This window comes from Prunus mume, linkage group LG7, assembly GCF_029339155.1.
Source record: "Prunus mume cultivar Tortuosa linkage group LG7, ASM2933915v1, whole genome shotgun sequence".
Taxonomy (NCBI): Eukaryota; Viridiplantae; Streptophyta; class Magnoliopsida; order Rosales; family Rosaceae; genus Prunus; species Prunus mume.
In genome coordinates, this window is record NC_142704.1 from 13,480,071 (window position 1) to 13,597,446 (window position 117,376).

The 117,376-nt window shown below is 35.9% G+C and overlaps 7 protein-coding genes and 1 pseudogene across 16 annotated transcripts; 5 read left to right on the forward strand and 3 right to left on the reverse strand.

Annotated features, from left to right (window-relative positions):
• The first annotated feature begins 22,965 nt into the window (after window positions 1-22,965).
• Window positions 22,966-28,472, forward strand: ERD3 (S-adenosyl-L-methionine-dependent methyltransferases superfamily protein). Of its 3 annotated transcripts, none has more exons than XM_089055748.1 (8): window positions 22,966-23,170; window positions 24,784-25,075; window positions 25,182-25,330; window positions 25,459-25,654; window positions 25,999-26,209; window positions 26,726-27,401; window positions 27,538-27,615; window positions 27,825-28,472. In XM_089055748.1, exons 2-8 carry the CDS (start codon window positions 24,806-24,808, stop codon window positions 28,045-28,047), a joined length of 1,803 nt encoding a protein of 600 aa, XP_088911874.1. In that variant the 5' UTR covers window positions 22,966-23,170; window positions 24,784-24,805; the 3' UTR covers window positions 28,048-28,472. The 3 variants fall into 3 exon arrangements, with proteins under 3 accessions (XP_088911874.1, XP_088911876.1, XP_088911875.1); XM_089055750.1 differs by lacking the exon at window positions 22,966-23,170 and adding an exon at window positions 23,951-24,135; XM_089055749.1 differs by lacking the exon at window positions 22,966-23,170 and adding an exon at window positions 24,069-24,260.
• An 11,967-nt stretch (window positions 28,473-40,439) lies between these two features.
• On the forward strand, window positions 40,440-47,154 carry LOC103336781 (Protein kinase superfamily protein). Of its 2 annotated transcripts, XM_008239877.2 has the most exons (18): window positions 40,440-40,733; window positions 41,614-41,920; window positions 42,018-42,620; window positions 42,701-42,779; window positions 42,870-42,938; window positions 43,023-43,112; window positions 43,208-43,346; window positions 44,297-44,399; window positions 44,486-44,538; window positions 44,648-44,714; window positions 44,927-45,035; window positions 45,287-45,352; window positions 45,485-45,553; window positions 45,654-45,717; window positions 45,801-45,917; window positions 46,235-46,266; window positions 46,386-46,464; window positions 46,657-47,154. In XM_008239877.2, the coding sequence occupies exons 3-18, from the start codon at window positions 42,565-42,567 to the stop codon at window positions 46,875-46,877; spliced, it is 1,413 nt and encodes a 470-aa protein (XP_008238099.2). In that variant the 5' UTR covers window positions 40,440-40,733; window positions 41,614-41,920; window positions 42,018-42,564; the 3' UTR covers window positions 46,878-47,154. The 2 variants fall into 2 exon arrangements, with proteins under 2 accessions (XP_008238099.2, XP_088911877.1); XM_089055751.1 differs by having other exon boundaries at window positions 40,578-40,733; window positions 42,870-43,112.
• A 1,926-nt stretch (window positions 47,155-49,080) lies between these two features.
• LOC103336782 (growth-regulating factor 5-like) lies at window positions 49,081-54,726 on the forward strand. 2 transcript variants are annotated; one of them, XM_008239878.2, is made up of 5 exons: window positions 49,081-49,238; window positions 49,345-49,550; window positions 49,978-50,332; window positions 53,873-54,321; window positions 54,414-54,726. In XM_008239878.2, exons 2-5 carry the CDS (start codon window positions 49,358-49,360, stop codon window positions 54,425-54,427), a joined length of 1,011 nt encoding a protein of 336 aa, XP_008238100.2. In that variant the 5' UTR covers window positions 49,081-49,238; window positions 49,345-49,357; the 3' UTR covers window positions 54,428-54,726. The 2 variants fall into 2 exon arrangements, with proteins under 2 accessions (XP_008238100.2, XP_088911878.1); XM_089055752.1 differs by having other exon boundaries at window positions 49,140-49,238; window positions 49,352-49,550.
• Window positions 54,727-63,690: 8,964 nt separating this feature from the next.
• LOC103336783 (Putative membrane lipoprotein) lies at window positions 63,691-67,096 on the reverse strand. Of its 4 annotated transcripts, none has more exons than XR_016122242.1 (4): window positions 66,636-67,096; window positions 66,159-66,434; window positions 64,057-66,011; window positions 63,691-63,879 (listed from the first exon to the last, which is right to left on the reverse strand). XR_016122242.1 is itself a non-coding variant. In XM_008239880.2 (4 exons), exons 1-3 carry the CDS (start codon window positions 66,874-66,876, stop codon window positions 64,093-64,095), a joined length of 531 nt encoding a protein of 176 aa, XP_008238102.1. In that variant the 5' UTR covers window positions 66,877-67,094; the 3' UTR covers window positions 63,691-63,879; window positions 64,057-64,092. The 4 variants fall into 4 exon arrangements, 3 of the variants coding, with proteins under 3 accessions (XP_008238102.1, XP_088897970.1, XP_008238101.1); XM_008239880.2 differs by having other exon boundaries at window positions 64,057-64,106; window positions 66,636-67,094; XM_089041844.1 differs by having other exon boundaries at window positions 63,691-66,011.
• A 2,330-nt stretch (window positions 67,097-69,426) lies between these two features.
• PAM68 (PAM68-like protein (DUF3464)) lies at window positions 69,427-70,739 on the forward strand. The gene is made up of 2 exons (XM_008239881.3): window positions 69,427-69,650; window positions 69,932-70,739. The coding sequence occupies exons 1-2, from the start codon at window positions 69,567-69,569 to the stop codon at window positions 70,508-70,510; spliced, it is 663 nt and encodes a 220-aa protein (XP_008238103.2). The 5' UTR covers window positions 69,427-69,566; the 3' UTR covers window positions 70,511-70,739.
• A 65-nt stretch (window positions 70,740-70,804) lies between these two features.
• On the reverse strand, window positions 70,805-75,214 carry LOC103336937 (F-box/FBD/LRR-repeat protein At5g22660-like; annotated as a pseudogene). The gene is made up of 6 exons (XR_016122280.1): window positions 75,052-75,214; window positions 74,027-74,802; window positions 73,828-73,983; window positions 71,896-71,978; window positions 71,518-71,537; window positions 70,805-71,206 (listed from the first exon to the last, which is right to left on the reverse strand). The product of XR_016122280.1 is annotated as an F-box/FBD/LRR-repeat protein At5g22660-like (transcript).
• A 6,269-nt stretch (window positions 75,215-81,483) lies between these two features.
• Window positions 81,484-87,524, forward strand: BRX (DZC (Disease resistance/zinc finger/chromosome condensation-like region) domain containing protein). 2 transcript variants are annotated; one of them, XM_089041685.1, is made up of 7 exons: window positions 81,484-81,859; window positions 82,115-82,306; window positions 83,274-83,421; window positions 85,362-85,756; window positions 85,941-86,070; window positions 86,386-86,777; window positions 87,032-87,524. In XM_089041685.1, exons 3-7 carry the CDS (start codon window positions 83,308-83,310, stop codon window positions 87,108-87,110), a joined length of 1,110 nt encoding a protein of 369 aa, XP_088897811.1. In that variant the 5' UTR covers window positions 81,484-81,859; window positions 82,115-82,306; window positions 83,274-83,307; the 3' UTR covers window positions 87,111-87,524. The 2 variants fall into 2 exon arrangements, with proteins under 2 accessions (XP_088897811.1, XP_008238104.1); XM_008239882.2 differs by having other exon boundaries at window positions 86,389-86,777.
• A 5,750-nt stretch (window positions 87,525-93,274) lies between these two features.
• On the reverse strand, window positions 93,275-111,757 carry SAR1 (SUPPRESSOR OF AUXIN RESISTANCE1). Its single transcript, XM_016795919.2, has 27 exons — window positions 111,377-111,757; window positions 111,150-111,282; window positions 110,807-111,068; window positions 110,522-110,582; window positions 109,370-109,527; window positions 107,469-107,554; window positions 106,066-106,170; window positions 105,880-105,974; window positions 104,440-104,560; window positions 102,896-103,078; window positions 102,586-102,778; window positions 101,875-102,449; window positions 101,295-101,457; window positions 100,934-101,208; window positions 100,637-100,824; window positions 99,638-99,714; window positions 99,193-99,539; window positions 98,350-98,418; window positions 97,936-98,254; window positions 97,458-97,586; window positions 97,112-97,220; window positions 96,958-97,032; window positions 96,703-96,838; window positions 95,251-95,358; window positions 94,718-94,858; window positions 93,756-93,929; window positions 93,275-93,664 (listed from the first exon to the last, which is right to left on the reverse strand). Exons 1-27 carry the CDS (start codon window positions 111,586-111,588, stop codon window positions 93,623-93,625), a joined length of 4,536 nt encoding a protein of 1,511 aa, XP_016651405.2. The 5' UTR covers window positions 111,589-111,757; the 3' UTR covers window positions 93,275-93,622.
• Window positions 111,758-117,376: the final 5,619 nt, after the last annotated feature.

Sequence of the window (117,376 nt, forward strand, 5' to 3'; positions counted from 1 at the left end):
GTGGCGGAGCCATGTGGAGTGGCAAAAGTAAAGGAGCCGATGGCTAGGGTGGTCGTCGGCTAGGAGAGAGGGAAAGAAGGATTTCGGGTGTTTTTCTTAGGTTTTGGAATTGAGTTTCAAATTACCTTGTGAATTGAATGTAGCCATGTATTTATAGGGCTCTAGGGATCTAGGGTTTTTCAAAGAATATCTTCTTATTTGGAAAGAAGATATTATTTCCCAAAATTGTTGAGATTGAATCAATTAGGGATTTTATTGGGATCAAATCACTAATTAATAATGATATCTCCCAAATAAGATAACCTTAAATTGGTGATATTATCTTTTAAATAAAGATAATTTCTCATATTTAAGATAATATCCCTATTTTTAGTATCAATTAATTTACCAAATAAATGGGCTCAATTAATTGACCTAGGAGATATTCTTTTTATTCATGTGACGCCTCATAATTGGAAGCCAAAATATTTGTTCCTATAAATTCTTTGACTCAAATGACTTATCTGAATGCTCGTACCAAATAGAACAACCCAAGATAGAAGCCTTATAAGTCCAAAGGAAGTAAAAGACCTAAAAAGCCCACTTCTTTCTTCTTCTTTTTCATTCAAAACGCGATGGTATAAAAAAAAAATGGTAGATCTCATGTGTAGACACAAACACATAATTACAAGAGTTACAAACCTCCACGATTTTTATTTAATTATTTTGTAAATGGTTATAGAAGTACTTTGGGCGCACCAATTGAATCAATAGGCGTCCATAGGATTTCTTGTACGGCCCTTTTTCCTATAGGCTTACCACGGAGGTTCGTGTATTTCCGTGGGCCTGGTTTTTTTTTTTTTGGTCGAATCTTTGGGCTCGGTCTTTGTTCGGCATACTAGTCCATTTTTCGGCTTTCTTATTCCCCCTTATTAAAAGTTACTTCCCAAGTCCACATATTTTCTTCTCATTTATTTCTTTGTCACTTCATCTCTTCTCTTATTTTCTTCGTACTTCTATTTTGATTCCAAAAATTTCTACATACAATAGAAAAAGCCCATTAGCACTGGTGCAAGCTCGTGCCAAGAGTTAAGCAAATACTTCAGGGAGCTTTTGTTTAAAATCAATAGGAAGTTTACTATTCTGATAGATGATAATCTAATTTCACATCATCTAAAAAGGTCAATGACTAAAATATAGTATTCGATCACACAAATATTGTCATTCCTATATTTTAATAAATTTATTTAAAGTCAATCATACAGCGCCACATGTCCAGCGACCCTCAGCCGGCCACCCGCTGCCACCACTTCCAGTGCCCTTCATTCATCCTAAAAAAAATAGCAAATTTTATGTACTTAAAGGACTTGAACCTTGACTCTCAAAAGAGAAGCTTCAATTGCAAACTACTACACTCTGTCATAGTTTCTATTCTATTATATAAACCTTTGACTCTTATATTAGTATTTTTAAGTTTATAGAATATAAATTGCAATGCAGCGTCTTTATTCCTTTTGGCTCGTAGTCAAGGGCAGACCCAAGTTTAGGATTGGGTGGGATGTAGTCCAGTGCCACAATTGAAAGTCTAAAAAGTTGGCCTTAATACTTACCCTAGATTATAAAAACAAAGAGAGAATATTTACCCAACACACTCTAGTCAAAACGAAACTAGCTCCTAAATCTTAAGCTATGGAGCATGATTATAATAGAAATCTTAAAATAACTTTCAAAGGCCATAACCATACAAATCCAACCCAAATCTACTTTCTAATTATCTTGTACACCGTCAACACCACTCAAACATTGAGCACACAGTTGGCACTACTTGTCCCAAAAACTTGATGAATGATTGGGGAGAGAGAGAGAGAGAGAGAGAGAGAGAGAGCTTTGTTTTTTCTTTCCCACACATCGTCACATGGAGGCGCATATGCATATTGCCATGTGGAGCTTTCGTTTGATGGATGCCGAATCGGCAGTAATAATAAAAACCACGTTCCTCAATTGCGTCTCAACAAAGTCATTAGTCAATAGCGGCAAGTTGATAATTGACGGACGTGCTCTGCATGACGCGGTCTCTCTCAAATCTTAATTATAATTTTATCCTTTACATCTTGATGCGCGTTGAGCTCAGCTGCACCACACCGACGATATCCTCTCTTTTCTTCAATCCATTTTGCCTTAATTTTCAATTTGGAGGGCCCACATAAACCATGTGAGTTCGTCCCACATCTTTTTCTCTGTCAATTTAGTTTGATAGTTAGGTCATGGATCTTAAGTAGGACAGTTTACTACCCAAAAACAATCTTATTCGATTTAGAAGCAAGGATGGTTTGTTAGAGCACTTCCACCTTCATTCTCTTTTATCATGACAAAAAGGGGCCTACACAATAAAAATAATCTATATTTAAGAAAAAATTGTCATGGCAAGAAGTGAGCCATAAAACTGGGCAAGCCCGAAGGCAAGACTTTCCTAGACTACGGCCTGGGCAAGTTGACATCATGCTTACGTTAGTGTCGTCAGCGACCAATTTAAATACCAAATTTTTTTTTAAATGAATAAATACCTAGTAATGTTCTTCACTTCTCAAATTAAAATCCATACAAATTCATTTCCTCATATCTTATGTGAATAGAGGTTGCTCTTGGGTTGCCATGACAATGGGTGGGAATGCATTAAAAAAAAATGCTAGGGCATTCACTATTCACGTGAATAGTATCTTCCCTTACTTTGCCTTACCCTTTGCCATGGCACAATGAGTGGAAGTGCCCTTAATTTGAAAGCATTTTTCTTTTTCTTTTTTTTTTTTAAAAAAAAATTGTTGATACATAATCCTACTCAAGACGATTGACCATTGATAAAATGCCACGTGAGCAGCCTAGTTAGTAAATACCTCACTACTTGGTCACCTTACCCGACCACACTCAGGGACTGCCTAATTCGATACATGACCAATGTTGATGTTTGGCTCACTTGAAGATACTAGAGGAGGAAACAGACGGTCAAAAGAGGTGCAACAATTTAACTGGGCTTCATCGCTTGAGTGGAATCTATCGGCGCTGGAGTGGCAGAACAATACTTCTCGTCCAAACCAAGGCACTCGAGCACCTGCTCAAGGGGCATAGCTTAGACTCAAGAGGAAACTGGCCCTTGAGAGGGACACGCGAATCTAGTGCATATCCCTAGCGAATCTCTAGACATAATTTCTCCTAGTTTTGGAGTCCTTTAAGTTTCATATTCCATCTATAATTGTACTAGAGCCCTATGACATCAAATTGGGTTTGAGCCAAGGGTGAGAGAAAAGAGAGCTAGGGTTTGTGAGAAATCAAAGGGGGTTCTTCATTGTAACCAAAGGGGTTTTTTCATACTAGTGAATTTCTCGGGAATCACCAAGAAGACGTAGGCACAACATCGAACATCTATATATTCTTGTGTTCTTTGTGTGTGTGTTTACTTTGTGGTTTCGTATGTGCTTTATCTTTACGTGACTTATGTGTGATAGTTGCGTAGTCCATCAACGACAAGGTCTTGGAGTGTTTTCACACAACAACTACGTGGTGCTAGTTCATATCAGATCGACTTGCTCAATCGACTATGACATTTAATTAAAAAAAATGTTAATCTCTCCAAGCGAGACATGGTTAACCAAAGCATAAGTATTTGGACCTTAGTTACCAGCCACTTCCTTAAGCCACCTGCTTGGACAGATGTTGCAACATGGCTGGAGCCTTTATTTAAAGCATTCTTAATCCCAGCTATGTACTGATCTCTGGTTGGTCCTACTGAAAATCAAAACATAAGGCCATGCTTAAGAACCTTCTCCTTTATGATGAAGGCATGGCCAAACATCCTAGCTACTTGATTTTAAGGAGATTTGCTCCCTCAAACCTCATATAAATGCCTCTCATCTACAATTAAACAAGGGTAATAACTTCATAACTCTCAGAAATTCTATCAATTTTCTCTCTAAAACACTATCTACTTCACTCTGACTTTTTTGTCGGAGAGGGTTGGCTGGTATCACACCTGTACCCCTGTAGTGACCCATTTTGTCTTTTGTGCAGATCATTCCAGTTAAGAAAGGAATACATTACCCTCCATACTGACCTGATAAAAACTTGACTTTAACTTAGTCCATGTCCTAAGTTGACAATCCAAAATCAAGCATCAAGAAATTTGTACTTTTACCAACTCTCTTTATACAAACAAACTTACACAACATGCACTATTACAAGATATACACGAGCTCAAACCCAAGACCTTGACCTAAGTTGGGTAAGATGTTGATGATCAGAGTAGGGTGTGTATGAGGGAAAGAGAAATTCGGTTTCGGTTATTCATTATAGGAGTTGTACATGATTACAAGGGAGAATGTGCATGAGCATTTAGAAGAAATAAAGAGTTACATACGCTGTAGAGAGTTATGAAATTCTATAAGAAAGAAAGGGTGGTGATCCCCCTCTTCGTTGTACCAAAACCTCCTTTATATGCAAGGGGATGAGGTGCAATCTTGTCAATATGAGGAGTAGCAGCTCCTTTCCGACCAAGTGGATAACTGGCAAGTAATCGCATCCGAACAGAGGCTCCAACTGTATGCTGACACATGGATTGTTATTCCCATGTAACTTCTTGAGGCGGTAGCACTATGGGATACTCTAACCTCCCTCCCTTCTCGGATGAGGTTGAGTAAACTGTCAGTGGAAAGCTTGTGGTCTGGTGCGGTGATGTGAAAGGGAGGCGCCTTCGCCGCTCTAGGTGGGTCTCCTGCAAGCTAGGGTTCAGAGAGGAGTGCCCCGTTGGCTGGTCAAATCACTCGTGAGTTTGGTGCTAGGCTCGCATCCATGTGGCAAGATTTAGTAATCTATCCGCCTTGATCAGTCCTACATGTCAACATGAATCGTGATTGATAATTTTTATAGTAAAAATAAATAGAGCAAAGCATTTAAATAAAATTTTAACTGATAAATTCCAAATGTGAACCTACTTGCTATTATTGGTTCTCTCTAGAGCTAACATTTGTACTTTATTACAAAACTTTTTTTTGGGTCTGAAATTACAAAACAAATTAATGTCCAAATGGATAATATTCAAGGACACAAAATATCAAAAATATCGATGAAATACAGAGGATATTATCGTTTTTTAAGGTCTATGATATTTTGGAACATATCCATACACATCGTATAAGTATCGATAATGTCGGAAAATATTGACGTCGATAATTTATCTCACACTTTAGCAATATTAGGCCAAAATATCACTAAAATATCGCTATAATATCGATAATATTGATAATATCGAGATGATGAAGACAATGAAAATTTTGAAGAGTTATTTACACTAACACCCCTTGAGATTTCTTGTATTTTCACAAAACCCCCTCAGGTCTCAAAAATTACACGAACACCCTCTGAGTTTTAGTTTGTTTTCACAAAACCCCTTTTCATTGATTGTTTGTCCAAAAATTGATGATTTCATTGAAAAAAATAACTTATGCAAATGAGAAAATTAACCTCAATGAAGTATATGCAATCTAATCTCAAAGGCCAACTTTGTCATTTGGAATTTTTTTTATAAAATCATCAATCTTTAGATGAAAAATAAATAAAAATGAGTTTTGTGAAAACAATTTAAAACCTCAATAGGTGTTCTTGTAATTTCTAAAACCTCAAGGAATTTTGTGGAAAGGCCTAAAACCTCAAGAGCTGTTAGTATAAATAATTCAAATTTGAACCTTATAGGAACTCTATGTAGTACTAAGTCACTAATGTATCTTACTATGCAATATATAAAGTGTAAATTATTGTAGTAAATCATTATAAATAAATGATTATGATGTGTTTAATCTTTTTTCATTAATTACTACATATTTTCTATACTTGCAGTATTTGTCAGATCGCTATATAATCAACTTAAATCAGTTAAATTTATTATGCAATGCATTTCCTTTTTTGTGATAAAGTAATAGACAATTGACTAAATAAACTTCATCCAAAATTTCAAGAAAAATTTCCAAGTTTTTCTTATAATTTCTGTGGTTTTTATTCAATTTTTATCGATATCGATAATATCCCGATATTTTCGTTGAAATTTGTTTTTGGACTACTGATATTTCCAAAACCATCAATATTTTAGATCTTGATAACATTATTTTCTTAAGAATACATAACTCATATATAATATATAAATGATTGTTAATTCCCATATGCAAACCTACTTTATTACAATACATTTTTTCGCTTAGGTAGAATTGCATTCTATGTAACAGTACTGTTAGACGAGAACCTAACCTGGGACATAACTTTTTGGCTCTACAAAACATATTGGTAGATGAGCATCTTAAAAAAAATTCCACATCACCTGGTCATGACCATCATTTGCATGCACAACTTTTCTCTTTGTTCTCTACACCAAAGGGACCACCAAGTTGTTATTGTTCTTACACTGAATGTCTTTCAGAAAAAGACCACTATTTCTTCTTAACACTTTGGCTTAGCTATCTAGTTTATGTCTAATTAAATTTTGTGTGGCTTATTGTATATTATCAGTTGTTTATTGGTGACTTATTTTTTAATGTCAAATTACGAATATTGAGTCACCGGAGTTTAGCTCAATATAAAAAAGGTCTTAACTTGCAAACCAATAGTCTTAAGTTTGAACCCCCATGACACACTAACAGTGTGTGTTTGTGTGAGAAAATCTCATTCCCCTTTTAGTTTGGAATACCACTTGTTTTCAAAAAAAAAATTACGAATATTGTTAAGATCCCAACAAGATTTCTAATCATTTTTGAAATAATAGTCTACACTACAAGGGGAGGGGGGTTTCTCACACACACTCATACTATCAAGGTGCCTATTAGGGGTTCGAACCTGATTTATTAGTCTGCAAGTTAATGCCCTTTTCCGCTGGGTTAGACACAATTGACAATATTTTTGTGTTATTAAATGAGTTTATTGTGTGTCTTTCTTAATCTTATAGTTATTTAAGTTTAGCAACGCATGACAAAATTTCTAGCATATAGAGAAAATTAGGGTCGTTGCTAGCTAGCTTATAAATGGATATGGTAGCTTATAAATGGATATGGTTACTGATTAACGTAATTGGATAAGATATAAACATAAACATAAGTTCATACAAAAAAATTGTATCAGAATGTAGTTTCATTAACAAAAAATAAAAATAAAAAATTTAGAGGGTGAAATGTCTACGAAGAAAAAGTATGGAGGCTAAAATGAGCGAAAAGAAGTTCATCAAATAGAAATTGTACCTCCCTTTAGATATATGACCTACTATGAAGGTGTTATGAGGTTTAAATTTGAAACTATAGTCTAAAAGTTAACACCCTTTTTTATTGAGTCCCATTGACAACTCTTCTAAATGTTTTATACTAATCAAGTCCTTTTTTATGCATAACACTAGACCCCTTACCTCTTTTCCCCTTCCCCATTTATTAAAAAAGGAAATTTGCATAAATACCAATTAAACTATTAGGCATGTGCACCATTACTACATGTATTGCTGTTAAGAAGGTAGGCTATTGGTTAGTCTAACAATCGAACTCTTATGTGTAGAGATGCTTGTCTAAGAGCATCTCCAACAGCCTCTTCAACAGCTTTGGAATGCTAAAATAGGTGAGTCACATCATCAAAACCTCTCCAACAGCTTTCTCAAACTCAGTCATCAAAACTACAACTTCTTTCTCTCTCTTCAAGACTGGTAAGTTGACCTTGACTCTTTTTTTTTCCTTGAGAATCAACCTTGGCTCTTTAAAACATTTAATTTTACTTTGGAAAAACAAAACCTACCTTAAAAATGTTAAAAACATGCATTTTTTTCTTTGCAAATAATAAATACATAGACATTTTTCACATTTTTTCATATTTTTCATATTTTTTTCCATAACATTGCATTAATTTAATTAAAGAGTCTGTTGGGTCATAAATTATTAAAGTAGCAAATAAACCAGTTCAAATTGTCACATAGGTCAACCAACTTTAGTTTGAAGAGTTCAATTTGCTACTATTATTGAAGATGGTCTAATCTTCTAGTACATAGCCTGATTTTTTTTTTTTACTTGTTTTTCTCCTTCCATAAATAAAAATCTTAATTACACCAGTACTCCTTGAAACTTTGTCAAATCTTACTTTGCCCTGCCAAACTCAAAATGACCTACTTTCATCCCTTGATCGAGGTTTGTTGACCCACTTCGCCCTTTGTCGTCAACTTCCTCCAAAAGTATGTTAACTTTGATGATGTGGTAATATTGTTTTTATAATTTCATACACATGGATCATTATCCACTAATTGAGTGGGTGACGTGACAAGTGGAGCCCACCTCCACATAGATAAAAATAAAATAAAATAGTCTAATAATTAAAAAGAAAAATAGTAAAAAAAAAAAAACAAAGAGAAATGAATCAAACCTAGAAGTTTCTTTAAAAAAAACAGAACCCCCAACAACCAAGACATCAATCTTCTTCTACAATCAAATTTCCAGAAAAACTCACCCACCCCCTTTCCATCGCCCATCACCTCCCCCCTTCTCTTCTCTCTCTCTCTCTCTCTCTATCTTCCTGGACCAAATTTGCAACCCCCCTCCTCGATCCAGAACCGCTACCCCTTCCTGGGATGAAAGTGGGCCATTTTGAGTTGAAGAGCGCAAAGTGAAATTTAACCGAAGTTTCAAGCATATTGGTGTAATTAAGCCTAAATAAAATACTATGCTTGATTCTATAAATAAATAAAGCTAAAAAGGAAAATTGACTCACTGCAACATTTTACGAGGTCAGTTATTGTACTTGAATGCAGTTCACGGTTTAAGTCCACGGTTTTCTTTATATATAAAAAAGGTTAAGTCAGTTGCTTTTTTAATCCAAATGGGTCAATAATTTAGTGTATAATAAGTTCTTAACATTCCCATTGCTGACATTAAACTCTAACTCGATAAGCGAGGCAAATATCTAAATGTCAGATCCCAGCCAACCCAAAAATGAAAAATAAATAAATAAAATAAAAAGAAAACGAAAAAAAGTCAGAGACAAACATGTCGGTGATGCATATTTTTATTTATTCAATACAATTCTGGTTGGTTTTTATTTGTCTTTTGGTTGAAAAAGGCCAAAAATAGATCTACTTTCAACATTTACAGCTGCCCTTCCCTTTTAATTTGAACAAATTTTTGGATGAGAATTTTAATGGGTCGAGCCGACACATTTGTCATTAGATATTCAACGGAAACAAACATATCATCAGAATTATTCTAAACATCTCTAGTGTGTCATTATGGTCAAATCCCGTCATTTTCATGCAGAGTTTTCAACTGGCTTGGGCAACTAAGCCGTTTGTCACTCTCATATGTATTTGACACATTTCCATTACTTGGTCACTCCAAGTAGTTGTCATTCAAATTATTCAATAAATATATTGTGAGGAATGAATTAGTCAACCTCTAGAAAGAAAGGTCTTTTGTGCCCTGAAATTAAGAGAAGAAAGACAATCGTAAGTCCTTGAGCACACTAGTGTGGTGTGACTCAAAAGACCTCCAATGCCTAAGTCAGTAGTGTTGTATAGAGAGAATTAAGGTTTCTTAGTTCAATAAACAATTACCTTCTCTAAGAGCAGGTCTAGTGCAGGACCCAAACTGGGAAAGGGCCCTGGCGAGCCGAGATGGCTCCAGAGAAGCGACCGGTTTGTGGTGGGTCCCATCGGCCGAGCAAGCCAAGGGCAACTTCTGAAGCCGAGTTTTGTGTCGGCGCATCACGTGACGTCAGTAAAACATATATATATATTTTTTTGCCAAAAATTCGAAAAATTCTGAAAAATTCGAATTTTTTTAAATACCAAAAAATTCTGTATTTTTCCCTATAAATACCTAACCATTTTATTCACTTTCTACACCAAATCTTCATAAAAACTCATCTCCTTCCAATATTTTTCACTTTCCACATCAAAATCTTGGCAATGAGGTAAAACAAACAAAAAAAATCCGTTTTATTCAATTTAATGTCTTTTTATATATATATATATATTTCTTGCATTTCCAATTTCTTTTTTTTTAATAGATTAGTCAAGGCAAAACCAAAAATGTTATTCGAAAAATTTTATCCAAAAATTTTATTTGAAAATTTTATTCGAAAAATGTTATCTTAAATTTTAAATGAAAATTTTATAATAAATAGTGACACGTGACAACCGAAAATATAATCTAAAAAGCTTATCAAAATTAATAGTTTAAAGTATAAACAAATAGGAAATAAAGTACAATGAATAGTAATTGCCTTAGACTTGCCTAGACTTTGCCTCATGGGTGGAGGTGACACTATTCACGTGAATAGTGGCTTTTTGCTTCTTTAGCCCTTGTGGGTGGAGATGCTCTAAGAGATAGAGGTTGGTTTATATTTGACCCTTTGGTGGTTGATTTACCATCATGAGAGGCTACGTGTTTGATGTTGATTGAGAGTGAGCGTAATCTCCTTAATTATTGTTGATTCAGTAATTAAGGATATCCCTAAGATTTTGGGTTGATGGTTTAGTGATGTGCCGCCTAAGGATAAGTCATCTTTGAGCTTATCCTTACACTTACATGATCTAGGCTTAAGATCAGACGTGTCTAGGCCTGTGTTGGATTGGCTTGTCTATGGGCTTTTGCCTAACGAAATGCCTTGCGACGCTTGATTGATTGGATGTTCTGTATCTTCTCCCGCCCTTCACTAAGGGCAATTTGGTCCATGTGGATGCTTTTTTGTATATGAAGTGGCTTTCCCACATATATCATGTTAGTGTAAATGACAAAATATATTAGAATCTTATCTCCCTTTAACCAAGAAAAGGATATAGAATATTTTGGTTTGGTTGCTTTACAAAAACATTATTTTTTTTCTAGATACAAAAACATTATTCAATATAACGAAAATTATGTTATAAAAGAACCCTAAAATACCCAAAACTTTAAACTATAGTTATTACCTTTTTAAAAATAAAATAAAAATCAAATAGAAATTTCATTAGATAAACTTCAACGGTACCAATCCTAAGAGGGTAACAAACTAACATGCTAAAAGCAAAACTAATAGGACAAAAGCCACACTAAAACTACTAGCATACATTACCACAATTAACCATAAACTCAAACAAAGCCCACAAACCCAACATAACCAATACTAAAACAACCTATGAATCTAAACGAACACTACCACTGCTACTTGAAGAAGCACCATAGCGGTCACACCCACCACCGCATCCATAACATATTTAGGGGGAAATATGATTTCCAGCAATCAACTTGCGCATAAGTGCGAACAAATAAACAAAAACAACAATCGTGCCAAAGAACAATTGGGTGATTTGCAGCAACTTCCGTCAAAGACGATATAGAATCAAATTTAGAGAACATGAGCGGCGTTAAGTGAGTTTTGGGAGAATGATTTGATTGATAACATAGACTAAAAGAGGTGATGGGGAACTTCAATCTAAGCATGGCTCTGAAAAAATCACTACAATGGACTTTTTATTCAAAACACTCCAGTTAACTTATTCACTAACATAAAAAGGAAAAGACGATAAGGGAGGAGGGGGAGGAGGGGATGGTGACGCTTCTTTCTCATCCCCTCTCTATAGAGTTTTCCTTTAGAACTCGTAGAGTGAAAGAGCGGCTAGAATTTATGTCAACTATAGTTATTACTTGAGATGCCTGAATTTATAATTATTCTATACCTGTGCATTTTCTCTTTCTTTTTTCCTTTTCCTTGCCTGTGAATTTTCTTTGAGAACAAAAGTTCGAGATTCTTGGATTTCGAAGTTCAACTAAATCAAGAAATGTAATCTTTGGCCCCTTTCCTAGTTAAAGGAACAGAATCGCAAACCTCAAATCCTCTACGCTTCAACATATATTAAGGAATATCTGGAAAAAAAAAACCCATAATTCATGAATAATATTGAGTTACATCATATACCTCAAATCCTCTACGCTTCAACATATATTAAGGAATATCTGAAAAAAAAAAACCCATAATTCATGAATAATATTGAGTTACATCATATAGAGAAGGCAATCACGTACAGATAAGGTATAAATTCCATGTCATTTTCAACTCGGAACCTTCACTTTTTGATTTCTTATGTTAGCAATCAAGTGACTCACCAACTTTACCAAAACAGCATACACATTATTATTATTATTTTTTAAACAAACTTGTAATGGTGTTAACATCACGTGACAAATTAGAGATTTTGAAAAAATAAAATGACATCTCTTAAATTTTTATTTATTTATAAATTTATGACAGTAAATTTGAAAATGATGTATAAGTTTATGTGGCATTTCTAAAAATTATTGTAAAATTTTGAAGGCTTTTTTTTGGGCTCCCATACAAAGGTTCTTACATTTTTCCATTGATTTTCTGAATTGAATATAGTTTTTGTCTTGAATATCGCTGACAAAGGAGGTGATGAGTGAGCGCACGTATTTTTGCCAAAGGACCAAACTTTGTCTTTTATTTTATTTTTTCCTTTAGAGGCTGCTAAAATACCAAACTTCTTTTTAGGTCCAAAACTACCAAACTATAATAATGGGTTCAGAAAGAAGGAAAAATAACATTGACGGTGGTGGTGACATATGAAGATTTGATTGATGGAAGAAAGGTGGACAAGAAACAAGAATGATAAATATATAAAAAAGGTCAGAAATCTTGTGATTTTTCTGACTTTTGTGCCTTCTAGTGCTTCAACTCCCACCACGCAAGTTTATTTTTAGTTCAAGCAATAATCTAAATTACAGAGGAGAGAGATTTTTTACATAAATGCACAACTAAGATTTCATAGGATTCAAATATGAGACTTCTGGTCTGCAAGTTAAGGCCCTTATTCACTAAGCTAGACCATATTGAACTCCCACTGCACACTTTAAAAATATATAACTTAGTGCGAAACACTAGGGATTGGGCGCGATTTAATTAGAATATGACTGATTCAGTTTGATTCACACTAAACTTACCATATAATCAAACCCATCCAAAAATACTAACCAAAAAAAAAAAAAAACCAATCCATAAATGGGATTTTAGCATAAAAGTCAATTTACCAACCTCCTATTTGGCGTCTTATGTCACTAAGAGCATCCATAATGAGCTCTTTAAACCACTTATTTAGACAAATTTTAGGGAGTTAGTGGAAAAATACAACTCCAACCATGCTTTCTATCCATCTCAAAAAATAAGGAGATTCTAGGAGCCCTTAAATCTGATGAGAGAGAAAGAACTTATGGTGGCTCCTCCGTATAATTTAAGGCTGCATTATTTTATGAGTATTTTAAACCTTTAATTAATACTAACTATTATATATATATATATATTATAGAGATGGACCAATTAAAGGATTAATACAACATTTACATATTCTTTTAAGTAAGACATGTCTACCGAGAAACCAATATGGTAGCTGATTTGGCCATCGATCACAACAAACTTAACCCTTGTATTTGGTTTACTAACTTTCTATTGTCCGTTTCTTTAAAGCTTATGTACGATAACAAGAATATTGGGATCCTTAGATCCTCCTTGTAATTTATTTCTTGTAATTATCAACGTCAATATTTTCCGATATTATCGATACTTATACTATATGCATATTGATATACTTCAAAATACCCTAGACCCGAAAAAATGATAATTTTGTCAATATTATCGATATTTTAGTCCTTGATCATAGCTATAATTGCCTAATCATAGCTACTGCAAACGGTCGTGTTTTTAAAAAATTTATGTTGAATCTTTATTTTATTTTATTCTCTCTGTGGTTGGTTAGGCCCTCTCCATTCAAATGGCCTGCAACAATACTCATGATTTTTGTCCTCATTATTTGAAAGTTAGCATGGAAGTTTTGAATTTTGTGTGATGTTTTAGGGCTTATGAATCGATTAACCTTTTTTCTTGGAGAAAAGGGTGAAATTGAAGAATTTAACTTGTTGCTTGATGAGGGAAAAAGAAAAATAAAGGCAACAAAAGCAAAAGAAAAAGTTATTGCACATGTCCTAAAAATGCAGCATGTAGAATCTAACGCAATGTAAGTGCATGGATTTGTAAGGAAAAAGAAATACTTCTCAAGCACAAAAATATAAAGTACTTTTAGAGCCAACAAAAACGACATACCTATTTTTTCCTTATTTATGTAGATTAAGTGTTCTAATTCCACAATGAAAAAATTGATTAAAGATGTACTCTTAATTTGTTGTAAAATTCACATTCTCATTTTTTAAATTTGTACAATCTTTTTTTATAGGGTTACACCTAATTACTGTGCCGTCTACACCTAATTACTGTGTAATCAATACGTAAAGTGTAGCTTCGAGTTGAGTTAAATTGTCATAATGCTTTTAATATAGGGTTAAAACGAATTTGGTGAATGAACATTGACAAAATCCGTGAGGATAACATGATATTATTGTGTCAACTCATAAGGTAAGGCTGAGCACTAACATGTTTGTGCGCTTGTCATGCCCATCATGGCTATAGATGTTTTCAATTGAAAAAACCACGGCTAGACAAAGAACAAAAAAAGAGTATGGATTTTAGCATGATTTCATATCTTTAATTAAAATCGAATTGTGGATATGTTTATATCGTTTTGGCAAAAATATATATCAATAACATGTTGGTATGTTTTGTCAGCAATAATAATATAAACATATTATCAATGAAATATATACAATCCGATCTAAAATAAAATATCGACGTCCTTTACACAACCAAACTAAGAGTAGTTTTATCAATATTTTTCTTCTTTAAATGAGTCTAAAATCTAAAGAGTAAAATAAAACTTATTGAAATAATTTTTCTTTAACTTAAAATAAAACTTAAGCTCAAGTTCAACCTTTCACGCTTCATTTGAATGTCACTTATACAAGACTTTGTCGTACGCTTTACATCACAATAATAAATCACATCCAACCTAAGTAAAAAAGAAAAACAGGAAATAATATATATAAAAAGAGAGATCCCGTGAGCTTTAGGGGAAGGATTAATTGCCAATGGACCCCAATGGGTTTGGCTTATTTTTAATCAAATCTTAACAGTTCTATGTTTTCTACTCTCTCTTATTTTTAACTAGGGTCACCTCAATTCAATTCAATACTTTTTCTTTTGTATAGGGTAAATTACTCAAATGGTCCTCAAACTTGTACTCGATTTACATTTTGGTCTCTAAATTAAATTATTAGTCCAAATGGTACATAAACTCTATTTTAATCACCCATTTGATCCAACCGTTACATTCTGTCAATATTTCCGTTAAATGTGAGGGCAAATTGGTCATTTCGTCCATCAACTCTCTCTCTCTCTCTCTCTTTCTCTCTCTCTCTCTCTATTCTTCTTCTTCTTCTTCCTCCTCCTAATCTGACGACTGGGTTTCTTCTTCTTCTTCGTCATATTTCTTCTTCTTCTTCATCTTCCCAATCTGACAGCTGGGTAGCATGGGCATCAACCCCTCTCCACTAAGATGGCTGGGCAGTTTGTATTTGCAAACATTGTCCCATAAATGATCAAATTGTTCAAACAAACCCACCTGACTCTGATTGCCAACAACATTAACGTCTCACCACAATTTCCAAATCCTCGAGTCCCAATCCTCAAAAACTCCAGCTCCTCCAAACCCTCGAGTCCCAATCCTCAAATCCTTCTTCTTCTATACCCAAAGACCCCTGTTCATCAAACCCTCTATCTTAGAAACCACAAGACCCTTCTTCTTCTTCATGTCAGATACCAAAGGACCCATCTTCTTTGTCGAATTTACCGACCTAGGTAGCAGAAGACCCATCCTTGTCATCGTTGACATTGGCCCAGATAATGGAAGACACCAAAACACCAACCCAGATAACAAAGGACCCACCTTCTTCATCAATTTCGTCGACCCAGATGGTAAAGAACCCTTCTTCATCAAACCCTCCGACCTGGAACACGGTTGAGCTTGGTACGAGTCTTTAGTCGGATTCAGTTCCTCCTCAGCCATAGTTGGTGGCATTTTGTGAGCGAATGGATGCAATGGGGTTGAGAAAGTATATGAATGAGACCTTGGATAACCGAAATACCATCCGGGCCGAGCTCCTGGGAGCTATATGGTACGCCAAGGTCTGTGGGAATGGGGGAGAAGAAATCGAAGGGGGGGTTGGTCTCATTATTATTTTTTCTCTTTTTCTTCAAATTTTTCTAATTTTTTATTTGTTTTAACCCTATTTTATTTGTTAATTATGAAAAGTCGTATTTACCCTAAAATTTGGTTATGTTTAACAGAAAATTAGACGGTTAGATCAAATGGGCGATTAAAATAGAGTTTATGTATCATTTGGACTAATAATTTAATTTAGGGACCAGAATGTAAATCGGGTACAAGTTTGAGGACCATTTGAGTAATTTACCCTTTTTATATATAATACTTAAATTATTATTTATTCAAATGATCCTTACATTTATACCCAAGTTGCATTTTGGTTCTTTAACTAAATTATTCGTTCATATGGTCCACCACCTCTTTAGTAATCGGTATATTGGTACCGTTACATTTTCTGTTAAATTTAGTCATGTGAGTAGCACATACTACATTTATGAGAGTAAATAAGACTTTTGATAACTAAAAAAATAAAAATATATGATTAACAAATAATAATAAAATTTCTTCATTTTTAAATTAATTAAAAACTATTTTATAAAAAATAAGAACAAAAAAACAAACAACAACAAAAAAAGCCCACCCAACCCCACCCCTATCTCATCCTCCCCACTCCAATCCCAACCCCCATCTCATCCTCCCAATCCTAATTCCAATTCCAATCCCAATCCCAATCCCATTAGTCCAACAATGTTCCATTGTGGGTCTATAACTCTTGTCAAAAAAATTAAGGAAAAAGCCAAAGACCCATGCTGCAAATCCACTACTTGTTTCTTCTCACACCTTTAAAGTGAGGAGGTGAGAGCTCTATCTATCTATCTATCTATCTATCTATCTATCTATCTCTCTCTATCTCTCTGTGAACAAACCAAGAGCCTTGCAACCCCAATAAAAGTTTGAAGGGAGAAATAGAGGGAGAGAGGAGGAGGGGAAGAGGGTGGGTTGTTGGAGGGAGAAGATGGGACGCTAGGGGCTGGGAGGTGGGAGAAGGTGTAACATCCCATCCCAAAAATCGTTATTCAATTGATTATTTATTGTGAAATTACATTTTTGCCCTTAGGTGTAGGGGCACTTTAGTCACTTTTTGTTCGGAAAGGAATATAGGGAACTGAGCGGCATCATTGCATAGAACTTGACGATACGAGTTCGTAGACAAGCAGCATATTCAATTCAGAGTTAAAACAAAGAAGTTATGATCTACGGAAGTGCAGTGGCACAACCATAATTTTTGCGAAGTTAAAATTTAAATATCCTAGCTTCTCTCTTTAGCGACACTCTCTCTACTCGACTTTGTCTCTCTCTCCCTCTTCGAGCTACTTCGTGCGTTCTAGTCGACGGAACGACGCCATCCAGCCACGGCTACTAGCACCGTTACGGTGCTGTATTCCTCCCCTCATCCTGATCCATACCTCGATCAACCTCAAAACTCTAAGATTAGCCTTGATTTGTTGCCGGCGATGTTCGTGCGATTCAGGCGACCAAATTCATCGAGTAAGGTATGGAACTTCATCCTCTCATCATGCTCTACCTGTTTATGTACTTAGTTTGGATTGATTTTGAGGTTTTACCTATCGATTCTTAAACCCATTTTTGACCGCCGATTTCGACTTCGTTCTGGCTAGTTTCGGTTAGTTTTTGGCTGTGGTCCAAGAACCAAAAATGCTATCCTAGGTGTGCTTGATCTGTTGGTATAGGAATTACAGGGTGTTTCGAGAAATTTTCATCGCACTACCCATTGCATTCTAAATTATTCCACTTGTTATCTTGAGCATGATGGTGTGCTTGGATTTGGAATTGGTCATCGTTTGATAGTTCAATTGGTTCCAATTTCAATTATGTCGTTCTCTGTACCTCTAAGATCTGTAGGAACTTCTTGATAGAGAATCGGAGTCCCAGATACTTTGAGTCAATGATTCTAAGTTTAGGCAAAACAATTGTCGTCCGATCACGCTATTGGCTTATATCCGACCACTCGGTCAATACCAAACTTTTGGGACTTGTTTAGTAGACTTTGTTGAACCTACATGAACTTTTGGGTTAGAAATCGGATGTCGTGAGCCCTGCAAGCTTATTTGACCTAGATGGTGGACATTGCCGGCCCGACTGGGACCTTTCGGTTATGAGGTGTTTGTGATTTGGTTGTTTGATTTTAAATTGGTATTTTGCTACAATAGTTTTATTAACTTTTTACAAATTATTGTTCTATCACTTTTACTTTCCAAGCATGATATATTCATGTTTATTTTTATATGTGTGCTAAATGGATTAATAATTGGATTGTGTTGCCATCGGAAATATGGTTGCTTTCGGAGATATTGATGTCTTCGGACATCTCGGTTGCCTTCGGAAATATTGCTGCCTTTTGAAATAGTGGTGTCTTCGGAAATATTGATGTCTTTGGACATATAGTTGCCTTCGGAATGTCTTCGAACATATGGTTGCCTTTGGATTGTCTTCGGACACTTCAGTTGCCTTTGGATTTATTTATGTGTGTATGACATTGCCTTACAAGTATCGGGGACGCCGGAACCATGTGCTGTGAGGATTTGTATTCTCAAGTTGAGTATATCTCCCTTAGTTATGCGAAGGGAATTAATGGATTATTTGCATTCCCAAGTGGAGTATAGCTCCTTGAATTAAATGAGGGAAATTGACAGATTATTTGCATTCTCAGGTGGAGTATATCTCCATAAGTTATGCGAGGAGAATTGAATTGACAAATTATTTACATTCTTAGGTTAAGTATGTCTCCCTGAGCTATGCGAGGAGAATTGACAGACTATTTGCATTCTCAGGTGGAGTATATCTCCCTGAGTTATGCGAGGGGAATTGATGGATTATTTGCATTTTCAGGATGAGTATATCTCCTTGATTTACGTGAGGGAAATTGATAGATTATTTGCATTCTCAGGTTAAGTATGTCTCCCTGAGTTATGTCAGGGGAATTGATGGATTATTTGCATTCTTAGGTTGAGTATACCTCCCTAAGTTATGCGAGGGGAATTGATAGATTATTTGCTTTCTCAGGTTGAGTATATCTCCCTCAGCTATGCAAGGGAATTGACGGATTATTTTGAGGTACATCTATGTGGAGATTAATGCAGTACCAATGGGTGGTACATCTATTATGATATTTTTTCATCACCCTGCTCATATTATTTGCACAGGGTTGGTCGGGATCCCTAGCCACTTACTCGACTTGTCTACACAGGTGATTAACTAGTTTTCCCTTCCCCTTTTGCCTTCAGATTTGATGGTATTCCTATATACCTCTTGGTGGGTGATTACATGACATATGCACTATGTGAATGGTTGCAGGTATGAATTTCAGGTAAAAGGTTTGGTTATACAAGTATTTGAATGTACAATAATAAACTAATTGAACAGTTAGATACATAATTTCATGACATGATATTTAATTATATAACTAGTTGAAATCAAGGTAAAGAATGATTCTAAAATTTCATTGTTGGTTTCACTTTGAATTTTTCTGTATTATCTTAATTGTGATTCATGGTAGAAAGAACTATGTATGGCTTGATCCCTCAGTAAGGGTATGTAGGACCTAGGTTAACCTAGGTGCAACCGCAAGTTTATGATTTGTTTGTTAATGTTAAGTTTTATCAAGTTGAATTTGCTGACTTTCTTATGTTGGTAAAATGGGGCTTGAAGCCCATTGAAACTTTTACTGATTGGTGTGTGGTTTATACTTTGTGTTTGTTAAACGCTTGGGAAATAATTGAGTTTGTTGTGCAAGTAGATTTTTGGGTTTTGAGCCTTTTTTAAGGGAGACTCTGCCGGTTTTCAAGTATAAGTCAAACCCTAAAGCAATTTTTGGGATTAGGAAAGAAGGGTATTTTGGTCATTCGTGCCTGATACCTGCTAGGTGTTGGACATGCATGGGGTTCGACACGGATTCCAAAGTGAAATTTGGGTCGGCTCTTTTCTTGTTTTTATTTTTATTTTTAGTTTTTTTATTTATTTACTATTTTATTTAACTGAACTTTTTTACCTTTATATTTGACGGCAATATTGACAAAATGTAATTGTAGGACCAATGCGTCGATTAAAAAAGAGTTAGTAGACCATTTGAATGAATAATTTAGTTAAGGGACCAAAATGCAACTTAGGTATAAGTTTGAGAATCATTTGAGTAAATAACCCATACTTCAAAGGCTTTTTTTTGTCAATATATAATACTTAAAAGATTAAGATTGTCACAAAAGACCCACTAATGTAGTTGTTTGGAGTGGTTGCACAAGGTTCTCCCCAAAAAAAAAATATTGCCATTTTGAGCTTATGAAATTATACAGAAATAGAGAAAATCCTAGAATATATAACAACTAAAATAGATTTGAGGAGAAATCACTTCCCATGTCATTTCCTAAGGGATGAGAAATGAAGATTCTTTTTCCAAGTTTGGTAATGCTAGGAAAGTAATCGGGGGATATCACTTTATTTCCTTTCATGTGTTTGTTTAATTGTTTTGGCAGTGTTCTAGGTGGCTGATGTTGTCTTTGTCTCGACGGTGGTGACAGTAATGACGCTAGATTGTGACTCTCCTAGGAAGAGTTATGATACATGGTGGCTGATGTTTTGTCTCTGTTTCAACGGCAGCGGCAGCAGTGACGTTGATGGTAGTTGTTGGGATGTGGTACTCTTCTCTACTTTGTGCCGACCAAAGAACTATGCTTGGTCGTAAGAGGTTTTCTTTGTCCGGTTCTAAGTTGAATGGAGTGCTTCTCATGGGTCATTTTACTGTTGTTTATGTGTTCCTCCTGCGTGTTATATCCTGATTTCTGCTATGTATGCTTTGCAGTTTGTGTGGGTGTCAAAGGACTAAGATTTTGCTATAGAAGACTTCTTTTGACAGTTAGGATGTTCTGCAGTCCTCTTATGTGGGTCTACTATGTTGGTCTATAGTTGCGGTTATCGCCGGAGGTTTATGTGTTAGTTTTCTTTTTTGATTTGTTCTCTTATTGTAATAGTCCAAAGTGACCTGAATCAGACCCTCTTGTTAGTCCATGACATGTGTGGTACTCTTTCATCCCCTAAGGTTTGTCTCATGAGGTTGTCCTAGGAAGGTTTTAACGAGGCCACTATATCATATCATTCTTTGTATGTCTTTGGTTCTATGGATGAATTCTCTTTCTGTATTAAAAAAAAAAAAGGGTGTTCAAAAGCACTTTATTCTCATTTCAAGCGGAATATTAGTACTTCATATTAAATACATAGCTTTATATGAGTGTACTATATGTGGCACAAACCGAATGAGAAAGAAAAGAGGGAAGGTAGAGCATTTCTCTGTATCTTAATATTTAAGTATGTTTTGATAATGTTTTTATTTTTGAAAGTTTTAATTTAAATTAATGTCGAATTTTAACTTTTTATTTGATAGAAAAACAATAATTATATTCATAAATTATGCACAAAGACCATAAGCCACAAGAGCTAGTACAAATATCCACAAAAAGGGTAATACAAATATGGAAGCATAGTAACCATGCAGGGTTAATCCAGATACATAGAAACACAACGGCAACATCAAGTGCACAAGCTGTATCTCCACTAATAGCCTCATAAGGCCAAAGAAATTAAAGCATAAAAGTCGCCACCTGAATAAGCCAGACATGAATTGCACTGCCTACAACTACAACTTCTAAACTCTCACAAGTAGAAACTACTAGTAGATACTAGGCTACAAACAAACACTCAGCTCACAAAGAGTTTATGCGATTATTACAGCTCAAGAAATTGTAATCACCCAACTCAACAAAGATTTCAAGGATAACAAAATCACAAGAGCCAGCAATGAAATCACCAGCACAACCAAAGTGAAAATCTAGCAAAAATAATTGATAAACAACCCTAAGAGAGAAAGGAGGAACACATAGGAGAGAGGGGAGAAAAAGGAGTAGAGGGAAGGGAAGGAGAGGAGGGAAGGGTAGAGAAGGAGAGGAGAGGAGAGGGGAGGGAAGGGTAAGGGAAGAAAGGGGTGGGGAAGGAGGCCACCACTCCCCAAAGGGGGCCGCGACTAGAGCTAAGTTCCTTAGGGTTTTGTTTTTTATATAGAGAGAGTTCCTTAGGGTTTCTAGAGAAAATAACTTTTAATTTTAATTTTTAAAGTTCGTGTTATAATGAGAAGGGTAAAATTGATAATGTCATTTTTGTTGTTGTTGAAGATGATAATGACAAATTGACATGCGCATAATGTAATTATTTGGATCCAATTTAAATAGACCAACCCCATTTTTTGTTCGTGTGGTTTGGCTTATTTTCCACTTTGGTGTCATATAATTTTGTTTAGTTACTATTAATTCTACAAACCTAACAATGTTAAGAAAAATAGATGATTTCTTTCATCGTGAATTCTTTCCTCTTATGTGGTTGTTGCATATTATCACGTTGAATTACATCTATTAGTTTGGCGAAATTTGTGATTTGAACTTGATTGCATCGATATCAAATTGCAGAACAAAAATTTCAAAAATTGAAACAACGAGAACCAAAGTGAAAAACGTATAAATTTACAAGGATAAGAATGTAATTTGACCATTTGAATAAGCTCAAATATGAAAGAGGATGCATGTGAAGTGAAATGGTTAAAGATGACATTGGGCTTGGGCGACAAGAGAATTTTATTTTTTTAGGAAAAAGAGTGGGGGTGAGAGTAAAAAGACAGAACGAAGTTACCCACAAGAAAAAGAAAGAGCTGCGAAGTAGAGAAAACATGAGGCTTTGGGGGACAGCGAAGCAGATGGCAATCAAGTAGTTTGTATAAATACAAGGTTCAGCTCTCTCCGTGTTTAAGGCAGAGAGAGATCCCAGTGTTCTTGCCATATCCCTTTATCCTAGCCTTGCTAGCTCTCTCTTCTCTTTCTCTTCTCTGTTTCTTCATTTCTCTTAAACAGAGATTTCTGGCAGAAAATTGAAGACCCATTTAATATTTTTGATCCCTGTTGGGTTTTCTTCTCCTGAAAAACAGAGATTAATTGCAGACATTTAGAGACACACTATCCACAGAAGAAAGAAAAGGTACTAGTTCATCTTCTCTCTGTGTCAGATTGTCTTCTTACTCTGTTTAGTTTTTATGCTTTGGTACTTGCTTCATCAGATCTCATCATATCGTGATGGTTATGGTGTTGTTTTTTCCATGTCCTTTTTCTTCTGTCATTTCGTCAAACACATTGTGATCATCTTGTTAATGGGTTTCTTTCCTTTGCCCATTGGATCTGGTTTCTGACCAGACTCCCTCTTTTTCTCTTTTAATTTCCTATTTTTGGACGATGGTAATGGCACGCGGTTTTCACTTTTGTCAAATGCTTAATTTATCTCCCTTTTCGAAAAATCTAGTGTTCTTGCTCTGTTGATTTACATTTTTAAGAAATGACTGGTAAATTCCTTTTCACAAGATGGGTGTGTATGATCTGTTTAGTCTTTTCTTTTTCTTTTTTTCTTTTCTTCTTTTCTTGTTTGAAATGAAGGACTGGGTTCTCTGTAATCTGCCTTCAACACTTTCTTTTGGTTTCTTGGCCCTGTTTCAGCGAAATTTAGGTGCATTTGTTGCTATGCTTTTGTGGGTTTGGATTGGAAGAATGTGCTTGCTTTGTTTGTTTCTTGTATATTTTGATATATCCATGAATCATCATGATTCATGCGTAATTACCAAAAAAAAAAACCCTGAATCATGCGTAGAAGCTTTTCTTAAGCTTCAAGAAAACGATGAAATTATTGGATGCTTTCTCACTTTATTTCCCTTTTCATTTTTTGTTTGTTGTAAAGAACACACTGTTTTTTTTGGCCTTTTTGACTTAGTGGCGGTGAAAAATATAGAGAGAGGGAGAGACCGCATCAGGGACGGCTCTGTTTGATGCGGTTGGGCCAGTTGTCATGTGAGAGACATAAAAGGATGTTGACATGGAAAGTAGAAAGTGTCGGTAGTTGCCATCAGATCTTGTAGTTGAAGTGGTCTATCTTCACTATTCCGATTTCACCACTTGGTCTGCATCATTTTGCTATTTTTTCAACCTTTTCCCACTCCCCTTCTTTTTGAGTGAATTGTGTAAATTTGTTATCCATGAGCTGGATCTGGATCTATCCGAGGAAATTGGTTCTCACTTTTCCAGTGTGTGATCCACATCTTATTTTGTGCTTCTCATGTTTAAGATTGATTGATTGGTTTGATTTAGTTAAACATATGCTTTATGCTTGTATTGATGTTGTTGGATAAGTGTAGAAGAGGCTTTTATGGATCAGTGTCCATTAGTTTTTTACTTTTTAAAAGAATTTGTGAGGTCCATTCAATTAACTGGATGTGGGCAATAATTGCAGGGCATTTAAAGATAAATGGATGTGAAGTTAAGATTAATGCATTTAGTACTCTTTTCACTTCTTTGATTTCTGATGCTTTAGTTTGATATATGGGATGACATGGGGAAAGAAAGAAACCCTTGTGACCAGTCTGGTTTGAGTGGCTGCTTTACGTTTCCTAGTGTTTTGTACTTTAACTACTTCTTAGTACTACTTCACATGAACAAAATTTTCTTACCTTTTTGTGGTGAATGGTGCTCGGTAGCAGATTGGCATTATTAAAAATCTGTATTCACCTACAATTATGAAGATATATAATATGCCTTGTATCTGTGCAGATAGGTAATACTTTCTGAGATCATGAAGCATAAAGATGGAAAACCAGGACCCCAAGGTACCAGGGTTTTCCCCATGGCAATCTTGTTTGTTGTGCTATGCGGGTTTTCATTCTATCTTGGTGGAATCTTCTGTTCTGAGAAGAACAGAATTGAGCCTTCTGATGTCAAAGATGTCACAAAGGCAGTTCGATCCTCCAAGGAGTCACTTGTGGCCCCTCTCCAAATAAAAACTGTTTCCTTTGCTGAATGCAGCAGTGACTATCAAGACTACACCCCATGCACAGATCCAAGGGTATCTCCTTAATCATTGATCATATGGTACTTTTTGCTTTTTGGAATTTGGGAACCACTAGATGTTTATCAAATTGTGTTGAAAATGATGCATGCTTGTTGTACAGAGGTGGAGAAAATATGGTGTTCATCGGCTTACTTTCATGGAACGCCACTGCCCTCCAGTATTTGAAAGGAAAGAGTGCTTAGTTCCACCTCCAGATGGGTATAAGCTACCAATCAGATGGCCAAATAGCAGGGATGAATGTTGGTACAGGTAAATAGTTTAATAGTTTGTTTCTGATATGTATGGTCAAAATTCCAGTTTTAAGTTTCTACTTGTTTCATCGAGGAAAAAAAAAACAAAAAAGTTTCTCTGAGTATAACTTGTGGATCTGGTTTCAGGAATGTGCCATATGATTGGATTAACAAGCAGAAATCTAATCAGAATTGGCTAAGAAAAGAAGGGGAGAAGTTTCTCTTTCCTGGTGGAGGAACTATGTTTCCTAGAGGTGTATCTGCATATGTCGATTTGATGCAAGATCTTATTCCAGAAATGAAAGATGGGACTGTTCGAACTGCCATTGATACTGGGTGTGGGGTGAGTCCAATTTAAATCTTCTTTTGCATTTTCCAACATTTATAATGGTGAATATAAATTAAAATTTCTGGTGGGTGAAAGCATAATTTATTCTATTGGGAGGGTGTGCTTATGTTAGCATAATTTAGTCAAAATGCTTGTTGAAATTTGATTTGTAGCTTTCTTTTTTTATGGTTATGATTTTTAATTTTTAATTTTGTAATACTCTATTTCTTTATTGTTCTTAAAGCAGCATTAACAGTTTACAGGGTTTGAAATTTTATAATAAAATTTAATGTTCCTTCTGAATAATTAAATTTGTTCGAAGTTACATCAGTTCATCTCAAAAGTTTACTAATTTTTAGGTTGCAAGTTGGGGAGGTGATTTGCTAGATCGGGGGATTTTAACAGTTTCTCTCGCCCCAAGAGATAATCATGAAGCTCAAGTTCAGTTTGCCTTGGAACGTGGGATTCCGGCAATCCTTGGCATCATTTCTACACAGAGGCTTCCTTTCCCCTCAAACTCGTTTGATATGGCTCACTGCTCAAGGTGCCTCATCCCATGGACGGAATTTGGTAATTCATCTATTAAATTCTTATAAAAATCTTTCAATCCTAGAGAACATAATTCAGTCTATAGATCTTGATGTCCAGCTGCTGAAACCAGTTTCAAATATTATCTTGAAATAACGTAGTGCTGCATTGTATTTTGCCTGCTAGCTCAGCCATATGAAATGTGTGCATGTATAGAACTTTTCCATTAGTGTATATAAGTATTAGGATATGTGTAGTTTTCACTAGTTCTCTTTGAATTTGGAGATTATTTTCTTTTTCTTTTTTTTCTCTCAAACCACCTTAGACAACTTCTAGCCACAAAGTTCCTGTGTTCCAATTATAATTTTTAATGAAAAATTCCCTGGATCACTTGTGAACTTTATGTTATTCCCATAAGATTGGAACTTCCTCTCTTCCCTTGTAGAATATCTTAGAATGGAAATATCTTTTTCCTCCTCTCTTTATCTTCCTTCTTATTTTTCTAGTTTTGGGGGTTGGGGTTACCACTTGTCTTAATGGCTACTATCCTGCTTTCAGGTGGAATTTACCTCCTTGAAATTCATCGTATACTTCGCCCTGGAGGTTTCTGGGTCCTATCTGGTCCACCTGTCAACTACGAAAACCGCTGGCGTGGATGGAACACAACCATAGAAGAGCAGAAATCAGATTATGACAAGTTGCAAGAACTGCTAACTTCATTGTGCTTCAAATTGTATAACAAAAAGGATGATATTGCTGTTTGGAAGAAATTGTCAGATGATAGTTGCTACAATAAACTTAATGAGCCGGATGTCTATCCTCCTAAGTGTGATGATAGCCTTGAACCAGACTCAGGATGGTACACGCCATTACGCTCTTGTGTTGTTGTTCCTGACCCAAAGCTAAAAAAGTCAGCTTTGAAATCCATCGCTAGATGGCCAGAGCGGTTGCATGTTGCACCAGATCGTATTTCCGATGTGCATGGTGGGAGTGCTAGGGCTTTTAAGCATGATGACAGCAAGTGGAGGGTACGATTGATGCACTACAAGAAGTTGCTCCCAGCAATTGGAACAGATAAGATCAGAAATGTTATGGACATGAACACAATATATGGAGGTTTTGCTGCAGGAACGATTGATTATCCTTTGTGGGTCATGAATGTGGTCTCTTCCTATGCTGCAAATACACTGCCAGTGGTCTATGATCGGGGCCTTATTGGAACTTACCATGATTGGTAAACTTTACTTCATTCATATTTTCATTGAAGCTTTGATCTGTACGAATAGCCTGCTTTTGATGCACTTTCCATGTGGTCATCATTATGAAATCTACCGGTCTTTTGTTGATTTATTTGTTTTCTCCTTTTGCAGGTGTGAAGCTTTTTCTACATATCCCCGAACTTATGATCTTCTTCATCTTGATGGCCTCTTTACTGCAGAAAGCCACAGGTAAAAAATGAGCCTTCATGCATCTTTTCTTTAGTGTGGGGCACATCAAATATGTTGAAAGCGGATATTAATTTGGCATATTGAACTAGTTAGTTAATCTTAGAAGTTAGGTTCTTTATGCACCTTTGTGTAATTCGGCATGGCAGATAACCTAGGAAGTACGAATTCAACTGTATAAATGGTTCTAATGATGATGGTGTTTTGGGCAGATGCGAAATGAAATATGTACTCTTAGAGATGGACCGAATCCTGCGCCCCAATGGGTATGCAATAGTTCGAGAATCCAGCTACTTTGTGGACGCTGTTGCAACTATTGCCAAAGGCATGAGATGGGGTTGTCGCAAAGAAGATACTGAGTATGGCATAGGGAAGGAGAAAGTATTGATATGCCAGAAAAAACTCTGGTATTCATCAAATCGGACTTCTAGATGATGAACATAGAAACCCAAACCAAGTTTGATCTCTTGGAGGGCCGGAAATAGGGTTAGAAGCAAGTTCAATACCATTCACAGAGAATTAGTTCACTTCATTCTATAAGAAGCCAAGAATATTCAAATTTTATCATGAAGACTCAGTTACCCAATAAGGTGCTTTCATTAACATATAGGATTTGCGTATAGATATATTTTTTTAAGGTGTCAACATGTACTTGGTATAATTTCCCTTTCCTCTTTTTCTTTTTCCATATTTCATAATTTTTTTCCTCTTTTCATGCCAAGCTGTAATAGAATGATTTGGAAATTTGTTTGTAAGGGGTTTATATGTACCAAAAAATGAAACAGCAACGGGTTTAAAAATTAAGACCCTGACAGCTTGTTATTGTTTTAGAATCTTAAATGAACTTTGCTTTTGTTTTATGCAGTCACGCTACGCTGCAATTTTAGTTCTTTGTTGTTGGTGCTCATTAGTATATGTTTGTTTGAATACAAGCGATAGTCTAAATTACAATGAGGGGGGCCTTTCCACACACGCTACTTTTAGCACATAGTTTGAGATAATCTAATTAGCTCAATTTATATTTTAGATTTATCGTGATAAATCATTTTCCATTATGCTTTTATCCCAAATCATTCTTAAAGAATGTTTTAGCCATTACCATATGAAGGGGTAATGCAATGTCGTTTCCAAGATTGGTATGTTATCTACATACAATATTTAGGAATATGACTCGATAGAAGAGATTCATTCACATCTTTGAAAAGACTCAAGCTCTCGACTTTCATATCAAAGTCAATGTTTCTAACTCCACTAGTTTGCTTAAGTTCATTGATGGACAACTATAGCTTATACACTTCGTGATTTGAACCTTGGGCAATTTCATAAAAGTCGTTTTGTGCATATCTTTGGAAAGACAACTCTTTTGACTTTCTTATCAAAGTCAATGTTTCTAGCTCCCACTAGCTCGCTTAAGTTCATTGATGGGCAACTATAGCATATACACTTTGTGATTTGAACCATAGGCCATTTCATAAAAGTTGTTTTGTGTTTCCTTTTGTTCAAAACTCACAATTAACAATATCCAAATAGTTACAAGTGAGAAGGTTTCTTCATTGTCAACCTTTTTTCACATTATTGTAATCCTCATGATACTACCTTAGCATTATAGTTTTCTATCTTGCCTTCACAAAACTTGCTTGGCACGCATAGAATCCGATTCGGATTTTTATGGTTTAATGCCATTTAATATGAGTAGATGTCATACATTAACTCATGGTAGTTAGAATGATCTCCCAATTCTTCTAAGATGGTTCTCGAATCCAATTCAAACTACATGGAGCTTTTCTCGGAACTAAGTTGTCACTTGAATGTTGATTTGTGGTTTCCTATCTTAAATTAGTCCTCTTTCAAGGAATATAGCGTGCGATTCGAAAAACAACAATTGCTTGTCAGTTGATAGATATAATGTCATAAGGTTTCCTTTAGACATTCCACAAATCTATTTTAGCTCTAAGCTTATGCATATCAACCCCTTTGATATCTATGACAACCTCAAATCTTAACATTATTAAGATTCAGTTTTCATTACAACTACATCTTATGAAGTTCTTTGGAAGGTACTAGGTTTGGCAAGTATGTTTCCATTAACTGTGCTTATCCTAATATCAATTTAATCATTATGGAAAGAACCAAAATCATTAAGATTTGATTTCTCTTTAGGAGACTTCCATTATGATGTGATGCCATGTTCCTATAGTATAATTAAGGAATGTTTATCTTCTAATATTCCTTTCGTTAATCAAATCCATACTATTGACATTATGCTTCTCTTTTATACATTCTTGAATACTTTAAAACTATTTCAAAGAATTCAAGCTTGTGTTTTATGAGATACACATAGTCCAACCAAGAGTGATCATTGGTGAATGCTATAAATGAGAGAAGCATTTTGAGGTGTTACCCTTTAGTAAGGTAAACCCTCTCTTAGACCTTTTGGTTCTTTAAGGCATCATTGTTTCTAAACAACCATTCTATCATCCATTTCTTAAAAGGAAAGAGGCCATTATCGGATTGTAGCAATCCAATTAGTTGTTAATGAAGAACAATGTAATTTTGTCAAACAAAACAACATTTCCATCTTAAAGATGAAATTAAGTTAATTTAGGAAAATAAAGACGATTTTCATTCTTATACCTCTAATGTAGAACGTTTAAGGAAGTAGCTTCCAACCACTATTTGAAGACTTATTCTTTCAAATCTTATACACTACTCTGCGCAGAGATTTGATCAATCATATCCTCAGAGTATTCTCTCTCCTTACTCAGAATAGAGATTCATTGTTGTACATTCATTTGTTTCCATAACTTTATTGAGAGTTCTATTAAACACCTTTAAGTTATGTCTTCTACAACACAACTGTATAGTGACCTCAAAGACAAACAACATAGCCACAAGACATCTATGATGTCTCAGGTCTAAGGATTAGTTTGCGCCTTTGCAATTTATGAGATTTAGTTTGACATGTTAGTAAAGACTCCCATTCTAGAACTCATGCATTTGATCCCGTTGAGTGTCACCAAACTTAATGACTTGAGACCTCATCATTCTCTACATATAGAGAAGATACTGTGTGTACTGGTCTTGGGGGAATATCAATGGCCAATTGATACTCCTATGACCAGGAACATATTTAGGATGGGGATCATGATAAGTCTGGAAGTATGTAATCTCATTACATAATTCTCATATACACTTATATATTCTTAGGACTATAGTTGTTTTAGTGTTATGATAATAGACTTATTATCATAGTTGAAAACAACTAGTCTTATGATGGGTATATTTTATGTTATATATTTAACCTCATTCTTAGTATATTTTGGTTAATATTTTGGAAGAATTTTGATACTTTGAATTATATTTCAAATATAGGACTTTCGACATTTAATCGTATTTGTTTTTGTTTAAAATTTAGTTTTCAGTATCAAACAATTTTATCATCCTTTTTCTCAACTTTTAATTTTAGGTAGTAAATTAGAAATTATTTTTACATATATTGCTAAATAGTCCTTGAGGAGAACGACCTTGCATGAGCATCTTTGCTACAATAGCCTTGTATTCTTGCAAGTATTTTATGTGATTTTAACCTTATTTGTATAGGTACTAAAAATCCTATCATCTTACCTATGAATAACTTAATAAGTTATTATAAAAGATGTCATTACTATTAATTATCATATAATTAGTTGGCTTTAAGGGCATACTATTAACAACATTTGCAAGACTTAAAACCTTCAGAAGAAAGATGAGCTAAATTGTGAACATATAGAACATAGCCTTTAGTTTCTCAAACCATTTTAAGACCTATTATATTTCAACGCAATTAATTAACTCTTTAATTAATTCTCTCTCTAATCAATTAATCTAATTAATTGACTTAACCGTTGATCTTGTCATCTTTCATTATTTATCCAAATTATAAGCTTATGGGTGTGGGATCCATTGAGTTCTAATTAGTGAGGTCGTGGGTGATTATGAACTCTTTATTTATCAATTGTGAATTACAACTCCTTTTTTGATTCTCACTTTATGAGAACCCATTTATAGAATATCCTCAGGGCTTCCACAAACTGTGAGTGACGTCTAGCATCACAGTTACCCGAGCTAATATATAATATATTGGGATTAGTCCTAGCCTTGACTTTTGGGTGGCCCTAGGCAATAAACTAAATGAGGCCCCTTCCCTTAGTATACAATTGCGAAAAAACAACAAATAAAATGATTTTACGTAGCGCGTAGAGTGCGTGAATAAAAAGGTAGTATGCATTATAATAGGACATGTCTCCATAAAAAAAATTCAGATTAGATATTTAATATCATGAAGGAAATTATAAATTTACAAACCAACATTCCAACAACCAATAATGGGAACATGTCCCTGAAATTGGTAATTTGTATTCTCAAAAGATACATTAAAACTAAGCATTTGTATCAAAATACTAGGGCAATGATTTCCCCACTCCTATAAAAAAGGAGTGTAAGTGGATAAAATAGGAGAAAAAGGAGTGGAGAAATCACCACTCAAATACTAAACCTTTTCCCTTAAGATTGGCTTAAGGCTTAAGGCTTCATCACATGAGTTTAAGTGCAAAATCCTCTTTCTGGTTTGCAGAAAGAATTATACAACATAAGAAAAGTAACAAATAGTAGCACAAATGGATAAAAAAAAAACTACAATAAGTAACAACATACATATTTTTGAAGACATAAAACTGAAAACAAAGAAAGTAGGACACAAAACACCCACTAAAAGTAACTCACAAATGTCTTCAACTAAAAGAAACTACAATAAGTAACTTAGCATATATTTCAATAAACAATTATAAAGCATAATCCTACCTGGTCAATTATAAAGTAGAGTCTAAGTCGCTTAATAGCAAAGTCATTGTCTGTGTATAATCTGGATCACAAAAGCAGCTTTGAAAACAATATATGAAATGGTTGCAGCAAATTTGGAAGGGTCCAAAATCTGTCTATAGCCTACTTCCTCCCAAATAGGCAGCCAGTAAGAGATCCACCCTATTACAATGTGCAAATATCCGATGCTTTCCTTTTGTCAAAATACACAAATAGCTATTTGATTTCCTCTACACCATCTACGATCCAAAAAATAAAAACAATAACATTAAAAATACAATCAATCACTGAAAAATCCTTGATTTTCTAGCATTTTGAGAAGCAAAATCTTCAATAACATCTTCAAAATCAAGCTTTTCCAACATATTCTTTTCAATGCATAAGATTGCCAATCCATTCAAACTTTCTTGTGACATAGTTGAACACAAGTAAGATTTTATTAATTTTAATTTTGAAAAACTTATTTCTGCTGATGCCACAGTCACTGGCACAATAAATATAATTCTATAGCAACCGAGACATTTGAAAAGCAGTCTACATATTTTACATAATCAAGAACTTGAATGCTTGTCTTTGCTCCTTGTGGTAAATACAATCGTAAAACTTCCAATTCAGAAAACAAATCATCAGCATTAATATCAGATTCATTGCCATGTGTTAAAGCATCTTCAAGATTAACACAACATTTATGTAACATTTGATAATTCATTACAAATAACTTTTTAGGATTCAACAAAAAATAAAAAATACCTTCAAATATTTCTAATTGTTCAAATCTACTCCTCAAAGAAGAAATAGTAGCATCAACCACAACAAGAAAATAATTAATCCTAAAGGATTCTTTAGCAGATTGAAAAGTCTCTTCATGACATTTTCATCAAATTGTTTTCTCCTACGAATTTGACGTTTTTCATGAAATACTAGGTTAATTTCCATCTTAGATGCAATATCTTTGGCAGAAAATAAGGCAGATGTGAATCCATTTTGTCTATAGTCTTCAAAATAAGAAACAAGCCCCTTCAAATTTTTTATTGCAGCATCAATTTGCATATCTTCATATTGCAATTTTTGGCTAACCTAAGTCAATTTTTTTCAAAATGTTATGCCATATAGTCATGCTTAACAAAAATTCAAAACTTTCAAGTTCATATGTTGCTAAAGATTCAACTTCACTCTTTGTTTTGGCACCTTCACTAACTCTAGACAATTCAAACAAAGCTTCTCTTATATCATCAGTTTGGGTTATTATGGCTCTGACACTATTAATATGATTTTCTCATCTTGTTGTTGACAATGGTTTAAGAGTTAATTCATGGACATGATCTTAACATTTTTTTCATCTCTTTGTAGAACTAGCAAATAGAGTATACATGCGTTGTACAACCCAAAAAATGACATAGCTTTAACACTTGAGTTTGCCATATCACAAACTGTTAAATTAAGAGAATGACAAGCACATGGCATATAAAATGCCCTATAATTTATTTCAAGAAGCCTCTTTTGTACACTATTGTTTTTCCCCTTCATGTTAGATCCATTATCATAACCTTGGCCCCTTACTTTATTAATATCAAGTTTAAGAGACTGTAATACAACTTGTAACTCATTAAAAAGCCCAAATCTAGATGCATCATTCACTATCAAGAACTCTAAAAAATACTCTTATACCTTTATTGGAACATTTGATACATCTACACATCGAATTATTAAAGTCATTTACTCATGGTGACTTGCGTCTGGAGTATAATCAAGTATTACGGAAAAATATTTTGCCTCTTTGATTTTTTCAGTTATAGCACTTCTAACTTCAGAGCCTAGCATACCAATCAACTCATTTTGAATTTTATGGCTAAGATAGTGATAATGAATCTCATTATTTTGAATACGTCTAAAATGCTCTTTCATTACCAAATCAAATTTTGCAATCAATTCAAGTAGCCCCAAAAAATTACCATTATTATCTTGGTAAATTTTCTCATTCTCTCCATAAAAAGCTAAACTCATTTTAGCAAGACATCTCACAATAGAAATTATTCTTACTAAAGCTAGTTTCCAATATTGTTTCTCTTTTTTAATTTGCATTTGTATGTCTTTATCAATTGTTTCATTCTTTTTCAATCTAATTTGCAAATCAGTCCAAGTTCTTATGTTAGTGATATGCTCAATACTATTCTCATGTTTTTTCAGCCTCTCACTTAAATGTTTCCAATCATTAGCCCTTCATTTGCTGACAAACTTATATTCAGCCCAAATTTAAACAACTTACAGCATAAACAATATACTTTGTGCACATCTTCTGAGTACACTAGCCATTTTCTATCTTGTTTCTCTCCATTTGATAACTTTCTTGTATAAAATAAATATGAAAAATGCCTAGAAAACCCATCCACAAGAAACTTGAGATTACTTTCTATTATAGGACCCTTTTCTACTAAAAGATCATTTGTTTTGTAATCAATGTTATCCCAATTTCTTGGATCATAGATATTCAAAGCATGACTTATTTGTTATGTTTCATTTTCATTCTCAAATTCATCACCAACCTCATTCAATTCATTTGTATCATTTTCTCTAATTTCTTCCTCATTATTTTTATTCTCAATGAGATCACCAACCTCATTCAGTTCATTTGTATCAATTTCTATCATTTCTTCCTGATTATTTTCATTCTCAATGAGTTCACCACCCTCATTCAATTCATTTATATAATTTTTTATCATTTTTTCTGTTTTATTTTCATTCTCACTGAGATCACCAATCCCTTCATTAATTAAATCATCAGTTGAATCTTTAATTGAAGAACTAGTTTTAAAAAACTTATCAAGAGCTCCTTTTTGAGTTTGAATAATTTTTTTTTCTATTTTTCTCCTTCTATTTCTTTTTGCACTTCCAGATTCATGTTTCCTAACAATTTCTCTACTGCAACTCTTAAGTCTAGAAAGTGAAAAATAGACAACCAATGAACAAAACAAACACACCAAACATAACCATTACAACAAACACAACCAATGAACTAAAGTGTTACAAAAAAAAAAAAGCAACAAACAAAAAGGAATAAAACCTTGTTAAAGCTTATATAAAAAAAAAAGCCTCAATCTTGCAGAACTTTATTCTAGCTAGCTGTGTTGAAACTAAAATTTGAGAAACTTCATTCCGTACCTCTACCTGATTCATGTACATCTGCAATGATAAGATACATGCAATTCAATCAAGTATTCATAAATTTGAGTACCTTTTCAATTTCTCATGCTCTTCCCCTCTTGGTCACCATCAATCTCAAAGACAATTTGTGAGCTTTTTATTGTGAGATTAATTATTATGGTTGCAATATGATATGAGAACACAGGGATAAGAAAAACTGAAAATAATGGATATGGATTGAAGGGAGATGGGGGAAAACAGAGAAAAATATGGTGGTGGATTATTAAGAGATCGGTGGATTAAATAGAGTTTCATGGAGAAACAAACTAAGAGAGGCGTTGTTGCTCACTGTGTGGGAAACGAAGAGCTTCTGGGAGCCTCCCTCATTTAATTTCATCGCTGACTTTTTTTATATTTAAAAAAGTTGGACAATAATATATATATATATATATATAAATTTGGGGCCCCTTCAATTGGAGGTCCATGGCCAAGGCCCTTCTTGCCTACCCCCAAGGCCGGCCCTGATTAGGATAATCCAATTAGTTAGAATTATAACACAATTCAGTCATTCTCTATTTCACAATGTTCTTGATCTCATTAATAGGATACGAAAATCATGTCAAATCCCGAACATGATCTCTATGGGCTATATGATTCAATATAAGCACAATTGGAAAACTCTTTCTTAATTGCTCTCCTACTCTAACCGGAGATTCCTATATCATATCTTAGAACATTCTCTTCATCTTACTGGAAGTTCAAGATCCCTTGTCGTATACTCACTTGCCTCTATGAACTTGGCGACGATCCTGACGTTACCTTGAATCGAGCCCAAGGTTGAGCTCAACCTTATGAAACAATTAGAGACCGACTATTCCTCCATAAGTAAACTATGGTGCCTCAGATCTAAGGATTAACATTGTGTTATTGCAACTGAAGAGATTTTGTTTGACATACAAGTACAACTTCCATACAAGATTCCTTAGTGTGATCGTGTTCAGTGAACTCACTCCTTAGCAAGCACCCATGCATTTATCTCAATGTTCACACATGAATGACTTAAGACTAGTCATCCTCTTGTTTAAGCAGATAGAGTGCGTACCAGTCTTTATGATTCAACAATGCCTAGTTGAACGATCCTATAACCGGGAACCTTTTTTTTGGCGTTATAGGGAAAGGTCTTTTGCATCTAACCTCTTTAGATCACTTTCCCTATCTCATAAATCCATGGACTTGTCAAATAGGTCAATGGTCATGCATGAACCATCACCTCTGTTGACATATGTTCTATTTTGTGTAAACCTAAATAATTGATTTAAGTGGTGTTTCCATGAAAGATTTCATCTAATGATTGCTTTTCAGAGCATACTTCTAACAATCTGCCACTTGCACTAAAGTCAATCGTTTACTCGTTCACTAACCATCTACCTTACATGTTCATCTAGTTGAAGCCAATGTCAGATACATAGTGGTACTGTTATGTCAAGTATGGAAGCATATCTAAGAATTATGCTATCCTCTCAAACACGTGATTCTTCTAATCACACATTTATTGATCTTAGTATGTGTTTGGAGCTTTGATGAGACCTCTTGTAACTTGCCTTGAGTTATCGCCCCAATTCATCGTCAGTCATAACAATGATGTATTATGGTTGAAACTATTTCCAAAGAAATTGGTTTTCTCATCCAAACATACATTCTCAACTTCAAATTTAATAACATAAACAATGTTTACGTAATCTTGCTAAAACAACATACTCATGCATTATTTTAGGAAATTGCTTTTAATTTCCTAGACGAAAAACTTTTAATCTCTCATAATGGACCTCGCTTACATTTGCGTATGTCGATACTTTGGCAACTGTTAGCCTTACTATCCACTCATGGAACATGTGTCATCTATGATGTCTCCACATCATCTTAAAGCTTTGTCCTTTATCCTTTCAGGCGTAATGAGACATTCTTGACAATTTAAATACAATCATCCTTTATTTGACTAGTATTCACATGTGTTAGATATACTACACATGACCATCCAATATTTGGGATACAAGTAAACTTCCTTTTACTTTATTTTAAGTTTCACTTTTCATGAAAACTACATTTTTCTTGAGAGTTACATATGAATGTTAGATCATATAATAACTTTGGAATTCCCATGTTTATCTCTATAAACTACTATTCCTTTATGTGAAAACTCCCACTTTTAATTTTAGAAGAAATTAATCATACAAACTCTTCTATATGAAAGACAAAGATACATGAGTTAGGTGCACTCAAGTATGTGCTTGATTGTTCACTGCGCACGTGCCTAAAGTTCAGGTGGTATTTATGCAAATTTCTCTTTTTTATTTTTATTTTCAATTTCAGTTTTTAAATTCTTAACGGGTGAAATGAGTTGTGTCGTGTCATTCACGAATTGTAATGGGTTGTGTTCTTGTCTAGTGTTTTCCACCCATTAGTTTAATGGGTCATGTTGTGTCAACCCGTTAAGAAAAACAAATTAACATGAACACACCACGAACACAGAAAACATGACCAGTTTGCTAGGTCTACCCTACCCTCGAGTCGGTTCTCTTTATTTCTTGATGTTGCCTCCTAAATCCAGGCATTACCCCATTCAACATATCACATAGACATGGTTTTGGGCTATTGGATCAATTATGCGTGCCCTCGGGCAGTTAATATGGGGTTTTGAGTTCGCGATAGAGGGTGGGGTATAGCGTTTGAAGGTTGTGTTGATAAATTTTGGTTTGAGAGAGAGAGAGAGAGAGGAATGAGGTGGTGTAGGTGGAGGAGAGATCAAAAGGAGGTCTTTAGGGGCTAAGTAGGTTGGTGCGGCTAGATTGAGGTTGGGGTTGGGTAGGTTTTCCTTGTCTACTTTATTTGTTTTTTTTTTAAATAACGTTTTCTAGTAAATTAATATGTAATGAATTTTTTATTATTATTAATTTTAAAGTCTACATGGACTCCACCTCAAAGCAAAAAATGAGGCCCACATTTGTCACGTCATAATTTAATAGATTTATTAACAATTTATGTAACGGAGGATGTCATTTATAGGGTTTTTGCAAGTATGAATACCCGATCGTAGGGTCTTCAAAGGTGAGGTATGAATTTGTAACGACCCTTATAGGTTGGGGGTTTTATATAGTTGATCCAATAATATATTATGTATGTTCAAAGTGAGACGATACAACTTTTGTCTTTGAAGAGTTGCAACTTTTGACTCTTCGGCAATATACACATCTTTTCAAATAGTCACTTGCACATTTATAGAGAAGCTACTGCATCTACATCTCACTTGGAGATATAATTCAATTCATTCAAAGAATTTATTAGTCACTTGCATTATAGTAGGGAGTTCTTAGTACGAGAGAATGTTCAATATAATCGTGATTAGTTAGGTTCTTATGATTTGTAGTGTTACAGTCATAAGCGTGAGGTTGTTGCAGCTTGGGAGACAAGTGTCGTTCAACCCTTGAGTACTGAAGTGGGACGTAAATTGTCTTAAAGACAAAATGCCAAGCATTCGCCTCGACCAATTTTTCAGGTATTTCTAATCTAATTTATATGTATATTCAGCATTGGAGTTGTTCATGTTATATATATATATACAAGGATTAAAATATCGACCGTGCAGATAATATCGGGCCTCCAATTTACGGATATTTCGGGGGATATATCGTTATCGTTTTAGGTTTCGGGAAAAAATTAACAAAAAATGACATATATAGGCATTGAAACACATAATTTTTGTGTAAAACTTTCCTAGATGTTATGTACATTATCAATGAATGTATTGAACAAAAAAACTCAAAATTTACTAATAATAAGATATGCATATGATAAAATATAAGTGGTATGTAATGCGCATTAATGAAAAGTTTGAAAATAAAATGTTAATTAGAATGAATAAACCATGCATAAATCCATAGTTTGTTTAAACATTGTATTACAATTTAGATAAGTGTCCATCTACATAAATGAAGAGCTTCAATGAGGTTCAAACAATGAGGAACAACCATCTAGATTCATACAATAGTCATACCAAGTCATGTAACCCGAGCAGTTTGTAAGTCATGTTTGAATATAATGCACATAGGTCTTTCTTGAGCTCCCTATTGTCCTCCCATATATGGGATAGTTAGGATTAACCAACTAGTAGGTCCATAATTTTTTTTATTATCTTGAGCTTCATAACTAGTTCCACTATAATTAGACATGACATAAACATAGACATAGACATCATAAGATTCATTTGAGTTAATATTAGGTCTAGTTCCTATGCTCATAGATCCAAACCTGAACGCTATGTCCTCTTCAGATGGATTGGAGATATGTGGGTAGTGGACTGTGCATAGATTCTTCATATTAATAGCTATTTTTGAGTTTCAATTTGCTTTAATTGCCTTCAAAACTTCTGAATTTTTTTTGGGTTCAGTTATAGGTATCGGAAATATCGGGGATATCGGCAAAATATCGGAATATTGCACTTATCGGGGATATATTGTTGATACAGGAGAAGATATGGCCTTACCCCCCAATATCGTGTCGACAATTGAAAATACCGATATATCGGTGTATAAATATTTCAATCCTTGTGTATATATATATATATATATATTAAATTTGTATATTTAATTGCATGTTTATTTCTAAATTTCTTTGTTTAAAATATAGCACTCAGACCCTTTATTTCCTACATTAAATGGGCAAAGGAAAAAGTAAAAAACTTAAAGTAACGACATGAAATTCCCAGGTAGCAAGTCACATTTTTTATTTTTCATTTGATCCGGCAGACCCAAAGAAAAGAAAAAAAGTGTAGATAAAAAGAAAATAAAATAAAAGGGCAGCCAGCCACGACTCAAAAAGATCTGGGGCCTTGTGTAAAATTACAAGAATACCCTTTTCCCTATTTATGCCGTGGAGTGGAGCTATAAATAGCGGATACGTAAGCAGAAATTAGGTAAATTCCTTGGTTGGCACGAAGGCTTGGTTTTCTCTCATCGCACAGATCAGAATTCGGTGGGTTTTAGGCAAAGTCGGTTTTACATAACAGAAACTCTGGATTCCACCTCTTCCCGTCCTTGGCGACGGTGGTTATGCCGCTTGGCTTTCAGGTTCGTTTCCTTTTCTTCGGATCTGATTCCTCTCGCCTTTTCATTATTTTTTCAAGTTTTGTGTTTTTTTGCAATTCGATTTTATTCGATTTGTTTTGGCTGAATTTATTTTATTCTCTTTGTTTTGTATATCGATTTTATTCAATTTGTTAGTTGGGATTTTTTTAGAATTAGGGTTAGTTCTTCTTCATGTATTCGTCTTGATGTGTTTCTTCGATTTCGGTTGAAATTTTGTTTGGTTGCCGAAAAACTGTGGGAAAGGCTTCAGGATTTGACAATTTGGGGCTCTGTCTTATTAGATTTTCTTCGTCTGGGTTACCACGGTTTGGTAAAAAAATTATGATCTGGAATTGCTTCTCTAGAATAATGTAATTTCTGGATTTAATTTGGTCATGGATTTGCATTACTTTTATTACTCTTAACTCGATTTTGGTTATTGGAGGCTTTTTGTTTATTTAATTATTTTTTTTATCAGCGATTGATTGTAATCTTTTTAAGTATTTATTATATAAATTGGTAATGTTGTATAATTTTTGCCTATTGATATTTAAGAGAGGTTATAGCGTAGTTAATACTTGGTTTCGTTTGCATGTGAGTGTAGTGCAACTAAGTGTTGGTTTTGTATGGATGTAAGTCTGAACTGTAATTTTCTACGGCTCAAAGTATTCTGCAACAATATTTGTTTTGTACACTCTAAAAATTCTGCAGTCATATTTATAATACGCCTGCTTCTGGTTTTTAATGCTGGAATTTGCATCATTATGTGCCCAAATTATGTGAGATTCAGTATGAGTGGCCATTATATTCAGTAATGGATTCCTTTTATCATGTCTGCGTGATTCATCTGATGTGCGGTTACTTGTTGTAATCTAAATTTCAGGTTGTGCCGGGCTTGGATCTAAAGAGCTTTGACATATTTCTGAAGACATGGAGCAGATGCGCTTCTGGTCAAATTGCCACCAGTACCGGGTCTTTTCTTTCCAGGAAGTGCTTGACTGGAGATTTCTTGTCCTTGGAGATTTTCTTCTGGTTTCCTTTGTTAATTGCACTTAGTGGTCAGTTTCTCTTAAATGATCAATACGGAAGACGTGATGCTAGTTACTTCTGAGTCAGGTGTTGGATCTTTAGTGCATAGCGCATTGCTGATACAACATCGAGTTGAAATTTCCGTGAAAACTTCTTCAGGGGTACAGTATACATTTCTCACATAAAATGTTATGCATCTACTTATTATCCAATGCCTGCTTAATATGCCTAAACTTTGTTCTCTGTTTCTTATGACAGGGCTAAAGTCTAGCAATCTGTGACTGAAGATCTCTACATAGTTAATATTAGATAATCAGTTACGTCAACCCAAACCAGTGCAGACTGTTTATTTCATAGTTGTTATTTCATCGTTACTCCTGATGGTTTCTATGAAAAGTGGCAAGATATTGGTTAGCTAAAGATTCCACACTGATTTCTACTTAGTTTAGATGAGATAGCAGTTTTCGTTTTTTGAGCGTTGGGTGACACTATCTTGAGCTTGGAGTCTTTCTTCTGCGGGATAAATCATTCTGGTTGGTTTTTCAATTGGTGTCGATATGTCCTGTGGTGCTTGCCCTTTTTTGCCATCTATGTCATGCTCTAGTCCGCAAGCTGTGGAGTTAGTAATGAATAAGGCTGTGCAGCCCATCCATCATAAGATTTCTGGTCTTGTGCTTGTGCGTGTTGCCTCATAAAATTAATGGTTTGATTCTGCTGGACGAGCAAGGCAGTTGTTTATATCCTACAGTGTATTTTAAGGATCATCTTCTGAAGATAAATTCCCATTTATCTTTTACGAGTCTTTATGCTTTCACTGAATAAAGAAAGAGCTGCTTTGTGTTCCACAGGAAGAATGGAGAGGTAAGGTTGTTTATTGTGCGACTTCCTTTAATGTTTATTTGTTTATGTTGATACAATATGTAAATTTGTGGTTACTCTAGGTACAAGTTAATAAAGGAAGTTGGAGATGGCACATTTGGGAGTGTCTGGCGTGCTATTAATAAGCAGACTGGTGAAGTTGTAAGTGTGTTGTTCATTTTCTTAAGACTTCAGTTTATGATTTATAGTTTTAAATTTTGTTCTGATTATAATCAATGAAAAATTTTACAGGTTGCAATTAAAAAGATGAAGAAAAGATATTATTCATGGGAGGAGTGTGTAAGTCTACGAGAGGTTAAGGTAGTTCAACTTACTATATCCTCTTTAGATATCTTGCTTTACTGTGCATTTTCAAATTATATGATGGACTTTTACTTTATGCAGTCATTGCGTAGAATGAATCATCTGAATATTGTGAAGCTCAAGGAAGTCATCAGAGAAAGTGACATCTTGTACTTTGTGTTTGAATACATGGTAAGTTATATTACCACAAACTTGCAAATATTTTCTACGACTTTTGTTGGTGAGTGTTGTTGCTTATTCTCTATAATCTCATATGGGCATTGCAGGAGTACAACTTGTACCAACTTATAAAAGATAAGGAAAAGCTTTTCCCTGAAGCTGACATCAGAAATTGGTGTTTTCAAGTTTTTCAAGGCCTTGCTTACATGCATCAGCGTGGATATTTCCATCGTGACCTTAAGCCAGGTAATTGATGCAATTTTAATGCACGACTTTAGTTGAGTAAATAAAAGGTTCGAAGAGAATTTGAAGGGCTTATGCTAATGAACATTCTTGTATATCTTTTTTTTTTTTTTTAAAATATTTGAGATGGAAACATGTGTACCTCTTCAATATTTTGTTAAAGAATCAATCTTAGTTGCTTATTGTGGGTTTGGGTTTGTTTCTTTTTTAGTCTCAGTTTTCTTTCATTTTAAAGCAGATTGATGTTTGCTAAGGCTGCAATGATCGTGTGGATTCCTTGATTTATTAGTGTACAATTTCCCCTTTGTTATACTTATAAGAGTTGTAATGCCTGCTGCTGTTGTTTTTGGACCCCAATTCTTAATTAGCTACTTTTCTTCTTTTATTATTTGAAATTTATTTATAATTCCAGTAAAAAACCATTGCTACTGAGATTTGATGTGGCCATGTTTTCCTATGGTTTTGGAGGTACACAGTTATGTTTGAAAATAATTTTCAAATTTAGAATCTACTTGCTAGATTAAAAGCAAAAAAAAAAAAAAAAAGAAGGGTTTTTGACCACCAAATTGAAGTTTTGAGTTGGTGAAACCTTGGAAGGGGCACTGATCAATGTACATGCTTTATATTTTTTTGCCTCTTTTAAGTTTCTCTGTTTTGACATCTTTCTTCAACAATTTGTCATTCATGTTTTGTAGAAATCAGTGGAATGCTTTGTTTTGTTTGTGTTTTTTTGGGGGGCCTTCTGTGTTTCTTCGTGCATGGTGTTGCTATACTTTGTTCAAGTTGTGTTTGTATTTCTCTTTTGGAATTCTCAATGATAAGTGGCAAAATCATGTATTACTTTCGTTTATTATGTTCTGTGTCTTTAAGTCCTTCATTGTTGTCATCTGTTGGGTCCATGTCTTCTTTTGCTACCGAACTCTAACATAATGCTACCTATCACTCTTTTGTAGAGAACTTGTTGGTTACCAAAGATGTCATCAAAATTGCTGATTTTGGTCTTGCTCGGGAAATCGATTCGCAACCTCCATATACGGAATACGTGTCGACACGGTGGTGAGTTTTTTTCGTAATTAGTTAGCTCTGCCTGAGTGCAAACTTATTGATGTGAGTTACTAACCTCTAGAATGTGGGCATGTTAGGTATCGAGCACCTGAAGTCCTGCTCCAGTCATACCTGTATAGCTCAAAAGTCGGTGAGTGTTTATGGAAGTTTGAAGTTTTGAATTTTTTTTTTTTGGAAAGTTAATGCGTTATTGATGGTTGGTTTATGAATGACTTAATTTTCATTTATTTAAATGTCAGATATGTGGGCAATGGGTGCCATCATGGCTGAGTTGTTTACTCTCCGCCCTCTATTTCCAGGTGTTAGGTATGTATTCATTACTCTTTAAACATCAAGTGATTTGTTGCGCAATGGGAAACATTGCTGTGATTATTGGATAGCATTTTGATATTAATTGATTGTGTAATTTGTTTGAAGATATTTAATAGTTTATCTGCTGATAATTTAGCAACTGATATATTAGTTGGTTTACTTTTAATGTTCTTCTTACCTTGCTTCCCCTCCGACTCTGTTTTCAGCGAAGCAGATGAGATATACAAAATATGCAGTGTGATCGGTAGCCCAACCAAGGATTCATGGGCTGATGGGCTTCATCTTGCAAGGGATATCAACTACCAATTTCCTCAGGTCAGTTTTATCCTACTTTCTTTCTGGCATTTTTAGTGTGTTCGTTGAGTTGTGTAGACTTTTTCAGCAATCTCTTGGGGAATTCTTTGTACATTCTTACATGTAGCAGACAATGCTGTCATTTCTGTATCGTATTTATGAAGGATCTTCGATATAAATGATTTTGAGGGGCATACTTTTTGGGATTTAATTTTATCTGCGTTATCCAGTACGATTAGTGGATATTAAGTTGGATCTGTTTCTTTTTGCAGTTCGCGGGTGTTCATCTTTCTACGCTGATTCCATCAGCAAGTGATAGCGCAATCAGCCTTATGACAGTAAGTCCAATTTTGTATTAAATGTAGCTGCTTTCCCCTCCCAACCTCCAATCACCCCACTGGCAAACTTTTATGTCTTAACTAGTAGTCTACTGATGTGACACTTACGTTTTCCCTTTCCTTCTGTTGTAGTCACTTTGTTCTTGGGACCCATCCAAGAGGCCAACAGCTGCAGAGGCCCTCCAGCATCCTTTCTTCCAGGTAGTATTTTTTGAACAAAGTATAATTAGTGAAACATCCAGTCTTGAATGGTTATCTGTAGATGTTTTGCATATTCTAAGGTGTACTTTTCATGTGGCAGAGTTGCTATTATGTTCCGCCATCCCTTCGCTCCAGATCAACTGTTGCTAGGACACCTCCATTTGGTTTGTTTATCTGATAATTGTTGAATTGCGTTTTTAATTATTCATTTTGTTTAGGATATTAATTTATGTGGATTGTTACACAGCTGGAGCAAGAGGAGCATCGGAGCAGCAATGTGCTAGAAAATTATCTGGGACTTTATCTAACTCAAAGATTTCTAGCAACTTTCCTTCCCCAAAGCTGCATGCTTCTATGGGCACAGGTCAGTTTGAATGTTGTTCTGTTGAGTTTTAGTCTTTATATTGTGACTTCAATATTTTTTTGTTTTTAAATCTGTAGTTTGTGTTCTGTTTTGTAAAATACTGTATGAGTTCTCTGCCAGGTGGTTTTTTCTTAGGTTTTCCTTGTTAATAGCTGATACTGATGGTTTGGGATAACAATTCCTCCTTAAGGAGAGTATGAAATAAAATTAAGTTTTTTTTTTCTATTTAAAAGATGTAATTTGGTAATTGCTCCTATTACTAAGGAAGCAATAATTTTCTAGATTGATTCTCATTATGTGATTGAATATCGTTGCAGGTGTGCAGCGAAAACTGGATATGGTTAATCAGGTGAGTGCAGACGCGTATTCTTTCATCTGTTTTATTTGAGTGTTTGTGTGCTATATGCCACGCACATACCAAGATTGCTATTACTGTAACTAATAATTTTTTCAACTTTATCATTTAAGGATGCGAAAAAGAATGATAAATATTTGAAGAGCTCTGCTAAGCAACAGAAATATAGACCCCCTGGTAAAAGCAGTCCTAGTAAGTTTCTTGAGTACAACAGGATTATGTTTCAGAGATTTCAGTTGTGTTCCATATACTCTGCTGATGACATTTATCAATCATGGGGACAAGTGGCGTCCTTTGGTTTTTGGTTACGTAAATTTATTAAGTTTGAGGTCTTCCTTTTCTGTTCCATTTGTGATTAACTGAGAAAACTATGTTGGTGGGCAGCATCTGTGAACAAGGGAAGGATTACACGTGGAGTTTCAGATACATCTGAGAAGCTGGCAAACATGACAATTGGTTATCGCAAGCAGACTGTGGGGCAGCAGATGCGCCCCCCTCCCATGAAGGCTGGAGTCCAGTGGATTGGCGAATCTGGAAACTTGTATCTCAGGCCTGTTCAAGAGATTCAACCTGGCAGAACCTATTCGAGAAAAGTTGCGGGTTGATTAAAGAGCGACTTCTTTAAGAGGTTGTTATATATATAATCTTTCATTTGTGTGGTATCATCACCTGCAGCAGTTGTGGATTTCTCCGTCTTTCTTAGTGCTGAACCTATGTACTTGCCCCTGTGGCATTTGGTTTGCTTATTGTTGTGTCAATATGACCTAATGGCATCTTCTGCCTGGTCTAGTATTAACGTTATCCGACTGCTTTCTAAACAATGACCTGGATATTCAGAGTAAATAAATGAAAGCAAAAGGTTTTATGTTTGTTTAAAGAAAATCTGTTTATTTCTTTGCTTTTTACGACGTGGCTTTCTACGTTCTTAAGGGTTCAATTCTCCTGTTACTATTTTTCGTTTCCCCAGCCTGTCGCCTTTCTAATTTTTTTGTGTGTACTTTTACTTAATCCTAAGTTTAGTTTTTAATTAAATTTTAAAAAAACTAATAATTGAAGAAAGACCCAACAGCCACAAGAGCTCTCCCACAGACCCAATTCCGGTGGCGCAACCCCCTCTCGTCGCTGTTGGAAAAGCCTCCTCTCTGTTCTTTCTTTTCAATCGCTCTCTTTCTCCCCCCTGATTTTGGATCCAAATCTGAGTAAACGCTCAAACAATAACCTAGCTCATTCTTCATCTTATCGAAAATCAACACCCCTCGAAATCTGATCAAAACCCAACAAAAGTTTAAGCACTGACTAAACCTAAGTTTTGCATTTTGTTTTATATGGATCCACACAAGATTAAAAGCTGCACTTCTGGCTTCTTCTTTGAAAGAGAGAGGGATCAATAGGCAGAGAAATCAAGATATATAAGGGGCACAGAGGTAGAAAAAAGCAGATGGAGAGAGAGAGAAGTTGCCAGCACCGAGAAGGAGAGGGGGTTGTCGCCTATTGGGTGGGGTGGCTGATGGGACTGGCTAGGTGGAGTAATTTCATTTCCCCTTTTGGATGACTACCTCTCCCTCTATAATCACGCAAGTGATAGGGCTCTCTAAAGTATGGTGCAAGAAACGTGTACACGTAGTATTTACATAACCAGAATCAACAAGATTTATATTCCCCATTTCATTGAGGGATTATTCAAATAATTTTATTTGATGTATATCCTTTAGTTTTAGGGTATTTTATGATTTTTTTTTCCAACCATCCAAATTGTCTATTTTTCAAGTCTTCATTCATAGATCATCCTTGCAAAAAATCTGACAAATTGAAAATCATTAAGGCATTTAATTGCAAGCAATAAAATAGAAAAACATTGTGCTTTAAGAAAAGATTAAAATAACAATAATCTAATTGAATAGTCAAATGGTTTAGGATTTAAGTGATCTTTTGATATGATCTGTGAGGGAATATCTAAAGATTAGATAGTTCATATCCTTGAAAAAAAAATGTGTGTTGGGTGCTATAAGAGTGTCCCTCATTTTTTAAGGATCTCCCAATTGCAGCTCACTTATCCTTTTCTATTTTTCAAATCCATTTTAACATGGCATGAAAATGATGAGTGATTTCCACAAGATGGCTTTCTGCTTTCAGCAATAGCAATGAACATATTAGAAGACTTGATCATTGTCCTAATCTTGTATGGGGTATTTTGGACACAAATGTTAGCAATTAATAAAAATAAATAAATAAATACAAAAATCTAGTTATTTTACTGAGGGAGATTCACTATTATACACAATATAGGAGCCTAAATTATTGTTTTTTTTAAATATAAAAAAACCTTATATGAAATGCACTTTAGAAACACACTCAATGCCCATTTACATAACAAAAAGGCTTTTAACTTCTTTTAAATTACAAAATTACCATTGATTTTTTTAAACAAACCAAATCTCAAAACCTTATAAAAAAGCTCAAAACACTCAATAGGGCATCAAAGTAATTTAATAATCAAAATTAAATTCAATAGAGCCAGCTGTCATTTTTTGGGTTTGTTTATAGAAATTAAATGGTATAAAATTTATCTATATTATTAGTGCTAAGAATTAATATACAACTAAATATCTCTTTTACTAATCCAAGCTAATCCAACCTAATCACCCCTATCAAACATGACCTAAGTCTATATATGAAGTCTTTTGAACATGCAAAAGATAATTTGCCCTTTGACAAAAAAAGGAGAAGGTAATTTGCCCAAATTATTACCCCCACCTAGCTAAAGGCAATCGAAAAAGAAAATGGAAATGTTGAAAAAAAGAAAAAGAAAAAAAGAAAATGGAAATGGAACAATTCTTGGACTGAACTTAAAGTCTCCGAGTACAGATAGATAGAGAGATACTCTCTACGACCCTCTTTCCCTTCTCATTTACTCATTTCCCAACGAATATGGCCAAATCCCTCTTCTCAACCACCTTTTCTCCAAGGTAACCTCCTCTCTCTCTCTCTCTCTCTCTCTCTCATAATATATACAGACATGTATGGTGAGCTGAGGTGCTTGTTGTCTAATTGAGATTTGGTTGTTTTTCTTAGCATTTAGTCTGAAATGAGCGGGTCGTCGGTGGGCAACGGAGGCCTCGCGCCGCCTTTCACAGTTGCGCAGTGGGCGGAGATGGAACATCAAGCTTTGATATTCAAATATCTCAAAGCTGGGCTGCCTGTTCCTCCTGACCTCCTTGGTCCCATTCGCACCAGTTTCAACCTCATCTCTTCCAATTTCTTGCGCCACCACCCCACCTGTATGCTCCTTTACTTCTATATCTCCTCAACGATTCATTCTTGGTAGTTTATATTTTTTTAATAAATTGATTGTTTCTATTTCATGGGCATGCTCTTATTTTGAAGTTTCACATAATTTGAAAAATTCAGTATGTGGGTTGTGTAGAAACTGTCTTTTACAGAAATTAGAAAAGAATGAAATTCAAATGAGCCTTCTTTGTATGCTTCAACTTATCCAGGTTGTGGGTTGGTTATTACTTATTAGGATGCAATCTGATGAGATTGAGCTGTGTAGCTTTTCTTTCTAGTCTCAGAATACAGCAAATGGGTCTATCCAGTTTGTTAACATGTTTATGCTCGTGGTATATTATATTTGTTGTTATGATATACATGTTGTATCTTTGAGATTTTTGTTATAGGTAGGTAACTTTTATTGATCTGTTGCAGTGGGTTATACATCCTATTGCGGTAAGAAAATAGACCCGGAGCCAGGGCGTTGCCGGAGGACAGATGGCAAGAAGTGGAGGTGCTCCAAAGATGCACATCCAGACTCCAAGTATTGCGAGCGGCACATGAACCGAGGTCGCTATCGTTCAAGAAAGCTTGTGGAATCACAAACTACCTCTCAATCTTCATCAACTGTGACATCAGACAGTGTGATTGGGAGCTCTAGCCACAGTGGGAGCTTCCAAAACATGCCCTTGCATTCAATGGTAAATAGTGGGGGTCTGTGCTTTGGAAGCAATGTATCTCAGTTGAAGATGGAACCTATACCCTATGGGATAGGTAACAGTGGAAACAGGTATATCAGTACAATATTTGTGTATTGATTGAATTGCCATGACTTGTGAGTTTGCGATAGGAATGAACTTAAACTTCACAACACAAGAAAAAGTCTTTCTTGTGCATAATATTTGTTTTAGAGTTCTAAATTTTTATTGTCTTGAACTGAATACTCATCTTCCTTGTTGATGTCTGGCTACTTCCTGAATATCAGTGATCAATGCCTAAGATGTTAAAAAAAAAATTCTTTAGGTTATGCCAAACACAGTTGTTTTTTTTTTGTTTTTGTTTTGGACTTGGATTATACTTAGTAATTTACTGCTGTAGGTTTACATCTTAAGAAGATATTTTCGAGACATAATGTTTCTGACAACCTCAGCTGATCGAAGGCTTGCTAAACAAATGCAACAAAGCTTTTAAACATACCAGTATATAGAGGGAAATTTGACTAGATGAGTTAGAGTAGTTAGTAGATTCTGGATGCCAATACCCATGTAGCAATAGGCAGGGATTTGAAAGGAGGGGCTGGCTCATGATAATCACCCAAGAGACATCTAAGGTGTGTTTGAGTGACGAATTTTGAATTGTATAAATTTCAAAGTGAAACATTTGGATGGAATAATCAAAAGAAAGCTAAGACATTATGGGGGTGCTTGTTCTGAAAAATTTGGATGGAGCATAATAGAAGAATGTTTGAGGATTATAAGGGTGCAGGGGTAGATGAAGTCTGGGACAGAGTGAGGTTCTATGCAGCGTTTTGGATGATTTTAGGGATTATTGTCATTTTTCTATCATGTCGGATTTGTTAGCAGCTGTGAAGTGAGTAGATTTTTCAAAATTTGAGCTTTTTCTAACGCAAGACAATGATATTATGAAAGCCTTAAAAGGTGACATGATCATAAGATGAAAAATTAGAGATATAAGACGATCAGTACAAGACCTTCTACCTTTCCAGACTGCAATAGGAACGCCAAGGATTGGCGAAGGAACACGATTTTCAACTGTTGAGGAGAGTGGTGGAAGATGCAAGGTTGCTGCTGGATCTGTAATTGGACTGAATGGAAGATGAGAACACTGTCTGTGTTTAGGAACATAGACCTGTCGTGATGAAAGAATGGCCAGAACATGAGTGGGTTGAACACAATCTTGAAGCAGAGCCTCGCCAATTTAATATGTTCCATAGTTGAATAAGTTAAGAGGGAGTAATCTCATCACATAAGAATTTTTCTCAAAGTAGTACCCTTTCTGAGTACAAGAGTAACCAAGAAATATGTAATTGTGTGATATGATACGGATAAATATCTTAGGCTGGATTTTATTTTCAATGCAAGTTTTCGAGATTGCTGATGGTGTTTCAGGAGGTTTTGAGATGGTCAATGTATGGGCAAATGTGACTTACATTTGTCTAATTCCTAAGACACTCCACTCACTGAAAGTTAGGGATTAAGACCTTTAATTTTGTACACCAGCCTTGACAAGATTCTATCTAAGATTTTATTTTTCAGATAGAGAGAGGCTCTGGGTGATACGATTTCAATTTCGTAAGGGTCGTTTGTGATGCAGGCCAGAAGTGTTAAGCTACTGTCCATTGGAGTAACAGTGCAATACCACAATAGAAAGGGGATTTCCAGGAACAAACAACAGAAAAAAGAGATAAAAGGCAATATGATTAAAGTTGGAACGTCTATAGATGAAATTTTTCTCAAAGTATTTACACTAGGGTTACAGTAGCCGTAGCATCCTAGCCCATGATTACTTAAATAACTATTAAAGCCTAGCCCTCCAAAGTACTTACAAATCATATGACTACTTAAAAAGACTAAAGAGTATACCTATCATTTCACCAAGCCAAATGACACATAAAATTCAAACAAGACAACAAAAAGAACCAAATAACACATGACTATCAAACAACACAACTAAAACCTTAAACTAGCTAGAACCCAAGCTAAGAACCAAGTTAGCTGGCATGCCCCCTTAGTCTTTGAGAGCCTTGTGGATGCTCCTGCATGAGTTTGTTCAAGGTAGACAGATTTTGTTTGAGTATTGGTATAAGCCCACTTTAAAATTGATTTCAAGAAAGCCTATGATTATATTGATCATGATTCTAACATATTGTGCTTAGGAAATATTTTGGAAGTACATGGAAAAATGCATTAGTTGGTGCCTGAGCTCAATCAACTTTTAAGTAATCATTATTGGCAGACCTAGGAGCAGGTTTAAAGATTTAGGTGGTTAACCCCGTCCATTTCTTTTTACCCTAGTGGTTGATGTATTGGGTATGTCTCTCGGGGCAGAGACTTTGATTTGATTGAGATTGATGGGGAGCGAACATAGGTTAAACTTGTCCAAAAGTGTTGTGGTTGGTATCAATGTCGAGGAAAGGTTTCTGTGGTCCTTGCTACGGATGTGAGTTGCAATACCAATGTGTAACCTGTGCTCTTTGAGCCTTTTGGACTTGATGGAGTTTAGATAGGTGCAAGAATGGGCGTGCCTAAGAATATATATATATATATATATATATATTTTGGAGTGGGGCGGGGTTGTCAATGATTGGAAAGTTACTGTGTAGCATGTATTCAAGGTTGGGAGTGCAATCTAGTGGGTGGGACTCCAGGATTGAGGAGTGAGGTTTGTTTCGTGGTCCTTGGAAATTCATCTCGTACAAGTTTCTTCTTTTGCCTAGATGTCTAAGTTTGTAGAGTGGAGCAGTCCTAATACTGCTATCTCATCTGCATCCCTGCTATCATCTTCACCTTTTTTGTGGGATATGACTTTTAGGCATAATTTCACTGAGAGGATTGTTTTGACTTCTGTCCAGCATAGTAGAAACAGGCCAAATGGGCTAGTCCAGGCTACTAGTGGCCCTGGATTGGGCTGGGAAACTGCCCACTGGGCCCATGGACTGCAGAGGATTTGATGATGGTGACTTTTTTATAATGACTGTAAGCATAATTGTAATGCAGATGCTGATGGATAATTCTTTGTACCTTATCTTGAAAAATTTCTTAAATTGCTTCCATTTCATCCCTTTAAGCTTTGAAACACCATCTTGGTTATAGTTTGTAATCCTCGTTTGTTTTTCTATTTTCTGGTCTCCTATGTTAAAATTTCTTGTTTTTCTGAGATCTAGTTATTGGGAAAACAAAGTTATGAACAATGAATTTCTAGCACTGGTTACTTTGTTATGATGTCCAGGCACTGTAGGCTGTTGTACCAAAGCAGTAAATGGGAAGGATGGTATGTTCCTTTCCTTTGTTAGAAGGAAAAAGACAGGGATAGAATAAGAGAACTGAGGGTCTACAGGGGGAAGATTTTTGGGCTAGCAATATTTTTTTCTACCAAAGGAATTGGATGGAAATTTAGAATGACAATTGTATATTCACAATAGTAAAGAAAGAGAAACAGTTTTTAATTTTTTTCAAAGGGTACATAAAGAGAATTTTTGATATACGGTTAGAAATACATCTCTTAGGCATATGCTATGAATTTTTACTATTGTTCCTTTGGGAAATGATTCTAAGAACCAAATGGGTGTTTTGATCTGATGGCAATGCAGGGGGCGCAATGGAGCAGAAGAGCACAATTTCATGTCAGAACCTTCTGGGAGTGTGAGGTGTCTTGGGATGGACAGTACTGTAGACAGTCCATGGCATCTTATGGTGCCTCGAGTTTCCTTGAAATCAGAACCAAAAAATTGTTCTCTTTTGCTAAACAACAGCTCCCAGCTACAGACATTGCAACATACTGAACCATTGACTGTTGATGCTGCCATCACTAAACAGCAGCAACATCAGTATGTTGGAGGACAGTTTGGCTTTCCAGGATCTCTAAAACACGAACAGAATTCGCTTCAGCCTTTCTTCGATGAGTGGCCTAAGTCGAGGGATCTTGGTTTCCATCTAAGTGATCATAGATCCACCAATACCTTGACTGCAACTCAACTGTCAATGTCTAATACAATGGCCCCCTCCAAATTCTTCGCAAGGAGTGCTGACTCACCTACTGGTACGCTTTTTTTCATCTAGAAAATCTTGTGGATACCCTCCATCCCCAAGACTGAGGAAAATTTTAATAATTTGATTTACATGATGATGCAGATGCCTATACTTGAACCTGTGAGTTGTATGCGCATTCCGTTGTATCAGTGTACTCGGTGCAGTTCCCTCTTCCCATGTAACTTTAACTCTTATTTGACACGCTACTGCTGGGCTTTCGTATGTTTGTATTTCCACTTGACCGTTATGGATAAGATAATGAGTTTTAGACGTGCTGGAGCATGATTATATGTCTAGTTCTTGCTTCCCAGCAATGAAACTGTAGTAAGCAAATGTTGTTGCCCGTTGTTTTTATATTTTTTGTATTTGCACCTGTCACCCAGTTATGAATGTGGCTTTTATGGCTTTTGTATGAGGTTTGGACAATGCACTTGTCAGTCACTTAGTGGGGCAGGTATTAATTTCCCCAAATTTCATTACCATAACTATTAAAAAAAGAAAAAAGAACTACTTCCTCACCAACCGATCAAGATCTTAGGTTCTTTTATTTTATTGTGAAGTAAAACATAAGTGTCATTGTTTAATGGCTTAATTATCAATATGCACTCTGTGCTTTATCAAAATTCCATTGTACCCACTGCAATTCAAATTGGGCCACTATGCCCCTTATGCTCATCTTCCGTGTAACGTGGGGCCACTATGCCCCTTGTGCTCATCTTCCGTGTTCCACGTTACCCTCATCTGTCAGTTTCGTAACGAGAGGCGTTAAATTTGCTTAGGTGGCATGAATAGTTTAGTGATTTCATCCACGTGGGCAAGTGTAGGTTAAAATGTGGCAGGTGGCATGGCATGTTGTTGGACCCCTCATCAGATTGAGGCTTAATACTCAAAATTGAGTATCTGGGCTGTCCAGTTGAGTTAGGGTTCAAAAAATTGGGGATTTGGTGCAAAATATTGAAGCCTACGAATTTGGGAATCTCATCTATAGTTCTAAAATACTCAAAATTGGGGCGCGAATCTTTGAATGGAATAGAAAAGGTATTTTTGTGTTTGAATATTGGTTAAGTTGAATCTAGGAAAAGAATTTGGGTATACTTTTACTCGACATTGGGGGCAAGAATCATTGAATATTGTTTCGTGTTGGACTTTAAGGCTGCAGATTGAGTTGGTGTGACCGTGACTGTGCTTAGAGAAGTTGGAGTTGTTCAACCCGTGTGTAAGTGGACCATATCTTCACTACTTTGTGAGATTTCTGCATTGTGCTTTTGGATGTTTGTTATTGTATTACTGTAGTTTTTGTCGATCTTTTAACTCTTCGGTGGCCTTCTGTTATTAGTGGTCCTTGTTTTTTCCTTTTTCTTTGGTCCTTCTGTTGTTTGCTATGTTTGTGTAAATATGAATGGTTTTTGGTCTTTATTTAGTGTGTAGCTTTGTCAGTATTCCATTGACTAAGGTAATTAAGGCACTGTATTAATTTAGGCTTGGTATGTGGCATATGAAAACACAGAGGACCTTGTGACATTAAAGTTATGTCATGGAGGTAAGGTACTTAAAAAAGGCTCAGGTGAGAGAGCATGGCCTTACTTGGGTGGTTCCGTAAGTTGGTTTGACTACATAGAGGCTGAGTATATGTCCATGTTAGAGTTGTGGGCTATGGGTAAAGATATTGGTTATGAGGATGGTGTGGCTTTTATGGTGAAGAGGTTGGGACTAGGAAACTAATTGAAATCAAAACATATGGAAATCTGTTATACTAAATGAATGGATTTCCTAAGAGCCTACAGATAGTGATTATGATATATATTGGAATAAGGATGAGCAAGTGCAAAATGTGCATGAGGATGAGAAAGTGTATAATGGGGATAAGGATGAGCAAGTGTATAATGGGGATGAGGAAGTGTATAATGAGGATGAGGAAGTGGTAAGTGAGGATGAGGAAAGTGAGGATGATGAAACTAATGATCCAAATTTTGTAGATAATGATTATGAACAATCTGAAATAGAGAAGGCCCTCTTGAAAAATGATGACAGGTGGTTTGATGGATATGTGGATCATAGTATAGTGGATAGTGATCCAAATGTAGAGGAAGATGATCACTCAAGAAATGGGACTACTTTACTTGCACTTACAAGCGCATATAGCTCTTCAAGTGAATATGAATCAATTGCTAATTTGAGAAGAAAGAAGCATAGGATGCCAAAGTATGAGGACTTCATACCCGATACTGATATGGCCAACCTAGTCTTTAAAATGAGGTTAAGGTTTGCTAATGCTATCATCTTCAGGAAAGCTGTGAGGATTTATTCTGTAAATCATGGAAGGAATTAACTTTTAAGAAGAATGATCCAACAACAATAAGAGTTATTTGTCAAGAAGGGTTTCCCTTTGTTTTGCATGCAAGCACTATAGCTAGTAGCATATATTTCCAAGTGAAGACATGTAATCCAAGACATAAATGTAGCAGGGGCAATAAAAATAAACATGCCAATGCAAAGTGGTTGGCTCAAAGGTATTCTACCCAATTAAGACTTAATCCAAATTGAACAGCTTCTTCATTTGCTAAGCAGTGTTTACAGATTATGGCTACCATTCTTCTAAGACAGTGGTGTAAAAAGCAAGGGCATTGGCAGTTGATATTGTCGGGGGATCTTTTATCAATCAGTATGAAGCATTGTAGGACTACTACAATGAGTTGAGAAATAGAAATGTGGGAAGCACAATTATAATCAAGTCTTCATTGGAATGAGAAAGGCCTAGGTTTGAAAGGTTGTATATATGTCTTGCAGCTTGCAAAAAGGTAAGGTTGTAGGCCTGTAATTTTTTTGGATGGAACACATATAAAAGGGCCTCACCTAGGGCAATTGTTATGTGGTGTTGGGGTTGATGACAATAATGGCATGTTTCCAATTGCCTATGTTGTTGTTGAGGTTGAGGCCTTCAAAACATGGATGTGGTTTTTGGAATTACTTGGTCAAGATCTGAATATAGGCAACAACCATAGATATGTCTTCATGACTGACAAGCAGAGCATATACACTGTTGTATTCAAACTTTATATTGAGCATAAAAGTCTAGCTCTGAAGCTACAAATGGAAAACACTACAAGGAGTACTATAGTTCCCTAGTATGATGCTGAGATGAGGAAGATGTTGGAGCTTTCTATAGAAGCTCATGCTTGGCTTGTAGAAAGGGACCCTAAGCATTAGAGTAGGGCACATTTTAAGTTTACCACCAAATGTGACAAGGGAAGCCTTCAACAAGAGCATATTAGATGCAAGGGAAAAGCTAGTGTTGACAAAATTAGAAAGAATTTGGCTCTATATAATGTTCTTGATGGCTAGTAGAAGGGTGGCTTGTGATAAATGGCATGGCCAAATTGGTCCAGAATAACAAAGATATTAGATAAGACCAAAGAAAAGGCACAATGGTGTATTCCCAAGGGTGCTAGGCGGAACAGGTTTGAGGTGATGCACCATAGTGGTCGAATATTTGTTGTTGATTTGAATGCCATATCTTGTTCATGCAATGCTTGGGACTTGAATGGACAACCACATCTGCATGCATGTGTTGCATAAGTTGGTTTCGTGAGAATCCAGAAGACTACATTAATGATAGGTATAAGAAGGAAACTTATCTAAGAACCTATAAGCCTATAGTTATGCCTGCAACTGAACCCAAACAACCTCAAATCCATACAAGCTTCCAAAGTATGGAATTCCATTAAAATGTGGCAATTGTGGAGGAGAATGTCATAATCTGAAAGGGTATAAGGTACCAATCTCTCCTTTAGTTTGTTTTACTGCCTTTACTATTTAATTGTATTTACTAATTCAAATATTTTTCTCAAGAGCCTTAGAATTCTAACTCAAATCCTCCAAGGAAGAAGGCTAGGAAGTCTTTTAGACCAAAGCTCTAAGTACTAAATAAACTCATAATTTAATTGACTAGTATTATTTGAATTGGGAATTTTTTTTACGGTGTTATTTTGTAGGTGTGAATGAGAGATTGTACAAAATCACAAATGGAACTAAGGCCAAGAGGTCAAGGTACTAGCTCTTAGCTAAAAGGCAATGGACTATGCACAAGGCAATTGTGGAAAAGGAAAGATGGAGGACCAAGTTCCCAAGGGGCACAACAAACTCAACAACCTCAAACTGAAAGCTACCCTCCATTAAATGAGCCACAAACCAGTCAATCAAGGCCAATTTCACAACCTATTACCACTGCAGAAGGGAGTCAAGCTAGGAAGAGAATAAAAAAACTGCACATAGGAAGCACTTTATCAAAGACGCCTTCTTCGACCCTTGAATATGATATTTTAGGGATGTTTGAATGGATATGTTGCTTTTGGGATGTTTGAATGGATATGTTATTTTAGGATGTGCAAAACTTCATTTGTAATCCACTGCATTTTGGTTTTTGGGAGGATTTGTGATGGATATTTATGATGGATATTGGTAATGGCTTTTGGGATGTTTGTGATGGATTTTGGTAATAAATTTTGGTTTTGGATGATTCCATCAAAAACTACTTTTGTAAACTGCTGCTCAGGTTAAATGGATATGGATTGAAGGTTGAAATGGAATGTTTGTATCTTTGTATGAAATGAAATGTGTTGTTGAAGATGAATTTTATACGGAATATTTGTATCTTTGTATGTCATAAACTTCATTGCAAAAAATTCTTAACATATTACATTAACAAAAAGGAAACCAATGCATCCTTTCAATTCCATTTCATTACATACTACAACAAGAATGAAACCAATGCATCCTTTCAATTCTATTTCATTAAATACAACAATAAGAAAGAAACCAATACAGCCCCAGTCAATATTCTGCTCATTCTTTGAATTTTGGCATTTTCCTCTTCCAATTTATGAATCTTCCTCAGCATCCCAGGTATCACCACCACGTGGGTACATTTCAAGATCATACCACTCCCAAAGCTAACATCCTTTTTGTCTTCTTCCCTGCATTAACCCACATATACCAAATATCAATTTTTCTTGTCCAGCAAACCACCCACAACCGTGACATATTATGTTTCTTACCTTTTTTTGACTTTGGGCACACTTTGAATCTTCAACATGGGTTTGCATCAATCTATGAAGTCATCATCACTACCATCTTTCCACAGTGACAATGGGCACCATGCTTTGCTGGTCTGATGTCCATCTTTTTCTTCGATTCACCCAACAACCCCAACAACTTCACTTGATGTCGCTTCAATTTGAGCTACGAACACCAAAATTTTAGGGTTATGTGACTTCAATTTTATAAAATAATTAGAATAAGTGAACTCAAGCGCTAACTGTTTAATAAGTTAATACGATACTAAATACTCGGTTTAGCCCACTTCATAATATCATTTCATATTAATTAATAACTTATTCATTCATTGCAATCATAATTGTCCTTGATTTTATATTATAAATTGGTTAAATATTAATATCATCATCTACACTATTAAAGACTCAAAACTTAATAATTTATATTGCAACAGAGAGAAGAAATACAAACAAACAAACAAAAAAAAAATCATAAATCCCAATATTAAAGTACACTACTCAAACATGTAAAAAGGAGGGGAAAAAATCACAAAGCTTAAGCTTAAGTTAAACAAAAGAGGAAGAGAAAGAGAAGAATAAAAACTCCTAAGTTTTTAGTGTAAATATCATAACCTAACCTAGTAGATTTAATTGAAAGTAGAAGAGTGATAAAGAAGTTTAATGGTCAATTGGTAGACAAAAAGAACCTAATACATTGTTGATTTAAGAGTAAATATCCCAAATATAATATAATATAGTATATTATAATATATAAATGTAAGGGGTAAACAGATTGAGAGGGGGCTCTGGGACTACACTAGTCCCTACATGGCTCTGTCCCTGCATGGGTGGGAAATCTCATTATCCTTTTTGAAGTAAATGTGATTAAAAATTCAATAGTTATACCCATCGGGTTCTACCCTAGTGTGTGTATGAGAAATCTCCATCCCCTTATAGTTTAGACTATGGTTTGTATTAAAAAAAATAAAAAATCAAGGCAAAAAGTCACTTTTGGTCTATGTAGTTTATCACTTTTATTGCTAAGGTCCCTATAGTTTCAATTTGATCAATTTTGTCCTTATAATTTAAATTCCAAGCAATTCATCCTCTATTTCTGTCAAATTCTAAGGGGCATTTCGGTCTAATCTTGCAACCCCACCCTAACCACCCCATATCAACCCCTCCCCAACCACCTCATCCCATCCCTCCTCCCTCTCCCAACCCAACCTCCTCCTCCTAACTCAACCTACTCCCAACCCTACAGCCATGACCCGACCACCCTCACAAACCACCTTATCCCCTCCCTTGTCCCCTTCATGACCCAACATTATGCTAAGATCAAAAATTACTTTTAGCCAAAAATCAATAATTATGAGAGAGATGCTTACATTTGTGATATGTAAGTTTTTCAGGATAGTGCACACTCCAAAAGTTTGGTACATGAATAACATGCAAGGGTGCTGAAACAATAAATAATGATGACAGGCAAAGAAAAATGGTAGGTAAGTTTTTCTTGATGATGGGCTCAAGAAAAATTGAAGAATAACATGGTGAGATTAAGGGCATGTTTGGTATCCTACTTGGATATAATTTTATAAATTTAAAAACAGATTTTAAGTCCAAAGCTATAAAAACCGTTTGATAGACCCATTTTTTAAACCTCAAAAACACCCACATTATTAAAAACAAAAGGGAAATTTGCATAAATAACACCTGAACTTTCAGGTATGTGCGTCATTACCACCTTAACTTTTAATTTTTATTTTCACCACCTGAACTTTGTAAAGTGTTGCAATCCACCACCTACGTCTAACTCCGTTAAAATTTTCGTTAAGTTTAAGGGTATTTTCGTCAATTAACTATAACAAAGAATAATTATATAAAAAAAAGAATTAAAAATACAAAAAAATAAAGCTAACCTCCATATCTCTCTCTCTTCTGTCTACTCCATCGTCTTTATTCCACCAAATATCATATCAGATTGTAATGGTCCATTGATTTTGTTGCCTTCCTATATTTCCTTTTTTTTTTTTCTTTTGGCCAAAGCCTTCCTGCATTCATTTTGTGGCTTGCACTATTTGTTCAAAGGCTTGTCCTTCATTTCAATGGAAGTTTGCATATCGAAAAAAAAAATTTCAGACTACAATTACTCTATCTCATCCTTAATCTAGCAAATTCAAAAAATTTAACATCAAAGCTAGAATTTAAATTTTGTAACTTCATCATGGGTTTTGGGAAGGAATCAATTGCATTCTTAGTATATATAAATATCCCAAAAAGGTCCTAAACATCTGCAGAGAGTGGGTTTTGGGAGATGCCAACAACCCACACAAGAGATGCCAAGAGACAAAAAGATGAATATAGAGTATGGTGTGTGCAGGGAGTGGGTTTTGGGAGGGTGGGTTTTTTTGCAGTGGAGAGAATCGACGTTGGAAAAGTTGGAAAAGTAGGTGTAGGGTAGGGTGAGGGCGTTGTAATTAGGTTAATCTTTTTTTAAAATCTGTTTTTTTATATAATTATTCTTTGTTATAGTTAATTGACGAATATACCCTTAAACTTAACGGAAATTTTAACGGAGTTAGACGTAGATGGTGGATTGCAACACTTTACAAAGTTCAGGTGGTTAAAAATAAAAATTAAAAGTTCAAGTGGTAATGACGCATATACCTGAAAGTTCATGTGGTATTTATGCAAATTTCTCAAAACAAAACAAAAAAGTGAAGTTTTATGTTCTCTCTCTCTCTCTCTCTCTCTCTCTCTCTCTCTCTTTCTGTTAATTTCAATTTGGGAATCTAGGGTTTTTGATTTCTGATTTTAATTTCAATTTTTTTAATCTTAAAAATAGTTTGGATTTCAACACCAAACAAGTTTTTAGATCTTAAAATCACTATTTAAAAACTCATATTTTTAAAAAGAATCATAATTTTTTAATTTACATTTTTGAGTAAGATACTAAACACCATCTGAGGCATCCCTAGTCCCTTTGACTGCACCATACAATTAGGCTTCGTTGAAATGGAAGATATGACTCCAGAAGCTCGTGGAAATGGCTGACTAGGACTGCTCCACATAATCTCTTCACCGTCGTTCTGAAAATTAACGGGTTCTCTCCGTATTCTAGTACTTTTGAGTCTCTCCCTTTTTCCATCGTGGCTTAAGATTCTACCCTCTCTCTCTCTCTCTCTCTCTCACCAAACATTATCAAGATATTTGATAATCACTACCAACTTCCGAAAATTAACTTGTTCAATTTTTATTTCTTGAGTTCTTTTGTCAACACTACTTGCAATTTTGGTAGAGTCTGTAACATTGGAACTGCGTACAACCTTTGTATTAACAATTTCCTATGACAAAATGCTCTTTGTAGGATCACGTTCTAACATACGCTTAGCAGCATGTTGACTGTTTTGTTGGGACAACTTTGGCCTGATCCTTTGGATGAACTAACATGAAGTACATGAGTACACCTTATCAAGTACATGAGTTTCATACAAATCTGTCATCTTTGTCAAGTCAGTAACCCGACAATCAATCCTAGTGATGGATCGATCAATCGTTGCCTCAATGACCTTCATTAGCAAATTCTGAGAATCACAATCCGATCATTCCATGTTAATGATAGGTTTCTGAAGACAGCTTCAGTAGACATCATATCATGTCTTTGTTAAAGACCATTCGTCCTGATATTCTTTGTAGGTACCTCATTCTTTCTGAGGCCGATGAGTTTGTGCCAGTGACAGATTTATTGCAGCACAATTAGGGTGCATGACTCTTCTATAAATAGAAAGGGATGCTCAGTAATAACCCAAGCTTGAACATTAGTCGTACGGTATTCAATTCAGTGCTCTAATGCTACTTAATTGAGTGAGCATGAGAATTGTAGCTCAATAAGCTCTAGTCTTAGCTTGCATGTGTAATTGAAAACGATGATCTTGAGCAAATCTTAATAACTATGTTTATAGATCAAGGATTCATCTTTATTACTCTGTGAGTTCCATTTAGTGTTTAATTGATCGCAGTTTGAGCTAAAAGGATTAGATTCAGCTAGTATTTTTGGCTATCTAGTTGATTCTAGGGGTGGTCTTCAACATATTTTGGTTTTCATTTGGGTTTAATCTGTGTCAAGACATAGAAAAACAACTTTGGCCGAGTGCATTTTAAGCAAACACCTCCTCAAGATTATGCCAATTACAAGAATTTAGCATGCTGGCTCGACATGGTTACCGTAGGAATTGAATAGATATAGACAATCCTCTGTTTTCCAATTTCTATATATGCAATATATTTATCTAGGGAAGACTATCCATGGTTAGTCAACTTAAAGGGTTGTGCAAGATAAAGTCCATAAAAAACGTGAATCTTATTAGGTTTCATAAATATAACATTAAAACTGAAAATGAGGACGGCGAAACCTATGATGCATCTGAAGCTGGTACAAGATAAATGATGTTGGAAACTATTGGAGGCACATTATCTGTATCAGGAATTTGCAGAACTAATAAACAAAGGTCTTCTGTCTGCACAAACAATGAAAAAAAAGGCTTTCTGAAAAACTATAAAAATGCTGCTTCTAAGAATGCAGCATTGAGGAATCCTTTATGTTAAACGTTTCTTACTTACATATTATAGACCAACTATATATAATCATGGCTAAAAATGAGTTTAAAGAGACTGGTCAGTGTAAGAATGCTTACAATCCTTATAATATATGCACCAGATAGTCTATGGTGTCAACTTTTTGTACCTGAAAGCAAGGATACATATGTTATTATTTTGTTCTTTCTCAAGTGAACAAAGGAAACATAAAGCAGAACAAGCAAACCAAAATCATCAGGACTTATCAGACAACAGTATCTTGAGCCTACAAAAGATAGTGTAGAAATAGTGACATCAGTCATCGGATGAACCACATCAGAAAGGACAACTAAATGCGAAGGCCATAGCCATGAGTATTGAAACATTGTGATCAAAGTGCTGCCACCTATATATCAAACTTAGCCTCTGCTATTTAACAGTAAAGTGGTGTTAATTCCACCCTATAACAGTTATTTTATAATAAATTTGTCCCTATCTAAAATTACCAAAGAGGATAATTCTTAAAACCTTTAAAATTTGAAATTAACAAAAAAATTGTGGATGTCCAGGCCTTCCCAGGCCATGGCGGCATTGCCATGGAGAATGGTGTAAACATCATTCACTCTCTTGATTGTAATAGTGATTTCTGAGTTACCACCAAATCCAGAATTAAGCATTCATTTTAACCATTTATTTAGAAACTTTGAATGATCAAGCGGTCTGAGTGTAATAATGATTTGTCTACCCTATACAGAGTATATTAGTCTTATATATGTGTGAAATGTTACAATATTTAAATACAAGAAAAAAGTGTCGTGTGCCACTTATAGCATTTCAATATCTTAAAATGGGAAAAACTGTGGCCTTGCTGCTACGGCTATTGCAGCAAGGCCATGGGGCTGCCATGATTAAAGAAGGTAATACGAACTGGCCATGGTAGCTACCAAATATTTTTACTTTTATAGGTGAGGGTTAGGGTTAAGGCTGAGGGTTAAGGGAAAAGGAAGGAGGTATGGACGGTTTGGGAGAACTGGTGGGCAGGAAGACTAGATTACAGATAATTTTTATATTCAAAATAAAAGAATTTGTGGGGTGGGCAATTTCATCACTCTTAGCAGCTATTAGTTCATAGCCATGCTTCAGAAATAATCCTTAAATTACTCAAAGAAATAGAATCCTTTAAGCTGCAGCCTTTCAGAGTGAACCTAAAGGAAAAGAAAAGCTAGAACAATTTGTTAACGTCTGACTTATATAAGTTAGTTTGTTTGGGAAGCTCAGTTAATGTTTATCCAAGCTATCTAAATTCTGAAAAGTAAGAGGGTGAAAACTTACAAAGAACTATATCATTCCCTCTCGTGTGACTTACATAAGCTGTTCTATGAAGAGATGACTGTCTTTAAGAAATCATCATGAACTAGCTACACAGAGAACAGATATTAAATCCACTCACTCTGATCAATTCTAGATCAACCAATACCTCAAATGTATCACATCATATATTTATTTCTAGTATAATACTTTTCTTTGGCAGGTTCTACCATCGTGTTAGATATAAATGGCATACCATGGTCTGCAGGTAGAACTAACATCAAATAATTGGCCATTATGTTGGCCTCAAGCAGCAAATCATCATTTTACTAACTTTTCCTGGATTTACTGTTTGAACGAAAATCAATATGGTTTATCAAATTTTCAGGCTAACTCATGATCACTGCCTGGGTTGTTACCCAAGAATGTATGGGCCGGTCTGGGATCTACTGACTGAGACTATTGAAGGGAGATTGTGAGACTATGCGCATTGACAAAAGCACACCTCAGATAATATAGATAATTAATAGTCCAGTAAAAATGAGACTGTCGAAGCTCTCCCATCAAAAATAAAATAAAACACTGCATAGGACTAAAATTATTCCAGCTCAGTCTGTAGTCCCGTGTGACAAACTTGACCAAAACAGTTCTTGTGCGTTGTGTAGCCATTACATTATCAGGTTCCAAGAAGTCAAATTGTTTCTGGCTTTAATTTTGCCTTAATGTAGTTCATTTTGGACTTCTTTCTTAAAAAAATTGATGATAGCTATCATGGTGGGAAAAATAAAGAAGACAATAAATAGTTGTAACTTATAAGAAAGCAGCAAAAGAACAACCAGAATTGTGGCATCAATAGTAATGATAATAGAGAGTTATCCTTTGACTAGAATACAAGTTGTATGTGTCAACTTACCTTTGGGAGAGTGGAAGAAGCGTCCCCGAAATGCTTCTAAACTTTCACACATAGAACTAGCATTGACACTTAGCCGGCTCTTCATTTCAGATAAATCAACCCCTTTGTCCAAAAGATGTTGTTGCTTAAAGCTAGAGAACCTTCCACTGGCTTCTCTCTGCAGGTTTGTGAAGCAAGGTGCAATGTTGTTCCAACCCTCCCCTGCAATGTTTTTGGAGAAAGGAAGACCACTAGATTGACCAAACCCCAATGCACCACTTCTTGTTGCCATCGCAGCTGGACCCAAAAAAAAAACAAGAAAAAAAAGAAGCTAAATCTGGATGGGCACTGAAAACTACAGCTTTGAATTTCACCAGGAAAATGAAAACATCCATATCAATAAAGAAAGAGATGTATGTGGTAAGCAATAAATACAAGAAGCAGCACCAATGAAATGGTTCTCACATAAAGAGGCAAAATTACGAAATTAATAATTACCATTATAAGGAACTTGAAGGAGCCAATTTGCAGGAAGACCAATTCCAGCACCAAGCAGAGTGAAACCAACACTAAAACCAACACCACATCCAGCTCCAACATAACCAACCACCTCAGGCCCAAAACCAGGACCCCATCCAATACCACAACCAATTCCTACTCCCAATCCCCAAAATGCTCCAGATGTTGGGTGTACTGGGTTCCATCTTTCATACCTCCTGAACAGTCCTTTTATTATCATTATAGCACCTCAAAATCACTGATGAGTATGGAAATTATTGATAAATTTGGTGGGTATTTCGGAGATTTTTTTTTATTTAATTTCTGGGTATTTATGGGTATTTCATCTTCTAGAGGGAGTGAGCTGTGAGATAGGCGAAGGTTCTGCGAGAAGAAGAAAGGCACAGTACACACTTTGAAACCAGGTTAGAATCGTTAGACCCATTAAGCAAAACTAAAAGAATATACTCTCCATTTTTCTTCGTTAATCCTAATACTTAAATCATTATACTTTTAAGTTTTATTCTTGAATAAAATGACAAAAAGGTCATCCAACTTAAAATTTAACCCTAATATATCCAAACACACCCCACTACTGTTCATATTAAGTTTTGAAAAAATACAAATTCCCCTACACCCTACTGAATTTTTATCAAAAATAGCTAAAATTTACCCATTACTTTTAAAAATGTCCGTTTTTATAAAATCTTTCAAATATAGCCAAAAACTCACCTAAATAGTAGGGGTGGGCACTCAAACTTGAGAACCGAAAATTCGAGCCGAACCGCACCGAATCAAACCGAAAAAAACCGAGTTGCCCAAAAAGTCAACAACCGGTCAAAAACCAAACTGGACTGGTTTGGACCGATTTTGGATATGGTTCCATGTCTTCAAAAACTGGACCGGGCTGAACCAAACCGGTCAAATTAAAAAATATATTATTTCAATTTACATTTATATTTAATGCTATATTTTTAATTTCACCAAAAAAAAAAGAACTAATATTTATCCAAGTTCAATTTCAAAATATCTCTCTTTTCTAACTTTAATATTTATTTTTATATGAAATTGAATAATTTGTTAATTTTTAAGTAAAATTAATGATATTTCAGTTGAGAATTGTATTAAAAAATAATTTTTACAATCCGGTTCAAAACCGAACCAAGTGCAATCCAAACGGACAGTTTTTGAATTTTTTTAACTAAAACTGAACCGAACCAAACCGGATGAATAGTATCGAATCGGTTCTAATTTGAGGCAAAAACTGGTCCAATCCAAAACGTGCTCACCCCTACTAAATAGACACAAATGCACTTAAAAATTAAAACCCACATAAACTTAAAAAGTTCCAATATATTTTGAGTCCCAGTTATTGATACATACTTGGTATCTAACTAAAGATTGAGACTTTGAAGAAAATTGATGCCTAAACTCGTAGGTGCCCAACAAAACCATCGTCTCACAGGTGCCTATCCTCTATCATTGAGTCCAGTCCCACATTGGCCAAATAAGAAAAACATAGAAACTCATTTGCTAAGCAAAGTAATGCTAAAAAAAACAATATTTCTGAGTATGTGGCACTAAAATGGCTTTGGCTATAGATTAAGATCTTCCTAAAACCACTATGATAAAAGAAAGCTCATGTACAAATGGAATTCTGAAAGAAAGCTCATGTGCAAACCAGCTATAGATAAAAATCTTCATAAAACCATTGCGATAAAAGGCGTTGACTTTGCATGGACCATGGCTACTATAAAAGATGGCATTTTAGACCGGAAAATCGAAAAATCGCAAAAATCAACCGACAATTTACCGCAATGGAACCGCAATCGTGGGAAACCAAACTGCATTTGCAGTATGAAGAACCGAACCGCATTTGCGGTTGCAGTATTTGATTTTCAAAACTTGCGGTTACCGCAAACCGCAACTATATTTAAAATAAATAAAAAATTGCATTTTGTAGATAACATTAGTGCTCAAACAACACAATGGGGTCCTTCAAATCCACTCACCACCACCAACACTTGAGTTTGTAACTTTAATTTGTAACATTGGTGCATTGCATTTTCCTTTTAGTTTGTAACTTTAATTAACTTTGAATTGGATTTTTCCTTTGAGTTGTAACTTTAATTCATTTTGCATTGCATTTTCTTTTTAGTTTGTAACTTTAAAGGATTTGGAATTGGAATGCTTGAGAAATTGAGGTTGTGAATGCTTGAGAAGTTAAACTTTAATTAGAATGCTTTGAATTGTAACTTTAATTTTCTTTAGGTTGTGAATGCTTGAGAAGTTGGGGATGTTGTCAATTTATATATGTTTGAGAAGTTGAGGTTGTGAATTTATATTTTTTGGTTAAAGTATGCTTGAACTCAAAAGGCTTCAAAAGAAGCATCAAAAGTAGGCCTAAAATGTGGAAGATTGGATTTTTCTGACACAAAAAGAACTTGTGGTTTTAAACTACTAATTCACGGTAACCGACCGCTTTTTTCGGTTTACCGCAATATGGTAAACCGCAAAACGCGGTCGGTTTGCGGTTTCAAAAATCATCATACCGCAAATAGTCGGTCGGTTTGCGGTTTAGGCAAAAATTCGCGGTTACCGAACCGCAACCACCCCTAGCTAAGAGTGTGAAAAATAAAAATAAAAAAAATAAAAACAGAGTAGACCCTTTTAAATGTCTTTAAAAAGTCATCAACGTTTTAGATCTTATGTGCGCAATCCTACGGCCCTTAGATCAGCAGGGACCCACAAATGCAATATCTCTAACCTTATCCTTCATGTATCCCACTCTGTTTTCTTCCCTTCTTCATGGCCCTTCAAATCCGTCTTTTTTCGAAGGAAATAATAATACCAGAAATCCCCATGCCAAGTTTTTGCTCTTTCTGAACACCAAGGCTTCCATTTCCAAGAGCACTAGCAGAACCAAAGCCCATGGCTGCAATTGCAGGGCTATCTTCATGGTCATCCAAGCCCTCTCCAATTTGTCCCTCGCAACACCAAGCATCATCTAGTAAGGTACCATTAAATAGAACGACTGCAGATTATACTCTCTCTTTTTTTTCTTTTTCTTTTTTTCTGTTTTCAACCATCTGCAGTTCTTGGTTTGTTTTTCTAATGTGCTGAAATGGTGGTATGAACTTGAATTTTGATGCTTCCCTTAGTGAAAGAAGAATAAAAAAAAAACAAGAGTATTGTGTTTGTGTTTCAATAGATGGAAATTGCAGCTTGTTTCAATTGCATTTGAATTATGCAATTGCTCACCTCTTGCTTGCATTTTTTTTTTAAAAATCCTGCAGATTAGTATTAAGCCTTGGACTTTCTCCATCACCAACAGTCTGAAAGAAATAACAAAAACCCACTACCCAATCTCCACAACAGACCAAAACCATAAGTTTTTTTCTCCCTCCACACACTTAAATGCAACCTTGCGGAGCCCAAGAGGCTTTGGCCCTTCCCCAAAGAAAAAGAAAAAGACCAAGAAGAACACAAACCAAAACAATGACAGCGATGAAGATGAAGATGACGATGAGGACGAGGAAGAGGACGAGCGGGAGGAAGGTGTAATACCGGAGATCGTGACGAACAGGATGATTGGGAGGATGGGGTTCACAGTTGGGGTGCCATTGTTTCTGGGGCTCTTGTTCTTCCCATTCTTCTACTACTTGAAAGTTGGCCTGAAAATAGATGTGCCCACTTGGGTACCCTTCATAGTGTCGTTTGTGTTCTTTGGGACGGCTCTTTTTGGGGTCAGCTATGGGATTGTGTCCTCCAGTTGGGATCCTTTGAGGGAAGGCTCTGTCTTGGGTTGGAATGAGGCTCAGAAGAATTGGCCTGTGTTTTGGCAGTCCCTTCGCGGTGGATCTAAAAAGGACTAATTAACAACTCACACTTCTTTTCAACAATTTGTTCCTCCGATACTAGTAAATTTTGGACCTTTTTTAAATTTAGATTTACTTATTTTTTCCTCTCTTTTTTTTATAGTTTTTTATAGTTTTTTTTTCATCAATGTTACTAGCCAAAGCAAATGTAGTAGCGCATCTAGCTTTAGCAAGTTAAACTGAAAACTAATTAAATGATCAGATTATGTTATGTATGCTTTCCATACATATATGTTTCCATAACTCAATTCCTCCAAAATGAAAGAAGCTAAAAGCAGAAGATAAGAACAGTTAAAAACACAAGTGCACTTCCGTCAACAAAGACAGGACCCCTTCACAACTTTGAAAATGGAATCCACGTAAAAAACCTAGATCCCACTGTTTCGGAAATTCAATTTGACAAGTCTTCAAAGCCCTAGGGAACAATTGAAATCTCCTGGCGGAGCTCCATCATGTGTTCTACAGGGAAATCATGAGTATAAATCATCAAGTTATTCAAGACTTCACCATGCTTCAACAAGTACTTTGCCGCTTCCATCTGTACTTTGCCGCTTCCATCTGATCGGCTGTCCCTTGAATCCCCGTATGAAGTTAGGCAGATGATATGCCCAATTAAGATTTGCTTGCAGTCTTCAATTCTGTATACTCCGCACTTGCGGCCTTTTCGGTTTGAGGCAATGTGGTTGAAGCATGCTGAATTCAGTCAGTTTGTTTATGAGAATTGGTTGGGGTTTTCTGGCTCTGCTTTTGATAAGTCTTGTGCTTTTGTTGAGCCCCTCAAGATGTGGAATAAAAATGTGTTTGGGCATCTTAGACAAAAGAAAGCAAAGGGTGTTGGCTAGGTTGTCTGGGATCCAGAGAGCTCTTTGTAAGGGGCCTAATTCTTTTCTGAGTAATTTGGAAGTGCAACTGCATGATGAGTTTAATTCTATTCTGGATCAAGAAGCTCTATTTTGGCATCAGAAATCCAAGTTGAGATGGCTTCAAGAAGGGAATAGAAATACTAAGTTTTTTCATCTCACAACTATAATTAAACAAAGGAGAAATAGAATTGAACGGTTAAAGGATGATGAAGGGGTTTGGGTGGAGGATGCTGCAGGTATTAAAGATTTGGCTGTGGGTTTCTTTTCCAAACTCTTTGCTCCTGTTTAGGCTGCTACTAATGTGAGTTTTCCTTATTTTTTCCCTTCAGTCACTGATGGTGAGATTGCCTCCTTGGTGAAAAAAATTGATATGTTGGAAGTGAAGGATAGTTTATTTGGTATTGGTGGTCTTAAGGCCCCTGGTGTTGATAGATTTCCTGCTTGTTTTTATCAACACCAGTGGGATTTGTGTGCCCCTTTTGCATAGTCGTATGACTAAAGTTACGTATAATGGTCTACTTGATTGCAAAGTAGGCTTGCAAAAGGAAGTGTCTCTCCTTAGCTGGTAGAGCTACCTCATCCAAGCCGCCAAATATTCCATACTGCGATTTAAGTGGAAGCAAAAGGTACATTTATGCCAATTTGGTTTGTCGTCCTAAATGTAGGGGTGATTTAGGATTCAAGAAAACTGCAGACATGAATAGGGCCCTTTTAGCAAAGATTGGTTGGAGGATGCACACTCGTGATCAAGGGTTGTGGGCTCAAATTTATGAAAAGAAGTACCTAAAAGGCTGCTCTATCTTGGATACTCCTGGGGTCTCCAAGCAAGATTGTTTTACTACTTGGAGAAGTGTTCTCTATGGCGTCAAGTTGAGAAAGGGAATGGTTTGAAGAGTAGGTAATGGGGACAGGGTGAATTTCTGAAAGGACCATTGGGTGGCTGATCTCCCTTTGTTACAGTATGCTGCAGTCAAAGATCGATTTGGACTGCAAGGTCTCTAATTTCTTTAAAGAAGGATGGTGGGATGTTGAGAAGTTAAGAGCTGTTCTTGATGAGGATATGGTGCAAAAGATCACCTGTTTTCCTGTTGGTTTTGGAGGTAATAGTCACGATGCTCAGATATGGAGGCCTACTTCTAATGACATCTTTAATGTTAAATCTACTTTTCAGATGATCCATGGGGGTTCTAATTGGTCTTATGCTTGCTGGAAGGGTCTGTGGAGTATGTCTCTCCCGCCTAAGTTGAAAGTTTTCTTATGGCTTGTTTTCCAAGGTAAGATCTTAACTAATGAACAAAGAGTTAGAAGACATTTAGCTGTGGAGTCCTCTTGTTCTGTTTGTGGTTGGCACTTTGAAAATATCATTCACACTCTTAGGATTGTGGGCGTGCTAAGGAAGTATGGCTTACTGTTCTGCCTCCAAGTAAATTCCATGATTTTTTCGTATCTGACTATCCTTCTTGGCTTCGAAGCAATCTTTTTTCTAAAGCTAAGTGGGAAGGGAGGTCTCCTTGGAATATCATTTTTGTTTTCACTTGTTGGTATGTATGGAAGTGGCGTAACCAATACATTTTTAATGATGCTGAGGACTTGCCTTGTAATCCTAGGAAGATTATTTGTGCTGCTGTTTCAGACTGGCTTAAGGCTTCTAGTGTGAATTGTAGGAATGTGCCTAGAACTCAAGTTATGCTAAGTTAGGAGCCACCTGGAAGTGGATGGGTTAAGCTCAATGTGGATGGCACTTGCATGAATATTTCTAGGAAAATTGGTGCTGGTGTTGTGATTAGAGATTGCTTTGGGGAATGGTGTGGAGGTTTGCTGTGAACTTGGGGAAAGGGCGTATTTTGGATGCTGAAATTTGGGGTTTGTTTTTTGGACTCCAATTAGCAGTGGCAAAGGGCTTCACCAAGATCCTCATAGAAATGGATTCTCATATTGCTGTGAATCTATTCCAACAAAGGGATTCTCTATGTTTCCATCCTCTAGCTGCTTTGCTCTCAAACTGTGGCAAGTTGCTTAGACATTTTGAGAGTTGGGATATCCAGCATATCTTCAGAGAGAAGAATGGCTTGGCGGATTGCCTTGCCAAATGGAGCCATAATCTAGACTTGGATGTTCAGTTTTTTGCTTCAGCTCCTATATGGGCTAGCTCTGCGTTAGCTGATGATTTGTTGGGGGTCACTCGGGGCCGTTTGATTTGTACTGGTTAGGCTTTCGGGTTTTGTTTTGGGGCTTGTCCCCCCCATTTTATCAACCAAAAAAAAAAAAAAAAAAAAGTTAAGCAGATGATATTGACGCATTAAGTTTGGATCCTTCGCATAGGATAAACTACATATCAGTCAATGACTAGAGCAACGTCAAATTTTCTCAGCATCATGGATAGAGCATTCCCATTGAAAAATTCCAGCATGTAAAAATGCTATCAGCCACTAAGGAGACAAGTTAGAGCACAATTACCCCCAAAAATTTAGCTGAAAGTGAAAGATCTTTAATTTTGAGAAGTTCGGCCAACAGGTTATGCACACAGACAGCAGAATCAAGGACATCGTCATCATCAAAGTCCTCAAACCCGTGTAGCGATCCGAAATTAATCTTGGCTTTGCTCAGGGATTTTTAATTCTTCAAATAATAGGTTGCCAAAACTTCATCCGCGATTTGGAGCATTGATATTAACAAAAATGTCGTACTTATAATCTCTACTAAATGGTTCCAAATAAATCAGCAGGCTCTTTAGTTTCAGTGCGGAGATAATAAATTCTAAATACGAAAATTCTTGAAGTGATCCAACTATAATCAAATCTTCAAGTACATGGCAACAAGAAATGAGTTTCTCCATTGAGTCAGTATCAGTATGACAGATTGTAAGATGGAGAACCTTGAGACTTGGGAAACAATCTAAGGTGGGAGTGATGGTAATAACTGATAGCAGCCTCAGCTTCAAAACCACCAATGTTTTGCACATGTAAAGGCTTCTTAGAAACTCATAGAGCCAGTCTTCCCAATCCATCCTGGACTCCTCACAAAGATAACACGGAACAGAAAATCCCAGTCCAACAACATTACGCTCAACTGCGGCGCAAATCCAAGCATCAAACCGAGAATCATCCTCAAATTCAGAACAATGAAGTTGGAATGTATGGATGTCTGACGAAGCCATGCGATAACAGAACATGATCCACAAATTCCCCAAAGCGATCTCGAAAAAACTATTTCGATAATCGAAATCCCATAGAGTTATAGTAGGAACTTTAGTCCACACATTCTTCCACCTGTGTGATAAAAAGCTGGTCTTTACAGCCACGTCTGTTCCAAGGAAGGAAAGAATGGGGCAAAGAATTTCATTTGGTAATCCACTGATCCTGTCCTCAGTGCATGCTTTAAATCGACCCTTTGAATGCGAACCCATATACGAATTTCCAACCCTTTCTGTCAAAACCCCCAAAGAAAAAACATTTAACTTCTAAGAGAGTTTCCTAAATTTCCTTCTTGTTTCAGTTCTAATTGAAATAAGAAAGGAAAATAAAGCTGCGTTGTTTTTGGGTTTTCATTCAACAGCACAAACTATAAGTTTTGGCCCTACGTTGTCTTCCTTTTTAGTTTTCTGGATTTTCTTGGCATCCAAACAGAAGACATAAGGAATTAACAAAGAAAATATTTCGGAAGGAGTAAAAATACCTGATATAGTTCTGCATTGGTGGAGCCAACTCTAGCTTCAGCGTACAGGTTTACTGTGTTTGGTTGCTGAGAAAACAGCAGGAAAAGAAGGGAAACTGAGTAACAGGTTTCTCTTCTACTTGCATTTTCTCCTCGAAATGGTGCTTCAGTGGGAGTGGGAGACGACGTCTTCAGAATTAGAAAATAATAGTTTAAGACGACGTCGTTAGTATCCTACCCAATAATACTTTTCTTGGTGTCAAAATATGGGCTTTAGTAATCCAATAACGTGGGTTCAAAATATGGGCTTGAACTTTTGAACTCTGCGAACACAAGATGAGTGTCTCTTTCTAATCCAACCTATCAAGCATTAACATCATTTTTCAACTTCAAACCACTCAATAATTAGAGTGTTAAGTCTAAAACAAGGCAACAAATTCCTTCTATAAAATCTACGGTGGTAAATGTATCAAGCAATGAGGGAATTTTCATGTTTGAAACTTACGTAGCGAAAATATCCCAATCACCCAAGATCACTTGTGTTATGAATCTCTGTGGGTGCTTGCATGATCCACAGACATTCCCACCAAGAGACTGGTTATTCATGTTGTTAGAATTATAGTATACAACCCAAAATCAATTGGCTATGTGTGGAAAGGGCAGAAATCATTTGAACTATTAATGCAAGACTTTCAATTCTCACGAGGGACATATACTCTCAGCACATGCCCGTTTTAGAGCTTAGATTAACCACAAAGTATAGGGAGAACTCAAGTTAGGAGTCATGGCAAAATCCTAACACTTTGAAGTTTTGAAGTTCCTCGTCATCCTAATCTTAGCTTTTGATGATCCAAGCATCTTGGAGAGGGATTCATCCACATAATCATACATAGTATTAGTATGAGACAATCCATTTGCCATGTCTCTTCTTTTAACATGGGGCAAGGCAAGAAATATTGTTTTTAAAAATTAGAAAAAATATATATAAAATCAGAAATTCAAAAGACGTGTACAATAAATCAATGGCAATCAAACATTGGAAATAGGAAAAGACTTGGGATTGCGATAGAGAGATCTACTTTGGGGAGGATCGCTGAATGGCTTTATAATCACTTTTCCAAGTACAACTGTTATTAACTTGAAAACAGAACATTCCTAACGTTAAAAGTGGTCTAAATCCACCACCACCACCACCACCATCACCATGCCTCTCATGTTTCATTTACTTTTCTACTTATTTTGTCTTTCCTTTTCTTTTCTGTTTTTTCATTTTTTGAGACAAAGAGAGAGAGAGGCAGAAGATTTTGAAAAATTCATTAAACAAAGAAGACTTAAAGAAAAATGTTTGACTCTTTTCTTTTATGATTTTGGTAATTTATTGCATGCCTTCATAAACAATACAAGAAGAAAACATCACCAACAAATGGAATATTATTGTCTGTGATCTAATCGCATGAAAGACTCTCAATCATACGATGCGTCACAATTGAACTCAAAATGAAATTTTGTGTGCAATTCTCTCTCTCTGACACAATTTGTTCGTATGGAGAGAGATATCGTAGACAAAGAGATGTGAGAAAAATAACAAAGTGGTAATTAAAGTTCGAGATTTTAATTTGAATTTGGTTGCGAAGCCAAGCCAAATGCCACAGCGGAAATGAGAGGAATGGCTTCTGGTTGTGGACCTTGACTATGCTTTTCTTTCTCAACAAGATCTTTGGGGGCAACTAAAAAGCTTTACTCTCTAAACGATGACACGTGGGCATGCAATGCAATACAAAACCCATTTGGAGCCTTTGGAGAATTTGTATATATATATATCATGAGAGAGAGAGAGAGAGAGAGAGAGAGAGAGAGATGAGAAATGGGGTTTGGTTTTGTTTGTTGTCCCTCTGTTCCAAGCATTCTTTGCTTAAAGAGAGGTTAGCCCCAGGAATAAAGCAAGGACAAGAGCAGAGACAGAGTAGTTGGCTAAAGTTAAAGCGCATGGCTTGCCCATATTGCCAAAGCAACAAAATACAAACAATTACAAGCACAAAACAAAATAATGTCAAATTATTATTAACATGAAACCAAACCAGATGCTGACAACCGACAACAGCCAGTAACCTCTCTCTGCTCTCTGCCCAAGAAGACACCCTCTCAACCGATTAGTCACCGGTCCTAGCCGGTTTGCAGTGTTTAACTGTCTCCTAGCCGTACTATTTTTCCTCTGACTAGAACCCAGCATCAATTTTGCACAATGGGTTTTGGTCCTTTTCTTTGAGACCACCTTTGGGGACCTCAGGGAAGGACGTTTGGGAGAGTAACTCTTATAAAACGGGATTACATTTTTTGTTATTCCGATTTATAACACAATAAAGCGGGAATAATTTTTTCATGTGTCATGATGTTATTGACCGAAAACAGTAAAAGACCTTTGGGTTTGGGCTGCACCAAATAAATAAAGAAATTAAACCAGTCTCTGATCAGGTAAGGTGTAGAAGAAGACAAAAACATATCAGAAGAATTCAGAAAACAAATGGGGCTTAGCTTTTGGTTGACACATATAATTATAAGAATCTTTTTGTGGTTTGTTTGACAAGATTGAAGATCTTCCTACATTCCAATTTGGATTTTTAATAGTGATGATGATTCCCTCACCAGCGGCGCATCCAAGTACCCCTCCTCACTCGTGCGTTTTGATTGGACACACCATACAGTTTTCCACTTTGCTTGGTCATTTCATTTCATTTCATTACATCTTTCTCGCGTCATAATTTCTTCTGCCCAACAAAATTCATATCCAAAGTTTAAGTTTTGTTTTCACCCACCAAAAGAAAAAGAACAAAAAGAGAACAAAAGGTTTAAGTTTCTAAAATATGACCTAGAGCTAGAGGCTTTGGTGAGGAATAGAATACAAAACCAACCATTTGTTAAATTTGGAAAGTGTGTGTCACGTGACACATCACTGGTTAGGCTACTCTTAGCTTTCGCATTCAATCCACCATTGTCTTCTGGTGGTTTTGTCAGCTGGTGAGCTCTGTTCGATCCAAGTTAGGCTCATTTGAGGGGCCTATCTGATGGAGTTTTGCATGGAAACAAATATTTTTTAAGCAACATGCGTATATTATGGACTTTGTACAGAGTATCTGATGGACTTGTTCTTGTTTCATTCATGATCATGTTTTTGCCATATGATTAGATGAATGAAGTTCATGGAACTTCAATAGAGAGAATATGAACTAAACAAGATAAATTTTTTATACTTTTGTTGGCACAAGATCTATCCTGTATCGATTGATCATTAATGAGGCACAACGTGGATGGTCGAGTAAACATAGTCCCACTACTTGATCACATCTGACTCGAGCATGCTCAACAACGCCAACCCTAATTGCCACGCCACCAACCTTGACCGACCATGGTTGGGTATCACGATCCTCACCCCACCATGACACTTGGTCAAAACCACCAAAGACACCCTTGTTAGTGGGAAGCCTTCTCTACGCTTACAAGGTTTTTCACTCTAATCAAGTTGTCAAGACCAAGTGTCATAATGTGGCTGGATCTAGCACAAAATGCATTCCTAATCCTCGCCATGATTAAGGCATGACCTAGACATCCTCCATTTTCCCAATTAAGGAGATATGCTCCCTCATGCCTTCTATAAATACTCATCACCCAAATTCAGACGAGGGTAATAATTCTCAACCATTTCAAAACTCTGTTAATTCTTTATATAATTCATTTTACTTCGGCATCAGAGAAGGTTTAGCTAATACTAGACTTATGTTGCTGAGGTGACCAGTTCTATATCTTGTGCATACCACGTCTGCTGAGAATAGAAGAAAATGCATGCGGGAAACAATCCAAGATCTTGTCGTTGATGGACTACACAATGTGCACACACACAAACCAGGAAAAGTAGAAGCACACACACTCTAAAGTAAAACAAACAATAGAGAACACAAGAATTTATAGAGGTTCGGCTTTATGTCTACATAATCTACGTAAAGTAGAAGCACACACACACCAAAGTAAAATAGACAACATATAACACAAGAATTTATAGAGGTTTGGATTTGTGTCTACGTCCTCTTTGGTGATCGCCTCGAGGAATATCACTAGTAATAAGAACACCTTCGGTTACAGGTAGAATCTCCAACTCTCATTTATACTTTGTTCCTCAAGTCTTCCTAGTTCGGGGATTATTGGTGATTTTGACATTAACAATTTGCAAAAAGACTCTATGCATGGTCAATTAGGATGATTTTCCATTAATTTGTATTTTTAATTATTTTCTAACATGATATGCTATTTATATTAATTGTATCAGTACTGCTATTTGTACCATGTTTATTGACTACACTCCTAGTCACATCTCTAATAATAGATGGGTCTCCATATACATTAGTGGGGCTCACCTCTATTGAAGAAGGTGAGACCCACTTGTACTAGAGAGGTGATCAACAAAGTGGTCAATAAATATGGTACAAATAGTATTATTGAAATTGTATTGGTGTTTCGGACCAATCGATTGCATACTCCACTTGTTTTAATGTTGCTAGAGATTTCTAATGTCACTTCTAGAGGTGTATTCAATTAAGATTTTAATGGATTTTAAAGTAGTTAGAACTATATGGATTTTTTTTTACTTTCATAAACTCCACATATACTTTGATTGAATTTCATAAGAATTTTGATGAAATGTGTTGGAATCTTGTGATAGAGTTTGATAGATTTTATTAAACTTCTATAAATTCGAAATAGTGATGGGCTAGTAGAGATGGTGGAGGTGGAGTTGGTAAATGCATTAATGGTGGTGGTAATCACCGTGTCAAGTAGTGGTGGTGGTGATGGTGGTGGGGGTGACAGTGGTGGTGGTGATGGTGATTCAAAAAGAATTTGAGTCCTTATTGTTTGTTAGGTACATAAAATAACTTTATATAAAGTCAGCTTCCCACGAAATTCTAGTTGCTTGATTAGAAGATAAATTTCTCGACACAATCTATTCAATTTCATTCATTTGCAATACTAATAGTAGCAAAAATAAAATTAACTCAAGCTTACTTGACCTGATTTTTGAGATTAGACATATTTTAAGTAAGCATGCTCACTCATGTGATTAAAAAATGTAAATTGTGTATCCTTCTAGTATAAAGTATAGCCTGGACTTGGATTGAGATCATGGCTTATACCAAACCTTCTGGGTTGAGATGCTCTTCGTAGAAGACCTGCACACTTTGAACAACTATCAGAATATGAGCGAACTGGGGTTCGGTCTCCAATTGAACTCCCTCCGATCGTTAAGTCAGACGTGGTTATAAGGTGGAGGGAATGGATGTAGTGTTTTCAAGATGAGAATCGTTATTACCTTGTCCTGATGTAGGTGAGGGGTATTTATAGAAAGGAGAAGGAGAAACAAAGATATTTGAGGAGGAGATATTTATCTCCCCTCTCCCAAGTGGGACTGAAGTACATTAAATGATCTATTCTTATCACCATGATGTTTGACAGAGATTATGTGAACCAGCGATACATGGCTTTGGATTGTAAGTATATTAAATGATCCATCTCTATCATCAGCCTGTTTATCTGGGATCGAAGGGTAAGGTGACACCTGGCTTCGGATGGAAAATGCATTAACTGATCTCTTTCACTTGCTAGGCTGTTTATCAGGCAGGATGGAGTGACTTGACAGGGGTCTAGTCACGCTTGTTGAGTATTGATGCACCTCTGGTCACACACGATACCACAGTGGTCTGCTCGGTATCTGGCGCTCGAGCATTGATTCACTCTTGCTCAGTCAGGTTTTGGTCGGGAGACATTTGATTGATATCCAAGACATCACGTTTGCTCGGGTTGGTATTAGTTTAACGGAGCTATCTACGGTCACGTGGTGATTTGTGATGGACTATGCTCACCATGATGGTATGAGGCATTAACAAAAAACAACACAAATTACACAACATTATGCAATTTATTTCGTCACATTTTTCACCTACTTTCGTGGCTATGCCTAAAACAGAAGAAAATGTGCTATGAAAAAGCTCAGTCCATGGCATTTGACCATACCCAATTAGTAATTGGCTATGAGCATCAATGACCTCAAAATTATCCCCTCATAAAAATATTCACCTACCTCAAACATAAATACAATAAATAAAAATAAAATTAAAAATAAAACTAAAAAAATCTTGATTAGATGGTTCCTTGAGTTATGATCTGTCAATTAAAAAAAATAAATCTCCCTCCATCACCCTCTCATGTCCTCACCGAATCAAAGGCCGCCACGTGTCCTACTCTCTACACATATTAGAGTCCTAGACACCCCTTCCCTTTACATCACCTAGACATGTGGACCCTTGTGTCCTCACTCCAAATGACCAAATGCCTCCGTTACATATAGCGGAGGAATCTGACGTCGTTAACATCTTCCTCTATATAAATACAAGATCCCAATTTGTTCCCATTCTCTCTCGTCTGTAATTTTCCGATTTTTAGGATTGTCGTAACGTGAAACCCGGAGCTGTTGTATCCGAAACATTCCCTTTTCGGTAAATTTCGAATATATCGCCCGGCATTTCGTCTCCCGGCCAAGAATATCGGTCCGAAGATTGTTGTTTCTACATTGAGAGAGAATTTGGTGATCTGGGTTGACTTCACACTGCCAAAATTGAAGCGATTTTGATTTTCGCAAGATTTCGGGTTCACTCGGTTTGGAGCTACGGAAAGTTGAGTGAAGAGGTTCCAGTTTCATTTTCCACATTTATTCGGTTCCTTTCTCTGGAGATTGAAATGTTTGGTTCTTCCCGTGCCGGGTTTTCAAGATGAGGTGTTGATCTAGGTGAGAGTTGCAATTTCTTTACTGTTTTTTCTCTTAATTTTCTCGGCAACCAAACAGAGCAGAGCATCACTTTGCTCTTTATCTCTCTCCCATTAATTGTTTGTTTTTTCTCTTCTCGTATGTCCCTAGACTTTTTTGAAATGGGTTTGGTTTGGTTTCCATTTTGCATCAATAATATGTGAGATTGAGGAATTTGAATGCTCTGTTTCTAATAGTTTTTTCTGTTTTGTTTTGTTTTTGGGTCCATTGATACAGTTGGAAAACAGAGTGGCCTATATTGAATGAAGGCATTGAAGCAGAGCAGTTGAAAGAGAGAGAGAGAGAGTTTGAGCCTGAGAATAGTGGCAGCTAAGCTAAGGAGCTAGCGACTAGGAGGAGAGAGAGAGAGAAGCAGCTTAAAGCGACAAGAGCAGAGAAAAAAAAAAGCAGAGTTGAGGGTTTGCTTGGGTAAGTCGTTTTCGAATAATAATGATACAAATTTTCAATTTAATATTGATCTCATCTGATTCTTCTTCTTTTCAGTTGTTTTCTTTGTCTCTCTGTCTTCCCAACCACCGCTTTCATACCCCAACACTCCCTTCCCCACCCAAAAAAAAAAAAACAAAAACAAAAACAAATTTTTGGTTGAAAAAAATTAAAAGATCAAAAGAAAAAGAAGAAGAAACAGAGTGCCACTTTGTCTCTCTCTCTCTCTCTCTCTCTAAGTTCAGCTCTTGAGGATAAATAATGCAATTTTGGCATTTGCTTATTTACTTATTTATTTAATTATGAATTGGGTTGGTACATTAAAGCGACGCACATCCTCGAGTTGGCCTCCTAATGAGACCACTTTCAAAGTTTCAAATGCCACTTCCCAATTTTCTTTTTGGGTTCTTTCAATTATTGACTCATTATATTTTACGCATTTTCTTGGTCTTCTCTGATCCCGAGTTCTTTTTTCCTTTTTCACTTTTTTTTTTTTTCCTTCTTTCCCCTTCTTACTTTGGACCCATTTGTTTCCCGGGAAAATCATCAAAAGAAAAACCCACAATCCTTGCAGTTCACATTTGCTGTGTTGATGCTATTTTTTTTTCTTTGCATTTTCTCTGCCACCAAACAAATTGGCGGTTAGGATGTTTTGTTTTGTGGATTGGGGCCCCTTCTTCATCCAAGGATGTTTTGTTTTGTGAACTTCCATTTTGCCATACAAGGGAATGTTCTATTTTCCAGTGAATTGTCCAAATTACCCCTTTAAAATACCTCCCTCCTAGGGCCTTTTTGTAATTAGGAACACCCCTTCTTAAACAAAGATAACTTTCCTATCCATCCATGAAAACAAAAAGAGGTCTGGGGGGAGATAGTTTATTTGTTCATGAATTTGTTCGTATGTTTGATTGAGGCTATGTACTGAAATGAAATTATATGGTTTTTTCAGGGGTAAAAGGGGTAAAGAAGAAAAGGAGAAGAAGATGTTTACGTGCATAGCATGTACGAAGCAGACGGACGATGGTGGAGAGGAAGGAGGAGCGCGTGGCAGTGGCACCCCAAGTACAAAAGAAGCCGTCAAAAGCCTGACGGCGCAGGTTCCTAATCAATCCCTCTCTCTCTCTCTCTCTCTCTGTGTCTCTGTATGCGTGTCTTCACCTACACAAGCTTTTGCTTTTTCAGCTTCTTTTTCCATAAAAATGAAAATGAAGCAAACAAAATCACAAGAGCATTAAGTGGGGCCCGATATTGTAGGGCCCACTTTTCGGCATCTTTTCAAGTCTGCATTGCATATATAAACACACCCTCCTCCACTCCACTACTCTCTGTTCGTAGCTCTACTTCTGCTTTGTGCTCTTTTAAATCGACCCACGAAGAATAATAAATAGCATCAGAAGAATTAGCTTTGAGATATTCAAAATACACCTTTGAATTTATGAACTGAGAACACCTTTTAGTCCTACTACTTCCACCCTACAACGCTATAACTCTGAATAAGCACGGGGATTGTGCCCACCCTAGATTCTATCTACACCCTCATATCATCCAATATCGTCTTGAAAAATGGACGAATCGAATCCATAATCTCGAGCGCAAGAGTCTAGAATTGCTTATGTATTAATCTATAGAAAGTATGTTTTCTGACCATAAATACTTTTAAATTTTCTACAAAACGCTGTCAGAAACGCTGAAAGCGTTTTAAATTCCTCCATAAACACTCACAAACATGCGCTTCGTTGAGAAAAAACGTGTGGTCATATAGTAGCATGAGTGACAGTGACATATATATTGTCGTTAAAATTTTGTGTGTGAACTTGTTAGACATGTCTACTTTAACTGTAACGTGCTGATGATGTCATATGTAGTAATCTACTGTAAATATAATTAATTTATTCTCTGATGTCTACACACACACGTGATATGCTCTTCTATTTATTATATTTTATATGGCTAATTAATAATTAATTATTTATTTATTTATTTTTTCTTTCTCATTTTTAATATATGCACAAATAAAATATAATCTCCCGCCAGTATATTTAGAAAACTTTTAGAGTTTCCGCAACAAGTAATGGGAGAAAAGAGAATTCGCTATATTCAGAAAAAGACTGCTAATTGATGTCCTTGCGTGACCCACCATTGAATTCTTGTCTAATTACTGTTTTGCTAAAGTAAATACATGCTATAGCGTAGAACGGAGTTTTTTTTTTTTTTTTTTTTTTTGGGTAAATGCAAAAAAAGTAGAAAATCGTTTAAGATTTGGGTTTGATTATCTGCTTTCACTTTAGGGCTTGCTGCCCGAAATCACTTTTGCAAACAAGAATGTCTGCATTGTTCTTGGGTGTCCCAAAGCTATGCTTTGTTACATCTAGATATCAAATGTATCATAATTTGGTACACGCATTCCTATGATTAACGAAGAATGCTAAGTTCAATCGCGGATCTCACAATGGAGTTCACATATATCAGTAGTTTAAAATAATTAAAGTGTACGTGCACAACTTACCTTCTATTGCAAACTATATTAATTTTTATATTTTAAGGCAAATTTAATGCTATGGTTAGTTACCCACACACGTGAGTGATCTTTTGAAATAAATGCGGATATAACATAATGTAACGCTGAACATTTACAAAAATTTGTTACCAAATAAGTAGGTGCCCTTTAAAATGGTAATTCAAACGCTGCTGTTTTTGGTCCCATAATAAATTCTTAATGATGGTTTGCATTCACCTTACAGCAATTTGTAACAAAGATTAGGTACCTATCTGCCCCATCAGTAATAATCTGGTGTATCCGGTTGTATTCTACACATGGTATTCAAGATAAACTACACTCAAAGCAAGTGAAATACTTTGAAAATTTGTGTCTTCACTTGGAATTATCTCATATAAACTGTTTTCTTCCATTTATATGATTCTTTTTAATTTTAAAAAACGTAATGATTTGGAAAATGCATAATGATAAATGTTCCATCTAATTCTTGCATAGCTTTCTTGGGCATTTGGCCAACCCCATTTTTCTAACATTGTGCAGATCAAAGATATGGCACTGAAATTCTCCGGTGCATACAAGCAATGCAAACCATGCACAGGGTCGAGTAATTATAAGAAAGGAACACCGAGACCTTACCCAGATTTTGATACTGCTTCAGAAGGGATTCCATACCCCTATGCTGCAAGCTCAAGTTCTACACCAGCTTGGGACTTCACCTCTAATCATCAGTTGGGTGCAAGATCAGACTCAAGATTTACCAGAGCATATGGTGGTGGTGATCGGACCCCAGGAGGTGCATCCTATGCTCAGTCTTGTGATGTAGTTTTGGATGAGGATGAGCCTAAGGAGTGGATGGCACAAGTGGAACCAGGCGTACACATCACTTTCGTATCTCTTCCTAATGGGGGAAATGATCTCAAACGAATTCGTTTCAGGTATGGCAATGACTATTGTAGGAAAAAGAAATTAGTATCTGTACAAAGTAATTGTACCCTTGTCAAAATCCAAGAACTGGACTTGTGATGTGGCTTTGATTCTGCTAATGTCTTAAAATCTAGTACTTGTAACTTGATTATCCCTGTACATCAAACTGATCAAACATGACTTTCAAATTTGAAGCCGAGAGATGTTTAACAAATGGCAAGCTCAGCGATGGTGGGGTGAGAATTATGACCGCATCATGGAGCTCTACAATGTTCAGAGATTCAACCGGCAAGCTCTGCACACTCCTCCAAGGTCTGAAGATGAGGTAATTAAATTAAATTTGGCATTCAGGCGTGAAATGATGAACACCATTGACTTTAATGGCCTTGTGGTCTATCTACTTGCATGATTAGTTGATTTCGACTCTCGAATGTACTAGTTGATTTCGACTCTCGAATGTACATGGAACCATTTAAATGGCTTCTTGGAAACCTCCTCATTTGATTTTATAGTTAACATCACTGTGATAAAGTTTCTAGAAGTGTGCTTTGATGGATGCTAGAAAAGAGGTCCATTGAATTAATGTCTATGATGTATGTGTACTTGAAAATGGTAGTTATTAACAGACTGTTGTACTCAGCAGCAGAGGGATTCTTCTTATTCAAGGATGGGATCTGCTATGGAAAGCCCTATGGCTCCATCAAACAAGGATTGGACACCAAGGAACCAGTATAAACCCTCTGGAGCCGGAAGTAGAGGCTATTTCCCATCCGATTCTTTTGATCATGGTGGTGGTGGTCACCACTATAATGCTGGTGGTTCTAGTGCTTATGGAGCAGGCGGGCACAAGGGAGAGGCATCATCTTTCGATGCTTCACGGACAACAACCTCCTCTAGAGATGAAGCTTCAATCTCAATTAGCAATGCTAGTGATGTCGAGTCAGAATGGGTTGAGGAAGATGAGCCTGGGGTATATATAACCATAAGGCAGCTAGCTGATGGCACTCGGGAACTTCGCCGTGTCCGATTCAGGTAACAGATTCACTAGCATTTTCATTCATCTTCTCTGTTGCATCATATATATATACCCATTCCATGACCTGCTCTGTATTTACTTCCATACAGCTAGTTCTTGATCTTCTTTTCAGACAATTTTAGTTATTTGTTAATAGATCCACTACCATCTTCATGAATTCTCTGTGTTGCACCATAATATTGGCAATAAGCAATTTCTTGTTTTGGTAATCGAGAGGCAGCTCATGACCTTATTTCTCTGATTTGCACAGCCGCGAAAGGTTCGGGGAGATGAACGCAAAGTCATGGTGGGAAGAAAACAGAGAGAGAATACAAGCTCAATACCTTTAAATTTTAACATTACAAACACAACCAACATTTCTGATGGATGATGATATGAAAGAGTTCAAGGTGCATCTGGATGTCTCAAAAAGCTGAAAAATGAAAGATTTCAGTGAAGTCTCTCCACAGGAAATTGGTGTTGCCACCACTATTATATGATCTAACACTTCAAATAACTTATTTTTTATTTTTCCTATCATATATAGTGATGATGGCTCATGGGATGGTGGTTCATTTCCTGTCAGGGCTTATTTACATGGGATACCTAGATGTGTCAAGTTTTGCCTTCATTGGTGTCTTTGGGTCTTCTTTTCTCTTTATGACTATTAGCTTTTGGGATTATGGGATTACGCGGCTCTCATTTGAGTTTGTTCTTTGTAACACATATAGTTTGAGAAATGGAATTTAATTTATTTGCGGTTATATCTCTGAATGCCTTGTATTGCTCAAAATGCTCAAAGCATTTGCCCCATATGTACTTTGAAGTGTAATTCGGCTTCCACCCTCCCCCTCCCCCTATTTTATTTATTTATTTTTGTTTCTTTGTTTTGTTTTTAAAAGGAAAACTTGTTGAAGAGACCTCCATTGGAGGAACTAGTTGTTAGACATGTAAGCTCCCATAAACAAATTTTGCATAGCAATTTGGTAGATGCAGTAAAAATCATCATGAATGTCGCACTATATTTATGAATACGGATGGAAGTGCATGATGGAGCCTTTAGTAAATACGGATGAATATGAGTATGAATGTCGCACTACATTCACGTTCATATTATGGACGAACATAACTTGTTTGAGGAATGCTAGCAACCTTCTCTCTAACCTTCGTTTTTGGACTTTCTCCATTCTTCTATCACTTTCTTTACACTTAAAACAATGTCATTAATGCATCACACAAATTATAACTCAATCTCTTTCTTTCTTTGTCTGACTGTTATCCTTCATGTTGTTAGCAGATTCCATCTAAAGAATCCTTTATTTATGTGGCCTTATCAATCGGTTTGTGTTTCACAATCATATTGACGACAATCACTTACTTATATGATGTGTTTTTGGTGATACCTGAAACTCTTCTGGATGCAGTTTTTCATTCCATACCATTATCAACAAATATATATTTTAATAGATAAAAATTTAATAATGTTATAAATTATTTTTTTCTAAAAATAAATATAACATAATAAATGGGCTATGAACTCACGGTTTTGTTTTTGTGAACTCACGAGCAACTTCCCAATGGGTCACCCATTCTGAGATTGCTCTAACCCTAACTTCGCTTAACTTTGGAATTCTCATGACTCCAAAGCCAGTGAGCTCCCAAAAAGTCTCGTGCTAAATGGAGGCGGACATGTACATATAAGATACATCACCCTCTCTCCGTTGGTCAATGTGGGATGTTACAATCCATTTTGGATCCATTCTCTTTGTCTCTCTCCCCTCTACACATCCATACCAATTTATCTAAGAAAAATTAAGCCAAACTCAGCCCAAAATTGGGCAGCTTCAAACAGTGGCTTTTTGTGGCCTTTTCCAGCCAATTCTAGCCACCACAGCTCAGGTAATTACACCCAAAATACTCTCATACCTTCCCTTTGTGTTATCCCTTGAAAATCCAATGTCAATCCATTCCAATTTTTTATTATTTTGAAACTAAAATTTTCTAGGTTTTCAAGAGACAGAAAGCTTCGTTCGAGGGCTTTAAAGGTGAAATTGATCGTCGAGCCAAGGTATAAAGTTACTCCCCTTTATGTACTTAAGCCATAGGTATGATTATTGGCTGGCGGTTTGAAGTTTTTCGATCGCCAGAAAATTGCTCTACACACTCGCCGGCGGTGGCGGTGCCTCGGGGGTTGCAAGGTTGGGTTTTTGTCCTAGAATGTTCCCCACGTCGTCCTGAGCACGACGGTATGCTCGGATTCCAATTTAGTTACAGTTTGATCGTCGATCGGATATCGCATAATAGGCGTTGTCCGGTTTCAATATGTTCGGACTGTTGGATCAAATTCATTTTCGAACATGTTGATCTAGACACTTCTAGGATCATGTAAAAATTCGCGGATCTAGAATCAGAGTCCTGGATACTCCGATTCAATATTTCAAAGATTAAGTTAAACGATAACCGTCCGATCATGCGATCGCGAGCGATCCGGTGGTTCGATTTGGACCAAACTTGCAGAGCATGTTTAGTAAAGTGTGTTGAACCTATAGGAACTCTCGGATTGGTAATCAAAGGTCATTTACCCCACGGGGTACCGGGTTGACCAATATGGGAATTTAATCGCTTATTTAATCTCGGGTCCTTTCAGACCATTCCACCTGTCAGAATGTTGAAAATGGGCTTAAGAACTTTTGTAAGTTACGTACACACACTTTTGAGGCCGGGGGTCAGGATTTTTATTTAATATGTGGTTGAGCTATTTTTATTAATTAAATGTTCTTAATTTTTTAAATAGGTACTCAGGAGTCATTGAATCCGCAGGAGGGACCCTCAAAGGGTCAAGCTAGCTCGGACACTCGGTGAGTGGACTTTTGTTTTATAAATAGATTTTATGCAATTGAAGTTTTATTAAATGATCAAGAATGAATTATTATGACTTTTACTTTCCAAGCATAAATATTTGAATTCAAATACTTTTATTATATTATGTTTATGTTTAAAATGTGAATGGCTTGTAAAAGTAGAAAAGAAAATAATGATAATAGGATTTAAGGATTTAATGAGGAACAATGTTATAATTTTTAGGAATGGTTTTTAAAAGCACTATAGGTACCCAAGATGTTGCCTTTGGATAATTTGTTGCCTTTGTTTGAGTCAGCGCGCTTTTGACAATGCCCCATGAGTTTCGGGGACGCCCGAACCGTGTGGTGCGAGAAATGCGCTCGGGTGGACCAAGTATCCCCTGAGTCTTGTGAGGAATGAGGCCCAGGTGGACCAAGTGTCCCCTAAGTCTTGCTAGAAATGTTGCTCGGGTGACTTTGTGTTTCCGAGACTTGCGAGAATGTGTCGCATTATGTGACACAAGGAATTAATGGTATAATGTGAGAAATGAATATAAAGATTATGGAATTGACGGATTTATGATGGGTACGCCTAGGTGGAAAAGAATTAAGATTTTACAATGCTTTCAAATGTTTTTTATGATTTGTTCGAATGCTTGAATCAGTTATATGTATGCAGATATGTATGCTTGACTTTTATTATGAATATAGCACATTGTGATAATGGAATTTTCTAAATGTTTTAATAGTGCGGTTAGTATGTTAAGATTCTATTTTACAAAACTTTATTTTTGTCCACTCACACTTTTAAATGTTTTGCGCCCCCAGGCAGTAGTCGTGTACTAGAGTGCCACCATAGGGCAGTTACCACTCCACTCATCCTTCCCGCTATGTAGGATTTCTTTAGTAATCGAACTATTCCTGTAAATTAAACTGATTAGTATTGCTCTGAAATTGCCCTAGGATTTCTAGGGCTTGAGGCCATATAGTTCTGTTGTTGGATTGCTTGAATGTAAACTTGATGCATACTGAATGGTTGGGATTAAATTGTATTTTGTACATGTGGAAGAATTTTGGGAAACGACTATTTATAGGGGAGACTCTACCGAATTTTCAGCAAAAGTCAAACTTGAGTTTAACTTCGATTTCGTTAGAAGGGCAATTTAGTCAAGTGTGCCCGGCACCCACCAAGTGTCGGACAAGCACAGGAGCATGTCGGACAATCACAGAGTTCGGAAGGGCTTTAGTCAAGTGTGCCCGCCATTCCAAAGTGACTCAAATTCCAAAGAATTTGGATTGGGTCCTGGTCAATAGCGGTGAACAGTTCAAGATCAATTATATCCATTGCGTCATCAAGTAAATTCGATATGTTTTCGCTAGGGTAAGTTCAAGTCCAAAGGGCACTTTTCCTGATGCATATAACATCTGCTTTCTCTCAAATGCATGACATTCATTTAGCACTTTAAGTATAACATTTCAAATGTGGGGTCTAGAATTTTCGATTCAAATGTGGGTTTGTTGGAAGTTTGAATAAATTCAAGAACATTTGTCCCACATTGGTAGAAAGAAGAAAGAGTGAGGTCTTTATAAGTATAGAAGTCCCACATTTAGACCCGTAAATGGAATCCCACATCGCTCGAGGAGGGAAAGGTGGGCTTAAATGTGTGGGCACTTCTCTTCCTAGCAGAGGCCTTTTGGGAGCTCATTGCCAATTGGGTGACTTCAAACTCGATTTCGGCATAGAATATTATATAAACAATATATATATATATATATAATATTGAATTATCAAGTGGAAAGATAGGCCATGGGCCTTGGGGCACTTCATATTTAAATTATTTTTTTAGTTTCTAATTAATAATTTGTTATTAATTCGAATTAGTTTAATTAACTGTTATCTAATAGTAGTGACTCTTCTAATAAGGTTTTAGAAGTTCATTTAAAAAAAACAAGGCCTCATTCGTAAAACACATAAAAAAAAACATTCTTCAAGCACATTCATAGTCTTAGAGGAAAATAATCAAAGTTCGCTAGATTCTAAGTCCTAGTGCTAGGGCTTAGAATACAGATAGTTGAATCATGAGGAGGCGAGACCTATAGACCTTCAAGTACCGAGAAGTGGTGAAATTACTGTCTTTAGGACATTGCATCAAATATGCAAGCCTCTATCTCAAATCCAAGTCAGTTCATTTATTTATTGTGTACTGTATTTCAAATTACAGTTTGTTATAAATTTAATTTCGTTGGTATTTATATATTGTTGATATATATAATCATTTTTATTAGTCACTAATTGTTGTTTATCCAACAGTTTTAATGCTATTCCATTGCTAATTTTATATACACTAGCGTTGCACTGATATTGCAGTGATTGGTATAGGTATTATTAGTGTACAAATATATTGAATACAGTGTTCGTCATAAGGGAAAAAAAAAGGTGTTAAGAATAAGATATTTAAGCTATTGATAACACTACACTAGTAATCGGTAGGGTTATAAGGAACCAAATAATCTTTTTCCTTTTTTTGTTTTTTGTTTTGTTTGTAATGTAGTGAATATGGTTTAAAAACAGCAATAAAATGCATGACAATGATCCCAATACATTAAAAACAAAAAACAAAAATTGCTACGATAATAAATTAGCGAATGAGTTTAAGGAAGTGTAGGTATAAGTTGAAATTTAGATGATGATTTTTTGAATATGTGTTTGTTTGAAGATTTGCTGGTTCCTTTAGTAAAACCCTAACTGTTATTGCATGCCAATAGATGGAATGCAAGAGCAACATGAAATAAACAAAGAATGAATTTTGAGATTTTTTTTATTATCTATATATATAAAGCAAAAGGTAGAGAATGATAAAACATTCAAAATACCATAAAATACTCTTAGTTAATTCAAACATTAAAAATTAAAATTATTAATTAAATGAGGATAACATGGTAAATTCATTTTTTTATATTAAAAAATTAAAATTAAAAACAAAATCAGAATAATAGATCCTACTTTTATGGAACATAACTACCCATATTATCTTTTCTTAATTCTAAAAAAAAAAAAAAAACTAATTGACGCATGCGTGAGTGTGTCACAAAGGAAGTGTTGTGTTGGAGATGTTGCTGCTTTTAGAGGGGCCTCTTCAATTTTTGTGGAGCTGGTAGTTTTTGGAGGTTTTACAACATTTACTGATTTTGTGGGGAAGAGAGAAGATATGCGTTGAGTTTGGGTTTTTGTTTTGAAAAGGCGGTGGCAAAGTCGTAATTTAGTTTGGGTTTTTGTCCATTGAAATTTGGTCTGGGCTTCAGTCAGTGGCAATGTTGTAATTTATAGGTGTTTTGAATGTTGTTTTGTGTTTTTAAAATGGACTTTGGGTTTTTCCATTGAATTTCTATATTTGTTTATGGACTCCGGGTTTTCTACTATTTCTGGCCCCACTATTGGGCCTAAACCTCAAGCAAGAGACTTGCTGTCAAATTCTCCAAGAGCTCTATCCACATTATTTTCTGATCATCAGTCTCCTTTAATTTAGAGAGACAATTGAAAGCTGTTCACGCATGCTGCATTCGCGTGGTAGTTAGTTTGTTGCATGCTGGTGGAATGAACTGATTATAATTTATAATACTGAGTGATTTTTCAACGTCAAATCAAATGGGGTATAACACGTACATTTCTGATATTTGCATCCTAAAATATGAACCCTTCAATTTACCTACGAAAACAAAGGTTCTGATACAAATATTAAACTGAATTTATAATCACTTCATGTATGAAAGTAACATCAGCTTTCAAAGTTCCGTTGTGTATTACATATATACATTAAGGGAGAGAGGAGGGGCAGAAGATGTCACCAACACACAGCAACTCTCCCAAGCTTCCCAATTGTCTTGAGAGCTACATGGAGCTTCCCAATACTGCCTTCTTAGCATTTTCCGGTAAAGAACTCAGGCGTATCTACAAAGCAACTTATGCTCAACTTCAGGGTTGCATCCAAAGTGTGTCCATCTTGTTAGCTAAATGAAATCTCTCAACTAAAAGCAGAGAGTACATCTTCTGAGTCCACCTTTACCTGAAAACAATAGACAGGATTGGTGTTGGGAACTTCATACATAGCAACAAGGTTAAACCATTAGTAGCTGTAGATTGAAAATATGACTTACAAGTTCAAGATGGCTCAGCAAAGCTCCATGTAATAAGTTTTTCAGCTTGTTACATTCATCTACCATGTGACCCAAACTGATCATTTCCTCAAGTTGGCACCACAGACGCTGAACTGCTGTGTATGGAAACCAAACCGCAAAAGGTCTTTTACGATTGATTATGTCAGCTGGTCTCTGTAGAAGAGAACATCTTAAGTTAAACAACCAGCAGAAATCAACACGAAATCAGATGGTCTCTCTGTAACACTAATGAGATGAAATCAACATAAACTATTTTTGCGTGATGTATCTGTGATACTAACGACATGAAATCAACATACACTATTATTGTCTCAGTTTTGTTTGTCCTATTTCTCATCTATCGGTATCAGCATCCAGACTATTTAATGGACCTCCTCTTTGCAAAAAAACTCAGGTATCATTCTTGAGTGGCATTCGCATTTTTATTGAGGATTGTTATACAAAATAATATGATAGAAGAACTATTAGGCTCCGTTTGGATGGAGGTATTTCAAAGAGAAGATTTGGATTTGACATCAAAGTTAAATTTTCTAAGAGATACTATAAAACATTAAATTGGATATATTTCAACTAGATGTAGTACATTTGGAATGGATTTGAAATGACTTCTTGCAAAATGATTATGCATGAAGTCATTTGAAATCCATTTGTTTTTTTCGACAAAAATAAAGTAATAAATCCATTTGTTTTCTTCTGTAGTAGTCTCTAAACAATCCAATGGTATATTATAGCCAAACAAACTTCGCCATACAGCCAATGAACTGTCTAGAACGAAACTTAAGAGCATAAATTCTCTCTCTATCCCCTTTATGGCGGCTGCTTTTCTGTATGAAGCAATAGCATTAACTTTTAAAAATGCGAGGTTGATATCATGGAATTTTTTTTTTCAACCAAGCTGTAATACAGAAACTTAAGATAGAAAAGAATAAGCTGCACTTTACCATTGATGCAAACGATCCTACATACTCGAGCAAAAGATTTGTAGCTTCTCTATATCGACCATAATCAACATATAGTTGGAACAATAACGCTGGATTTGATTCTTGGCCAGTCATGGCCCAAGTTCTTTCCCGCCTACCATCCTGTCAACAGTCAAGTGGGTCACAAGACTATCATGTCACAAGAATGGATTGTTTGAAGTTACCCATCAAATTAAACAGGATATAAGAAATCATAATTAATAATGAAGGATTAAATAAATAATCTAGGATTTAAGAAAATATAGTTACTGAAAAGGACAAACTTAATAAAATAGAATACAAGAAAGCATAGTTACCGAAGAAGTAACGAAGAAGGATAAAACTAAATAAGATAGAAGATGCAGAAATGCAGAAAGAGAGGGAGGGAAGGACAGGGGAGAGAGAGAGAGAGAGAGAGAGAGAGAGAGAGAGAGAGATGATTGTTCAATGAAAGAAGAAAATAAAGTTTGTAAAACGTGCTTCTCTTTTATTTTCAGAACCACCTAGAGAGTTACCTTGAACATCTTTACCAGCCAAAGAGGCAATTCGATTTGAGGATCCGTACGAAGAAGAGTTTCAGCAACAACTTGTGGTAAACGGGCATGGAACACTTTATATTTTTCCTGCATATTTTGAATATATCAAAAGAGAAAGATAAGATAAAATACTTACAAGAAGCAAAGAGAGAGGATGGGGAAAGGTGAAGAATGAACAACACTCATCGTGGCTTGTAAGATGGTATGAGTATACATTCTCCTGACTTCCTTTAACAAATGTATATGGCCATATTTGACAACAAAAAAAAGGTAGAAGCACCAGAAAAGGCAGCCTCAGTTACATTTGTGTTGATAAAATAGGAAAAGAATAAGATGCATTAATCATAAGTTCATAACTGATAACCTAAAAGGAGTTAAATAGAGTAAAACACTAATCATAATTGATAAACTAAAGGATTTAAATAGAATCCTACTAAAACACTTAACTTAGGGAGCGAGATCATTAAATAAACTAGGAACCATATGTTCTTAGATATTAGAATCCCAATTACAATTTACTTTTTTTCGTTACAATGAATGGAATCGAACCCTTGACCTAGCCTGGTCCTAACCCATTTTTTTTTGTTCCAATAAATTTTTCTCTGTTGTCAGGTTGGGCAAGCTGATCCAGACTCAAAAATGCAAATATCAGCGTGATTTAGAATACATCAGGTAACTGGCCTGACCAGAGTCCACCCACCTAACAACTCCAACTTTTGACTTCGATACATGGGAATAAGCCAACACCAGGCATATTTGATTTGTAAACTATCGATGAAATTACATGAAAAGTAATTTAAGGACCTTTCTCTGATATTTATTTAAATTGGAGGGAAGCTGTGTTTTAATTTCAGTCAAGATATTCCGCATTGTTAATTTGTACTGTTTTGGTTTTGGTTTAGCAGATATTTTCAGGTGGACTCTGTTCCATTCCCACACTTTGTACAGTTATTTTCTTTTTAATAGAATGTGTTTCTTTTTTAAAAAATTACATGAAAAGTGATTCAAATCAAAGTACTTTTGAGCTCAACAATGTAAAATATATGTCAAAAATATCAAATAGAAGTTAGTGACACCTTCTGAGGAAGATAATAAATAAATTGCAGGTATATGCTACCAAAGCTGTACTTATAATCAAAGGTTTCTGTCTTGCTCTTTCTAATTTGAAATACATCACTAAAATCTTTATATATAGGACGATCTTCTTAAGAGATAGTGTCTATCGTATCTAAACTCAATCACATATGGATTGTACTTGTGTCAGAAACCCCTTAAAATCCCAAATATTGAGACTATTGTTTTCTTTTTCAATAATGTCAACAGGAAAACTATTCCTTTTTCTATTAATCATATTGAATACTTGTAATATTTGAAAAAAGAGAGCTGAGGGTTAAGCAGCTCAAATAGATTGAAGATGCAGAAGATGCTTACAAGATAAAGCTCAAGAGTTCCCCATTGACTGATTCCCTTAGATTGTTGATTTGTAGAACCCATATCAGGTGAACCATGAACAACTACTTCATCCTTTAATGAAGTCAGCACAAGAGCATGTGCTCTGGGATCATCCCTGAAAGTTATAAATTACGTCATTTAGATTCAGTTACAAAGAAATTACTACAAGATCTGGATTGTACACTTATCAAAGTATTTAAGGCGACTGCATAACAAGGGTAAGATTTATCTTACCTGACCCATGAAGAATCAACTCTATGTGGGTAGCAGCATTTCAATGACATGGCGGAGAAAGCTCTTTCCAATCCCCTGAACAAAACACAACTCTAGGTTTTATGCATTACAAAGGAAATATATTATGGCTAAATATTATGATATGGACCTATACCTCTTTAACTCTGAACCTTTTAAGAATCTTAAAAGAATTGTAAATGCCATATCATATAAATTTGTCTGGATCAGGAGATCAACAACCTCCAGTGGTGTTTTCTGGGTTCCTGAAGGAAATCATGGGTATTTCAACAATTATCTAAACATGGATAAGAAAAGAGAGAGATAAGAAACTGGCAGAGAAGAAAAGAAAAGCAAACACTTCAAACATGGGATGGAAGTGTTTGCCTTCCTTTTGTATGCTCTTCCAACCCAACCATGCGACGCAGAGATCAATCTGCTCATAAAAAGTAACATGGCACAGCCTGGATATACTGGGAAATTAAGCTAAAATAGAATTTTACCACTAGATGTCGGCTTGACATGTGCCAATGAAAGCAAATATTCTGCTGAAGTAAGCACAAACTCGTTCTCAATTTTCTCAATATCAATATAAGATTTCCCTGTTTGAGGGTGAACATCATTGCTGGCAGCTGCAATAAAAATTACACTTATCACCACGTCAAAACAGAACAGTATACAATGCAAATGTGGACACACAAAATATTAGATTAGAAAGTTCATGAGACATATACGCATGTAATTGTATGTACATTCATGGTCTCTTACTGGTGAGCACAAAAACCCATCCAGAAATGAATTAAATAATAGGATTTCAAAATCAGCCATTGAATTTTGATCAACTTGTTGGCCGGCAAGAATTTGTTGCTCATCGGTAGGTAGAAGCTAAAAAGTATATAATTTCAGTTACGTATGGCAGTCATGAGAACAATTAAAGATGCAGACGCAAATAAACAAATGTTTGGTTGTTGCATTATTTACTCTGTTCATCTATGGTAATTTTAGCCTTTTTACTCGGATACTGCTCATTGTGAAGATAACTTCTCTCAGGTAGAGGATCAATCCAAGCATAGGCAGGATGAACAAGATGAAGTGCATTGATAGCAGCAGAGAGCCCATTGAGGATCTCCTTTAGTGCCAGTGACGTGTTCTGGTAATCTTTCAGAGCTGTCTCTGTTCTCAAACGAACAGAATATAGGTACATGTAGTTTGCTGCTCTTCTCCAGTTATGTCGATGCATTTCAAATGCATAAAGCAACTTATATAAGTTTGGCTTTGCTAAAACATCTGAACAATCTGCCTGCACATTTCAGATAGACAAAAAATCACCAGGATACAAAAATGCACGAACCTACATTGAAATACTGTATCCAAGGCTCTACAACTAGACCATACCTTCCTGGCAAGCTCTTGCTCTACCTTCTCTGTAAGGCCAATGAACGGTAGCTGACCACCACAAAGAATCTGCAATAAACAACAAAGGAAGAAATATAGCAATAAGAAAAACCCTCATAGGAGAATTAGCCTCAGTAGTACAAGCTTAAGCTGAAAAGGGGATAACCAAACACATTACAGAAAGCACAATATTCAAATATTTTTCTAAAACAAATATAACAATACATAACTTTTCATGCAGGAAATGAGAAAAGCAGTGCAATGGAAATAGGAAATATAGCTGATTTGAGTCGAAAATGTGAAGTTATTTTGAATATAGAAAGTCAGCACTCTATCCTCTAGGGTCTGAAAAATGTAAAGAAAATTATCTAAGTCACCATCAGACTAAAAGAAAGATATGGTTTGATAATTTTTCCTTGGATGGCAAAATTATTCACATTACCCAAAAAAATTTCTTTTCACAAAAGAACTTACACTGATGTCTCTAATTTTCTAAAATTCCATTCTATAATCATACAAAACAATATGGGAATTGTTATTGGCACTCCAAAAAAAGTCATCACGCACTCCTCGTCCATTACAAAAACACAACATGGAAATTGCACTTCAAGGAGTATACGATGACGTTGAGTGTCGATAACAGCTCCCAACAAATATATATACACAGTTATTCTCTCATCCGGACGTCCGCACGTTATTGTAAACAAGGAGGAAAGCAAGGAGGTAGTAGAAAATACACACGTCTGGACGTCCACATAAATACATATTGCAAATTAGTCAAGACAAAACCTGGAAAAGAATGTTGAAAGCAAAGAAAGGTTAATTGAAAATGTGAATAAAAACCTTTATGGCACCACGTTCATAAAGAACAATTATCAGACGCCTCAAGCAGATGTACTTGCTCTCCTCATCTGGGTTTGAAATTATTGCACAATATGCATCATAAAAGCGATTAAGATCTAAAGTAAACTTGAAGACATTTGCCCAAAGTCGTCCTTTGATGGTAGATACTGATTCATTGATTGAGTCTTGTCCATGGAACTCATCTTTTTCATTAAAAGCTTCCTCAACTTGCTCAAGCGCAGCAAGAGCAAACTGGCATGCACCTTCACTAATATTATATTGCTCAAATATCTGCATAACCCACTGATAGTAATGGAGCCTCCATGCAGCAGCTGATATGCTACCCGCTAGAGAGAAAGATAAAAAGGAAAACAAAAGAGTTAATAAAAACAAAAGAAGGAAAAACATAATCATCTGCCTAATATTTAAAAGTTAAATAACTCACTCAAACCAAGATCTGGCAACCCCCCTTCCTGAGGCAAACTCCGTAAAGCCTCAGATGACCCTTTTCCAGATGAAGCTCTGAAAAGAAAAATCAAAATATCAGTTTTCGTTACGGAATGCAATGAGCTATTCTATTCCTAAGTGCAAATGATAGCATTATGCGTGAACATTATTATGTTGGAACTTTTTCTATTTCATACTAATGCACATTATTTTCCCTTCTTTTTCTGATTTAACAATAAGCTTTTTTGTTTCTCTTTTTTTTTTTTTATATGAATAAGCTTTTTCATTCTTACAAAGCATCCAGACATGACAAAGTGAAAACATCAGTCAGAAGTGTAAAATGTATTGTTCACTAATATTATAGCAAAGCTGTAAAGGTGAATGCTAGTTTTTATTTAATACAGGCCCATTAAAGTGCAGGGCAATAGAATGGAGTATGTTATGCAAACCAAGCAGCTGTCTACATTATATTAAAAACTCACAGATTCTCTTCAGCTGTGTACGTTACATCAAAATCAATGAATTTATTGGGTTGATTTTGTGGTTCAAAAAATCAACATGCTGCACTTGTTTGGACTATTTGAGTTTTGGGGAAAATAAAAAGATTATTGTTGCACAAGTCTTATCATATTTAACTTTTATTAGTCATGACTGAAAATAATTATAAGAAATTCTATTTAAATTGAACAAAATTGCATTGTTATGTACCTTTACCAGCATGTGTGCCATGTAATAACTCAATTAGACAATATTCAACACAACACTTGTCTCCAAGAAAGCTTAGTTCAAGCTTTTCACTATTTCAATTATCTTGGTAAGATGAAAGTCTCCTTATATGAATAATTTTGAACAATATAAATATCCTCAGGAAAAGACGGGGGAAAAAGCATAACTTGAAGTAGAAGTTTCACATCTTATTTAATTTCTTTAACAAGTCAGATCCAAGGCCCATTCAAGAGTTAGGCGATGGGCGAAAGAATTACAAAGCATAGAATACCTGAAGAAACAACGAACAGCTTCATTGATTTTCCTGTCTTTCAGTACTCCATGCAACCCACGGTGTGCCTGAGAAAGGAAGCAGCATCCTAAAAGATGATGAAGTATGCACCATCCTCCCTCTGTATCTTGGATACTATGAGATGTCTTCTCCTTTTGTAAATGTGCCTCCACAATAGTGAGTAGGTGCTTTACAGAGTATAGAAAAGTAACAATAATAATAGTAAGTGCATAGTTAAGCAACGTATTCTCAAATAAGAAAAGTTTAAAGGCTAGTCAGAAAATGAAGAGAAATAACCTCAACCGCATCATACTGCCCATGCCTTAGGAGGATCAAAGCAAGATCCGTTGCACGGCTGAGGAAGGTAAAGCAATCCTCAGCATGGCCCCAAATGATCCAGCTAGCGAAGTCCCGCATTGAAATAATAATGTCATGCATGTCTGGTATGCTTCTTGAAGAGAGGCGGTTTTGGTCTCTGGAGGAACTTCGAATATTTAGTAGGAATATAAAAGCCAGAGTGAACTCGCACTTCCCAAGCTTCTCATTCCATGATCTTTTGCCCATGTTGCTATCTGAATTGTGGACATTGGATGATCATCAGAACCATGCTAAATCAGCAACATTAACAACTAAGGACCCAGACAAAGCATAAACCTACCAATTTGTAATAATGAAAGTTGGGAACTGAAATCTTCAATAGCAGCTGGTTCAGACGGCGTGGTGGCAAAGAAATGTATAAGAAGCCACTCAGAAATGAATTCTAGAATCATTGGAATCAAGTCAAGTTGAATTTTGGATATATCATCATGCAGCATATGGATCTGCATGCAAACCGAGAGAAATGTTTAACACATTATAAGTTTATGGATTGATCAAATTCAATAGGAAAATGAATACCCTTATTGTGGAATAAGTAGTCATACAAAAACTCTCAAAGATGGAAGAAGCAAATGCTTTGAATATATATATAATAAAAATAACCAAAGTAAATATACTAATAAAATTTTATGACATAGAAAATCTGTCTGACAAAAAATATATATATATATATATATATATTTGAAATCCTTTTTTTGGGTAAACCAAAAAATAAAATAATAAAAAAAATAAAATCTTTGTTTCTTTTAAAAATAATTATCATAAAAAACGAATTTTGATACATTGAAAACTCTCATTGGAAGTCTTGCTATTTGACCAGAAGTGAAAAAACAAAATCAAAGTAAAAATAAAAAACTGACCTGCCCACTAATGCTCACTAGATAGCTTAGAAACAGAAGAATGTCCAGTGCAGACTCAAACATAACCTTCGCAACTTGAGAAGTAGCCTGGACCACGATGGAAGCACTGATATCCAATGATATTTCAGCATCAAATTTTTGAACGATTTTCTGAGGTATGAGAAATTTTAGATAACTCTCAATTGTGTTTAAGATTCGACTCCATGTGCCAGATTTCTTGTGCAAAGCATGAAGAGATAACAGCATGTCGATCGAAAATTTCCTCAAATTTTTGTGATCTGCCAGGCTTTTCTGCCAAGCAACATCAGGTCCAAGATCTGATATATGAAGCATTGATACTGTTGAACTATATCCAGTCTCTAAAATCTTCATTAGGCGACGAGTAATCTCCTCAGATGAGATAACTGGTGGTGTACTGAGGAGTGATTCATAAAATACAGCAGAAGCTGTTTTGCCCAATTGTTGGCTGACATTAACAACACATCTGAGCATTTCAATGAGCACCTCAAATTCAGGAGCATCATCAAATAAATCCAACCCAAAGCCAACAAGATCTCCATGGTCATCACAAATGCCTATCAAACATGAATACGAAAACTCCATAAAAGGGGGCACACAGTTAAAACAGGAAATAATTTGTCAGAAAGCGAAAAAAAAAAAAAAAAAAAAGGATTTATCTCCATTCTGATAAAACAAGGGTCACTGAGATACCATCATTAAGCCGCTCAATATCCTCCAAACAGCGAAAAAAAGATACCGAATTCTTTCTGACCAAACCAAAAGTGCCCGTGGAGGAATCAACAAGCAAACCGCATGGTGCATTGCTCTTGCACCAGTTTTGAAAGTAGCGAGAACATAAATTCTTCCAGCAGCAAAATATTGACGTTGAATTATCATTGACACCCTAAAACAAAATACAATACAACAGTTATCAGTTTGCTAGCAACTTCAGGTGATTCCTTTCTCCTCCGGTGTCCGCATGTGTATGTGTGTGTGAATCAATTGAAACTACAACAGAAACCTCATGTTCAATGACGGAAAGAATTTCCTTCTTCAACATATCAGCAGTTAAGGACTGGAAATCTGAATCACTCCAGTGCCTATTATAATCCAGCAAAGTTGAGCGCAACGCAATGCTATGATAAACCCCAGGAAGAAGCAGCCTGCGTAAGAAAATCGAAGATACAACTTGTACAATATGATCCTGCAGAAAGTTACATAAAGCAAAACATCATAAAAACATATTAACATATAATAGCATCCAGCCTGGCAACAATGAGCATCTTACATAAATTTGTACTTTTTTAAAATACTTTTTTTAATATGCATTAATACTAAGCACATTTACAAGGCTTAACCCTTAATCCCAACTATCAGGTGTTATCTACATCTCCATGAATCCTTTTTCAAACTAATTGTAATCTGCCAGTAGATAAACAAGGAGCCTCTGAAGTGGACTTCCTCCCTTTAAGAAAAGGACTGAATATGGAGATAATCTCGTAATGTAGTTTAATGATTGAAAGCGTCCATTATTTAGGTCCCCATTCAAGGGATCAACTCTACAAAAAAAGTAGCCAAATTGGAAGCTTTCAAGACCGAAGCTAGCACCCACTCAGCCATATCTTCAAAAGAGAATTTCCATTTTATTTTTATCCTTATTTTATTTGTATGCTATTTAGTTATCTAATTGTGATCAAATAAAACAGATGAAAACAATGTTTCCAATAACTACTGAAATGATAAAGATAATCAAATGACTATACAATTTCTGACTTTGCAGGTTCTTTTGCAATGATAGTTCTTAGAAGGGGGCATAAAAAATGGATGATTTGGATCACTGGACCACATTGTCTGGTATGCCCCAACAATTGGTCCTTTCCTTTCTTTGAAAGAAGATGTCCACTTTAGAAGCTCTCTCGTACATATTTACTACGCTCATCTCTTTTGCAGAATGTTAAGTTATGGAGTTGGTGTGTAGCTACGGATGGGATTGAATTTAAATCTCAGCCAGTGTTTTCTATTCTTGACCCACTGAACCCACCATCTATTAATTGATTTAAAGGCTCAACCAAAAGTGAATTCCTAACTGTTAGCTTATTCAAGGTTTCATTCTCTCTCTAAGGTAACTCTCTCATCTTGATAATGACAAGTGAGATCTAACAGAGGGATTTAGTGCATCAAGGCTCAAGAGAAAGAAAGCACGGTTGGAATTAAAAGCATATACAATGAAAGGAATGCAAATGAAGGAAATTCAGTCCGAGTAGTTCTTCTAATTGTGTGTGGCTACTATTGCTGGTCCACACTTTCATCCACAAAAGAGAATCCATTATAAGTAAATAAATCCATATACAAATGCACAAACGCTGGTAGCATCCATCTGCAAGTGAATTCGTCCCAATGAAATTGCCATGACATACCTAATTACATTTTATGCAAAGGTGGAAGATTTTTCAGCTCTTGGTAACATCAAGTTTTCAGATAGTAACCTGACAATCCTGAGGGAAAAAGGAACGAAAAAAATTCTAGGCTGTAAACAGAAATATTTAACTGATTTAGTCATCATACCTTTGAAGATGAGAATACTGAATGTGTTATCAAAAGAAGGTCATCTGAAGAATGCTCAGAACTTTGAAACAATTGATCTGCGATGAAGTCCTCCTGCAAGGCATAAGAACATGCATCTTCCCTGGAAGTGTAGGGTTTAGGCAAAATAACAACAAAAAAACAAAAAGAATGAGGCGAAGTTATACATTGAAAAGAAAAGCATGTTCTGAAAGATAGCTAGTACTCCCAATTACTACATTTAAAGAATACATTTCAAATTATATAAAATGATTATAACAAGGTGTACTTCTAAGATATTCTAGAATAACTATTACATAATGAAATACGAGTTATTATAGTTATTCTTTCCACTAAAAAACAAAGCTAATGTACATTTCTTATATATATACATAATGAAAATTTTAAAAATGTACCCAACAATGAAATTATCAATGAAGTTATGCATAAATTAGCCGTAATAATTCAATCTTTAATTTCATACTTTTCATCAACTCTCATTGACATAGTATATTATGAAATTTTGTTGCTTAATACATGCATTGATAATGGACTAAACAGGAGAATATTATGATCTGGAATTTATGGATGGAGCGGAACAGGAGAATATTTGATGATTATAAATGTGTAGGGGCGAGCAAGTTGTGGAAGAGAGTGAAGTTCTGGGCGGCCTTGTGGGCGTCCATCACACCTGTGTTTAGAAATGTGGCTTTTTCGTCTATTATGCGAGACTTATTAGGGGCCGTGATTTGATGTTTGCTTGTGCGGCGTTTTCTTGTTTTTGCCTTTTGCTGTTCCCTCGGTGTTTTGTTCTCGAGTCAGCGTTTTCTCTTGTTTTGTGCATTCTCATGTGGATCCTTTACCCACATCTTGTGTTTTGTTACCCTAATTTGAATATAACATTTCAATTCAATAAATAAATAATGGACTAAACACTTACTAAAGTTTTATTTCAAATTTCCGTATTTTTAAGCCAATATCTGTTGTTTTTGTTGATTTTCTCCGATATAATAAAGATATCAATTTATCTCCTGATATATCTGTAAATTTGAGTACCGAAATTATCTGCACAGCTGATATTTTCATCGTTGCTTACAAACAATACAAAGGGGTGCCCTAGCACACAAGAAGCATTCAAGAGAACCTTTTTTTTTTAAGAAACAATTTATCAAGAAAAAAAGGAGTACAAGAAAGTCAACAAGCAGTACACCAATAAAAAAAAATTACAACTGATTGCAATAAAGAATTTACGAAAAGCTTCCTTCTTATATAGCATAAAAGAGAAGAGAAAAACTTCGCATACGAAACTATAATAAAGGAATTATCCTATAGCTGCCATTCAAGAGAGAACAATTAAAGGAAAAGAAGGAAAATGCAACCCTAGGTTAAAAAAAAAGGACTGAAACAAAGTCAACAAAAATTAACAAGGACAAATTCACTTACGTATTGACATTCGTCAACAAGTTGTGAAGTACCAATCCATTATTTTTCAGTACGCATATCTTGTCAGAAGTAAGTTTGACATCAACCCATCCAACCTATAACAAAATCACATTAACATCACTGTTGGCGTAATGAATATTCACATGAAAAATAAAAGGCAGTGGATGGACAAAAAAATTGTGGTACCTCGTCCAAAGGAATATTTATCGCTGAAGGTTCCAGCATTAAAATGAATCTATCCCCAAAAGTACAACGGAGGCTATATGCGTAGATCGTCTCTGAGCTGATATCCTTCATGATTGGACCAAGGAATCAATCAGAACAGCAAAAAATGCAAGCATAGTCACAGGCTTGGGTCACTAATTGCACATACAAGAACCATCAAGTCATGCTACAGAAAATATTATTTACTTAAAATTGCAATTTAAAAAAGAACCAGTTTAATATGGCAATGATAAACTCTCACTAGTTTTCCTTTTTTATTTTCTTTTTTGGATAGGAAACACTAGCTATTTTCTTCTTTGAAGATTAATTTTCTAGAGTTGCTTCTTAAACTTCCAAAAGAGATGCTGTTGCTGACTATATCACTGTTGAATGGATGATTACAATGCGGTTCAACTTTAAATAGGCTGGTGCAGGACTGCATGTTGGAATTGGTTGTCACAATTTGGCCTCATCATATTCTGTGAAGGTAAGAAGATGGGAGAGTGATTGGACCAGGTGGTTTCCCAGAAAAGATGCAAAATTTTATTTTAAAATCTATTCATCAAACTTGAAAAGGTGGGCAGTAATTAAAATTTCTTTCCAATGGCATTTGGAAGTCTTAAGTCCCACATACTCTTTAATTGGGAACCGTCATCCTGACAAAATCCTCAGTGGATAATTTGAGAAAAGGCATGTATGTGACACAGATTAGTTTTGTAAGTGAAAACCGGGTACAGGAAACCCAGAATTTTCTGGGACAACTGAACCCAGAGGGTGCCATATAAACATTCAAATATAAGACCTGAAATCAATGCAAATGTATCTCGTAAAATAAAGGCAAATCTCACTCACTATTATGTCAATTACATTCGATTTCTGGACGTATTGAAGCGACAAGCAAGGAGATGCTCAGGTTTCAGATTCTGTAAACGAAACCGAAAACTTAAGTTGGAAGTGGGGAGGTTCAATGAGCCAATTGATGTGTGGCTAAAGTTTGTTGAGGGATTGGAAAGTTTATTTAAGGCGTCTTTAGGAACTAAAGTAGTCAATGTCCCCTAATCTTTCCTTCTTCCTTTTTTGGACAAACTCCACTTATAAGCATGAAAAGCAGGAGAAAGGAAAACTCTCATCTTTTAACAGTTAAGTTCAAATTATTTAACAGATACCCTGTTCTTCACATCTCTATCCAGCTTTCATAATTTATTGCTTAACAAGTGTACCCTTAACCGGGAGTGATATAGAAAACTATTAAGTAACTACAATAAATAGAAATATTTTCACATACAAACAAGAAAGACAATGAGCGGTACGGAGGACATGTTACAATGAAACTTTCCCTCCAATAAAAAATTTAAATTCTTAGAACTTATTTCACATATACGTACCGAAGTATGCCTGTACAAGATTGCCAAAGGAATCAAGGTTGAATCATTGTCAACTTGACCAATCCATAACCTTACCAACGTAGCTCCTGAAAGTAAACAATAAAAGAAAATATTTGAATATTATATAAGTACATTCTTTGCTATTTAAAATGGATACACAGACAAGAACGAAGTAACATAACTCAGAACTGTCTACGAATAATTTTTGTAATTTTAATAAACAATAAATAATTATATATTCTATTTTAAATAACAATAGGTAATACGTTGGTCGACTGCTAAGAACCGCTTGTATCAATGTGAGTCCACCTCCCCTTGAAAGAAAAGCCTATTTCCATCCCTCCAGTATTTTTTCAACTCTCTATCGCTGGATTCCAGAAATTGATAGCCCTTGGATTGCCTACTAAAGGGAGCCCTAAATATTTCAACAGCCATAACCCAACTCCGCTGCCAATCTCTCTAACTTGCCTTCCTCAGTGTTTATTGCAACCAGAGAACATTTACCTTTATGAATTTTAAAGACATCATGTAAAAACAATCCAGAACTGATAACAAGTTGGCTCATTTCTGTTGATCTCCTTCCACACAAAAATATAGTATCGTCCGCAAACTGTAAATGTGAAACTTCTACCTCCTACCTACCGACAACCAACCCTGAAACCAACTGATGTTCTTTGGCTTTATCGATGAACCTTCCTAATGCATCCAACACCAGAACAAAAAAGGTGATAATGAATCCCCTTGCCTTAGCCCCTAGAAGCCCCAAATCTAGTACCCATTTGGTGTGCTGGTTAATATGGTTGGAAAGGATTCATGATCCTAGTCAAATGTTTGGTAGCCTGAAAAGAACCTGGATTGGATTATGTCTAATCTTACTAGGCCTACGTACGTAGTAAGATTATGAATCCCACCAAAAGGTTGGGATTAAGTTGGATTGGATTATGTTTAAACCTGTTAGGCCATGTAATAACATATTTCAATTAATCCCGCCCCTTAATCATGTGTAGTATTAACATCATTGGATTATTGTTATCCTCTCCAATCCAATGTGAACAAGTTGTCCACTTGTCGTGCTACAACATCCTAACTATCCAAACTCCTATCAAAGCTAGAACTGACAGCCCACTGCCTTCCAATCTAATAAAACAGTAGAAAATATACACGCCTAGCTTTAACAACCCAAATAACTCTAGCTTTCTTCCCACATTCCTACCCCCAGAAACCTATGCTTCTCACTTTATGAAAGAGAGACAATCCTTTGGAATTACCCAGACATTTGCTTCCATAAAGCATTTCTCCCACAAGCTTATGAACACTTACCCAAGATTTCCAAGAATTATGATTCTTGGGGATGCCAGAATTTGCGTAAAACATTAGGAAGTCACTTTCCCAGCATATCTTGCTCAAATTGTATTTTATTAAATCAATAGAAGTGACTAATTGAAGCTAATGCAGGACTTTACAACGCTTCTACAAGTCAAAGCCTTAAGATGAGTAACTGATCAGCAACTGTATCATACACAGATCGTAGGCCCAAGGTGAGGCAACCTCAGAAACCCTCATCACATTTTAATATGTAACTGGTCCAGTGAGGTATTGCATACCCTGATTGGGTGGTGCAAGCCTACGTCCCTGTTAAATTGTATTCCATCAATTTTAAAGGAACATGGTATGAGCACAGCTAATTCTATATACAAATGGAAAAATATGTCACAATAATTTTTAAGTTCATCCATGTACAAAAAAAGTAAATCTATGAAATATGTCTTCTAAATGGAGATTTTTGGTTGACATTTTTCTATTATAATACAGTAATGAAGGGGGACGACTCAATGATGGACAACATAAAGAAGTAAGTATTAACAATCACAAAAAGAATGGGGAACAGTGATAGTACTTGCCTGCCAGTGTCGGACTGTTCATGTTATTACTAAAGAGCCTGCTATGGCATGAAAGATCCCACACTCGTAACATCCCATCAGAATGAAGCACAAATACAAGTGGCTTTCCATGAATGACTGATATCACCAAGTCCTGCACAGCCCCTACGATCCTACCCCTGCATTATATGTTCAGCAACCATTTATTGAATCACATTTCCAGGGGATAGAAGAGTAATAAATATATATGTATTGCAACATAGAAATAGAAATCATAGAGTTCAAGAAAGAAAACTAAACTGCCCCTTGTGGATTTTAGCAAACTCTTTTAGTTACTTATCACAAAATGCTAGAATACACAACACATCTAGCATTTTACACATTGTAACAAAATATCCTACGTTCGATCTAAAGAGGAGAGGACCTAGTTAACTCATAGTATTACCTCTTCATATTTCATTTAACCTCCAACATTCCAAACATGAAAATAATACTAAACAGATAAAAAGAAAGATTATAACATTTTTAGCATTTCAAGAATGTTTAATTCACAGTATAACCAAACAATGAATGCTCAAATTGATTTCTACATGGGATAGGGAAGTTCGAGGCCTGACCCCATGTAGCCCCAAATGGGGGTCTAAAGATGGAAGAATTAGAAATGAAAAAGATATATAAATTGCCTGCATAATCTGCAGCCCTTGGCATCCAATTGCCAAGTCAAGGAAGAGCTTAGGGTTCATGACACAATTGGAATTTGGAAACATACTTAGATTCAATGTTAGTCAAGAAAATCTTAAGTTACAAAAGAACGTGAGAAAGTCAGGCTAATATATTGTAATATTATAAATATGCATATACACAAGAGGACGGCTTGATTCTGGCCATATGTAGATGTCAATTTGACAGGGTTCCTATTTCATCCTGTTCCAAAATGGTATATGTAAGCCATTTCACTTCATTTTGTACTATCTGATAACATTTAAAATTCAATTTAATCTACTTTTTCAAGCACTTGAGATTCAACTCTCATAGACCAGAAGCATCATCAGCTCACAAGACTAGGTTAATTATTCAAAACAACTTATTAAGAAATAATAACAAAGACAAACACGTTAGCAAACTAAATTTTTTGTGTGTACATTATTCTGATAATGTAGTCAACAAGCATACCTTGACATGAAACCCCACAAACGACCAATTCCAGAATCATCCCGCAGCTCCCTCACAAAACCTATGGACAAGGGAGAAAAATATAGGGAATTAATGTGGTGCAAAAGAGTAGCATGCTTGATAACAAGTCCAGAATATGAACAGTTTTAATACATCACGACAGTGTCAAATTGTCAAAGGAAAAACCACTAGACTGATGGAGCTGAAGGAAACTATGCTTAAGGTAAATTAATGGTAACAAGGGCACACAAGTCAAGAACAGAGGGCAAGAGAATTTGATAATACCAGGAGCAGAGGGGTCAAGTGAGCCCAGTTGGAGACAAGCAAGGGATCCGTCACCCCGCCCAAGTACAAGGCACCCAGATGGTATTGCTGCAGCACTTGTTACTGGTCCGTAGGCGTTGACATTAAACTCCGCAAGCTCATCCAGCCGGAAACCAGAGCAGGATGCATAATTAGAGATGGGTCCAAGTCTCAAAAGGTAAGCGACCCCTGAGACAGTCAATGCATAAAGCAAGTAGGGGTGGCTCCTAGAACCTACATCAATCTGCAATGTATATAACAATGTATTACTCATTTTACTCCTTTTTACAAAGAAACGCTAGCTTAGAGTAGACAGTAAGAATACCTCATTTTTACAAAGAAGAAGCAAGGGAGAGAGCGCATCTGGAAAAGTGATTCGAAGCCCGACTTTGGAGAAGTCTTTAGAAGCACTGAGCTCAAGTAGTTCGAGAGCATGAGGAAGATTCTTGTGAATTTTCCTGTTACACGAGACACAACAAATTAACAGTATAGATTGAAAAATGCACGAATTTGAAATACGTTGAGAGGGACAAGCAAGGAGAGAAAGAAAACCATATGAGATATGTAGGAGGGTCTCCAATGGCGATGGAAGAGGCGCAATCGTCGGTGACAGGAGGGACGCAAGGAGCATCAGCGGAGGCGAAGGCGGAGGCATCAGAAGGACCAGAAGAAGAAGAAGAAGGAACAGGGACCTCAATCCATTTCAATGAATCGCTGCCGATGATTGGGACCTCCATGCCTACCAGTATCGATCTACTTCCCATCTTCTGGTATGAATAACGCTAAAACCCTAGGCCAGTCCAAAATTAATTCACCCTAAACCCCTAAACCCAAACCCAAACCCTGCAAGCAAAAACACAGTATACAGAAAAGGGCTAAAACGCAAACGCGCATAATAATCCAAAACGCTAGCTAAACTTCGGGGCATAGGACTGAAAAAGTTTTTGTTACGAGCCATTTTATTTAGAAGAGCGCGAAAACCTTTTGTTAAAAATGAAACTTATAAAGCCTCTTTTATTATTCATAGTAACTTCTTTTATTTTTTTGAGTAGAAGCAATGGTCTAAAGTTACATGGAAGGTTTCTCAAACACACAACTAAGTGCTTAAGATGTTATGGTCCAAAATTAAGATGTCGTGGGATTAGAATCTAAGATCTCTTACCTGCAACTCAAGGCCTCGTTCCACTCGGCTAGACCCATTTGGCATTCATAATCACTTTTACATTTCTCTGTCAAACACAGAAGTGCTTTTAATTGTCACAATCGCTTGTAGCATTTTAGAAAGCACTCTGAGACCTTTAGGCCCAGTTTGGGATTCTATCACTTTTTAAAAAGTTGCTTCTGTGTGCTTTGAAAATAATTAGCTGTAAAGTAAAGTAGCTCCATGTTTGGTAAACAATATTTTTAAAGTGTTGTTAATATAAAAAGCAATGTCAAAACCGTTTGGTAAATTTTAATATAAAATTGTTGTAATTGTGAATAATGACGAAAATAGACATGATGTTAAAAGTGTTATGTATTAATCATGTGATGGTAGTGGTAGTGATGGAGTGGAGGTAGTTGTGGTGATGAAGGTGGAGTTGGTGGTTGTGGTAGTGGTGGTGGTGGTGGTGGTGGTAGTGGCAGCATGGTGGTGGTTGTGGTGTTGGTTGTGAAGGTGGTAGTGGATGTGGAGGTTTTGGAGGAGGAGGAGGAGGAGGAGGTGGTGGTGGTGGTGGTGGAGGAGGTGGTGGTGAAGGTGGTGGTGGCGAAGGATGAGGAAGAGAAGTATGTGGTGGTGGTGGTGATGGAGGTGGTGAATGTGGTGGTTCAAGTGGTGGAGTTGGATGTGGAACTGGAGGTGGTGTTATTTTTTAAAATGAATGATGATATTTTGGGAATTAAAAAATTTCATTAAAAGTTCATCTCTGCTTCTTTTGAAAGCAGTTTTGAAAAGCAACCAGTCTTTTAAAAGTCTTGTTAAAAGGCCACTTGCTTTTAAAATAATCGGGATATTTTATTTTTACCAAACACCTTAAACTGCTTAACTTTAAAGTGAAGTAGGTTTTTGGCAACAAAAAAAAAAAAAAAAAAAAATCCCAAACGGAGCCTTAATTGCTTCATGTATCACTTAGTGGTCATTTTGGGAGTGATTCTAGATAGGCCAATAATCATTTCTATATAAAATCATTTTTTAAGTGATTTTATGGAATTGCGTAAAATCACTTAAAGCGATGCATAAGCACGTGAGAGGTGCTTTTCTCCAAAAGTGATTCTGGCCCTCTGAGAATCACTCTCAAACAAGCCCTTAGAGCTCATTCGGGAGTGTTTACGTAGAAGGGATTTTACTCATGAGTGATCTTAGCATAATCACTTTATGCTAGTAGCAGTTTTACATAGAAGAGAGAGATTGAGATAGAGGTGCACCTGCTGCAAGTTAGAGAAGACGAGATCTCAATTCTTGCTCTTTCAACTTTGTAGAGATAAGAAATATATGCACACATGCACACACACACACATGCACACACACGCACATAAACATATAATATAAAAAAGATAAAAAGTTAGAGGTATGCAATGGTATAAACTAGTCCTCAGACCTGAGACATCATTTGGTCCTTAATAATACTTTAGAGTTATGTTGAGAAATGTGACTTGAAGTATTGTTGGGATCTTCAACTGATTAATAGAGGCAAGTGAATGTATAACAAGGGATGTATACTCTTGGTAAATGAGAAAGAATGCTCCATAAAGAATTGAAGAAATCATTGCAAATTAGTGGATATGAATAGAAAAGAAGTTTCTAAACATAACTAATGTAATCATATAAATAGAGAATTCATATTAGGATTTTGACAAAAGCATTCATATAATTACCCTAATTATATGAATTAGGAGCATTGTGTTAGAGGATAACTGAACTGCATGGTCACTTCAACTTGAATTGGGTCTTCAACTTTCTACTTAGCTAAGGTAGCCATGATATATTGCTAGGTGTCACTTAGGGCTTTTGTGGAAGCCTTGTAAGGCTTAATTGTAATTAACATTCACTAATAGCGACAATTAAATAGTGAAATTTAATTTACCATCAAATTAGAGAAATTGAAACTACCCTCTACCTTACTAACAAGAATCTATGGTTTGCACATCGATAAATATAATAAAGAAACAAATGAAGAAGATAAGAGGTTGAAAGTCAACTAAGTTGACCAAAAGGGTTGATCAAGTCAAACTATACGAACTATGGTTAGGACTTAAGAACTAAGTCATAAATCATGATTAAGATATTAATCATGAAATTAGTTTGACGATTGAACTTAGTTTGGGCTTTAAAAGTTTGGGCCAAATGAAAAATAGCTCGAGGGCCCATTAGGCCTAGGAACAAGTGTTGTGTGACAACACAAGTCTAGTGAATCCAAGAGGAGCCCAAAAGACCCTCTAGACATCCACTACATGTGTGAGGATTTTCTGCATAAAAGAGAAACCTTAGCCATTTTCTCTTTAAGGATTGAAGCCTCCATCTTGGAGTTGTGTTGAGATGAGAGAAACTCACCGCCCCCTTATGCTAGAATCAGCCACCAAGGGAGAGAGCTAGCACTTTCTCTTCCCTTTGTCATCTTCTTCACCTGTTCAATTATATTTGGTATGGTGATGACATCTCATTTGTGTCAATGTAAAGATCTATTGAAGTCAAAAGGAAGAAGGCCTTCCAACAAGGTGTGAACATGTCATCCAAGGATGGACATCAAGGGTAAAATTCTTATCCATCTTCTTGAAAGTTTTGGTTTTGGGCATAAACAAGATTAGGCTTTAAAGATACTTGGCAAAAAGATTGTTTTTAGCTCAAAAGTGTGATATTTTATAGGGCATACTAGTGATTTGCCCCCTGAACTTGTACCTAACTTTGATTAACTCCTATCCTTTTTTTATATAGAAAATTAAGGATATTAACTTTTTTTTGCCAATTTCCCCCCTGTTGACTACATCTCAACATTTCATCCAATTTTCTGTTAAATCATTAAAAAAAATTGGAAAAAAAGAAGAAAAATGTAACACAAAACTCAGTTTTTTTTCTTCCCCCTCCCCTCTGGTTTTTTACCCCCTCCTCCTCTGCTCGATCCTTCTCCCAAGGCCAACTAGCCCCACCCCCAACTCACCACCTCCCGCCTCCTTCTCTCTCTCTCGTCGCCCTATTCCCTTAGGCTTCAGGGTTTTGATCTTCTTTTTTCTTTTTCTTCCTTTTGTTCTCTACAAAGTGTCTCCCTCTCTCTCTCTCTCTCTCTCTCTCTCTCTCTCTCTCTCTCTCTCATCTCTTCCCCTTTCTCTCTCTTCACAGACATCACACCACCCACCCTTCACCTACCCCTCATCTTTCTGTCTCCCTCTTTCTTCGACATCCACAACCTCACCTCCTATAAGACCCAAAAAAAATTATTCAAGATCAAAACCCTAAATAGTCACCCAAAAAATTTCAAGATCTTTATTATTAACCTCACCTTACTCCCCTGAAACCCAAACAGCGAAACAACCACCAAAGAAAAAAAAAATTCAATATCAAAATCCTATATAGCCACCCAAAAAATCTCAAGATGTTTATTATTAAATTTTGTTTTCCCCTCTGTAACTTTGGCAGGGGAGAGAGAGACACACACAACAAGAGAGAGTGGGAGGGAGAAGGAGGAGGGGGTGGGCACATGGGGGGAGAAGAGACAGATGATGGAGGATGGTGATGTTGGTGGATGTTGAAGAGAATAAGGGGGAAAGAGATCGAAGAGAGGGTGGTGATTTTGGTGGCTGTCAAACAGAGGGTGAATATATCATTATTATTTCAATTTTCAATTTTTATTTATATATTTATTATTTTTAATGTCTGAAATGACCAATATGCCCTCATATTTAACGGCAAATTGGATGAAATGTTAAGGATTTAGACAATAGGGGAAAATTGGCGGAAAAATAATTCATATCCTTAATTTTCTATAATAAAAAAAAAGATAGGGGTTAATTGAAAGTTAGGTACAAGTTCATGGGGCAAATAACTAGTATACCTATTTTATATTGCTTCCACTTCTTTGATTATGTTTATGATATTGTTTGTAGCTTAATATCCTAGAAAAAGTTTTGAAATTATATCCCTTTATGTAACACCCTGACCCAAAATATAATTTTTCGTTAATTTAATTAATTTAATGAATTATGAAATTCCAATTTTTGCCCTCGAGGGTAAAGGTAATTTGGTCACTTTTTAATTCATAAGGATTTGGGGGAAGTACGATTATGTAGATCGTACCGAGATGAGTCCGCAAACATGTAGTGGGCTCGAATTGGAGTTGTAACGAAGAAGTTACGATAAAAAAACGTAGTGGCAAAATTGTAAATAATTCGAAATGGGTTTATTAAAATCAAATTCTCTCACTCCACCTTTATTCAGCCGCTCGAGTTTTGGCCCACCACGGGCCATAAGGTTGGTACCATTAGAACCGCCTCTACCTCCTTTCTCCATCCCACCCGGTCCTAGTCGCCAACAGTCAGGGCCGCAGCCGTAAACTACAAAATTACTGCTAGAATTTCGTCTAAATTTCCGACGTTGTTTCAGACGATTCCGGCTACCAAATTTTGCAATCTAGGTATGCTTTCTCATCATCTCAATGTGATCTAAATGATGGTGGGTTGTTTAGGATCAATTTCTGCGTTTTGGTTGTCAATTAAGTGATTGAAGTTTTGGCCGGTTTCGGCCCTCGATTCCAGCCATCTCCGGCTACTTTTTGGAGTTGATCCAAGAACAAAAGTTGCTCCGCTCAATGTCCTGATCATGTAGGTATAAGTCTTAACTGGCGGTTTGGAGATTTTCTAATTGCTAGAATCGCTTTGGACACCCATGAACTGCAGGCTCGTGTGGCGTCGCATGGGCAATGTTTTGGTGTCCTTCTTGGTTCTAAAATGATCCTCATGTCGTCCCAAGCACGATGGTATACTCGGATTTGAATCTGGTTATCGTTTGACTATCGATCGGATCTCGCATATTAGTCGTTATCCAGGTTCGATATGTTCAGACTGTTGGATCGACTCCAATTTTATATATGTTGATTTAGGCATCTCTAGAATCGTGTAGGAATTCACGGATAGTGAATCGAAGCCTCGAATGTTCCAATTCAATAACTTAAAGTTTGCGTTAAACAATAACCGTCCGATCATACTATCGCGAGCGATTCGACCATTCGATTCGGACCAAATTTGCAAGACATGTTTAGTAAATCTTGTTGAACCCATAAGAACTTTTGGATCGTAAAACAAAGGTCGTGGGCCCCGCAGGCTCGTTGACCCAATTTGGAAAGTTTCGCCACCCAGTTGACCGAGCGTCTTCCGAGGCTATCCCATCATCCAAAACATGTAGTTGGACTTTAGGAACGTCTCGTTCCTCATACACATACTTGAAACCCGTGAAACTAGGTTTTTGATTTAAAGTTATAGTTTGAAGTGTTTGTATTAATTTCGTACTCGTATTCTGAAATAGGTACTCTAGTTACTCGCACGTAGGAGGCGAGACCCTCTTAAGGTTAAGCACCATGGGAC

Bases quoted from the DNA above. Each gene is read 5' to 3' on its own strand.
- ERD3 (XM_089055748.1), top strand. From the start codon at position 24,806: ATGAAGCATAAAGATGGAAAACCAGGACCCCAAGGTACCAGGGTTTTC. The intron at 25,655-25,998 runs GTGAGTCCAATT...ACTAATTTTTAG, and splicing joins CCATTGATACTGGGTGTGGG to GTTGCAAGTTGGGGAGGTGA. The intron at 27,616-27,824 runs GTAAAAAATGAG...TGTTTTGGGCAG, and splicing joins TTTACTGCAGAAAGCCACAG to ATGCGAAATGAAATATGTAC.
- LOC103336782 (XM_008239878.2), top strand. From the start codon at position 49,358: ATGAGCGGGTCGTCGGTGGGCAACGGAGGCCTCGCGCCGCCTTTCACA. The intron at 49,551-49,977 runs GTATGCTCCTTT...GATCTGTTGCAG, and splicing joins CTTGCGCCACCACCCCACCT to TGGGTTATACATCCTATTGC. The intron at 50,333-53,872 runs GTATATCAGTAC...ATGGCAATGCAG, and splicing joins ATAGGTAACAGTGGAAACAG to GGGGCGCAATGGAGCAGAAG.
- LOC103336783 (XM_089041844.1), bottom strand. From the start codon at position 66,876: ATGATAATAAAAGGACTGTTCAGGAGGTATGAAAGATGGAACCCAGTA. The intron at 66,435-66,635 runs GTAATTATTAAT...TTTTGGGTCCAG, and splicing joins CCTTCAAGTTCCTTATAATG to CTGCGATGGCAACAAGAAGT. The intron at 66,012-66,158 runs GTAAGTTGACAC...CCACCATGATAG, and splicing joins CTTCTTCCACTCTCCCAAAG to CTATCATCAATTTTTTTAAG.
- SAR1 (XM_016795919.2), bottom strand. From the start codon at position 111,588: ATGGGAAGTAGATCGATACTGGTAGGCATGGAGGTCCCAATCATCGGC. The intron at 111,283-111,376 runs GTTTTCTTTCTC...CTCGTGTAACAG, and splicing joins CCTCCTACATATCTCATATG to GAAAATTCACAAGAATCTTC. The intron at 99,540-99,637 runs GTGAGTTATTTA...CTTTCTCTCTAG, and splicing joins GTTGCCAGATCTTGGTTTGA to CGGGTAGCATATCAGCTGCT.
- PAM68 (XM_008239881.3), top strand. From the start codon at position 69,567: ATGGCTGCAATTGCAGGGCTATCTTCATGGTCATCCAAGCCCTCTCCA. The intron at 69,651-69,931 runs GTACCATTAAAT...AAAATCCTGCAG, and splicing joins ACCAAGCATCATCTAGTAAG to ATTAGTATTAAGCCTTGGAC.
- LOC103336781 (XM_089055751.1), top strand. From the start codon at position 42,565: ATGCTTTCACTGAATAAAGAAAGAGCTGCTTTGTGTTCCACAGGAAGA. The intron at 42,780-42,869 runs GTAAGTGTGTTG...AAAATTTTACAG, and splicing joins ATAAGCAGACTGGTGAAGTT to GTTGCAATTAAAAAGATGAA. The intron at 45,718-45,800 runs GTTTGTTTATCT...ATTGTTACACAG, and splicing joins TGCTAGGACACCTCCATTTG to CTGGAGCAAGAGGAGCATCG.
- BRX (XM_089041685.1), top strand. From the start codon at position 83,308: ATGTTTACGTGCATAGCATGTACGAAGCAGACGGACGATGGTGGAGAG. The intron at 86,071-86,385 runs GTAATTAAATTA...TGTTGTACTCAG, and splicing joins CTCCAAGGTCTGAAGATGAG to CAGCAGAGGGATTCTTCTTA. The intron at 86,778-87,031 runs GTAACAGATTCA...TGATTTGCACAG, and splicing joins CTTCGCCGTGTCCGATTCAG to CCGCGAAAGGTTCGGGGAGA.